The sequence below is a fragment of the Aquarana catesbeiana genome, linkage group LG10, assembly GCF_042186555.1.
Source record: "Aquarana catesbeiana isolate 2022-GZ linkage group LG10, ASM4218655v1, whole genome shotgun sequence".
NCBI lineage: Eukaryota > Metazoa > Chordata > Amphibia > Anura > Ranidae > Aquarana > Aquarana catesbeiana.
The window spans coordinates 226401607-226545785 of NC_133333.1; the positions used below are offsets into that span (position 1 = coordinate 226401607).

Consider the following 144179-nt stretch of genomic DNA (forward strand, 5'->3'; position numbering starts at 1 on the left):
TGTAACAGTATAGTAGATAATTATGACAATATTGATAACATACACAGAATATAACTAAATCTATATTTATACCAGGGAGCTCCCCCTGCTCTAAACCATAAAGTCACTATCCTCTGCAACTAAGTGCAGGGCCCTGCAGTAAAAGAGATAGTCTTGACGTCTTCAGTCTTCGCTAGCTTATGAATTTGTAATTGTAATCCACAAAAGGGGTTCCTCTTGGGTGTTGCACAGTGTAAGGCAATACACTAAAGCAGTTATATTATATTTTATATTGTAAAGCGCTGCGTAAACTGTTGGCGCTATATAAATCCTGAATAATAATATTCTTATGTATAATCTTATGTGTGTGTCCCTGTGGGACACACACACCCACAGAGCTCTGCAGGCAGTCCACGCGTCCCAGGAACAAGAGAGCTAAGATGGCTGCTCCCAGCCCTTTTATATCCTCCTACAATGCAGTTCAGTTCTTCTCTTGTCCAGGAGCATTGTGGGTAGGTCATAGTTAATGTTCAGAAGTAAACAATCAATCACTTCCATGTCACTTCTCTTAAGCATGAAACATAAAAGTGTTGTACCTTTTCAATTTTCCACAAGATGGCACTATAACAACTTATGTCCTGTATAACACACATATGGCTAAAAACAAAAGTTGTCAGCGCTACATACTCCCCCTGCTATAAATCTTTGGTCCCCAAAGATATGTAAGACCTTGTTCCTGTTACACATCTTAGCCTCTAACCGAGTGCACAGGACCGACAGAGGAGCCTCCCATCAATTTTCAGGTGTTGGAAAGCTATTCTGTGTACCCACAACTGTCACCTTAGTATCAGATACAGATGTGCCAAGGGGTGAAACAGGGCTCTTATTGTCCAGATTGACTGAGGAGGAACTAGGCTCATCAACATTCCTTTTGCTGGTAACCTTTGTTGTCTCAGAACACTCGTCCAAAGTATCATAGGTTAGTCTCTTAGGTGGGCGAATGTTCCTCTTTCCCCTTTTGTTCTTTTGGTGTGTCCTCTATTTCTGGATGGACACTATTCTCTTCTACTTCAGTGGGAGATAAACACTTCTCAGTTCTTTCGGACAATGGTACAAGCTCTGAAGCTTCTGGCCTATGGGCCTCACTACCCTCTTTGGTTGTTGGTGATGAAACACTCGCTTCAGCTTCGGGTATATTAGATGACCACAACCAGATAATGTCCATCTCTCTCTCCTCACTGACTTCAGTTGTCAAAGCCCCAGACTGGGACCTAGTTACAGGCTGTTGTGCAACCTCTGATGTAGATGATAACTCCTCCTCGGGGATTATCCTGACTGCATCAGTAAGGGGCAAAAGATGATTCCGATGCCAAGTCTTAATTGGTCCAGCACTTCCTTCTGGCCTAATTTCAAATACTGTTTACAAACAATGTATGGCTGTGATCTCCAGCGATTCGCCAACTTGTGTTTGCCAGGAATACCAAAATTCCTTAATAGGTCACCAGGTTGAAGATCTTGAACCCTTACTTTGAGGTCAAAGTTTCTTTTATTTCTGCTCCCTCTGCTGTCTGACATAGCCCGAGCCTTCTCATAAGCAATCTTCATACTCTTCCTCAGCCTATTGGTATATCCTCGATGAGAAGCCTCTGAGGTGTAATCCAGAGAAGTTCCAAAAGCCAAGTCCACTGGTAATCTAGCTTCTCGCCCAAACATCAGCCGATAAGGTGAATATCCTGTGACGTCACTCTTGGTGCTGTTATATGCATGTACTAAAGCAGCAATATGCTTACTCCAGTTGGGCTTTTGCTCAGAGGTTAGTGTCCCCAACATATTAAGAAGAGTTCTATTAAACCTCTCCGGCTGAGGGTCTCCTTGCGGATGATAGGGTGTAGTTCTAGACTTCTGAATTCCCAACAGATCCAATAATCTCCTGATGAGCGTACTCTCAAAGTCTCTTCCCTGATCTGAGTGAATCCTCTGTGGTAATGGTCAAAGAACTTCTACACTAATGTCTTTGCCACTGTGACTGCCTTCTGATCTTTCGTGGAGAAAGCTTGAGCATATCTGGTAAAATGGTCTGTCACTACCAGAATATTTCCTTGCCCACTCAAGTAAGATTCTAGACACAGGAAATCTATGCAAACTAAATCCATGGGACCTTGGCTTGATAAATGTCCCATCGGGGCTGCCCGTTGCGGTAAAGTCTTTCTCTGGATACACCTATGGCAGGAATGACAGTAATTCTCCACTTCTTTTCTCATGTAAGGCCAATAGAATCGATCCCTTATCAATTGGAGAGTTCTTTCTGCCCCCATATGTCCATGACAATCATGTAGAGCAATTAAAACTGTCTCTCTGTGTTTCTCTGGCAGAAACAGTTGCCACTTCTCCTCCATTTCTTCAGAGGGGCCCCTTCGGTAGACCACCCCTTGTTGCAACTGCAACCGACTCCACTCTTTATGTAACAACAGAGCTTCTTTCTGAGCACTTTTCAAAAGTAAATCAGGGCGCTGACTCTCCAGAGCTTCCAATACTAAACTGCAGAGTGGATCCTCCTGTTGGTCCTTCTGGAGGTCTTTTCTCGATAACTTAGGTAGACCTTCTGCTGCAATCTGAGAGACATTACAGTAATACCTAGGTACCCCTGCTGTAGTCACTCCAATCTCTTCAGCTCTGGCCCCACCTTTCTCCTGTTTTTCTGCTCCTTCAAAAAGGGCTCTTACCCCTTCGGGGGCAAGTTGAGTCCAATCTTCTTGGGAGCTCAGGGGACTGTGGGGTCTTCTTGACAGCGCATCAGCATCTCTGTTACCTACTCCTGGTCTGTATTTCAAACTGAAGGAGAAGGTTGAAAGAGCAGCCAACCACCTATGGCCTGTGGCATCTAACTTCGCGGTGGTAAGCAAGTATGTGAGGGGGTTGTTATCCGTTCTGACTACAAACTCTGCACTATACAGGTAATCTCTCAACTTGTCTACCACGACCCACTTCAAGGCCAGAAACTCAAGTTTATGAGTGGGGTAGTTCTTCTCAGCAGGAGACAGGCTCCGGCTCACATAAGCAATGGGTCTTAAATGTCCATCGTGATCTTGGTAGAGTACTCCACCTAGGCCGTCTCGGCTAGCATCCACGTGCAGTTCATAGGGCTTGGTAGGATCCGCATAAGTTAACACTGGAGCAGTGGTAAGGCTCCACTTCAATTGTCTGAATGTCTCCTCACATTGTGGAGTCCACTGATCCAGTATGGACTCCTTTTTCTTTCGAGGCCCTTCCTTTCGCCTCCAAGGTTCCTCCGAATCCACATCAGCCCCTTCCTGATTCTTCAAAAAAAGAAGAAAGGGTGATGGAAACCAACCAGGAATAGGGGAACTCTAAACTCTGTGTCACATCCCAAATATAAATAGAGAGAAGCCGATGAGCCCCAAGGATAGTGCGGACACAGAGAGAGTACAAATTAGGGTATACCCAAACAATATATAAGAAATATAAAAAAGTTCACTTTATTGGTACAAAATAGAAAAGTATAACAATGAATATGTACACATAAAAACATTAGTACATCTCAATTAAGGATAGAACAAGCTGCTAAACTAGAATCACCGTGCCTCAAAGCTTGATCTGTATGATTTAAATGGACTAGAAAGTAAATCCCATGGGAAGTAAGTGAATCCCATAAATAGAGTATGAGTTTGGACAAACTGCAGCCAAGCTCAAGTCGGGGGGGGGGGGGGGGGGGCAGAGAGGCAGGTATGGTGCTTATTCCAAAGCAGTCCACCAATGCTCACGAGGATACCACACAGGAGAGGGGGAGATGGATATCTTAAAATATGCAAGAATGTAGGTATCAGAACAATAGACATAAGGGTATATAAATAAACCAAAATTGCAAGAAAGAAGTATGAGTAGTAGGGCATTTGTGTCATATTTGTATTACCTGGGGTGCAATGAGTAGAGCTTGCTTATAGGAGTCTCTGGCGTTTCCTGGCTGTGCAGCAAATGGTGCTGTTCACAGCCAGGATATATACACCCAGAAATTAGGTGAATGCAATGAAGGCAATTAATGATCAATGAAGATCAATGTGGGACAGGAAGAAGGGGGCGGAGACAAGTGCTGTGGAGCGTCAGCAAACCGCTCCTACAAACACCCATCACGTCGTCCCGATCCGTGCGTCCACCTCCCATTGGCATCCCCCGGCCGATGCGGCGATGTAATTGCCCAGTGCGCATGTGCGGAAAGATACTGTCTGCACAGGAGTCTCCCTAAAGAGGGAGCTGCCCCAACGGTGGCAAAAGTCGCCACTGAAGGGGCGCCACCTGTCGGGGAGCCTCTGTGGACCACCAAAGACAGCAAAACTCACCTGAACTGGAAAAAGCATAATATAAGTATGGGCACAGCTTAGGTATTAACCCAGTTCATCGGTTATCATCCGTACAGCAAGATTTGTTATTACTATAACATCTGCAATAAACAGAAATAGTATATGATTAATATGATATGATATTATACATGATAACAAACAAAAACAAATTCATATAGTCATTGATCATAGGTTCATATAATCGTTGATGAACAAACATGTGCCATCAAAAATAGTGGAGAAAAAAAGAAAAAAGGGGAAAGAAACAGGAAAAATAGTAAATTTACATATCTTTGTCAAAGGAGCCTGAGGAAAAGCCTGGTAGGAAAGACCTGAAACTAAAGGCCTCATTGAGGCCAGGGGGTGAGGTGGCATTGAGATGGAATATCCACCTGAGTTCCCGTTGGAGGAGGAGTTTGTCAAGGTCCCCTCCACGGGTGTCCGGGTGTACTCTATCCAATACCAACACTCTGATTGTGGGGCAAATGCCACTGTGGACCTGTGACACATATCTACCTAAAGGTACACCAGGGTTGCTGGTCTGCATGGCCCTGATGTGGGGATAGAGTCTTTGCCATAATTTCTGTATGGTCTTGCCCACATAAGAACAATTGCAACTGCACATCAGAAGATAGACAACCGCGGTTGTTTGGCAGTTGGAATAGTGCCTGGGCATGTAACGCATTCCATTAGGTAAGTAAATATTTCTTCTGGAGTCCATATATTTACAGTATGCACATGAACCCCAGGGAAAAGTTCCCCGCGTCTTGCAGGGGTCTCCTCCCCCAGAGCCTTGAAACTCACTTTTGATTAACATGTCCCCCAAGGAGGTGGGGGACATGTGGGAAGATGTGGGAAGATGCCAATATTTCCTGCAGACGTGTCTAATAAGTGCGTGGTCATTGGAATAGGTAGTAATGATACGGCTATGAGTTTCAGGTATTTTCTTTTTGGCACTCAATAGCTTGTGTCTGTTGCTGCTATCTGCCCGCTTGAAAGCCTTTTTAAGATTTTTATGGCTATAGCCTCTGTCTAGAAGCCGCCTTTTAAGGTTATTGGCTTCCCGTTTAAAATCTGAGTAATTGGAGCAATTGCGCTTGATCCTTAAATATTGTCCATAAGGAATGGATTGGATAAGAGGCCTGGGGTGGAAACTAGATGAGTGAAGGGTAGTATTGCCTGCGGTAGTTTTTCTATAAAGTTTGCATGATAGCATACTTGTGTCACTTTTGAATATTTATACATCCAAGAACGTGATCCTTAGGGGATCAGCAATCATAGTGAACTTGAGATTAAATTCATTTTGGTTTAGAGCTAGCAGGCAATCCTCCAGTAGTTTCAGTGGTCCATCCCAGACCACGAAGATGTCATCTATGTACCTGTGCCACATAACAATGTGGCACAGGTACATAGAGAGGTCCTCGTCACAATGGGTGTTTGTAGGAGCGGTTTGCTGACGCTCCACAGCACTTGTCTCCGCCCCCTTCTTCCTGTCCCACATTGATCTTCATTGATCATTAATTGCCTTCATTGCATTCACCTAATTTCTGGGTGTATATATCCTGGCTGTGAACAGCACCATACTTACATTATGCTTTTTCCAGTTCAGGTGAGTTTTGCTGTCTTTGGTGGTCCACCGAGGCTCCCCGACACGTGGGGCCCCTTCAGTGGCGACCTTTGCCACCGTTGGGGCAGCTCCCTCTTTAGGGTTGCACTGGCGGAGACTCCTGTGCAGACAGTATCTTTCCGCACATGCGCACTGGGCAATTACATCGCCGCATTGGCCGGGGGATGCCAATGGGAGGTGGACGCACGGATCGGGACGACGTGATGGGTGTTTGTAGGAGCGGTTTGCTGACGCTCCACAGCACTTGTCTCCGCCCCCTTCTTCCTGTCCCACATTGATCTTCATTGATCATTAATTGCCTTCATTGCATTCACCTAATTTCTGGGTGTATATATCCTGGCTGTGAACAGCACCATTTGCTGACAGCCAGGAAACGCCAGAGACTCCTATAAGCAAGCTCTACTCATTGCACCCCAGGTAATACAAATATGACACAAATGCCCTACTACTCATACTTCTTTCTTGCAATTTTGGCTTATTTATATACCCTTATGTCTATTGTTCTGATACCTACATTCTATCATATTTTTAGATATCCCTCTCCCCCTCTCCTGTGTGGTATCCTCGTGAGCATTGGTGGACTGCTTTGGAATAAGCACCATACCTGCCTCTCTGCCCCCCCCCCCCCCCCCCCCCCTGACTTGAGCTTGGCTGCAGTTTGTCCAAACTCATACTCTATTTATGGGATTCACTTACTTCCCATGGGATTTACTTTCTAGTCCATTTAAATCATACAGATCAAGCTTTGAGGCACAGCTAAGTGTAACACCTTTGGCCTGACGTTTTCATTCATTGATGTGCATGTTTCTAAGATTTGAAGATACATCTGTAAGTACGAATAGATATTATATTTAAATCTTACATGTACTGCAATACTACCATGCTTTAACCCATTGTTTGTAAATTATTCATTTATTATATTGACACAATACCCCCCCTCTTTTTCCTTTTTGTTCTTGATAGAATATGGAATAGTCTGCTTTTCTATTTAACCTTGAAGAAGGACACACATATGTCAAAAAATAATTCTTTTTTGGCCTCCGAAACATGTCGGTGATTCTAGTTTAGCAGCTTGTTCTATTCTTAATTGAGATGTACTAATGTTTTTATATGTGTACATATTCATTGTTATACTTTTCTATTTTGTACCAATAAAGTGAACTTTTTTATATTTCTTATATATTGTTTGGGTATACCCTAATTTGTACTCTCTCTGTGTCCGCACTACCCTTGGGGCTCATCGGCTTCTCCCTTCCTGATTCTTCAGTAGCTCTGTAAGTGGGTGGGCTATCTTTGCAAACCCCTCCACAAACCTCCGATAGTAGGAGCAGAATCCTAGGAATGACCTGAGCTCAGTCACATTCGTGGGCTTGGGCCAAGAAGTAACAGCTTCCAACTTCTCAGGGTCAGTTGCTATCCCTTCTTCAGACACAGTGTGCCTCAAATAGTTCACCGAAGATTGATAGAACTGACACTTCTCCATTGAAAGTTTCAGGCCCTCATCATGTAATCTCTTCAGAACCTTTTCCAGTCACTCTTCATGCTCTTCAAGAGTTCGGCCAAAGACTATGATATTGTCTAAGTATACTAAGACCTCAATCAAGTTCATGTCGCCTACTGTCTTCTCCATAAGCCGCTGGAAAGTTGCTGGATTGTGGCATCCGGTTAAATTCCTAAAATCCCACGGGGGTAATGAAAGCAGTCTTTTTCTTATCCTCAGGACTCATGGGGTTCTGATAATAACCACTCTTCAAATCTAATACACTGAACCACTTTGCCCCTGACAGGCTCTGTAGGGCATCTTCTATAAGAGGGGTAGTGTATTGATCGGGCATTGTCCATCGGTTCAGGGTCTTATAGTCGATACACAGTCATAGTGACCCATTTTTCTTCCTCACTACCACTATCGGGGAGGCGTATGGACTCCTGGACTCTCTGATAATCCCAGTCCTTTTCAGCTCAGCCAGCTGTTCTCAAAGGTCCTCAAGATCTCCCAGTGGGATCCTCCTGACCCTTTCTCGGAAAGGTTTGTCTTCCTCCAGCCGGATCTTGTGCTCTGCACTCTTGGCATACCCCACATCAAACTCACTCTTCGAGAAAACCTCTTTCCATTTTATGAGCTGAGCTTTGGCCCTCTCCATCCAAACAGGCATAAGGGAGGTGTTCTTCGGGTAAAAGTTCTCTATGGGAATCCCCTCTTCGGGCCCTCTTTTGACATCACTTGGCGAGACCGGGGTTGCTTGATTCGCCTGCCCCAGCAGCATTCTTGCTGGTACCTTCACCGGCAGGGCTGTCGTGTTCCGAACACTGACGGAAACTCTCCCCCTGCTTCTCTTAAGCGCCTTAGTAGATAACACTTTTGGGAGTATTTCCAGGTCCACATCCTCTTCCTGAGTGTTCGTCTCCAAGACAACGAAAGGACCAGGTTGTCTCCAACTCAACTTGACAGAGGCCCTCATGCATACCACTTTACCCAGTTGTAGCAGTTCTTCACCTCGGTCTAAACGCCAAACCTTTCCCACCCCTTCTGGTGGAGCCTCCTGTTCGTGTACTATATTCTTGTACACTTGGGTTAGCATAAGTTGCACCTTCATGGCCGGGGCACTTTCCTTCTGTACAAGCGGTGTCAGGAGTCTTCTGACCAGATCAGTATTTGTTCCAATGATAAGGGAACTTTTATGAGCCCCAGGGGGCCGAGGACACACAACCACCAAGGTGTCGAAAGTCTCCGCCTTTCCAGCCACACTCGGGTCAAAGGTAAGTTTGATAGGGATATACCCCTCATAAGGGAAGTTCTGGGTACCTAGGCCCCATATCTCCAACTCTTCCAACTTTTGCAGAGGGAGATGCTTGAGATGCTTCATATAGAAATCTTTATATAATAAGGTCACTTGGGCTCCGGTATCCAGCAGGGCTTTGGCGTATATTCCTTCTACCTGGATGGGGATGATTGGAGAGGGTCCCACCAGGTTGCGGGGAAATTCACCATGAGTGTTCGGCTTCTTCTACTTGTTAGTGCGCATCTTGACTCCTTGTTTCCATGGACGCTCATTCAGCTTCTTTCCTCCTCTTACTCTCAAAACTTTGGGAACCTGGGTTTCGTTGGAGTTGACGACTGTTAAAGGGCACCCAGTTGACTCCTTCACTGGGGCCCTTTGAAGTTTTCCGCCGGCTTTTGACGTTGTGCTGCTGCCCTTGGGCTTGGGCACACTCTCCCAACATGACCGGCTCCTCCACAGTTGAAACAAAGTCCAGATTCCCTTCTAAATGTGAAGTCTGATATTTTTTTATTTTCTTTAGTTCCTCCATTGGGCGGATCAGAGGATCTTGTGGTCAGCAGAGCCACCATCTCCATTAACTGGGCCACCTGAGTCTTAAGGAGTGCAATCTGAGGATCCTCTTCCATCACACTAACTGTCCTGACTCCAACAGTGTGTTTTGGTTCTTGAATTTTTTCCTTCTTCCTTTCTAGGATAGCTTCTTCCTCCCGTACAATCCGAATTAGATCTGGGTACTTCAATATGCCTCCATCTTGACAAGTTCTTAACTGGAGGGTGATGGGATCCAAAGGCTCGGCACCTCTTAAAACTTGTTTGGCTCGAACTTCATCCACCTTACTAGGATCTAATCCTTTCTTCAACAATATTTGGTGAATGACCTTGTCTAAACATCTCAAATATTCTGACAGCTTCTCTCCTGTTTCTTGATAGGTGTGTTCTAATTGATAAATTAGATCAGAAACCTTCTCAGTACGTCCGAATACATCTTGCAGGATATCTAAGTAGTCTTGGGCTACACAGTTTTGTTTGCTAAGCTTCAGATTTCGAATAGCCTCGGAAGCAGGCCCTCTCAGACTTTCAGTAATCCGCTGTTTTTTTTGCGTTTCAGGGATGTCCCACTCATCCAACACTTGCGTGGCCTGTTCCAACCACTCTTCAAAGGTGTCTTCTCCTTTGGGTAAAGGCCGTTGGCCCGAGAAAATGCCCAGTTTTCGGTACCCAGTCCCTGAATATGTTGGGTTCCCTTTTTGACAATGGGACACCAAATCTCCCAGGGCTTTAAAGAGTTCTGGCTCAATTGCAGCCGGTGCTGACTGTGATGGAACCTTGGTTTCTGCTGAACTCATCTGGGGGAAGGTGGCAAGATTCTCCCCTTCTTCCCTTGGGTGGGTCAGATAAAATTTGGTCTTGTCAGCGAGTTCAACACTTGCACCCCTGAAATTTTCCGGAACTCCCTTCCTCCACTCCAATAATGCATAAGTACGGAATGTCTCATGATTGGGTCTTACTGCGACCACCTTGGCTCTTTGTTCTGGGGATAGTGTTTTTACCACTCGGTTAATGTGTTCTTTCTCCCAGATATCTCCCCAGAGTTCCATGGCCACGCTCGCTTCTGAGCGGGCGCCTTCCGCCTCACACCACTGTGCCACAGTGGGGGGATCCATTCTATGGTTCTTAAGAGGGTGCTTGACTTTAGAGTGACAGTTATCCCAGACAAGCCCCCACATGTAGCAATAACTCTCGGTGGAGCTGCTGGTTTATTATTGGGCCCGTCCTCTATTCTCTTCACTCCTCTTAAATTGTTCAATCCCCTTGACACAACTGTAATGCAGTGTTGTAATAATTTTAATACCAACTCTAACCCACAATATACACTTATATTGTATTTTACCTTTACCTGGGTGCTTGTGGCTCCGCCTGCAGGAAAAATAACAACACTGCACATAAACTTCTGTAATAATCAAAATGACTTCTTTCTTTGGGTAAATGATATATTTTATATAGAAAGTTATTACAGTGACTACACTATCACACCAACGTAGTGTAACAGTATAGTAGATAATTATGACAATATTGATAACATACACAGAATATAACTAAATCTATATTTATACCAGGGAGCTCCCCCTGCTCTAAACCATAAAGTCACTATCCTCTGCAACTAAGTGCAGGGCCCTGCAGTAAAAGAGATAGTCTTGACGTCTTCAGTCTTCGCTAGCTTATGAATTTGTAATTGTAATCCACAAAAGGGGTTCCTCTTGGGTGTTGCACAGTGTAAGGTAATACACTAAAGCAGTTATAATCCAGAAGACTGGTTAGGTGTTCTTATACGAAGGAGATAAACATCTAATATCAATTCTTGAATACTGAAGTCTATGCAGATGTAATGTTCTCCAACTTAATTTGTTCCGTGGGACTATCAGTCCCAGCGACACTCTGTAACAGTACTAAGTGTGTGTAGTATTTAAACAAACTTCTGGGTGTTAACCCTCTCACCACACAGGATCCGGGCAGATGGATGCCTCTGTTTCAACAGTTCTCAGTCCGTACGGAACCACCGCCACGCCGTCACACTGCTCCGTTCAGTAACGACTAGGAGTCCTCGGTTACCTCCTCCACGGGTCTCCAGGACAATCACTTCTGCTGCTTCAGCACACTGTGATATGATGGCAGGATCCCTGCTGCCGCTCTGCTCCCTCACAAAGTAGGCCGCAACCCTGTGGGACACACACACCCTCAGAGCTCTACAGGCAGCCCACGCGTCCCAGGAACAAGAGAGCTAAGATGGCTGCTCCCAGCCTTTTTATATCCTCCCACAATGCAGTTCAGTTCTTCTCTTGTCCAGGAGCATTGTGGGTAGGTCATAGTTAATGTTCAGAAGTAAACAATCAATCACTTCCATGTCACTTCTCTTAAGCATGAAACATAAAAGTGTTGTACCTTTTCAATTGTCCACAAGATGGCACTATAACAAACAAAAGTTGTCAGCGCTACACATATATATATATATATATATATATATATATATATATATATATATATATATAGTGTAAAGGACTAGCATCAGATGTAGAGCTTGAAGGACACTGCCACTCGCTGGTTCTTCTTTTTAAGAGCTTTGTTTGCCCATTTTTATTAAAAGAAAGTTCAGCAAACAAACATAGGTTTTCCACGCAGGGGTTTTCAGCATTCCTTTTTCCAACAACAAAATGACATTCAGCCTAGTTGGCGCTCACCTGCAGCACTGCAGCTCTGGCCTTACCCTCCAGGCCCTTGTCTGTCTCATACAGACTGTTTCACCAACCACTTTGGTGCACACAGCTAGCAGCCTCTTGCTGCACTGGCTCCCACGTGTAGCCCTCCTGACTCCTGGAACTCAGACTTCCTATCTGCCGGGGTGGAGCCCAGAACCATGGTCAGGTTACTACTAAAAGCCCAGCACACACCTGACCAATCAGTATGCTGGCTGTTCTCAAAACCAGGACCCAGGACTGGGGATTTCATCCCACCCAGATCTCTCAGAAATCTTTTCATGTGACAACACTGAAGAAATGACTCTTTGCTACAGTGTAAAGTAGTGAGTGTACAGCTTGTATAACAGTGTAAATTTGCTGTCCCCTCAAAATTACTCAAGACACAGCCAATAATGTCTAAACCGCTGGCAACAAAAGTGAGTACACCGTAAGTGAAAATGTCCAATTTGGGCCCAAAGTGTCAATATTTTGTGTGGCCACCATTATTTTCCAGCACTGCCTTAACCCTTTTGGACATGGAGTTCACCAGAGCTTCACAGGTTGTCACTGGAGTCCTCTTCCACTCCTCCACGATGACATCACAGAGCTGGTGGATGTTAGAGACCTTGGTCTGGAGACATGCTTGGCCAGTCCATCCCCTTTACCCTCAGCTTCTTTAGCAAGGCAGTGGTTATCTTGGAGGTGTGTTTGGGGTCTTTATCATGTTGGAATACTGCCCCTATGGCTCAGTCTCCGAAGGGATGGGATCATGCTCTGCTTCAGTATGTCACAGTACATGTTGGCATTTATGGTTCCCTCAATGATCTGTAGCTCCCCAGTACCGGCAGCACTCATGTAGCCCCAGACCATGACACTCCCACCACCATGCTTGACTGTAGGCAAGACACACTTGTCTTTGTACTCCTCACCTGGTTGCCGCCACACACGCTTGACACCATCTGAACCAAATAAGTTTATCTTGGTCTCATCCGACCACAGGACATGGTTCCAGTAATCCATGTCCTTAGTCTGCTTGACTTCAGCAAACTGTTTGCAGGCCTTCTTGTGCATCATCTTTAGAAGAGGCTTCCTTCTGGGATGATAGCCAAGCAGACCAATTTGATGCAGTGTGTGGCGTATGGTCTGAGCACTGACAGGCTGACCCCCCACCCCTTCAACCTCTGCAGCAATGCTGGCAGCACTCACACGTCTATTTCCCAAAGACAACCTCTGGATATGACGCTGAGCACGTGCACTCAACTTCTTTGGTTGACCATGGCGAGGCCTGTTCTGAGTGGAACCTGTCCTGTTAAACCCCTGTATGGTTTTGGCCACTATGGTGCAGCTCAGTTTCAGGGTCTTGGCAATCTTCTTACAGCCTAGGCCATCTTTATGTAGAGCAACAATTCTTTTTTTCAGATCCTCAGAGAGTTCTTTGCCATGAGGTGCCATGTGGAACTTCCAGTGACCAGTATGAGAGAGTGAGAGCGATAACACCAAATTTAACACACCTGCTCCCCATTCACACCTGAGACCTTGTAACACTAACGAGTCACATGACACCGGGGAGGGAAAATGGCTAATTGGGCCCAATTTGGACATTTTCCCTTAGGGGTGTACTTACTTTTGTTGCCAGCGGTTTAGACATTAATGGCTGTGTGTTGAGTTATTTTGAGGGGACAACAAATTTACACTGTTATACAAGCTGTACACTCACTACTTTACATTGTAGCAAAGTGTCATTTCTTCAGTGTTGTAACATGAAAAGATAGAAGAAAATATTTACAAAAATGTAAGGGGTGTACTCACTTCTGTGAGATACTGTGTACATATATATATTCTTTTTTACACATGTGGTGTTGCGCAGATTTAGTACACTATATATATTATATAGTATATTGGTTTGTTTCTCACAAGGAAGCTCTGCACTGATTTAGCTCTATATTTACATACTATTTTTTTTTCTCTTCGATATCTGTATTGCTCCGCCCAGGAGGTTGAACCACCCTCTTTTTTCCCTCAATAACTTTATTATTCCGCTCAGAAGGTTGAACCTCCCTTTTTTCTCCCCTCAGTAACTTTATTGCTCCGCCTAAAACAAACAGCGTTCGGTGTGGCCGGCTCGCGCATGCGCGCAGAACGTGAGGGCCGCTTCCGGTACGTGTGACGGTGGCCGAGGTCGAAGGGGAAGGCTGAGGTTGAGGGGGATTCGGGCCTAGTGTGGGACATGAAGGAGGAGGTGTGACAGGAAACCGGCACCGGAAGATAAACAAGAGTGCTGTCACTGGGGGGAGCGGAACCGGTGAGTGTGGCGGAGGCAGTGCTGGAGCCGGGGAATGATTACTTCGTGCACCGGGCTGCGGCCCTAAGAGAGCTAGAGGGGCTATAAGGGCCAGCATGGCCTGACCGCACCTCCTCCTCCTGGTCCCGTCACAGAAGCGAGCGGTGTGCCTGGTAGTGGTGATGTGATGGGAGGAGGGATGGGGACTATTATTATTATTATTGATGATGATGAGATCCAACATGCTGGACCATCCCTGACAGACTGACAGCTCCCTCCTCTGTATGGACACATTTCACTCATCATGTGATATATTCCAAGACTAATCTGAAAGAAGACTCAGCAGAATGTAAACATTACCCTCCCCCCTTCCACCCCTTCCCTTCCCTCCCCCCCTCCCCCCTTCCACCCCTTCCCTTCCCTTCCCTTCCCTTCCCTTCCCTCCCCCCTCCCCCCTTCCACCCCTTCCCCCCCCCTTCCACCCCTTCCCTCCCCCATCCACCCCTTCCCATCCCTTCCCTCCCCCCCTCCCCCTTCCCTCCCCCCTCCCCCTTCCACCCCTTCCCTCCCCCTTCCACCCCTTCCCTTCCCTCCCCCCTTCCACCCCTTCCCTCCCCTCCCCCTTCCACCCCCTTCCCTCTCCCTTCCACCCCTTCCCTTCCCTCTCCCTTCCACCCCTTCCCTTCCCTCTCCCTTCCACCCCTTCCCTTCCCTCTCCCTTCCACCCCTTCCCTGCCCTCTCCCTTCCCTTCCCTCCCCCTTCCACCCTTCCCCCCTCCCCCTTCCACCCCCATCCCCCACCCCCTTCCACCCCCTTCCCCCTCCCCTTCCACCCCCTTCCCTCCCCCTTCCACCCCTTTCCCTTCCACCCCTTCCCTTTCCCTTCCACCCCTTCCCCTTTCCCTTCCACCCCCTTACCCCTCCCCCTTCCACCCCTTACCCTCCCCCCTTCCACCCCTTTTCCTCCCCCTTCCACCCCTTTTCCTCCCCCTTCCACCCCTTTTCTTTCTCTTTCACCCCTTTTCTTTCTCTTTCACCCCTTTTCTTTCTCTTTCACCCCTTTTCTTTCTCTTTCACCCCTTTTCTTTCTCCCCTTTTCTTTCTCTTTCACCCCTTCCCTTTCCTTTTCCCTCCTCCCCCTACCCTTTTCTTTCCCCCCCTACCCTCCCCCCCCCTACCCTTTCCTCCCCCCCCCTACCCTTTCCTCCCCCCCCTACCCTTTCCTCCCCCCCCCCCCCTACCCTTTCCTCCCCCCCCCCCCCCTACCCTTTCCTCCCCCCCCCCCTACCCTTTTCTTCTCCCCCCCCCTACCCTTTTCTCTCCCCCCCTACCCTTTTCTCTCCCCCCCCTACCCTTTTCTCTCCCCCCCCCTACCCTTTTCTCTCCCTCCCTACTGTTTCCTCCCCTTTCCTCCTCCCCCCCTACCCTTTCCTTCCCCCCCCCCTACCCTTTCCTTCCCCCCCCCTACCCTTTCCTTCCCCCCCCTACCCTTTCCTTCCCCCCCCCTACCCTTTCCTCCCCCCCCCTACCCTTTCCTCCCCCCCCACCCTTTCCTTCACCCTCCTTCCCTCCCCCCAATTCCCTTCCCTACCCTCCCCCCCCCCCCCCTCCTGCCAGCGCACCGCTCCAGTGTGAAAGCCCTCAGGGCTTCCACATTGGAGACACAGCAGCGGCTCTTTCAGGGCGCTTTGCAGATGCTATTTTTAGCGCGGTAGCGCCTGCAAAGCGCCCCAGTGTGAAAGGGGTCTTACAATTTCAATTTGTATGCCATCAGGCAGGCCCTTGCACTATATGGTTTTGGTAAATCTGAAGACAAAAATCTGCAGAAAATCTAATAGTGTGTATGGGGCTTTAGAGTGTTAGTTTCATACACACGGTACGATTTTCGGGACAACCAAGTGTCTGATTTTTGTCAAAAGGGCGTGTGCCAGGATCTTGTCTTGCATACTAACGTTACACAAATTGTCGTGCCACAAACACGTACGTAGTGACGTACTACGAGGAATTTCAGCGCCACCCTTTGGGCCCCTTCTTCTAATTTCGTGTTTGGTGAGCATTGATTCCGAGCATGCGTGTTTGTACTTTCGACTTTTGTGTGACGGATTTGTGTACTGACCATCCGAAAATCTAAAGGGGAGCTGTCGTTTGACAAAAATTTACTAGGCTGTCATCCAAAATTTGTTGGCCGAAAAATTGGAAAACAATTGTTGAAAGGAGCGTACTATCGGTAAGAATTTCGGACAACAGTCTGTCAAACGACAATCCCCTTCTGATTTTCGTACTGTGTGTACGAGGCTTTAGTAGTGCTCCAGAAAATTACAAAACTATTTAAATTTAGCACATGTATGATTTTTGAATGTAACAGGTTTTATGTGCTGTTAAATTTTTTTTTTCTTTTTTTTGTCTGTTTAGGTATCCTCAAGAATACATCATATAATAGAGATTATATTTAAACAATGGAGCTTCCAAATTACAGCCGACAGCTCTTGCAGCAAGTCTACACTCTGTGTAAAGAGCAGCAGTTTTGTGATTGCACAATTTTCGTTGGTACATTGCATTTTCGGGCTCACAAGCTTGTCCTTTCTGCTGCAAGTCTCCTCTTTAAGTCTTTACTGGAAATCTATTGATGCCTCCGTTGTATCGCCAGAAGAATTCTCTCTGCTGCTGGAGATGATGTATTCAGGAAAACTTCCACCTGGAAAACACAACCTGACAAAAATTATCACTGTGGCAGACAGCCTTCAAATGTTTGATGTTGCTGTGAGCTGTAAGAACCTCCTGACGGAGCTCATGAATCACTCCACCCAGACTCAAAAGGTGAAGGATGTTTCCGTTAAGCCATTAACCTTAGTTAAACCTGAAGCCAGGCCTGCAGCCCCCAGGAGCAATGTCATAAGTGAGACTTTTGCCATTGATAAGATGTTACTGCCTATGAGTACTGGAGTGACGTCTTTAGCTTCCGCTCCTGAGAAGCGAGGGGCTGAAAAAGTTACAAAGCCCGTTTCTTCTTCTAAGAAGCTGGACGCTAATGGGAACCTACAAACCATCAATCCTTCGCCTCCTGTGGGCACTACAGAACAATTTCAACCACAGCAGAGCTCCAAAAGTGTAAAAGAAAAAGTGGATTGTGTGATGGAGCCTTCAAGTGTAGAAGGACCACCAAGCCCCGCACAGATAGATTCTGCACCAACATCTGAGGGGTTGGATAAGGAGCCGCCTCCTGCTAAGGATGAAACTGTACCATCGCCATGTGTTCCACCAGTACAGCAAGAAACCACCAATCAGCTCGTATCAGAAACAGTAGTTGAGGAAACTACAGATTCTGCTTTAGGGGAAACTTGTGCTGAAACGACCCCAGAGTCCTCAGGACAAGATGGTGAGCTGCCCCAACCCGAGGAGAGTAATGAGCCTGCAGCAAAGAAAAGAAGACTTGATAAGCCAGGTAACACCTAAATTCGTTTTTTTTTTTTTTTTTTCTTTCTTTTTTTGTTTTTTTTTTTTTAATCTGTTTCAGTGCAGTCAAACAGAATTATATCACAGTTAGGTGTCCAGCATAAGTGAAAATATTGGAGGTTACAGGCTGTAAAGTTAGTCTGATTGTTCGGGATATTTTGGACAGCTGATGACTAACCCCATAACAGCTATCTTCCATGTTAGGTGAGTGGGGGATCCTTTTTTACCCATTTTGTTGTCAACATGCACTACTAGTACTTTATTTTTAAAGGAAAGAAAAAAACAACATGTTATACTTGTCTGCTCTGTGCAATGATTTTGCACAGAGCAGCGGAGATCCTCCTTTTTTTGGGTCCCCCGCTTGTGGTCATGGCCCCTCCCCCTTGCTGAGTGCCCCCAATAGCAAGCCGCTTGCTATGGGGGCACTGAAGCAAGCTCGCTCCAGAGCCCTCTCTCTCCAGAGCACGTCTCAGTCTGCCCACCCTCCCCCCTCATTGGCTCACTGACTGATTGACAACAGCAGGAACCAATGGCTCCAGCTGCTGTGTGAGCCAATGAGCAGAGAGGGACCCCAGAGAGAAACTGCACCCAGAATGCATTAAGGTTAAAATAAACCTTGAGTCTTTAGAACCACTTTAACCAGTAGAAATGTACAGCATATAAACAAAACTTCTTTTTTTTTTTTGGTTAATTTTGGATAGAGTGAAGAAGGATTAGAACTCCTGTCAGGTTTTACTGCCTACAGCAGGAGTGCTCAACATTTTGAAGAGTGAGGGCCACTTAAGTGATTTGGTAACTGGTCACTGGGGCCACAATGAACTATGGTGTTTTATTGCCCCCAAAACTGCAAATGTAAACGAGCGAGCCCTTACTGTCCTGAGCCCCCTGTTAGGCTGCTTTCACATGGATGCGTCGTGGTTTACCTGCATCAGAGTACACCAACAGCTTTCCTGCAGCTTAGCTGCACTGAGCCATTGACTTCTATTACATCTTGCGGATGTGGTGCACTTTCTGAAAGCACACCAAACCCGCAGGATATAATGGAAGTCTATGGCTCAGTGCAGGTAACCCGCAGGAAAGCACATTGCATCTGCAGGTCAGTGTGAAAGCAGCCTAATAACCATTGAAAAACGATCCCCATTGCTAAACTGTGCTATTTAATTAACTGACTTTTTCTCTTTCACTTTCTGCTCGCCGTTGGAGTGATACTAAATGCACTTTGCCTGAGACAGGATCCGGCACTATTGAGGAAGCATCGGCTTATGCTGCTCCCTCCGCAGCCGCTTGCTTCCTCCGGCACCATCCACTCTGAGGCTATAGGATGGTGGGTTGGCATCTTGCAACCTGGGCTTGCCGACCCACTAACCAAGAGCAGGAGGTGGCCTGTAGGCCATGGGTTGAGCACTCTTGGCCTACAGAGACTCCACAGGAGAAACTACCTTTGCAGTGGAACTACCCCCACACTCAGGGGTTGAAAGCTCAGTCTTGTCTAGGGTACCATTTAAAAAACAAAAAAAAAAAAATCATTTTTTTTTACTTACCTTGTCTCTCGCTTCCTGGCAGCTGGGGCTTTCCTCTTCCTTCCAATGCTCAGTGTTGTGGGCAGACCCTTGCCACCCTTACTTACAATGTTGGTCCTTCTACTGGTCCTCCATTGTTTGTTTTTTGACGTTGAAAGTGCGACTGTTAGCTGGAGCACCAAAGAGAAGGAGCTTCGGGGGTCCAGAGAAGAGAAAGCCGCAGGAGCGAGGGATAAGGTAAGTAAAACTGCATTTAAAAGTACTGTGGACAAAAATATGCATTTAACCCTTGCAGTGTGGGGGGAAACCCCCCCCCCCCTTTCAAGAGTAGTTCAGCTTTAGCAGCACTGCTTTCAGGAAGAATGCTGGACAGACTCCTAGAACTTAAGTATTGATGCTCAGCACTGAGAAAGCTATTGCATCTAGAGGTCCTTTTTTTGCATATGAAGGATTTTAACCTGCAATCGCAATTAGAGCTGAGATGTGGGATGAGAAGGGTTTAGGTCCAGCTTTATCTATGGGTAAATAGAGTGCACTCCTGTGTTCACGTTCAGCCTTCCAGTCATCGTAACATTTTAGTAAGTTCTCTTAGGCTGAGTAGATCAGACAACGATTCTGCACTCCTGTGATCCTTTTTCAACAGACAGCGGGAGTCGCAGAGCTGACAATGTGGTCAGGATCTGCCCACATGCCTAGCCTGGCACTCGACTCTTCCTCAGCGAACCGCTGAGAGCCTGAGCCGGGCGCTGCAGTGAGGGGGGGGGGGGCAGAGCAGAGAGCCGGTGACTGACAGTCACCGGCTCTCTGCTTGCGGAGCTCTGAGAACCGAGCGATCAGTAGTGTTTTAGAGCCGGCGGGGGACAGATGCAGCATTGGACTGATGCTGCATCCACCTAGGTAAGTGTAATTCTAAAATGTAAAAAAATTCCCGTACTTCTCTTTTAAATAATTGCTTTTACAGCACAGCTCCAGGACTAGAAATGATGTTGCATGCTCCAGTAGTGCCATGTTGTAGCACCTATTCACCTATGACCGCCCCTTTCTCCAACCCTCACAGCAGAGCCAACCATGAAAATTTTTGTGGTGTGTGCTACTCTCCCTATCATCAGATATGTAAATACAGAGACCATAGCTTTGACAATGTAAAAAAAGATTTAAAAAAAAAAACAAAAACACTGAAGCTCATTTGCTTCAATAGTGTTTCTGAATTTGGTGACTAACAGAACTGTACTAAACAAATGTGTGTGTAGCAGGGGTGTGGAAACTTTTGATAAAACTATTTGTCCAAGGGACTAAATTGGGGTTCCAGTTTCCAATCTTCCAATCCATCATCCCTCATGATAATCTACTTGTCCTGATTTAAAAAAATAAAATGTTTTTTTGCCAGGATGGAAAATATTTCAAAGATGTTACACTGAGTAAATAGATACCAAACATGTCACGCTTAAAAATTGCGTACAACATAAATTTTACTATGCATAGGTGACATTTTAAAAGCCTTTTACAGGTTACCACTTTAGATTTACACAGGAGGTCTGGTGCTAGAATTACTGTCCATGATCTGATGTTCGCGGTGGGACGTTTGCGTGTGAGTGAGACCGATGCATGCGTTCGCCTTTGCACTGACACTTTACATTTTTTATTTATTTTTTTTATCACTTTTATTGCTGTCACAAGGAATGTAAACAATCCCATGTGACAGGTACTCTTTATGGAGAGACCTGGGGCCAATAAGACCCCAAATCGCTCCTCTGCCCTTAAAAGCATTTGATCACACCAAGATCAGTGTGATCAAATGCTTTCCATTTTTAAAAATGGTGCCGGGGAAACCGGAAGTGATGTATGCTTATCGCTTCCAGTTTCCTATATCACAGAGGCGGAGAGAGCAGTTCTACCTCTGATTAGCTGGAGGAAGCGCCGGCTGGCCGCACGGGTGTCCCAGTGCTAGCGATCCAGCTGCTAGTTAGCCACTCGGATTGCTTTTTCAAAAGAGCTGACCGCCATCCTTAAACCCTGCTGCTTGCCTAAATGTAAGAAACGGTATGTCCTGGGTGTGGGGCAATAGGAGCTGAACATCCATGTGTATGAATTTTTTTAATAAAAAAAATAGAATAATTGCCTTTTTATTTCTATTCTTGTTCTTTGTTAATGGTTCTTGATGTATGTTATGTTTAGAGTTGGAGAAAGCATCGGGTGAGTTGGATTTTCTTATCCGTTATGAGAGTATCTTCAGCGAAGCACTCTCAGACCCCCAAAGTGTTCTTGAAAATCTAAACAAGTGTGAAGATATCAAAGAGACCGAAAAACAGGTGAGTGTACTATTACAGGAAGAAGGCGGGGGGGGGGGACCTGTCTGCAGTTGCCAGGAAAAATGTAACAAAAATAAGTAGTAACAAGGTTAAGTGATTGTTGGAGGTGCACCGAATGGAAATTTTGGTACCGAAACTGAAAATGCGAGATGCACTTGGCCGAAAACCGACTTTTTAATTAATATCATCAATTTAAATGAATATGAATGTATTGTCAGCCATTATTGGCACCTTTAGCACAAGAACATTTTAAGAAAAATGTATCCCTTTAAATTCTGTGTATGCACACTGGTCTGTTGGGCTTCCATTGTGGTGTTAAAAATCCAGCTTGGTGCATTTTTGGTCAGTTAAAAAACAAAACAAAAAACGCGCCTCCCAGTTCAAATGCATTGGAAACACAGAAAGAAAGCATCTTTCTCTTATCGGCATGCTGCCGATAACACCATTTTCGGCCGAAATGTTTTGGTGCATCTCTAGTGATTGTAAATGCTTTTTGTTTTAAATAAACAGGTTATGGCCTCATGCACACTGGACATTTTTACAGCCGCTGTTTCTGGCTTCAGGCATTTTTTTTATGCAGCCAGCATGTTATCCTATGTGTCCATGCACACACAGGCTGTTTATCAGCGTTTTCTGGCTGGAAAAAAGACCCAGAATTAGTGGTTTTAAGTTTTTCAGCTGTAAAAATGCTCTAACTCTGTTAAAAACTGAAAAACGTGGCTATTATATGTTTATTAGCGTTTTTGAGCCATAAGCTTTTGTGGGAGTATAGTTTTGCTAAAAAAGCTAAAAGATGCAACAGCTAAAAAAACGCTGTAAAACGCTACTGCATAAACACTGTTGAACTCGTTCTACACCTAATGCTACTGTCGGTTTTACAACGTCCAGTATGCCTGAGGCCTTATACTTATGTGCTCAATAAAATCGCACAGAGCGGCCCTGAACCTCCTCTTCTCAGGTCCCCCGTTGGTGCTCCTGGCTTCTCCCCTGCGCAGAGTGCCTCCATAGATTCATGCAGGCCCCCTCTTAAGCCTCGCTGTCTGCGTCTATTGACACAGACAGCAGAGTTTGGCCCCGCCCCCCTTCTCCCTCGCCACTGGCTTTGATTGACAGCAGCAGGAGCCACTGGCTTCCGCTGCCTCAACAAAGCCTGTGAAATCAAGAAGTGAGGGGAGAGAAGAGCTGCAGACGGGCACAGCACTGAATTAAATGAGAGCTCAGGTAAGTAAAAGGGGTGGTTGGGTTGAAGGGGGGGGAATATTGATGCCTAAAACCCCCTTTTTTTTTTTTTTTTTTTTTTTTCCTTAGGAATCCATTAAAGTGATACTAAAGTCTCCTTCTTTTTTTTTTTTCTTGTTAAAAATTAAATATTATACTTGCCTGCTCTATGCAGTGGTTTTGCACAGAGCAGCCCAGATCCTCCTCTTCTTGGGTTCCTCTTCGGCATTCCTGGCCCCTCCCTCCTTTTGAGTGCCTCCACAGCAAGCGGCTTGCTATGGGGGCACCCGAGCCGCAGCTCCCTGTGTCCATTCAGACACAGAACCCTGGCCCCCTCCCTCTCTCTCCTCATTGACTCACTGACTTTGACAGCAGCGGGAGCCAATGGTGCTTCGCTGCTGTCTCAGCCAATGAGGAGGGAGAGTTCCGGGAAGCCGAGTCTCTCATGCAACATCGCTGGATTGAGATGGGGCTCGGGTAATTATTAGGGATGCTGGGGAGGCTGCTGCACACAAGGTTTTTTTTATCTGAATACATTACGATAAAATACCTTCTGCCTTTTAGAACCACTGCTTGTTATCCAAAGCAGCCAGTCATGTTCCATGTTTTTGAAATAATGCATGCTAAGTTCAGGTGGCTGGACATGCTTCTTCCATTCCTGTATTTCCTTGTTGCTGTTTACTTTGATGTGTGAAGGAATGCATGCTCTTGTGTTAAGTGTTGGTGTGATTGCAATAAGCTGCAGGTTGTAGCTGGAGAGCAGAGCAGGGTCTGGTCACAGTTGTACAGATAGGCCAGTGTTCTGCCGAGAAAGTTCCCCTCGGTGGATAAGGACCCCCCTGTACTGCGCAGGCGCAGCGCTTGCGCAGTGCGAGCCGGCGGAAATAGCCAAAGCCGAATAGTTGTAAATCAGCTGTACACGGCGCCTGTAAGAGGGCCCCTCGCGGGCTCGCTTCGCTCGCCACGCTTCGGGCACGGCCTCGCTTCGCTCGCCACTTTTTTATTCTACCTCTAGGTCCACTTGGATGGTGGGGCTTGAACCTGGACCCAGGGCGCAGGTGGCGTGTACAGCTGATTGAAGGTTTTCAGCTTTGGTTATTTTTGGCGGCTCCTAAGTCGTTTGTACTGCGCAAGCGCTGCGCCTGTACAGGGGGGTCCTTATCCGCCGGGGAGACTTTCTCGGCAGAACACCGGAACATCTGTCAGTCATTCTTCTGCATGTCTGTACAGGGGGTGTCCGCCTCTGATATAACAGACTGACAATGGAGTTGCATGCACGCCACCTGACAACTTGTTTGTAGCCTGGAAATGGAAAAGTGCACTCCAGAAAGAATCTAATCCTTTATCTCAACTGTTTGCTGCATGCAATGAACTGTTTATAAGAAAATCTTGAGTTTATGCAGTTGTCACTAGTGTCTCTTATACCACCTCTGCTATATTATGTGCTATTGCTGGTATTTTTCTGAATTATTATATAGGGACTTTTAGTTCTTATGCCACTACATTGAACTCTGTTATATTACTATTTTATATTTATCCTCGTTCATTCGAGATTGTAGTATTACCGAGTTCATCACCCTCAACCTTTTGAGTATTTTTGTGTAATTTCAGTAGCGCTGTTAATACAATCTTTTTTTAAGAGTATATTTTGGTTTCATCTGTGCATTTTCCTTTCATAACAGCAGCTTGTATTTGATTTATATATAGCGGATTCATTTCTACTCTTTTCTTGCTATCCTTTGAGCGCTAGGACTGGAGTTGTTCCAACCCTTGTATTTGTCTATCCATTTTTAATGTAAGTATCTGAATTTGACTTGGTATCAGCCTCTTGCACTCCCAGTATAGAAGGGCTGAAGTGTGAGAGGAAGAAGCAGAACAAGGAGTCCATCTGTTCATGTGCTGATAAGAAGCAGACAGAAAATAAGTACTTCGGGGGTGTGTGCCTGCTTGGGTGCCCCCACAGCAAGCTGCTTGCTGTGGGGGCATGAGGGAGGAGCCAGGAGTGCTGGTAGGGGAGACAAGAGGAGGAGGATCCGGGCTGCTTTTTGCAAAACCATTACACAGAGCAGGTAAGTATAACATGTTTGTTATTTTAAAAGGGGAAAAAAAAAAAAACAAGACTTCAATATCGCTTCAAACTTCATGAGCCATTCTGGTATTCGCACATTTTAATTATGGTACGGAGTTGTCCAAATCAGCAGTATCGATCTATCTCCAAATATATGGTATTTTTTAACGCCATTGCCTGTGTTCCTCTTCAGGTTGTAGTAGAATGTTGCCAAGCTGAAGAGGGGAGTTCAACGTTTGCCAAACTTCTGGAAAAGGTTAAAGATGGGCAAAGCATTGTGGTTGAGACTGTTCTGGCTTTGCTGAAGTTGTGCCGGGACACCAATCCAAGTGTGAATGAAGCACTGCTTGAAAAAGAGCCAAAATCCGAAGATCCTGTGGAGGAAGTAACTGTAGATACAGGTAAAAGGAAGCTCACGTCTAAGCCTGCTAGTGTATTATATAGATTTTTTTTTTTTTTTTTTTACCTGTATTTTCTATTAGCCCAGTCTTATATATGTATTAGCCCCACCCCTTGAAAAAGTTTTCAGGTCTCAGGGAAATCCCACTAAAAATTATCTCTATGGTTTAGGATACATTTATGTGGTTGGAGAGAATTTTAAAGGGGTTGTAAACCCTTTAGGGATGTTCCCCTTACTGCATTCTATGCAGTAAGAGGAAAAACCTTTTGTGCTGCAGTACCACCCCCCACCTGAGCCCGATTGTTCCAGCGATGGGGAGGAGCACAGCAGCTCCAGCTGCTGTCTCGGGTCTTCATTGGATAGATTGATAGCAGCATAAGCCATTGGCTCCAGCTGCTGTCAATCAAATCCAGTGACACGGGAGCCGAGGGGCAGGGCCGAGTCCTGCTGTCTGTTTCAATAGACGGAGCAGCAGGACTCGGGAGCACGCCCACACGAGTGCCCCCTTGGAGTGCGGCTCTCCGAGGGGGCACTTAAAGAGGAGAAGCCAGGAGCGCTACGGGGGGACCCCAGAAAAGGAGGATCGGGGCAACTCTGTGCAAAACCCTTGCACAGAGGCAGAAAGTATTTGTTGTGTTTTTTTTTTTTTTTTTTTTTTTATGAATCTTTTACCATCACTTTAACCACATTAGGACCAGGCTTTTTTTTTGGGGCCCTTTTAATCAGTATTTTTTTCTAGAAAATTACTTATAACCCCAAATGTTATACATTTTTTATTTTTTAGCAGAGACCCTAGGGAATAAAATGGTAATTGTTGCACACTTTTATGTCACACAGTATTTGCGCAGCGGTTTTGCAAACACAGCTTGTTTTGGAAAAAATACACTTGAACCGCGATGACCGCCGGCCACGAGCGATCGCGGGCACGAGAGGCAGAACACTGAAGTGTGTGTAAACGCACAAATCCCTGTTCTGCTCTGTGAGGAGAGAAAGATCGTGTGTTCCTAAGGGCTAGGAACCATGATCTGTCATTTCCTATAGTCAGTTCCCTCCCCCTGGAGTTAGAAACATGTAGCAGGGAACACAGTTAACTCCTTGATCGCCCCCTAGTGCTAACCCCTTCTCTGTCCGTGACATTTTTACAGTAATCAGTGCATTTTTATAGCACTGAACGCTGTATAAATGCCAATGGTCCCAAAAATGTGTCCGATGTGTCCGCCATAATGTCGCCGTCCCTATAAAAATCGCAGATCGCTGCCATTACTAGTAAAAACTATAACTTTTGCGCCAACCAATCAATATACGCTTATTGCAATTTTTTTTTGTAGAAGAATACATATCGGCCTAAACTGAGAAAAAATTTGATTTGCTTTTCTAAAAAAAAAAAAAACACAATATTTTGTACTTTTTGCTATAATATCCCCCTTCTTCTTTTTTTTTTTTTTAGAAAAAGGGAATATTTATTATAGCAAAAAGTACAAAATGTTGTTTTTTTTTTTTTTTCAAAATTGTCGCTATTTTTTTGTTTATAGTGCAAAAAATAAAAAACGCAGAGGCGATCAATTACCACCAAAAGAAAGCTCTATTTGTGGGGAAAAAAAGGATGTCAATTTTGTTTGGGTGTAGTGTCGCACGACCACGCAATTGTCAGTTAAAGCGACACAGTGCCGAATCGCAAAAAATGGCCTGGTCATTCAGCCAAATCTTCCGGGGCTGAAGTGGTTAATGCATAAAAAAAATAAAAAACCCACAATATTTACCCTAATTTTTTTTCTAAATTGTGAAAAATGCGTGTAAATAGTACGAGTAAATAGATACCTAACATGACACACTTTAAAATTGTGCATGCTCATGCAATGGCAACAAACTATGGTACTTAAAAACTCCTTAGGCGACGCTTTAAACACCTTTACAGGTTACATGTTTAGAGTTACAGAGGAGGCCTAGCTCTAGAATTATTGCTCTCACTTTAACATTTGCGGCGATACCTCACATGTGTGGTGTGAATACTGTTTACATTTGCGTGCGTGACTTATGTATGCGTTCACTTCTGCGCGTGAGGACAGAGGGATAGGGTTGCTATACGATTTTTTTTTTTTTTTTTTTTTTTTTTATCACTTTTATTCCCATTACAAAGCCTGAGAACCACCGGTGAGATTGAGGTGGGCACAACTGCTTTCATGAGAAAGACAGCCCCCACCTGTAAAAAAACAATACCGGGGTTATGGCTGATATCTTCAGCCATAATCCTTATAAACCACTTGAAAACTGCAAAGTATATATACTTATTGCGGTCGCTAAGTGGATTAAATAAAAGAATAAAGCAGGATCTACTTAAAGCAGAGTTCCACCCAAAAATGGAACTTCCACTGTCCGGATTTTTTTTTTTCTTCATGCAGACATTATCTGAAATATAGAAAACGTACACTTCATTCACCGCGATGTGCTGCGTTGCTGTATGGTGCCATGCGATTTGACACGGTGCCCTGTGATGCAATGCAGTATGTCTGCATTTTAGCACAGCATGCTGCAGCATAGCACAATGCAATGCACTACAGCACATATGTATTTGTATGTTGGGGTGTGCTGCATCATCATCAGACAGTTCTTGAAAACTGAAGGGACTGCAACACACCTCAGTTCATGAAAAATAGATGCTGTTTGCATTTTCATGCAGTGAACCACAAAGAATGCTGTGTGAGTTTCAGCCCACATGCATTTTGATAGTGCATTGGGGTGGATGCTATTCACAATAACACAAAACCTGGGCCCTCAAGCACAGAAACTACAAATCTTTTGGTTTGCACAACCTTTATAAATGCCTTATCGTCTTGTCGTCACAGGACCTCCGGCACTGGTGGAAAAAGAAAAGACTTTATTTGATCTTCTGATGGAACGAAGAGAAGAGCTGATCCAGTGTATTACAGAGCTCAGCCCAATCATTGAGTGCCTAGATACAGCAGAGGACGACTTTCTTACCACAATTGAAAAAAAGGTTTTTACAATGGCTTTTTTTTTTAGGAAGATTTAAATATATTTATGCCTGTGTACATATGCATCAAATCATATTAACACCTACCTGCGCGGCCTATAGTAAAATGATGGCCTAGCGGGAGCACTTCTGTTCTGGGAGGACGTCATAAATAAATGCACATTTTCTTGCAGGTAAAAAAAAAGTGCATTCGTTATTTTATTTTTTTAATTTTTTTTTTTTTCTAAGGATCCTGCAGAGCATTGCACTCTCAGGCTCCTGCAGACTCATACAAACGAGCAGGCAGTTACTTGAGTGCAGAAAGACCAATGGACTAGAAGAGCGCTCATCAGCACCCTTGTAGTTCATTGAGAAACTACAAGCCGTCAGCTGCAATGGCAGACGGTACTTGTAGGCATTTATTCACAGGAAACTGTGAATGAATGATGTGGCCGTGTGGGTGGTGCTGTCACAGGGAAAGGGGATTGGGGGGGGTGAGAAGGTGCAGATGCTGGAACTTGTTACTCGTTACACCCTAAAAATGGGTGAAACATGAACTTATCCTGAACTTATCCTTTAAAAAGGTATTTCAATTTTTTTTTTTTTTTTTTTTTAATACTGTGAGAGGTATCCAGGTATAATACTAATATAATCATAAATATAAAATATCAAACAAAAATAGAGGCAGTGGGTTTAATATCACTAAGGCTGAAGCTTAGCTTTAGGTGAGTCACTTTAAATTCTCTTACCTCATTTGTGCAAAAAAAAAAAATATATCTTTGTGTGCAGTTTGAGAAAAGTAGTGTGTGAGTGTGTTTTTGTTATTGTTTTTTTTTTTTTTTTCCCCTCCTGGTGGCTCTTGTGTAACATTAATTATATTGATAGGTGATCATTGATTGCTGTGAAGGTGGGTCACATAAGGAAGCTATGGATAAACTGTTAAGGAAGGCATCAGAAACCAAAACCCTGAGCCCTGACAGTCTCATCAAGCTTCTTCAAGCTGTCCGAGAAGCATTTCCTGACCTCCACTCATTGCTCGATCTACTGGAGCCACACAGCAAAAAGTCCAACTTCAAAGGTATAAAACAAGCCTAGAAAAAATGTTTTTGCCTTTTAGCAACAAATGTTTCAGCTGATCTGGGCAGTGGTGAATATATGCATGCGGCCATCCACAGAGCAGTACAGTGGTTTAGCAGTGTGGGCTGGCATCAGTTTCTCTGGGTATGTTAATTGGACATGGAGGTAGTATGTTCCCCTCATGTTTGTTCCCTGTGTGTGTTGCGGTTTCCTTCCATGCCCTACAAACCTACTGGCAGGTTATTGTTTTCTCTCAGTGCTCTTTAGACTGTATGCAGTAGGGAATCGGGAGGGGGGGGGTTTACAAAGTCATGTATTGGCTGTCCAGGACAGATGTTTACAGTTTGCGATTGTGTGCAAAATTTACAGTAACTTCACATTTGCTGTTTCTACCAATATGAAAAAAACTTCTGTGTGAATTGTAAATGCTGGAGTAGTGTGAAAAACCCAATGCGTGATTTTTTGCATGTCTGGCCCAAAGTCTCTTATCTGGCAGCATAATAAACAGATGGAAAATATTCCTCTTCCTCTGGTGCAGGCAAGCTGAGCACAGCTGATTACGGAGCGGAGTTGCTGAAACAATATCAGGAGAATTTTTCAGAAGTGGTGAACGATGCTGACATCATACTCGGTGGCATTTCAACAGCATCGCATTTAACAGATGGCGAGAAAGAGGTGAGCCTCTATTTTCTATTTGCAGCACTGTGCTTTTTGTTTTTTTTAAAACTAATGTACACCAATATTTTTTTTTTTTTTTTTTTTTTTTTTTTTTGCTTTTTATAGCTGTTTATAAATCATTTTTGAAGGATCTGGAAATGGCTTGTTTGAATTTTTGGTTTACGCAGACCCAGTGATGTAACTAGAACATTAAGGGCCCTGGTGCAAAAAACCTATGAAGGGGCCCCCCCTGACCGCCGGGGCCCTATCCATCGGTCCCAGGGTTCTTTACTCCAGTCACGGGGCCCTTTATAAGCCCTGGTTCACACTGCTGCAGAACATATTCATTTCAGTGGGTGCCCTCTTAATCATTGCGACTCAATTTGCAGACAAAAACGAGGTTTTTCCACTACTTTTCTGTGACTTTGGTGCAATTTGAGTGCCATAGACTACAATGTTAAATCACAAAAGTGGCAAGGAAATTGCAAGCAAGTCACACTACTTTGGGATCATAGCGGTGTGAACCTAGCCTTGTGGTCCCCAGTGGGACCCTTTCACATGTTCTTCAGCAGGCCCCTTCCTGCTGTCTTGGGCCTCCCCCCACGGTGGCGGAACGCCAGAGCCCAGTTGCAAGTGCGACCTTTGTGATCCTGGTAGTTTCGCCACTGCATGGAGCTGTGGACACTTGTGTGTGTTGCTGCTTTTGTGATGCTTCATGTTGCTTTGGTTTTGATCTTTCATCCAAGTCAATGTGAAGTGTGACGCAGAGGGATATTGGATGCAAGTGTTTAAAGTGGTTGTACACCCTGTACAACTACTTTTACCTACAGGTAAGCCTATATTAAGGCTTACCTGTAGGTGCTTGAAATATCTCCTAAACCTCCACGGTTTAGGAGATATTTACTAAAAAGCCGAGCGCCGATGACTACGGCGCATATGCCGATGTCTATGGCGCATGCGCACTTTAGAAGGGGCACATCCTGCCGTTTCTAATAGGGGTCATGCCGTGACTGGCGGCTCCCGCGACTCCGGCCAGTCACAGAGCCGGAGTTTGCGGCCCCGGAAGGCAGAGGGGTGAAGATGGACGCTCGCTGCTAATGGGGACAGCAGTGACATCGCAGGCTTCGGTTTAAGGTAAGTGACACAAAATAGTAGCCCATTATGCTTTACCTTTGCAGGGAAATAAAGAGGAAGAAAAACCGACCAGGGTTTACTTCCTCTTTAACCTTGTGTTTTATTTTGGTTCTTCTGAAGCACACATATGCTGACCCTAGAAGCCCACATATTCCAGAATAGACTTTTTGTTCAAGGCCATATCAACAATATTTTCTTTCTTTGTGTGGTGATCTTTCCCCACTCCTTCTGTGCTTGTAGCAGGATGAGCTTGGCTTTTTCTGCTGAGCTGCTTATAGCATATCTAAACCCAAAAACATTTAATATATTGCAGCTTGCCAGTCATTAATGTGGCTACATTCATTTTTGTTTTTCGGGTCTTTTTTCTTTATTTTCACCTGGTCAGTAACATACTTTCTGCCTTAGGGTGTCTCCATTCTGTGGAGGTGCAACAAAGATACCGTTGGACAGCAGCATTGTCAGTGTGGGGAGAGGGTAGTGTTGGATGTACTAGCAGATTTAGATTGACTTAACTAAGAAATATTAAAGCAGTACTACACCCACTGTTTTAACGGTTTCCCAAAATGTTTACATTCAAGGCACGCCATCAATGATAGCTGTCGCATTTGCTTGTGCATTCAACCAAACGCAAGCCATCAAATGGCCAGTGTCATAACTGATCACATGTACAGCACCATGGCAACTGTAGATCAAACAGAAGCTAAGATGGCAACTTCATTTGCTGTAAAAGATGGGGGGGGGGGGTTCCACTTTAAAGCCAAACTCCAGCTAAAACTTTTTCAGCAGTTGCAGAAATTGTTTTGGGGAAAGATTTTACGTACATGAATAAAACCTGACCATTATAAGCACCCTTTTCCGTGTTAAATAGTTTGTCTCAATGTTCTAATTTCAACTTTTGCTGGACAGCGAAGATTGCTAAAGGAAGTTGAACGAAAACAGACTTACTGGCTGGATCACCAGTTGAAAATAAAAGGGGGGAGGCCAAAAAGAAAACAAATGCAGCCATCACATCTTAACCCCTTGGCGCCAGGGTCTCCCAGCTCTTGAAGGGATTTCAGATGCTGGGAGGCAGGGCGGGGTTTATGATCACGTGACTGCCGTGATTGGCTGTCACGGCGGTCACATGATCGGAAAGCTCCCGATCGCAAGCAGCTTTCTGTTAGCCGCCAGCTCTCAGGACAGCTGCTTCTGCAACATTGCACGCAAATATGCGGCCACTCGGCGCCAAAGTCTACCTGCTGAGAGGATACATATTTGCCTGCCGTCGGAGTTGTAAAGTCTCATGGTTTTTCACTTTAATGAATTCTATGCATTAAGGTGAAAAACCTTCTGTGCTGCAGCTGCTCCCCCGAGCCCTCCTTTTTTCTTACCTGTACCCGATCGTTCCAGCGGTGAGCAAGAGCCCAGCAGCTCCAGCCACTGTCTCGAGTTGGATAGATTGATAACAACAGTAGTCATTGGCTCCCTCTGCTGTCTATCAATCCCAGTGACACGGGAGCCAATGAGTCCTGCTATGTCTGTGTCAATGGACGCAGCAGCAGGACTCGGGAGCGTGTCCTCACAGGTGCCCCCATGGAAAGTGGCTCTCTGGGGGGGGGGGCCCTTAAATAGGAAGATCGGGGCTGCTCTGTGCAGAACCCTTGCACAGGACAGGTAAGTATAACATGTTTATTTTAAAAAAATAAATAAATCATCTTTACAATCCCTTTAAAGACTGATATGCTGCAATGTATTACATTTTTATTCTTGGGTTTAGATACACTTTAGGCCCCCAGGATAAAATTATTCTTCGTATGTTCTAAGGATAATCCAGTATAGGGGGAAGCATATGGTATTTTTGTTTGCTGTGCCTTCCTGTGCTTTCTCCATAAGAACAAATACAGAATTCACTTGGGGTTTTGGACAGTCAGAAACTGGAGAAAAACCAAGACTGGGTGCATCTCCCAAAAACATACCCAAGAGTCCTTCTATGTCTCCCTCCACCCAGACTATTTTTCTTGGTAGGGGGTTTTCTTTAACCACTTCAGCCCTGAAAGGATTTACCCCCTTCCTGAAAAAAGCCCTTTTTTGCGATACGGCACTGCGTCACTTTAACTGACAATTGCGCGGTCGTGCGACATTGTACCTCCCCTTCTGCCTCTCTGTGCCACGATCGCGGGAACGCTCCCGTGGCGCGCGCGCCTGCTAGCCGCCGGTGACAGAGTGACGTACGGGTACGTCGTTTTGCGCACCCGTGCCACTTTGCCAACGTATATCGACGTGAGCCCGTCGGCGAGTGGCTAAAGCAGAACTCAAAGTTTCTGTTATGTGCCCCTTGAATATGTCCTGTGTTACTCTTATGCCCTGTACACACGGTCAGATTTTCTGACGGAGAAAATGCTATCGGATTGTGTTGTCGGAAATTCTGATCGTGTGTGGGCTCCATCTGACGTTTTCCGTTGGAATTTCCGACACACAAAATTTGAGAGCAGGATATAAAATTTTCCGACAAAGTCCGATCGTTTAAATTCCGATTGTGTGTAGACAAATCCGACGCACAAAGTGCCACACATGCTCAGAATAAATTAAGAGACGAAAGCTATTGGCTACTGCCCCGTTTATAGTCCCCACATACGTGTTTTACGTCACCGCGTTCAGAACGATCATACTTTGTGCAACCGTGTGTATGCAAGACAAGTTTGGCCCAAAATCTGCCGGAAAAAATCAGACGGATTTTGTCGTCGGAATGTGCGACCGCGTGTACAGGGCATTAGAATTTGCAGGTATCCTCTGTGTGCACAGTTCAACATCCTTCTCATGCTAAATTTATGTTAATGGTACTCCTACATAAGTGAAATATTGGGAGGAAGTTGGAAGTAATTGCTGTTAAAGTTCTGCTTCCATACGTCAGCCATAGATGGATCAAATCTTGGCCGGTTCAGCAGGAACTGCCCAAAATATGGTCCCTCTATGGGCAGGCTGATTTGTATCCAAGTTGATCCATCGATTGACTTGGGTACAACCAGCCTTTTGGATTTCTTTACATGCAATTACTGTCGGTGGCTATAGCCACTAGATGTAATCCTTGTGTTCTACTGGCCGGGAATGCTCCCTGGAGGCAGAACACAACAGTGCTGCAGGAGGGATTCCGCCATCGACACTGATTGTGTTGATGGGGGAATTTAGCAATTTTCTTTCCTTCCACCCATAGTGGAAGGAAAGAAAATTGAATGATCTATGGCTTGCCTTGGGCCTCATGCACATGGACAGAAAAGATGCCACTATTGGAGATGTCTGGCATTTTGTTTTTTACACCTCTGAATGAGGCTCTAGGTTATCTAATGTGCATATGCACATTGTTTTGTTTACAGGCATATTTTAGAGCAGTGTTCAGGGGTGTAAGAAAAAAATACACAAAGCCATGCTTTCGGAGCAAAGTTTATCAGTGTATTTTATGCCAATATGTGGCCAGTAGAATGCATTTACGCTCAACGCTATATGCGCATAAATGCATGTACATATGTGGCATCAGAGACCTTTTTTTTCTACCAAGTTCTGGCAGAAAAAATGCTGCATATTTGTAGCATAAATTCATATGCTTGCGTGCATGAGGCCTTAGAGCCCCCCACCTGCTAATTGGACAGTGAAGAAGAATTGGCACATCGGTGTGTTCAGTCTTAAGATGATTTTATAAATAAAAAAATGTAAATATTGTATTTATTTATTTATTTTTACAATTTCTTTCTAGGTGATGGAGCAGATTGTCAGGAAAAACTGCAACACTCGCATTTTCAGTGTTATGATATCTACAGTCTTTGAGGAGCAAACCTTGCCTGCAATGGCTGTCTGGCAGTTACTTTTATCCATGGAAGAACTGAGCTCAGCTGTGAGGTCTCTAATGGATGAGATCCGTAAAGAGCCGGGAGCCGATGTCTTTTTCCAAAGCGGTATGAAGATTTCAGAGACACACACACACACACACACACACACACACACACACACACACACACACACACACACACACACACACACACACACACACACACACACACACACACACACACACACACACACACACACACACACACACTAAAGGGCACGCTCACTTTAAAAATGAAAAAAAGGGTACATATAGGGGATAAGTTTTGAATTTTACCACTTCGTGAGCGCTTGCCCCTTTGCAAACACTGGCTAACTTTAACTGTACCTTCAATATATTAATAAATACTTGTCGTTCAGTTCTTGTATGAACTGATTTACTTTCATCTATAGCCAACATTTTTACTCAATTTTGGATTTTTGGGGTGAAATCAGAAATGTCTTTTTACCAAGTTTTTTTTTTTTTTAGGTTTTTATTGCTGTGGGGAACCTCACCCCTGACTTCTTGTCAGGACAGGAAATTATGGGAAATCTCTTCAGCAGGGAAAGGGATACATTTTCAGTGGCGTATGGAAGGGTTAGAACAGGGCTTGACAAATGTGCCCTGTCTAGGAGCCAGCTAAAATAGTTATATACCAGTCTGTGCGCAGTATTATGTAACGTGTATTGCAATCAAAGTTTTATTGTGTAGGCGTTCCAACGCGTGCATTTAGGTTTGTATATGTGCATGTCTCCCCCTGTGCTCCACTGAATGTAATGCAGTGTAGATCGCACTGCATTACATTCTTTCCTGACCATGCTGGCCAGGGAAACTCAACAGGGATCCAGGAGAGACGTCGTACACATCGCTTCTGAGTCAGCTCTCCTCCCTCCCCTCTACCCTGCAGCTCCCGCTATGCTGATCCTGGGCCCGCAGATGGGAAAGCATAGCCCAAAATACCTAGCAGGGGCACGCGTGAGGGTGCTTTACGCAGCGGAAGGCATGTGGACCATCCCCAGTAGCACACGGGCCCAAGGCAGAAAGGCACCATCAGGCTGTCCATCACCTGACCACCGTATGCATGTGTTAGGCAGCAGCAAACTAGGGAAAGATGGTGCAGCAAGGTGGAGGCAATGGGAAATCCAGTGACCGGGGTATTCTCATGCCACCTTGGGCTGTGTGGCCGTGGCAGGACAGGAAGAAACAGAAGAGAATGCAAAAACTGGCAAGGGAAGCCCTCTGTGCAGTTAGTGGCTGCTTGTCACAGCACTGCCCACTAGAGGAGGGCACCGGTTCCCTGACAAATGTAAGCCTTGTAAAGGGCAATGCCCACAGTCAAGATAGCGAGCACTGTATTCTGCTTCAGTAGGCCGCAAAGCTGCAGCCTCAATTACTGGCCAGCCTGACCTCTTAGTTTGCGCACCCGCAGGAGGGGGGGGGGGGGCACATGGGGAGACAGAATCCAGACAAGACCTGTGCTGCAGTGTAGCCCAGGCACCAGGACGATATTTGCGCAGCGGTCTTTCAAATGCAACTTTTTTGGAAAAAAATACGCTTTAATTAAAAAAAACGTAACAGTAAAGTTAACTCAATTCTTTTTTTTTTTTTTTTTGTTTAATGTGAAAAATTATGTTACGCCACGAGAATTGTGATCTTTATTCTAAGCAAAAAAATTGTGATTCTCATTTTTCCCAGAATCGTGCAGCTCTAGATGTGAGGGAACATCTCTCCAGTAGAATCACAGACAAAATAACTCTACAACAATATATGACAAACAGTGGACTTCAGTTCAAACATGCAATTTTCACTAATTTAAGTATAATAGAAGGCAGCAGCCCTTGAGTTATATACTTCCCCCTCAGGCCACTGCACTGCAGAAAATGCTGTTCCCTGCTTTAGATGCATTACCGATATATAGAAGCTAGTAAAGTCAGAAGTTTTGTTTACTCTTTCTGCTATTTTCTATGCTTCACCTGTGTTTTTGTTTTTTTTTGTTTTTTTTTGTTTTTTTCTGATGGCAGTATTGAATAGAGAAAGTGAGGTCGCTGAAATTTTGATTCACCACAGCTCATTAATTGCACAAGCATTTCGACAGTGTGAGCACCTGGGTTCAATGGCATCTGAAGATGAAGCCTTGAGTGACCTAGTGAAAGAGGTATATGTTTATCATTTAAAGCATTTATGAGGCCTATTTGTAACAGCTGGAGCAGAGAAAACTGTTGCAAAAATGGAGACTTCTTGTGTTTTTTATTCGAAGATTCCACCTGATTGATTTGTGTGGTCAGTTGCTCTCCTTTTTGCTTCAGTTTTTATAAATCCTCTGAATTGTTTTCTGATAATGTTACAATGTGTTACAACCATTTGAAGCAGTTTTCTAAACCTTTGCTGGGTAAAACCCTTTTAATGAAATTGTTTGAAAAAACATGTCATACTTGCCTGCTTTGTGTAATGGTTTTGCACAGAGCAGCCCCGATCCTCCTCTTCTTGGGTCCCCCAACGGCGCTCAAGGCTCTTCCCCCCTGCCGAGTGCTCCCAAAGCAAACTGCTTGCTATGGGGGCACTCATGCCTGCTTGCTCCCGAGCTGGCTCTGTCTATAAGACACACAGAGTGTGGCTCAACCCTGCCCACCCGCTTCCTCCTCCACTGGCCAATGGTCATGCTGCTATGTCTGAGCCAATGAAGAGAGAGAGAGGAGAGAGCCTTGGCTCTTGTGCACATCACTGGATCGAGATCAAGCTTAGGTAAATATGAGGAGGGGCTGGGAAGCTGCTTGCAGAAGGTTTTTAACCTTAAAGTGATACTAAACACACACTGTTTAATTTACATTATCCCTTTTATTTCTGTATGTGGATGATGGCACTGTAATTATAAAAAAAAAAAAAAAAAAAAAGTACCTTTTTCCTAATTGATATACAGCTGTAACATAACCCAGCCTGTCTGCAGGGAAACCTAAGCAGGAGGAGCTTCTAGCACTCTGCTGCTGGTCACAAAATAAAATAAAAAACAGCCTTTGGGATTCAGAGTAAAATAAATAAATAATATAAATAAACTGTTTTAAATTTGTACACAAATATATATTTGAAATCAAATCTTTATTATTTTTTAGCAATAACATGGTGTGGGTGGATTTCTGCCAGTCACAAGCGGTTTCACGCCTCTCCAGCCTGTGTCTTAGACTAAGAGGGAGGTGAAGCCACCATTAACCACTTGCCGACCCCCTTCCACATATATTCTGCAGCAAGGCGGCTCAGCTGCGCAAACTGATGTACCTGTACGTCAGTCTGTGCATGTGGTACTGTGGGCACGCGCCGCCGTAGCTCGCCTGCGGGTCCAGCGGACCACCGCCAGCCACCCATGATTGCTGTGAAGAGAGGCAGAACGGGATCTGCCTAATAGGGGGGAAGAGAGAGATGAGCTGTTCCTAGTGATCAGGAGCAGCGATCTCTCTGTACTCCCAGTCAGTCCCCTTAAAGCATGTTATATGACACAGTGCCTGTGCTGTGTAATTTGGCCCCCTGAAATACCTGGCTGATCCTGCCAGTTTCTAACCTCCCCTCTGTAAACTCACCATAGTTCATCATGGCTGCTGAGCCCTGACACCGTGGTCAGTTTATAGGTCCCTCCGTCATCTCGCTGTCTCTCCTGTGTCTCCCTCTGTCCTCCTCCCCCCTCCCCGCCTGTCAGCTAGTGATAGTGCCCCCCCCCCCCAATCTACATTTGTATACTATCTGCGCTGTCTCCTAATGCTGTGTGCCCTGCTGAGAGCCGACTGGTCAGTCACGTGAGCGCTGGGAGATGCTCTGAAATTGGGGTATATACTGCATTTTTTTTTTTTAATAAATGACACACATGGGCACACAGCATTAGGAGACAGCGCGGATAGTATATAGATGTTAGAGTGGCTTAACAACCACTTTAAGGAGATTTCCCATTTTCTATTTGTCCTGTTTACCTTTATTGTTGGGAAGAGGACCTGTCAAAAACAGGTCCCTGTTCCCCCCCTCCCCCCTGAAAGATGCCAAATGTGGCACCGGGGGAAGGAGGGGGGGGGGACGAATAAGCAGAAGTTCCACTTTTGGGAGAAACTCTGCTTTAAGGTTAAAAACCTTCTACCTTTTTAGAACCACTTTAACTTCTCAAACTTTTTTTCTTCATATCTCCATTTATAGCTTTCCTTTGTATGTCATTTTTAAGAAATTCTAACATGATCAATTATCGTGATTTTTTTTTTTTTTTTTTTCTGTGTTTTATTTTGAGCCTTAATATTGGTGGCTTGTTTTTCATATATAATGTAAACCGTTTGGTGACAGACCAGCAATATAACTTGAGCCCTGCTGGATTTTTTTTGTGATTCATATTTTAGTGTCTATACACACAGACACTACAATCCCTGGGGTGCAATCTCAAAACATTTTTTTGCACTGATCATATCAATGGAAATAAACATCCTTCATGAAGAAAAGAGGGTGTGCTGGGGATATTAGTATGTTAGTATGAATAGAATAACACATCAAATAAGAGTTCTGACCTTCATTTGGTGCCCTCAATCTGTTAAGCTAAACAATCTGTTTACACTGACTTTATATGATGACCATACTGGGAAATCTGAATTGATGTCAACAGCCTCCCACTGAATTCTCTACTCTTATGCCCCGTACACACGGTCGGACTTTGTTCGGACATTCCGACAACAAAATCCTAGGATTTTTTCCGACAGATATTGGCTCAAACTTGTCTTGCATACACACAGTCACACAAAGTTGTCGGAAAATCCGATCGTTCTAAACGCGGTGACGTAAAACACGTACGTCGGGACTATAAACGGGGCAGTGGCCAATAGCTTTCATCTCTTTATTTATTCTGAGCATGCGTGGCACTTTGTCCGTCGGATTTGTGTACACACGATCGGAATTTCCGACAACGGATTTTGTTGTGGGAAAATTTTATATCCTGCTCTCCAACTTTGTGTGTCGGAAAATCCGATGGAAAATGTCCGATGGAGCCCACACACGGTCGGAATTTCCGACAACACGCTCCGATCGGACATTTTCCATCGGAAAATCCGACCGTGTGTACGGGGCATTAGAGCTAATTCAGCATCTGCGTAACAATGCAGGGCCTGGTATGCAGTGCGATCCAGCACCAATCTTGCTGCATCACTCTGTTCACTTTTTTTTTAAACAAACTTTATTGAAATGTCACATAGACATTTGGTTAAGTTCAATTGACTGCCTTGCCCTGCACTGAAAAGTTTTGCACCCAGTATTATTTTTCACGCGTATTAATGCAGTGCAGTTGTGTGAATTGGGCACACATGTGACAAGGCATTTTGTGGTCGAATAGCTATAACTGCATTTGGTGTGAATGAACCCTTATAGGGGGAATTAACTGGACTGTGACAGTCAATATTTTTATGGGCATGTATTCACTTGTCAACCCCAGCATTCTAATAGTCACTATGTTTTTTTTTGTTTTTTTTTTTACAGCTGTTAAGCATCCCGGACCAGACAGAAGATGGAGATTTGTCTTTAAGCATGGTTCTAAGTTCTGCACTTCACCACATCCCTGTCATGAAATTCTGCCACTTGCTGTGTTCTGCCAAAGACCTTGCCTCTGACTTAAATCCCGTGTTCAAAGATCTGGAGGAACATGGTGAGGGGATTTCAGCTGTCTGTATATTATGGTAAATCTGCATTGGGTCCACAGCCATTTCCACACGGGATTGATTCACTAAAATTGGAGAGTGCAAAATCTGGTGCAGCTCTGCATAGAAACCAGCTTCCAGGTTTTATTGTCAAAGCTTAATTGAACAACCTGAAGTTAGAAAGCTAATTAGCTACCATGCACAGCTGCGCCAGATTTTGCACTCTCCAGTTTTAGTAAATTAACCCCCAGTATCAGTATTGGTGTAGTAAATGTGGTGAGACCAGACTGCCACTTCGTCTTTTATCATATGCAATAGTAGCCAGTGCAGACAGTCGGTCATGTTTTGGCAAATGTTAAAGCTGAACTAAACCCTTTTATCCTTGACAGCCAAGCAAGCTGCCATCTTAGCCTCTGTTTGATCTGCATTTGCCATGGTGCTTCACATGTGATCAGCTATATGGTGGCTTGACAGGTTGATTAAGAGCACAAGTAGTTGTGACAGATTTCGTTAACAGAATGCCTTGAATGTAACTGTTTTTTGGCAAAACCTTTAAATCGGTGAGTTTAGTTCTGCTTTTAAGGTGGGCATAAACTCCCATACAAGAATTTTGCCTATAGTAGGTAAGCCTATAATCAGGGTTACCTATAGATACTGTAAATATCTCCTAAACATGCATAGTTTAGGAGATATTTACTGTACATGCAGCAGGTGACGTCACCGGCGCATGCACTCTGAAGGAACGGCCCGGGTGGCTGTTCCTTCAAAGTCCTGTTCCGTAACCGGCGGGTCCCTCGCGCATGTGCGGGAGTGACGCCATTGCGGCTCCACCCAGTGACACAGCTGAAGTCCGTGAACCCAGAAGGAATACGGGTGAAGATGGGAGTCCTGTCAGCGGTGACAGCTCGCCACTGGAAGGGCTTCGTTCTAAGGCAAGTTTCAGATTATAACTTTGCCTTGCAGGTTAAAAAAATAAAATTTCAACTTATGTATTCTTGTCTGACTGAAGCCGGTCTGGATTCATAAAATGATTTGCAAAGAGTAATGATCAAAGATTTAATTTAAAAACCAAAAGGAATCTATTTGTTCTCAGGTTACTGAGGTCCGTTCGTGAAAAATACATTTAGATTCTTTGTTATTGTTTATTTTCAATCTTTGTCTTGCTAAATTAGAAACCAGGAAATGCACCATGCACCTAAAGTTAACCTAGAATCAGTGCAGTTTATACTTGGTAAAGCTCACCCCCGAGCACAATGAGCTTCTTACTGGTTTTATACTAGTTCAACACTCTATTTCCTCTAAAGCAACCTGCCGTTTTGTACACATTTCCTCACCCTGCAATTGTTCTTGGGTGGAAGTACAGCTCCTGGCCATTTACAAATTGAAGAAGAGGTAGGCAGAGATGCAACCATAGTTGCGGGGTAGTGCTTATGGCAGGAGGGACCAGGAAGTACAGTAGGCAGCTGTATTTCCACCTCCATGCAAATGAGAACATTTGCAGGGTGTAGAAAGCAGTGTTTTATTTTGGCAGGTACCGTATTTATCGGCGTATAACACGCGCCGGCGTATAACACGCACCCCAAGTTTAGGAGGGAATTTTAAGGAAAAAAACTTTTAGGAGGGAAGTTTAAGGAAAAAAAACTTACATTTAAATGCCCATCAATGCAGCCTCATCAGTGTTCATCTGCAGCCTTTCCCCAGTGTCCAGTGCAGCCTTGTCAGTGCAGCCTTGTCCCCAGTGCAGCCTTGTCCCCAGTGGTCCGTGCAGCCTTGTCGCCGCCGACATACAAACGTTTAGTTTATATTTTTAAACATGGCGCCGCGGAGTTCGGAGGGACTCGGGGGCGCTCGTTCAGCTGAACAGTGTTCAGAGGACACAGTGACTGGGCGGAGCCGAGATACACATAGCCGAGGGTTCTCGGCTATTCTCTGCGCCGTTCACAGTCACGCCCAGTCCCTATGATGGACATAACAGAGGTCCAATGGCGGGACTGGGCGTGACTGAACGGCGCCGAGAAAAGCCGAGAACCCTCGGCTATGTGTATCTCGGCTCCGCCCAGTCACTGTGTCCTCGGCGGCGCTCGTTCAGCTGAACGAGCGCCCCCGAGTCCCTCCGAACTCCGCGGCGCCATGTTTAAAAATACAAGCTATGTGAATGTCGGCGGCGATCGCTCCGACAGATCACAAAATAGCGGGGATCGGCGTATAACACGCACCCACGATTTTCCCCTTATTTTAAGGGGAAAAAAGTGCGTGTTATATGCCGATAAATATGGTAGTTTTAGAGGAAACCAAGCAACCTATTTTAATTCTAGTAAGCTTATAGTGCCCAGAGTTGGGCTTTCAGTGCATGCCTGATAAGTAGTTTGTAAATGTGAAAATGACATTTCTGTTGAGGAGGATGGCACCTTCCTTGTTCAGGCATGATCCCGAGTCACTATTTACTTCCTGGACTGAGATGCTGGCTCAGAGTTTACAACCATTAAAAACTTGGAGACTGGGCAGCAGCCACTGTTCACAAATATCTGACACATATCAGCTCATACTGCATCCTCTCAACTTGTGACTTGCTTCAAAGTTAAGGGGACCATAGATGGACCAAATGTCTGCCAGTTCAGCAGGGATCGGCTAAATTTTCATCCATGTGTGGGCGCTGCAGTTGAACAGAAGTCAATCCATTGATGCAATGGCTGCAGCGCTGATCTATGTCTTCTGACAGCGAGGTATCTCCCTGCTGTCAGAATACAATAGCGCAGCAGAGAGGATTCCTCCATCCACCCTGAATGTGTGGATGGGGGAATCTGTTCAGTTTGTTTTTTTGCTTATTTATTTTTTAAGCCCACTGACTGATCCAAAACTGAACCATGTATGGCCAGCTTTGCAGTGTTACAAATAAAAATAGCACAGGGTGCAATCTGAGTGTAGCAAGTAGGGGGGGCATTTATTTATAAAAACAACAAATTGGCAACTTGCATATAGCCAGTAAAGGTTTGTTTATCAAAGTCAGACTTGGGTGGTGTAGATAGTATCCACATCAGGTGTATCCTGTCCCAAATTGGCAGTGATTTGTTGATAAAATGCAGATGCTGGTGGAATCAGGAAGTGTATCAAAAGGGCCAGGTCTGCAGCTCAGTAGACTATACACATCGGGTTGATACATCTTTGAAACATGAAGTGTTTCAGGTAGTGACATCACTTCGGGTCTGCAGTGCGATCCACTGACCTCACCAGTCACTTTTGATTCCACCAGCATCTGGATTTTACTAACAAATCACTGCCAATTTGGGTCTTTTGAGGACAGGACACACCTGATTTGGATACTATCTACACCATCCAAGTCTAACTTTGATAAGCGAACCTTTACTGGCTATACGCGAGTTGCCAATTTGCTGTTTTTATAAATAAATTTGCATCACTTACACTCAGATAACACCCTCTGCTATTTTAACTTGTATTAGAGATTTTTCAGTCTCATAGAGGTGCTGCACAGAGTCTGTCTGGAGAACCTCAAGAAATCACCCTGGAGTTTTACACTTGAGAACTTTACATATATATATATATATATATATATATATATATATATATATATATATATATATATATATATGTGTGTGTGTATGTGTATATATATATATATATATATATATATATATATATATATATGTATGTATAATCAGCCAAATATACTAGTGCAACATACAGTAACCTATCCTTTACAGTGTTACAGTCAGTGGAAGGGGAGATTGAGGAAATGCATATTCCTGTTTTTCGTTTTGCTGAGTTTTTTCTTTTAACCTAAAACAAGGCTCTTCTTTTTATTCAAGAAGTAAACTATTTTTATCTTTAGGGCTGCTGGTGGAAGGTAAATGCAACTTCCAAAGTGATGAGAAGTGGAACGTCAGCAATGACTGTCACATGGATGCTGTTGAAGAGATTGGGGACAGGAACGAAGAGGAGGAGGAAGCTAAGGATGACGAAAACGAAGAGCTGGATTCAGAAAAAGAGAGAGCAGAACTTGGGCAAGAAAAAGGTTCAAAGAAAAACTTTATTTGTAAATCCTGTGATAAGATCTTTCTCTTCCGCTGTCGCCTGGAGGTTCATATGAAGCGCTGCAGAATGGCCAAAAGGAATCCTTTACAGTGCAAGGATTGCAATGTGGTACAGGCCTCCAAAAAAGAGCTGGAACAGCACAGAGAAGAAGTGCATGGCTACTTGATTTCGCGTAATAACAAAGGCAAAAGGAGAATGCTTGTTACTTGTGACATTTGCGGCAAGGAGTTTGCTCATCCATCAGGTAATACATGATATTTTTTGTTTTCAAATTAGCTTTGCCTTTGAGTTTTACTTTAGCCAGCTAACTGACTTAAAGCGGAGTTCCACCCAAAAGTGGAACTTCCGCTTTAAGCACTCCTCGCCCCCTTACATGACGCAATTGGCATGTAATTTTTTTTTTGGGAGGGGGAGTGGGTACCTGGTTTTGACAGGTACTTCCTGTCCCATGTCCTGCTTCCATCGTCTCGCCTCCTATGCAGCGACTCATCTCCCCCCTAGGTGGCCCCTCCCTCTCTGCAATCTTCTGGGACACGTCACAGGTCCCAGAAGATTGCCTGGCCAGTAGGAGAGCATGACTTGCGCAGTGAGCACCCGGATGTGAACCCTCAAGCTGTCACAGCTGGGTGCCCACACTTGCAATGACGGCGCCGCAAAGAGAAGGGGGAGAGGTTGAGGTGAGTGTCTGATTATTAAAAGTCTGCAGCTACACTTTTTGTAGCCGCTGACTTTTAATAAACTTACAAACGAGTGGCACTCTGCTTTTAAGAGGAACTGCAGTCTGCTCACACAATTTGTAATAAAAACATCTTTGCCATTCTGATGCTTCCCTCCAACCACTTTGTACATTATTTTATATATACTGTGATTCTGTACTTGCCAAATATGCTGGAGAAATCTCCCCCCACTAAGTCTGGCTGCATCCATTTTAACTGTGGGCAGCTGAAGCTGCTGCCTGTTCACTTCCTGGATTTACACAGGCACACCTCCAGCTCTGCAGCTCTCATTTGCCCTCCTATGACTCAGCCCCTCTTTCTCCCTGGCAAACTCTCAGGAGAGTGAGAGAGAGCTGTACATGATGTCATAAGCCTAGGATTTTACCAGACAAGAAACAGGAAGTGGGCTGTAAAAAACATTTTTTCTCTGCCAGTAAATACCTTAGTATTTACTGGCAGAAAAAAAAATGTTTTTCTATCCAAAGTTAAAACAACAAGGGCAGAATATTTAATAGATGGAAAGTTGAAAAAATAATTGAAGGTCTGTTTTTTAAGGACAGCTTGGCGACTTAAGGTTCTCCCACCACTCGTTTAAAGCCCCACCCTTGTGGAATACCCCCCTGCAGTGATGATGTTTTGTTTTATTCCTAGACTTACCGGTTTTAGAGGTTTGATCATGTGATTACTGAGGCTCTTCCAGGGAGGTCTTTTAATGATGCAGGCAGCTTCCTGTAATCATTACTATTGTCCTGAGTCGTGAGGACATTTTCTGGAAGAATATTATTACTGTGAGAAGCTGCATTTTTTTTTTAAAGGAGAAGTATGGGATGGGCTAAATAATAAACAAATTTTACCATAATCGTGAATCAGCTGTCATTGCTTTCCTCCCTCCTTCAGCTATCATGTCCCTGTAACGGTCCAAATGCTTTTTGAAAGTTTAGAGGGGGCGGTTACAATTTTTAGCAATCCGCCCCCTCCTTCTGCCTCTCCTCTCCTGGAAGATGTGGCTGCTCCTACTGAACAGTAAACACATTCAGGCACTGTGATGTTCCTATGCATAGTGGAAAATTATATAAGTAGTATAGACATCGCTGAAGGGAGGTGTTGGGGAGGGCTGTCACCCCACCCCCGATTTTAAGTTGTGCCCCCTCCCCATCCTCCATGGAAGCTGTGCCTGTTGGGCTCCTTCTGGCTTACCTGTACTGTACACAGTCTGATCACAGGCAGGGGCAGCACAGCTCCTCTTCCCCTTCCCTCCTCCTTGCACACAGCTCAGATCTATTTTTACAGACATCTTATGCTGCACCAATGTTTTTATGTGGGACCTTCACAGGTCAGAAGTGCAGCATAGCAGGCTGGTACACAGTGTGCAGGTAGAGGCTGTCTGTAAGAGAATCGATTTGAGCTGTGTACCATGTAAGAGGAAAAGAGAGAGGGAGGAGAAGGAGGAGAGCAGACAGCCCAGAGCTCACATCAGTCAAATAGAGGTGGATCCCAACCAGATTGTTAGCATAAGAATACAGAAAGGACTGTATCCCCTTGACAGGTATTTACCTTAATTTTAGTAAAAAGGGTGTACTTCTCAAAGGGGTCGAAAGATTTTTTATGTATTAGCAGCTCACAGGGAATAGGATGAAGCTAAAAAAAAAAAAAAAAAAAAAGCCCATGCTTCTCTTTTATGGCCCTTTCACACTAGGGACTGTGCAGTTCCTGTGCAATTCACATGCAGTTCTGTGCAGTGCGATGTAAAGCGGAAGTAAACCAATCCATAAAACAGTTTCATTTCTGGCACGTGCCGAAAATGTAACACTTGTGCTCTCAACCAAACTGACAAACCATCCAATGTCTGGTGTCATAACTGATCACATGTGCAGCATCATGGCAGTTGTAGATTAAACAGAGGCAAAGATGGCAGCTTTCTTGGCTGAAAACGATAGGGGTGGGTTTACTTACACTTTAAGCCCCATTCATTTTGAATGGGCTGAAATTGCACCACACCAAAAGTAGTGCATGCACTACTTTTTGAAAAATTGGTACCATGCGATCTGGTGCGGGCAAATGCACTGTGTTTGGGGTGTTGTTAATTTTGCACTGACCCCCGCAGCAGATCGCAAGGGCAGTGCGGTTGGAATGCGTTGCAGGAAGCTTGCTAGAAGATATAAATTGGGATAAAATCTTAGGAACAAAGAACACGGAGGAGAGATGGGTTTCCTTTAAGAGCATATTAAATAAGGGCATTAACCAGAGCATCCCTTTGGATAATCAATTTAAAAGAGCAAACAAAAGTCCTGGATGGCTTAACCCAATGTAAAAATGCATATAAAAGCAAAGGAGAAGGCCTTCAAAAATACAAGCCTGAGAGGTCATCATCAGCATTCAGACCTTACAAAGAATGCAGCAAGAAATGTAAGGGTGCAATTAGGGCAGCTAAGATAGAACACGAAAGACACATAACGGAGGAGAACAAAAAAATTGCAAGAAATTGTTTAAGTATATAAACAGTAAAAATGGGAGGACAGACCATAAAAGCCCCATAAAGAATGAGGAAGGACATCTGGTTACAAAGGATGGGGAGATGGTGAAGGTATTGAATTTATTCTTCTCCTCAGTTTTCACGAGGGAATCGGGGGGCTTCAGTAACCAAAACTGCAGTGTTTATCCTTATGAGATACATCACAGGAAGCACCTACATGGTTAACAGAACAGAATTAAAATTAGACTTGGGAAGCTTAACACTAATAAATCACCGAGACCGGATGGCTTGCACCCGAGGGTACTTACGGAACTCAGTCAAGTAATTGCCAGACCATTGTTCCTAATTTTTACTGACAGTCTACTGCCTGGAATGGTACCAGCTGATTGGAGAAAAGCCAATGTAGCACCAATATTTAAAATAGGGCCCAAAATACATCCCTGGGAATTACAGACCAGTTAGCCTAACATCAATAGTATGCAAGCTCTTGGAGGGGATGATAAGGGACTATATACAAGATTTTAGTAATGAGAACGGCATCATTAGCAGTAATCAGCATGGATTCATGAAGAATCTGTTCTTGCCAAACCAATCTATTAAACTTCTATGAGGAGGTGAGTTGCCATCTAGATAAAGGAAGGCCCGTAGACGTGGTGTATCTGGATTTTGCAAAAGCATTTGACACAGTTCCCCATAAATGTTTACTGTACAAAATAAGGTCCGTTGGCATGGATCATAGGGTGAGTACATGGATTGAAAACTGGCTACAAGGGCGAGTTCAGAGGGTGGTAATAAATGGGGAGTACTCGGAATGGTCAGGGGTGGGTAGTGGGTTCTCCCAGGGTTCTGTGCTGGGACCAATCCTATTTAATTTGTTCATAAACGACCTGGAGGATGGGGTAAACAGTTCAATCTCTGTATTAGTGGACGATACTAAGCTAAGCAGGGCAATAACTTCTCCACAGGATGTGGAAACCATTCAAGAAGACCTGAACAAATTAATGGGGTGGACAACTACATGGCAAATGAGGTTTAATGTAGAAAAATATAAAATAATGCATTTGGGTGGCAAAACTATGAATGCAATCTATACACTGGGGGGAGAACCTCTGGGGGAATCTAGGATGGAAAAGGACCTGGGGGTCCTAGTAGATGATAGGCTCAGCAATGGCATGCAATGCCAAGCTGCTGCTAACAAAGCAAACAGAATATTGGCATGCATTAAAGGGATTAACTCCAGAGATAAAATGATAATTCTCCCGCTCTACAAGACTCTGGTCCGGCCGCACCTGGAGTATGCTGTCCAGTTCTGGGCACCAGTCCTCAGGAAGCATGCACTGGAAATAGAGCGAGTACAAAGAAGGGCAACAAAGCTAATAAAGGGTCTGAAGGACGTTAGTTAGAAGAAAAGTTTGCGAGCACTGAACTTATTCTCTCTGGAGAAGAGACACTTGAGAGGGGATTTGATTTCAATTTACAAATACTGTACTGGTGACCCCACAATAGGGATAAAACTTTTTTGCAGAAGGGAGTTTAATAAGACACGTGGCCACTCGTTAAAATTAGAAGAATAGAGGTTTAACCTTAAAGTACGTAGAGGGTTCTTTACTGTAAGAGCGGCAAGGATGTGGAATTCCCTTCCACAGGCGGTGGTCTCAGCGGGGAGCATTGATAGTTTCAAAAAAACTATTAGATAAGCCGCAACATACAGGGATATATGATGTAATACTGACATATAATTACACACATAGGTTGGACTTGTGTCTTTTTTTTTCAACCTCCCCTACTATGGAAGGAAGCCACACGGGAACGCAGCTTTCCTGCACTGCATTCTAGTGTAAATGGGCCCTTAATCCTAAACTTGCTCTGGGACCATTAAAAAAATAAAAATAGCCCAGATTTGGGCATTAAACGTAATGTATAGTAGTTGTATTTGTTTTATTATGGTCAGGAATAAAAAATAAAATTTTTAAAAGTATTTTTCTTGGATTATGTAGCCTAGAGGTTTTAGGAGAAATCTGCAATGGTTTTACAGAGATTTTACACGGGTATCCTGGAAGAAAAATTGTTTCTTATGTTGTGTTTTGTCCCTCTTAGGCCTTCAGTACCACAAGCGGACAGAGCATTTTGATGAGAAGCCATTCTCCTGCGAAGAGTGCGGTGCCAAGTTTGCTGCAAACTCCACCCTGAAAAACCACCAGCGTCTCCATACTGGGGAACGTCCCTTTGTTTGCAAGCACTGCCATATGACATTTACACAAGCTGCCGCCCTTTCCTACCACACCAAAAAGAAGCATTCTGAAGGTACTGTGGGATCAGTCATTTGATTTATTATGGAATAGCATATATATATATATATATATATATATATATATATATATATATATATATATATATATATATATATATATATATATATATATATATATATATATATATATATATATATATATATATATATATATATATATATATATATATATATATATATATATATATATATATATTTTTTTTTTTTTTTTTTAAACTATTCCTACAGCTTATCCTGTTTATAAAGCTGCTCTAGACAGTTTCTCTACAAAAACATTTATTTTGTGGTTTGCTGCAGTTTTATTTAGTAAGAAACAAAATCACCATAAACCTGACGCAATCTGTCATTTCGCAGGAGTGATGTAGGAATGTGCCATTGTTTGTTTGTTTTTTTTTGTTTTTATTTTTTTTCTTCTCTCCAATTGTTTTCCAATCTTTTGGTTGCTTTTGGATGGAGCAGTTATTTTGCAGGCACTTTATAATTAGTAAGGATGAGCTCTGGCGTGTTCGCACAGCCCACGTGCAGAGCCCGCCAGGAGGTCAGCACTGCGCTAATCACAGGCAGTGAGAAATTTCCCGATCTCTGCAGCCGCGCATCGGGACAATGTCTCGCTGCCTGTGATTAGCGCAGTGCCGACTTCCTGGCGGGCTCTGCACGTGGGATGTGCGAACATGTCAGAGCTCATCCTTAATAATTAGGTCTGTCTGAGTCACCCTGGAGTTTGTGTGATGGCATTTTCTTGATCACCTATGGATGTTCTTTTTTGACTTTCAGTGGAGCACGCAACTATTGCATTCCCTAATGTGTGATCAAAGCTTTTCTTTCATTACAGGAAAGATGTATGTTTGCCAGTACTGCGATGCCGTCTTTGCACAATCCATAGAGCTGACGCGGCATGTCAGAACTCATACAGGAGACAAGCCTTACGTCTGTCGAGAGTGTGGAAAAGGATTCAGCCAGGCCAATGGACTTTCCATACATCTGCGCACATTCCATAGTAAGCTCTGCTTATACATTAGCTGCATGAATGGACTGTATTCTTCTTTGGTCATTCTCATCCTACATCTTCTGGGCCTTTATTGTGTGTCAGATGTTTTTTTTATTGGATGTTTTTTTTTTTTTTATACTTGGGGGGGAGCTTTAATAGGTACATCTACTGACTGTAGAAGTCTTATATGTTGGACATGACTTTTCAGGGTGACAAGGCAACACCTTCCAAAACAGCGTTGAGAACAGCAGCATGGTGTGTTAGCAAAAATAACAATTCTTTTGTTAATGCGGCTGTAAACCCTTGGTTTTTTTCACCTTCATGCAGCCTGTGCATGAAGGTTAAAAAAACACCTGGCAGTCGCCGGCCCCCCAGCCCCCCATTTTACTTACCTGAGCCCCTTCATCTCTTCACTGACGCGCTGTCCCTCTCTCACAGGGTCCTGGCTTATTGGCTCCCGCTGCTGTCAATCAAATCCAATGACACGGGGGACAGGGCGAGTTCGGCATTCGTGTCTGTGGACGTAAATGCTGGACTCGGGAGTACGACCACAAGGTAACTCCCCTCGGGAGAGAGCTTCTCCTATGGGGTTATTTGATGTGGGGAGGAGCTGCAAGAGCTGCCGGGGGCCACTCTGTGCAAAACGAGCTGCACAGTGGAGGTAAGTATGGCATGTTTGTTATTTAAAAAGAAAAAAAAAAACCATGACTGGGATTATATCTCTCCCTTGCTCTATTAAAAATGGAAAAAAAAACTTTTGCCCATATTTCTACTTTAAATTGTATGTTCAGCCAAAACTCTGTTTCTTAGTTTTTGAATGGGTTAGAATGCCTGACAGGTTTTTAATACTCTCCAGGCTCTGTTAGAGAGATTCCCCCTCACTTCCTACCCACAACATTTTACCAGACAGGAAGTGAGGGGAACACTTTAACATCAACGGATAAAAACAAAACAAAAAAAAAACACTTTTCCTTTAGAAGTGCAAGGGAAGGATAGAACCCCTGGCAGATTTATATTTCTATTTGCGTCTCTGCAGATTTTCCCTCACTTCCTATCTGGTAAAACTATAGTAACAGGGACAGAAATTGAAAGAAAAAAACTCTTTATCAGAGCCATGGGTAGCAGTGAAAACCTGATGTCCCACCCAATCCAAAACAAAAAAAAAAAAAAAAAAAAAAAAAGTTGTGGCCTGATATGCACTATAATTAGGAATTTGCAGCCCTCTGTATGAATAACCTGTGATATGATTTCAATAGCCGTGTTTTCTCTGTGCACATTCAAATGTTATTTAAAAATGGATAATTCAACCAAAACTTTTTTCTTTTTTGTTTTGGTGAGGGGTTCGCTCTGCGGCTCTGCGGCTCTGTTGAGTTTTGTTTTTTTTTTTTTTTCCCCTCACATGGCGTGTTGCCAGGACAAAAAGTGATGCAAAATCTCCAAAAGCAACTGATGAATCCTCTTCTTTTTTTTTTTTTTTCTTTTCTTTTCTCCAGACATTGAAGATCCATATGACTGTCAGAAGTGTAGAATGAGTTTCCCAACTTTGGAGGAGAACAGACAACACATTCAGGTTGTACATTCCAAGGAATATCACCCGTGTCCGTCGTGTGAGAAGATTTTCAGCGCCCCCTCTCTACTAGAACGTCACATTGTCACCCATGTTGGGGGGAAGCCTTACAACTGTGATATCTGTGATAAGGCATATCAGGTATGTAGCTTTAACATTTTATGTTAAGGGGAATTTTTTTGTCAGGTAAATATAAAATATTAATATTTTGTATTGCCCTTTTAAGGATGATGGGGCTTTAGTTTTTTGCTTCACATTTTGCAGAAATTTCTTTGCTCCTTGGCTGTAAAAGCATGTTTCCTTAACAGCCCCCCCCATTCAGCCCTGCCCCCTCTCTCTCCTGATTGGCTAACTGATTTTGACAGCTGCGTGAACCAATGGCGCATGCGGCTGTGCCTCAGCCAATTGGGAGGAGGGTCCCGGACGACTGAGGCATTCGTGGACATCGCTAGAGAGAGGAGGGGGCTCAGGTAAGTATTGGGGGGTGCTGGGGCAGCTGCTGCACACAGAAGGTTTTTTATCTTAATGCATAGAATGCATTAAAGTGAATGTAAACCCTCACATATACCCGGTGAAGTGAACAGCCTCAGATGATACACAGGGATGAAACAAATCTCCCTACATAAGTTTTACATGTATAGCTGCTGTCTTCATCTTTTATATATTCTTTAGAAATTGCACATTGGGGGTTATTTACTAAAGGCAAATCCACTTTGCACTACAAGTGCACTTGGAAGTAAAGTTACTGTAGATCCGAGGGGGACATGCGAGGAAAATAAAAAAATAGCATTTTAGCTTGCACATGATTGGATGATAAAATCAGCAGAGCTTCCCCTGATTTCAGATCTACCCCTTGTATTTAGAGCGACTGCACTTCCAAGTGCACTTGCAGTGCAAAGTGGATTTGGCTTTCGTAAATAACCCCCATTGTGTTAGAGATTTTCTCTTTCTGTTCAGCACTGGTAGTGGATTCCTGGCATACAGCCAAGACAGCTGATTGGAGGAATGGCACACACCTCCCCTTGCTGTGACAAGTCAAGCTCTCTGCTAATCTGTTTATAGCAACCTCACTCCACACAAATTTCAGGCTGTTTTTTTCTTGGTTGATAGAAGTGATCATGCTAATAACAGAGCACTGAAACAGAAACACACAAGACTTGGGCATGGTTCATGCTGGTGCGATGCGAGAACCCTGCGAATCCAATGCAGGTTCCCCGCATTCCACCTGAATCACACAGTGGTTCACACTGCCCTATACGAACCGTTGGGAGTGTCAATACAAAGTTAATGACACACCCCAAGATCGGTTCACATATCGAAGTGCGAACTGTCAGTTCGGACATGAATCGGATCGCTTGGGTGTTCACACCCATGCAATCCAATTCTATCGGGCAAACAAGATATTTGGGGGGCACACCCTAAAAGATGCATTAAAGCTGTCAGTAAGTGTGGCTTAGCACCATATAGCAATATGGTGTGACCAAATCACCATATTTTTTGATAATATTTTTTTAAATTGTTTAGGTGTTTTAAACTAGCCCTGCTGGAGGTAAATGTCTTTTTTGCATGTGTGCGCTGTAATATTTTGCTCCCCAATTCTAGTGGGGACCAAAAAACGGTGCTGCATGACTTTGGCTAGAATGGTTATGTATGTCAGGTTCAAATCTGCACTCTAAGACAACAACTGGCCAAGTTTAAGCGTCCGTTGACATTAGAATGCAGTGCGGGAAACCCGTATTTCTATGCAGTTTCCCACACCACATTCCAATCGTGCTGCCCTTGTGATCTGCAGCGGGTGTCAGTGCAAAGTTGACGACACCACAAACACAGGTCGCAAAAGCAGCACGTTTGCTCGCTTTGCATCTCATGGTACAAAACTACCATGCAATCCGGTTGCGGTGCGTTTCAAAAAGTAGTGCATGCACTACTTTGTAGTGCGATGTGATTTCAGCCCATTCAAAAGTAATTAACGATAAACTTGGGTGTACCTTGAAAATAACCAAGCCAAGTTCAACAAAACATGGGACCCTTGGATTAACTACGTATTGGTGGACTGCGGAGGACTCTGAAGCTCCTCCTTTGTCTTAATTTGAATAAAAACATTGAAATTTAAATCTAATTGGTTGCTATGCTTCCTGAGACCATCATTTGAGCAGTTTGATTCATCAGGCTCAATGTGTGTGGGTAAGGTTCGGGAAAGCACAGTCTGTGCTGCTGGGACTAAGGAACACTTTGGCTGTAGTTTCACAGGCTCAACCTCTAGATAATTTGGTAACAGTATTTCCAGCTGCACAAGATGAATACTTGGGACATTATATCAAATCTTCTGTTTTATAATGGACTATATCCTCTTGGGTTTTTCTACAGCAACTGTCTGGCTTATGGTACCACAATCGCACACATCATCCAGACCTGTTTGCTGCTCAGAATCATCGTTCTTCCAAGTTCTCTGCTGCACAGTGTAGTTCCTGTGAACAGGTTTTCTCCAACACCTCAACACTCCAGAAACACACGAAATTAGAGCATCCTGGTGAGTGTACCACAGCGATTGTTCCAGTACATGACATTTTCTTGACTATAAGATTAATTCACAATCTAGCTGCATCTATGACTCCTCAACATTGGATGTGATTGCATTTGTTAGTTTTGCTTTGACTGTTGGGCATCAGGAAAGGTCAGATTCTGTTTTTTTTTTCTACTGCCTGTGTTTTCCAAACAGGAGATATCTTCTTCCTTGCTATGGTGTCACCAGGGTAACAAGTGAAATGTATTGTCTGTTGTGCCAGACAGCAATAAAACCCTCTTTTATTTTCATTGAGGGAAGAAGATCTGATGAGTGCTCTTGAAGCCCTCTCACTTTAAGGTAGGGGTAAGAATGAGGCAGTCTACTTAGTTGGGGACAAAAACATTATTAAAGGAGAAGTCCAGCCTGGGCTCGTTTGGCTGAGCTTCTCCTAAGGGTCACAAAAGTGCAATCAGTTTTGCACTCCTGTGACCCGTTTTCAGCAGAGAGCAGTCGGAAGTCCACTCTCTGCTGATGTCATAGGAATCGGTCCAGGCACCACGTCATCCCGACTTCCGAAGTCTGAATCCACCAGGTGCTTGGACTGATGGCAGTCTCAGCCTCTCAGTGAGCCGCTGAGTCGGTCGGTCCCTGCCCCTCCACAGCTCAGCGCTCCAGAATCACTGAGTTGGGAAAAGGATCACCCTCTTGTGTCAATATTTTGTTAAAACATCTTTTGTTTAAATTACAGCCTTTGGTCTGTTGGGATATGTCTCTACTAACTTTGCACATCTAGACTTTGTAATATTTGCTTCTTTGCAGAACTGCTTAAGTTCAGTTAAATTTGGTGACCGTTTGTGGGATTTCAGTCTGGACTCTGACTAGGCCATGCAAGTACATTCATCTTTTTCTCCTTCAACCACTGTGTGCTCATTTTTGCTGTGCGCTTTGGGTCACTGTCATGTTGGAAGATGAACCTTCTTCCCAATGACAACTTTCTGGCAGAGGGCAGCAGATTTTCCTCAAGAATTTGATAGTATTTTACCCCCTCCATTTTTCTTCTATCCTGACGTGCTCCAGTCCCTGCTGCAGAGAAACACCCCCATAACAGGATATTACCACCTCCAGGCTTTACTGTAGGAATGGTGGCATTTGGATGGTAAGCTGTATTGGAATTCCGCCAGACCATATCATTTGGTGTTGAGGCCAAATAATTCAATTTTAGTCTCATCTGACCAGAACACTTTTTTCCATGTGGCCTCAGAATCTTCAAGGTGCGTTTTGGCAAAGCTCAGTCATGACTGCATGCGGCCTTTCTTGAGGAGTGGCTTTATTCTTGCAACCTTCGCATACAAGCCACATTTGTGGAGAATTTGTGATATTGTTGTCACATGCACACAATGACCACTCTTTGTCATATATTCCTGCAACTGCATCAGAGTTGCTGTAGGCCTCTTGGTAGCCTCTCTGATCAGTTTCCTCCTGGCTCTTTCATCCAGTTTGAAGTGACGTCCTGATCCAGGGAGGGTCTGAGTTGTATCAAATACCTTCCACTTCTTAATAGACTTCACTGTGCTTCTAGGCATTGCTAAAGCCTTTGACATTTTTTTTGTTTTTTTTTTGTATCCATCACCTGACTTGTGTCCACAACTTTATCCAGAAGAACTTTTGACAGTGCCTTGCCATCCATAGTGGATTGTTGGCTTCAGTTGCACTACTAGGGAATGAAATGCTCCAGGAAAGCTCTTTTCATGTTGAGCTCATCAAAATGACCACAGCTGATCACAGTTGAATGGCTTTGTGTGCCATTGAGAAGGTGATTAGCTAACACCTAATTGAGTTTACAAGTTATTTTTAGGAGGGGGATGACCCCTTTTCCAACTCAGTGATTCTGTTTTTAATTCTTTTTTCAGACATGTTGGCGTTTTATCTTTCACTTGGATAAGTTGCACTGAGCTGAATAACACAAAAACCATGTCTGTCTTCGTTTCAGGCTGCAAAGTAACAAAATGTGAGAATTTTAAAGGGGGCGTTTCTTTTCTATGCCCACTGTACAGGTGGATGTGTCTCTGTTCATCTTTGAGCAATTTCCTGTAGACTGATAGTGATCATCTTTCGAATTTGGCTGGCAAATCTGACCTATGTGGCAATGGCTTTATTATCTTTCCTTTTGTAGAAAAGGTAATTAATGGCTACTAGTTGCAAAGAGGTTTTCCATTGTCAAAAATCAAAAATGCTTGTTAAATGCTCTCTCTGTGGCTGCTTTGTTATGTGAGATACTTTTGTACATCACATCCTTCGTGACACTCGGACTACGTGTGGCCAGGCTCAGGTGGACCTCTCAGAATTGCATCCGATTGGATTTTCCCCCAGTTGCCACCTTCAAACCTCAATGCAGGAAGTTACATTCCACTTTGTTATTCATGTATAAGCAAAGAACATAATTGTAATTTTCTCACCAATTGTAAAATCCTGGACAGGTCAGCTTCTATGATAAAGTGAAGACTTACTGGGCACAATTCACTAAGCAATATTTTACCCTATGCGGTAAAATAACGCACAGAGTTTCGAATAAATAAATAAAATAAAATGTATAATTCGCGAAGAAACTCACCTTAAAATCTTGCATGCATTTATATTTCCAAATTATGCTTTAAATTCTGCATGGAACCTTGCTGTAAGTTATTGTGAGCATTTTTATAAAGGGAAAGAACACGGGACATAAGCATAAAAATACATAAAACATATAGGTGTCTTACCCAGCAGCCAACCTCCAGATATTTTTTGGGATTGATGTAATATGTGGGCATCGTGCACAGATCCCGGAAATCCAGTCACTACATTCCTAACAATCAGATTGTCGTCACATACCACCTGGATGTTTAGGAAGTCGTAATCTTTCCTGTTGTGGTAGATATGCTCCTTTAAAAGATGGTGCAAGAAAAGCAATGTGTGTACAGTCAGCTGTACCAAGCACATGTGGGATTTTGGCAATTTTGATAAAATCGTTTTTGATTTGATCCCACTCCTGATGAAATTCCAGAAAAAATACATATTGAGCTGCTACTGCACAGAAACAATGCAGTACATTGGTGAGGAGAAGGGAAAATGAGGCCTGCGAAACCCCCTTATCTCTCCAGCTACCATCTGATAGGATGCTTTCTCCCCAAAAAAGTAAGGCAGCCAACAATTTAGTCATGACTGGTATGGAATGGCTTCTCTGGGTTGGGGGCTCAAGGTACCCTATGAGTTGGGTATACAGCTCTATAATTAGTGCCTTGGATAACCGGAACGTCTGCAGGGTATCCACATCAATGTCCGCTCTTTAACCATTCTAGGACCAGCCGCCGCAGTTGTACTGCGGCAATATGGCTGGTTCCCACGATTCGCCGTCATTGTACGCTGGCTCATACACAGCGATTTGTGGGCGTGCGCGCCTGCCCACTGGCAAGCGGGGGAACCAATCAGCGGGTGGGGCAGACTTTATGTCCGCCAGCCACCCGCAATCATTCCCCGCAGTGAGAGAACGGGGATCTGCCTGTGTAAGCGAGGCAAATCTCCGTTCTCACAGGGGAGATCACACAGATCCTGTCTTTCTGCTATGCAGGAAGACTGATCTGTGTATTTCCCCAGTCACACAGTCCCCCATACAGTTAGTAAACACACTGAGGGAACACATTTAACCCCTTGATCGCCCCCGATTGTAACCCCTTCCCTGCCAGTGTCCATTAGTAAAATAACAGTGCATATTTTTTAGCACAGATTGCTGTACTTATGTCACTGGTTCCCAAAAAAGTGTAAAAAATGTCAGATGTCCAATCTGTCCGCCGCAATGTTGCAGTCCCGCTAAAAATCACCAATCGCCGCAATTGCTAATAAAAAATAATAAAATTGCCATAAATCTATCCTCTTATTTTGTAGACGCTATAGGCTTGCTGCAATTTTTTTTTACCAAAAATATGTAGAAGAATATTGGCCTAAAGTGATTGAAGAAATTATTTTTTTTTACATTTTTTTTTTTTTTTTTTTTTTTTTTTTTAATTTTTTGGATATTTATTATAGCAAAAAAGTAAAAAATATTGTTTTTTTTTTTTTTTTTGTTTTATTTTTTTCAAAATTGTTGCTCTTTTTTTGTTTATAGCGCAAAAAATAAAAAAACGCAGAGGTGATCAAATACCACCAAAAGAAAGCTCTATTTGTGGGATAAAGAAGGACATCAATTTTGTTTGGGCGCGACCGCACAATTGTCAGTTAAAGCGACGCAGTGCCGTATCGCAAAAAATGGCCAGGTCATTAAGGGGGAAGATCTTCCGGTGGTTAAAGCATCTTTCCTTTTAAAAGATCTACTTTAGATCTTCTCCTTTACTTTAAATTCCAGGAGACTGGATTCAAAGGACTCCATCGTCTGTGCTACGCTGTCAGCCAGCCTCCAGAGATCACTCCTGAGTGCAATCTAGCTGCCACTTGCTCCAGCTTGCACTGTCCTGCCAATTTTTTTAAGCCAATCACTTAACTCCAACCCTGGGCCTGACCATTGGGGCGAGTGGGTGCTTAGTTTTGAGTGGGACTTCCTTTCCTGCTTCCGCCTACGGGCTGCCTAGGCGACTTCTCCTCTCCCCTCCCTCTCTGCAATCTTCTGGGACATGAGACAGGCCTCAGAAGATTGCCTGTCCACTGGGAGAGCACAGTGCGACCGCCCATGAAGCCACAAGCTGTCACGGCCGGGTGCCCACAGTTTCAATGGAGAGAAGCGAGGCTCCATGCGGCCGCATCGCTGGACCGTGGAACAGGTAAGCGTCTGTTTATTAAAAGTCAGCAGATATACTTGTAGCTGCTGACTTTTAATAACAAAAAAAGCCTGGAACTCCGCTTTAATTACCGCATGCATTTTTTAAATTTCATTTCCTTCTGTGAATTGAGCGAAATGCCTTTTTATGCGATTTTTAACGAGCGTTTTTGGTGTTTACGCTAGATACCCCATATGAGCAATGGTGAATTTACTTTTTCGTTATCGCATTCGTTAAGTGGTCCCGTGACCGTCATATCGCATGTGATAACCTTTAGTGAATTGTGCCCACTGTCTCATATTTTACAGATCCCCCGTGTGCTAACAATAACAAAGCCCCTTTTCTTTTCCATTTCAGATGGGAAAGGGTATGAATGTGAGAAATGTAAGCAGACCTTCCCCACATCTGCCGCACTACAAGTCCACATCAAATGCAAACACTCAGGCAAGTAACATTCTCCATAAGGAAAATTTCAGATGAGCTGGAAAATGTAGAATGAGTGATGGGAGTGTCTGTTTATAGCCTGCACATGTGTCAAGGACATATAATTCATGAGGAAAGCCAGGTCACGTGACCTGTCAGTCATTTGATCAGCCCCTCTTCAAATCACAGGGATGGATTTTTTTTTTTTTTTTTTTGCAGCGTTAGAGGGAACTCTTTCGGACACCACAGGCTCAACATTGCAGTCTGCATTTTATGAATGGTACATTACAGTATAAGTAAACCTGAAAACAAAAATGTAATATATGGAAGCTTACTAATACCTTAAAGTGGTTCTAAAGCCTTAAGGTGAAAAACCTTGTGTGCTGCAAAATACCTCCCCCATTATACTTGCCTGAGCTCGATCCAATCCAGCCATGTACACAAGAGCAGCTGTCTCCCTTCGACCTGGGCAGATTGATGGCAATGGGAGCCATTGGCTCTCGCTGCTGTCAATCAAATGCTGTGCCGAGCAGGGGGCGGGGCCGAGCTGCCTGCTCTGTCAATAGACGCAGAATGGACGGCTCAGGAGCAAGTACGCACTGGTGCCCCCATGGAAAGTGGCTTTCCATGGGGGCACTTGCCGAGGATCTCCGACGGGGGACCCCAGAAGAAGAGGATAGGGGCTGCTCTGTGCAATACCATAGCAAAGAGCAGGTAAGTATGACATGTTTGTTATTTCAATTTCATAAAGAAAGGAGTTGTAAAGGCAGAAGGTTTTTCATCTTAATGCATTAAGATAAAAAGCCTTCTTTGTGCAGCAGCCCCCCCTAATACTTCTTACCTGAGCCCCCTCTCTATCCAGCAATGTCCACAAGTCCCTCTGCCATCCAGGACTCTCCCTCCTGATTGGCTGAGAGACAGCAACTGCGCCATTGGCTCCTGCTGCTGTCAATCAAAGTCAGTTGGCCAATCAGAGTGAGAGGGGGCGGGGCCGAACCGCAGCTCTGTGTCTGAATAGACACACAGAGCTGCAGCTCGGCTGCCCCCCATAGCAAGCTGCTTGCTGTGGGGGCATTCGACAGGAGGGCCCAGGAGCAGCAAAGAGGGACCTGAGAAGAGGAGGATCCACTGCACAGAGGAGGTAAGTATATCTTGACCTTCTCCAGTTACAGTATCTCACAAAAAAGAGTACACCCCTCACATTTCTGTAAATATTTTATTATATCTTTTCATGTGACAACACTGAAGAAATGACACTTTGCTACAATGTAAAGTAGTGAGTGTACAGCTTGTATAACTCAAGCCATTAATGTCTAAACCGCTGCCAACAAAAGTGAGTACACCCCTAAGTGAAAATGTCCAAGTTGGGCCCAAAGTGTCAATATTTTGTGTGGCCACCATTATTTTCCAGCACTGTCTTAAGACTTCTTTGGCATGGAGTTCACCAGAGCATCACAGGTTGATACGTCCTCTTCCACTCCTCCGTGACAACATCACGGAGCTGTTGGATGTTAGAGACCTTGCACTCCCCCCACCTTCCGTTTGAGGATGCCCCACAGATGTTCAATAGGGTTTAGGTCTGGAGACATGCTTGGCCAGTCCATCACCTTTACCCTCAGCTTCTTTAGCAAGGCAGTGGTCGTCTTGGAGGTGTGTTTGGGGTCATTATCATGTTGGAATACTGCCCTGCGGTCCAGTCTCTGAAGGGAGGGGATCATGCTCTGCTTCAGTATGTCACAGTACATGTTGGCATTCATGGTTCCCTCAATGAACTCTAGCTCCCCAGTGTCGGCAGCACTGATGCAGCCCCAGACCATGACACTCCCACCACCATGCTTGACTGTAGACAAGACACACTAGTCTTTGTACTCCTCACCTGGTTGCCGCCACACACGCTTGACACCATCTGAACCAAATACGTTTATCTTGGTCTCATCAGACCACAGGACAGGGTTCCAGTAATCCATGTCCTTAGTCTGCTTGTCTTCAGCAAACTGTTTGCAGGCTTTTTTGTGCATCATCTTTAGAAGAGGCTTCCTTCTGGGGCGACAGCCATACAGACCAATTTGATGCAGTGTGCGGTGTATGGTCTGAGCACTGACAGGCTGACCCCCCACCCCTTCAACCTTTGCAGCAATGCTGGCAGCACTCATACGTCTATTTCCCAAAGACAACCTCTGGATATGACGCTGAGCATGTGCACTCAACTTCTTTGTTCGACCATGGCGAGGCCTGTTCTGAGTGGAATCTGTCCCGTTAAACCGCTGTATGGTCTTGGCCACCGTGCTGCAGCTCAGTTTCAGGGTCTTAGCAATCTTCTTAAAGCCTAGGCCATCTTTATTTAGAGCAACAATTATTTTTTTTGGATTCTGAGAGAGTTCTTTGCCATGAGGTGCCATGTTGGAATTCCAGTGACCAGTGTGAGAGCGATAACGCCAAATTTCACACACCTGCTCCGCATTCACACCTGAGACCTTGTAACACTAACGAGTCACATGACACCGGGGAGGGAAAATGGCTAATTGGGCCCAATTTGGATATTTTCACTTAGGGGTGTACTCACTTTTGTTGCCAGCAGTTTAGACATTAATGGCTGTGTGTTGAGTTATTTTGAGGGGACAGCAAATTTACACTGTTATACAAGCTGTACACTCACTAGCAAAGTGTCATTTCTTCAGTGTTGTCACATGAAAAGATAGAATAAAATATTTACAAAAATATGAGGGGTGTACTCACTTTTTTTGTGAGATACTGTATGTCTGAATTGACTTTTGACATTGAATACTCTTGAGGGTCAGATCTCAGCTCTAGCAAGTCTTTTAAAAAACTGCTTGCTTCTCATTCGCTTGTGACAGCCTTTGTTTAGATGATGTTCAGATAGTTACCCTGTATTATATGTATGTGGTGAAAGCTGTTTGAGTTGATCTCTCAGCCATGTCTTCTTTCATTCTGACTCTTCATCATTCCTGAGGGTCCCTGTAGGTTATAGCCTGTCCCTCAATCCACCATTTCTAGGGTGCTTGTGCAGCCCATTGCGCTGCGTTTTCTTGTCAAGGCACACTCTACTGAATCGGTGAGCACGTCTTGGGCTGTTCGCATGTTCCCTTCCTTCCAGGTGGCCTTTCATACTGTAGCATAAGGTTTTCAGATAGAACCCGCAGTTTACCTTGTTATGGGCTTGTTGCTGTTTGTTAGCTGCATTGCCCTTACCTCTGTTGGGTTGCTTTTGGATGTGCCATACATCTCAGAATTACTTTTTTTTCCCTGTGTTCCTTAATGAGCACCAAAGGAACAGCATTTTTTACTTATTGTAAAACCCTTTTCTTGAAGTTCATTAAGGTTTCATTCACACCGCCATAAAAATATGCATATACCAAGTGTTTTTTACAGATTTAAACACAGCTACACTGTTTTCAATTGACCAAGATATGTGTGTGAGCCACTCGGGCTGTATGGGAATGAAGTCCTGTGCCCAGCACTGTGAGTGTTGGCCGGGAAGGGAGCGTGTCTATGATCTAGGAAATAGAAGAGTGATAGGTGTCCCTGGAGCCGCATTTCAAGTCAAAGCCTGCTGTGTGAAAGTGAATGGCAGTCTCAGGCTTGACCCCCGCCAGGCCACGCCTCCAATGCAATTCACTCCGCCCGTCGGAGCTTACTCATGGGATTAGCTCCAGTGGGCGGAGTAAAATGTGCAGGGGGAGTGGCCTGGCAGGGTCCAGGGAGAGACTGCCATTCCCTATCACACAGCAGGGCTGACTTGATTTGCGGTTCCAGGGACACCTATCACTCTCTACCATTGTTTTCAACGGAGCTATTCACACAGCTGCATAAACATGAGTTGCTTTAAGATCAGTAAAACAGAATCCAAAAAGCTGTATATAAGAACATGCAGTTTATGGGCTTATGCACATAATTACATTTGTACCCATGTAAATTAAAGGAGATCTAAAAGCAAAATGTTTTTTATCTTAAAGTATTCTATGCCTTAAGATAAAAAAACTTTCTTGGTGCAGCGGGCTTCCCAGCACCCCCTAATACTTACCCTGAGCCCCTTCTCTGTCCAGCGATGTCTGGGACTCTCCTCCTGATTGGCCGGGGCACAGCTGCAGCGTCATTGGCTCCCACGGCTGTCAATCAAAGTCAGCTAATCAGGGAAGAGAGGGGGCAGCCCAAATAGCAGCTGCGTGTCTGAATGGACACACAGGGCTGCGGCTTGGCTCGGGTGCCCACATAGCAAGCTACTGGTCTATGAGGGGCACTTGTCAGGCCTAAACAAAGGAAAATAAATTATCATTAAAAACAAGTTTTTTTTTACGCATATGCATCCTTAAGTGTTTAAGCGCATCTATACGCAACTTTTCTCCAAAAAAAAGTGTAATAACATAAGTAATGTTTTTACGGCCTTGTAAATGAAGCCTAAAGGACTTGGGTTCCACCCATCTGTCTTTTGATTACTCCTACCACTGCTTATGCACAAAACTGAAACATAATGGGAGTGGGAGGGATTATCCTGGTGGACTAATACCTTTTGGCTTGCCCAGTGTCCGATCTCCTCTAGGCAGCAGTATGTCCCATATGTCTCAGAATTCCTTTTATCTTGTCTCCTTTAATAAACTCCAAGAAAAAGGTTTTATGGCAAGTCAAACTGTCACGGTTATGCACGCCCACTGCAACTAGCTAACCGAGATGTGATTCCGTGACTGGGATATAAGGGAATAAGGGTGAACTTTAAACTGAGCAATAAGACGAACTGTGGTCCGCACTACCTTTTGGCCACCACTAGAGGGAGACTCCAGTCCAGCTGGCTGACCACACACAGGCACATATGAATCTTACATACAACCTGGTGCAATCTAAGGGTTGGGGAGCAATCTAGCAATTAGTACACACTTCTAGGGTTCCTCCAGCTATCCTACAAGCTAGAACCCCGGAGTTGATCACTCTTCCCACTGTCCACACACCCGACACACAATAAATGATAGCCTCCACCACCCAACAGTTTGTCCGCAGACTGGTCTGCTGAGCCACCACACACACACATCTGGCAGATCTGTTAGTTTACAATCTGCATGCAATTGCATACTGATTGGCACGTAACTTAGACCGAGCACTTAGGCATTGAAGTATGGCAGTCTCTCCAGAGATATGAGTCCTAGCTTAGTACACAGAAGGCACTTATTCATTTTATCATTTAATATTCTGAAAGTGGGCAGTGCATAAAATATTATTAATAATAGTATATATAAACCAAACGAGTAAACATATACTACAAACAGCGCTATTTGTTGAGCAAAGATATATATAAAATCATGCGGCCAACTACGCACAAAGGTAATCAAACAGAGAGGTAGAGAGTCTGTGAAGTGCTCAGAAAAATGTCCATCAGTGACAGTACAGTCGTATCTCAGTGTGCGCCTTCCACCGGTCAGCAGAATTTCACCCTGTGTTGACACTCTCCCCCTAGGGGATCGAACTCGCCAGATCTGCTAGTTTTAAAAGCCTCCAAGGACAAAAGATCTCCTCAACACCACTCTCTCAGTACCACTCCTGGGGGTTCAGGGGGGGGGGGGGGTCACAACTCCAAACAGATAAATGCCAAAAAGAGAAAAATGTGTGCACATAGCGTAATTCTGTTTATTAAGTTGTACCCCACAAACTTCATAAAAAACCCCTCATTCTATATACGTACACAATAAAAGCAGTCAATCAAGCAAAAATGTATAAGGGTAGCGTGTCACCGCTCTGAAGACAAGCCGGTTCGATATCCAGGGGAAAAAGGTCACTTCCTGGTTGTGGATCAGGCTGTGGTGGAACGCATACCTCACTTCCGGCGTCGAGTAAGCCACGCTCTGACGCGTTTCGTCATATCCTGACTTCGACAGAGGGTGCATAAAATATATACAAAGAAAAAAGTTACCAAGAAATACAAAAATAGACACAATTGGCAATTTGTTATGAAAATAAAAAGGGATAAAAACAGAAACTTTACCGAAGTTTATCCTTTAGTACAGTGGTCATCAACCCTGTCCTCAGGACCCACTAACAGGCCAGGTTTGCAAGATAACTGAATACATCACAGGTGATATGATTTGCTGCTCAGAGATTGCAGTATTCTAGTCTACATCTCCCCAAGGTAATACATAAAACCTGGCCTGTTAGTGGGCCCTGAGGACAGGGTTGATGACCACTGCTTTAGTAGAAGCATACCGGACCATGTGGGGTCTCCCCAGTTTTGAACTGGCTTTGTGGAAGAACCTCATCCATATCTTAAGTTCCCCAATTTATTGAAATATGGATGTGGGCTGGACTTTAGTCCTTGGCCAATCAACCCTGGGGGTGTTCCCATCTTGGCTCACAGGATGTTTCGTGTTCTGAAATTAGTCAAATTGGCCCAGAATGGCGCTGATTGCTGGGTCATGGATAGGATTCCCAACACCAGCGCATCAGTCCGATCACGACAGTACCAATCACTGCCTGCCTTCCGCAATCAGGCACCATATAACGGTTTTGTGTGTTTCTCTAGGATTCTACACATGCTACAAATACAGATTTCCATGTACAGGTAACTCAACATGTGTACCGTCAGAAAGAATTATTTTCTCGAATCGTCTTCCAGGGCAGCATCCGAGAGAGAGATAGGCTCCTCCTCCCTAAAACAGGAAACACATTAGTCCACCATTATAAATTTCACATTCTTACCTGTGTGCCTCAGTTGTTTGTGTTTCCTCCGGACCCACAGGAGCTGCAAGAACGTTTGTTATTTTATTTTCACCTGTCTCTGTGCTTGTTGCAGGAGACCCCCTGCCAGCATCCCATACAGCCCAAGGGGCTTTGGGAGGGCGAGCAGGCGCAGCACTGGGCAACATTGCTCAAAGCCTGAGATTTCGCCCCTACTGAGGGGTCTGCAATCATCCCCCCAGGCTGCAGGAGGACTCTGTCATCCCCACCCCATGCCGCTGTTTAGGCCTGTGTATGCTTCCGCAAGCACCCCCCTCTGGCTTTCTGCAGAATCTGGAGCCCGCCAGGGGGGATGGATACATGCATAGATGGGCGCCCCCCCCCACCGCCGCCGCCGACCGCTGCCGAAATCCTCAGCAGCAGAGGGTCTAGCAGGGAGGGGTTTGCACCTTCTAAATTAGGTCCCTGGTGGCTGCGGCTGTCCCCCCAAACGAATCCGCCGCTCTCCGGGCGGCGCAGCAGCGTCCTCACCGCCACAGGCCGCTACAGGAAGTCGGGGGTGTACCAAGATGGCGCCGAGGAAGTTCCGCTTCCGGGTTGGCGGCCATTTTCCCGTAGTCTATCTACTGCGGAGATAGAGCAGGGACTCCTAGGGGCGGGAAGTTTAAAAAAAAAAAAAAAAAAAAAAAAGAGAAAACAGAATACAAATAGCAAATTTGTTCAATGCTACCCTTCACTACCAGCACAGTTACTCTACAATACAGCGGCATGTGCAGGTGTGTCCACCAACCTGCACGGGGTCAGCCGGGGGCGGGGCCGGAGCTTATGCAGGAAGCAGATAAAAAGGCCTCTAAGCAGAGGATCCTGGTGGCTGATCATGTCTGACGCTTCCCCACCCTGCCCTGCAGATCCTGCAAATCAGGACAGCTCCAAGGTAAGCCAGAATATTCTTGAATTATCTCTGTCTTAACCTCTTTACTGCCTATCTACAGGCAGTTCCTTTGACTCACGGGGTTTTTCTTTGTTGTTCTCTATGCTCGCTTGCAGGCAAAGACCCCTGAGGAAAGGAAGGCTAAAGGCAAAACATGTGCCTCATGCAGCCACAGGCTTTCCCCAGATTGGAAAAAGCCCCTGTGTCAGAAATGCTTAGACAAAATGGTGGCAAAAGAATCCACAGGGATTTTTGAAAAACCTGCTCAATTCTTTTAAGAAAGAAATTCAGAGCACCATGGCACCACTATGCTCAGCTATAGAGAAATTAGAAACGCCAGCAAGTGTCGCTCAGGCCAGTATCCCATCTACCAGCGGAACACACATTCCAAGGGAGAACAAGGTACAGGCAGAACAAGAGGTGGATTCAGATGAATCTGAACAATCTGAATCAGAAGACGGTATCTGTTCAGACTCAGAGGAGGAAGATGACACGACAGACTGCAACCTGTTTCCTTCTGAGGACACAGACAGTCTTCTCAAAGCCATCACTGACACTCTAGGCATTAAAGAACAGAAAACCGCAGAACTCACTATGCATGACAGAATGTACAAAGGGCTCCAGCCCAAGAAGCCAAGAACGTTCCCGGTACACCAAACACTTAAAGACATAGTCAAAAAGGAATGGGAAGACCCAGAGAAAAAGCTTTTCATCCCCGCCACAATCAAACGCAGATACCCGTTTGCGGAAGCAGACACCAAAACCTGGGCTAAATGCCCCAAGGTGGATGCCTCTCTGGCAAAAATCACGAACAAATCGGACTTGGCTTTTGATGACGCAGGTACCCTCAGCGACCCCATGGACAAGAAAATAGAAGCTCTCCTGAAAAGGGCATGGGAAGCAGGGGCGGCAAACCTAAATCCGGCTATTGCTTCCACCTGCACAGCCCGAACCTTGCTAATCTGGCTAACCCAGCTGCAAGATCTATTGGAGAACGACACACCCAGGGAGGAACTAATTAAAACCATCCCCACACTAACTAGAGCGGCAGCTTTCTTGGCAGATGCTTCAGCAGAAACTGTCAGAATATCCTCTAGGACCACGGCACTACTAAACTCGGCCCGCAGAGCCCTGTGGTTAAAATCCTGGGGGGGGGATGCACCTTCCAAGAACCGTTTATGTGGCATACCATTCACTGGAGACCTACTGTTTGGTCCCGAACTAGAAACAGTCCTGGATAGGACTGCAGCAAAAAATAAGGGGTTCCCTCAAACCAAGAAGAGACAAGGGAAGGCGCCCTTTCGGCATTTCAAGAAATTCAATAAGCCAGGGGCAAAAAAGCACTGGGGTCAACAAAACAAGAAAGGCAAAAGTGAATTCATCCTCAAGCCTAATACCCAAAAGAACAAAAAACAATGACTGCCTTCAGGTGGGGGGCAGATTGGCGGCTTTCTCCCACCAATGGGAGGAGATAACAGAAAACAAATTCATACTGCGCACCATAACGGATGGTTACGCAATAGAATTCTCCAACCGCCCCCCAACCAAATACTTAGCGACCATGCTACCCAAGGACAGCAATCAAGCAAAGGTGTTTCTAGAATCCCTACAGAAACTATTAGATCAGAAGGTGATTTGTCACGTTCCCCAAGAGGAGGAACAAAAGGGCTTCTACTCACACATCTTCGCAAAAAGAAAACCATCAGGCAAACTAAGGCTGATACTAAACCTCAAACCACTCAACCGAGGAATAAGATACAAGAGATTCAGAATGGAATCTATCTATTCAATCAGGAACATCCTACCGCAGGAGACATTCATGGCAACACTAGACTTACAGGATGCCTACCTACATGTCCCCATAAGGAAGGATCACCAAAAGTTTCTAAGGTTCGCAATCCAGGGGCCAGCAGCTACGCTGCACCTACAGTACACAGCTCTCCCCTTCGGAATCTCCTCGGCTCCAAGAATATTCTCAAAAATAATGGCGGAAGCGCTAAAAGGTCTAAGACAGGAGGGTATTGGAATAATACCATACTTAGACGACCTCCTGTTCTTTGCGGACTCAGCAGCAATCCTAGAAAACAACCTGCGCAAGAGTATGATCTATCTGCAAAACCTGGGATGGTTAATAAACGCAGAGAAATCGCAAATGATCCCAAGCCAGAGAGTAGTGTACCTGGGATACGTGCTGGACTCCAGACTGTCAAAAATTTTCCTAACAAAGGAAAAAGACGTAAAAATGACACAAGCAATTACGTCCCTGCTAAGGAACCATTCCACAACGATCAGGCACGGAATGTCCGTACTAGGACTGATGACGTCTTCCATTCCAGCCATCACCTGGGCACAAATTCACATGCGACCCTTACAGAACTACATTCTGTCCCAATGGGATGGCAGGCAAGCATCCCTAGAAAAATCCATTCCCGTCCCCGCCACAGTCAAACAAACACTCTACTGGTGGCTCAACCCACTTCGGGTCATCGAGGGGCGCAGATGGGCTCAAGTCAATCCAGTCAGCATCACCACCGATGCAAGCGCCCTAGGATGGGGAGCCCACATGGAAGGGCGGTTCTCGCAAGGGAAATGGACACCCAAATGGGCACAAGCCTCCTCAAACTTGAGAGAGCTGAAAGCTGTGGGGGAAGCGCTAAAAACCTTCAAGCCAGCATTACAGGGGAAGGATGTAAAGATACAATCAGACAAACGACAGTCGCATACCTAAACAGACAAGGGGGCACAAAATCCCAAAAACTGATGAGACTGACACAATCTATCCTACTGTGGACAGAAGTGAACATAAGATCGATATCCGGTATTCATCTAAAAGGAACAGACAATACAGTGGCAGATTTCCTGAGCCGGAAAACGATAAAACACACGGAATGGTCACTAAACCAAACAACCTTCACTCAAATCACCCAGAAGTGGGGAATACCCGAAGTAGACCTATTTGCTTCCAGGGCGAACGCAAAATCTCTGATATTTTTCTCCCTGGACCCTACAGATGGCAACAGCGGGGTGGATGCTTTCAACCAAAACTGGAAATGGCATCTGTGCTATGCATTCCCTCCAACTGCCATAATCCCAAAAGTAATCCAAAAAATCAAGGCAGAGAAAACAACAGTAATACTAATAGCACCACACTGGCCCCAGAGAGCATGGTTCAGTCATTTAAAAAATCTCAGCATACAACCTCAGCTGACACTGACGGACCGCCCGGATCTACTGTCACAAGGCCCAGTCAACCATCCGAACCACAAAATCTTGAAGCTCTCGGCTTGGTTACTGAGAGGGTAAAACTCCAGAACAAAGGCCTGTCGGACAGAGTAATCAACACCATCTTAAACAGCAGAAAGCCGGTAACGAGAGCCATCTATGAGAAAATAAGGGAAAAAATTTGTTTCTTGGTACGAAGACAGACCAATCTCCAATGGTGGGATAATTCCAATAGTTTTGGACTTCCTACAAGATGGTGCAGACAAAAACATATCACCAAGTACCCTGAAAGTACAAGTTGCAGCACTTTCCTCGGTCATGGATACTAGACTAGCGGAAGACCCGCTGATAAGACGATTCCTCATAGCTCTTAAAAGATCCAAACCAGCCAAATTGTACAAAACTTCCACCTGGGACATGGGCACAGTACTTAAGGGCTTTCTCTCCCCTCCGTTTGAACCTATCGAGGACAGCTCAGACAAAAACCTCACGTTAAAAACTGCGCTCCTTCTGGCCTTAGTATCCGCCAGAAGAGTGAGTGAGATCCAAGCTCTATCTTCAATAGAACCATACTGTCTAATACATCTGGACAAGATAATTCTCTCTCCAGATCCGGCCTTTCTACCCAAGGTCTCTTCTACATTTCACAGAACCCAAAACATCGTCATACCCTCACTTCCAACAACCATGGATAGTAGGAAAAGAAACATTTACAGCAAACTTGATGTAAGGAACACGCTCATAGCGTATCTCGAAAGAACAAAAGAATGGCGTAGAACGACCTCCCTCTTCATCCTCTATGCAGGAATCAACAGAGGGAAACCAGCTTCAAAAAGCACCATCAGCAGATGGATAAGGATGGCCATACAGATTACCTATAAGGCACAGAATCTCACTCCACCTAGTGAAATCAGAGCGCACTCAACTAGAGCCTGGGCAACCTCGGCCGCAGAGAAAGCAGGGGCAACTCCGGAGCAGATCTGCAGGGCAGCGACATGGTCGAGCTTCAGTACTTTCGCTAAGCACTACCGCATAGACCAGCTGTCTGACCAAGACCAAGCATTTGGTCGTAAAGTGCTCCAGTCTCTAACCCCACCCTAGTAAGTATTGCTTGATATATCCTCTCGGATGCTGCCCTGGAAGACGATTCGAGAAAACAGAGTTAGGTACCTGGTAACTCTTTTTCTAAGAAGTCTTCCAGGGCAGCACTAGTTCCCACCCTTGAAACAACAAAAACCAGGTACAGAGGGGGAGCTTGCAGCTTACAGGGAATTCCTTCGGTGCTTTAACATAACTGAGGCACACAGGTAAGAGTGTGAAATTTATAATGGTGGACTAATGTGTTTCCTGTTTTAGGGAGGAGGAGCCTATCTCTCTCTCGGATGCTGCCCTGGAAGACTTCTTAGAAAAAGAGTTACCAGGTACCTAACTCTGTTTTCGTCTCTCTGCTGCTAATATTTTAGGTTTTATGAGGGATAAAATAGGTTCCTTAGATCTATTGATACAATCAAAGTTTGCAGACCTTCTGGGGCCTTGCGAAAAGCTCCTGCAGATCCTTGTAGCCAAGATGACTGGTAGTTTTCTATGAGGCTTCAGAAAGGTGGCAATCTATGTTTGCTCTGATGGGAACTTTTATTGGCATCTAGGTTTCAACTCTGGCCTAGAAACTGGCCCTGTCCTTTCAAATGCTAATGAAAAAACATATGTGTATGACTGATACTGAATACTAGATCTTTAATAACCCAGAATTATACTACATCTAAAATTTTACGACTTCTACAGATGACAGCACATCTCGCTAAGGCAAAACGACCCTTCTCTTATACTTGTTACACAAACATTTAGTGTTTTTCCTGCATATCATAAATGTAATTATTGCTTAGCTTTGACTTTGTTAATTTTTGTCCATTTTAGGGTCCCAGCCGTTCCAGTGTCTTTACTGCAGTGAGTGTTTCCAGTTTCCTGGAGCCCTGCAGCACCATGTCGCTGCCAACCACTTTAATGAGACTGAGAATACATTTGGTTGTGAACTGTGTGGTGAACTTTTTACTTCCCAGACTCAGCTAGAGAGACACTATGAAAACGACCATCCCAACATCGTAATAGAAGAAACCGATACAGGAAATGCTCAGGTTGTACAGGTATGTTATGATTTTGTACTTTTTAGAAATCTGTACTTGGCAAAGTTCCTTCACTTCTGGATTTTTCTGTTAACGTGTTTCCTCCTTAAAGTGATATTATAGCCAAAAAAAATGTTTTATTAACTGTACATCCCTGGACTTCCTATTCATGACTACTTGGGTTATGCTGCCACCTTCAGGTAAATGGACGCTGGCCACAAAAAAGCAGGAAACCCAGCCAAGGCAAAACCCTCCTAGCACATCTAAACCCTCTGTTGTTAATGTCTTTAGGTGGGGATACAAATGTCTTTCTGAAGAATCTTATTTTGTGTCCTTTAGTACCATACTTCAGGGCATTTCCTGACACCCCTGATGGAGCACTGGTGGGCTTAAAGTGGAACTTCAGTAATGTTTTTCATCTTTCCATCTATTATATCTTCTGCTCTTGTTGTTTTCACTTTGGATAGTAAAACATTTTTTTTCTGCCAGTAAATACCTTATACAGCCCACTTCCTGTTTCTTGTCTGGTAAAAAAAAAGACAAACAAAGGCGCCTCTAAGTGCAGAAGAAAAACAAGTTTAATGCCCCAACTGGGCTCAAAAAGCACTTACAAGATGGAAGGTGTAATCAGGCACTTCATAAATAAGGCTGCATTGGAAGGGGTCACGGTGGGAGGAATCATTCAGAGCGGATGGATGTTGTAACTGGCAGCAGCAGAGTGGAACACAGGGAGCCGCTGTGAAGCCGGCGTCGTCAGTGTGGAGAGACGGCGTACCCGGAAGTGATGTCATCCACTAGAGCGGCTCCTTAACCAGCCTGGACCGCAAACAAACAGCCGAAGGGAGGATGTGATGTCATCAGTAAGGGACGCGTTTCGGAACCGTCAATCATTCCTTTTTCAACCTATGGCTATAATGATGACTATGCATGATATATATACACACACACTAGCAGTGGGTTGGCCGGGGGCGGGGGCAACAATCAGAGTTTGATTCATGACAATGACTTCATATAAAAACGTCTAAATACATTTAAATACATAGAAACACATGTAGCAGCATTCTAAAAAGGAGGCAATGAAAAAATATAAAAACATATATATATAAGATATATAAAAAAGAAGGAAAAAATAGAAATAAAAATTAAGACAATGGAGAGTTAAAAAGGCAGGATATATAATGTGTTGTATAATATCTTAATAATTAGGAAGTCTGATATAGACGGACCAACAACCATACATGCACAACAGCATGATATAAATAAATAGGAGCAAGCAAGCGTATGTATATAACAGTATAAAATTTTAAATATTAAAATTAGGGCATGTGTGTCACCAATACTATCAAATTATTGTAATATTTAACTACCATAAATGAAAAACTATTGTAATAGAAGGAGGGGGCCTGGATTAGTATCTACAAAACAGAATATATTATCATAGTATGGCACTAACTTCAAAATCCTCGTTTAACCCTCCAGGGGCTAAAACATTTAATAGAAAAATCCAGTACATTTCCCTGTGACATAATCGTCGGTAGTGTCCAGCTGGGGGAAGATCTTTTGGCATTGCCTCAATGACCCGTACTCTCAGGCCATTAGTGGACTTATCGTGGGCGTGGAGGTAGTGTCTAGGGACACTATGGTTGTCTAATCCACCTTCAATGAACCGGCGATGTTCGCCAAAGCATTTACTTAGTGGCCGAATAGTCAGTCCTACATAAAATAAACCGCAGGGACATGTGAGACAATATATAACATGGTCGGATGAGCATGTATGAAAACCCTTTATTGGGTATGTTTTGCCTTTAACATGAAAGTCTTTCTGGCCATGTACCACAAAACTACAGGTCTTGCAGAGAGGCTTACGGCACTGGTACATCCCAGAGATGGCTAGGAACGTGGGCATATGGTGGCCAGGAGGCAAAGGTGTGGCCTTGAGTTTACTGGTCGCTACCTTACTTTTGATGTTAGGTGCCTTTCTATAGGCAAATTGAGGTCTATTAGGCAGAGTGGAAAGAAGGTGTTCATCTTGTAATAGCAGAGGCCAGTGTTTTTTTACAATATTTTCCATTTGCTTGTGTTGAGTATGGAATTGAGTGATGAAACGTAAATTACTCTTCTGGGGGCGTGGACGAGAGTTCTCAATGGACGGTGTGCTCTTATATTGTTGATAAACTGCATCTACAAGATCAACAGGAAAACCCTTTTCGAGAAATTTTTCTTTCAGAATTTTACCTTCAGTATCATAGTCATTCTTTAAGGTGCAATTCTTTTTTAGCCTACAGAACTGACTTTTAGGTACATTGTTTAGCCATAGGGGGTGGTGACAGCTATTGTAGTGGAGGAAAGAATTCCCAGCTGTTGGCTTGATGTAATTTCTAGCATGTATCTCCTTACCTATCCAAAAAAGTTTGAGGTCCAAAAAAGCTAGTTTATTTTGATCGATGACAGAGGTAAGTGCCGGTTCACACAGGGGCGGCACGACTTGCAGGTCGCCTCAGCGAGGCGACCTGCAAACGACTTCCGAGGCGACTTGCAAAACGACTTCTGCATAGAAGTCTATGCAAGTCGCCCCAAAAGTAGTACAGGAACCTTTTTCTAAGTCGGAGCGACTTGCGTCGTTCCTATTAGAACTGTTCCGTAGCACAGAACGGGAGGCGACTTGTCAGGCGACTAGGTCGCCTGACAAGTCGCCCCTGTGTGAACCGAGCCTTAAAGTAAGGCCCATGTTGTTAGTGTTACAATATCTGACGAAGTCAGAAAAGACTGATGCATTGCCATCCCATATAATAATCACGTCATCTATATACCGGCCATAAAAAACAATGTGGGAAAAAAACGGATTGTTATTCCATATATATTGGTGCTTCCAGTGCCCCATGGTAAGGTTCGCATATGAGGGTGCAAAGTGCGCCCCCCATAGCTGTACCTTGTATCTGCAGAAAAAAATCATCCTCAAATTTGAAATAATTATGTGTAAGGCAGAAAGAAGTGGCTTCAACAATGAAGGAGGCTTGTCTCGGATTTAGCATGGGGTCTTGGCAGAGAAAAAACTGTAGGGCATTGAGGCCCACTTCGTGGGGTATGGATGTATATAAGGATTGGACATCTAGATGTACCAGTGCCGTAAGCCTCTCTGCAAGACCTGTAGTTTTGTGGTACATGGCCAGAAAGACTTTCATGTTAAAGGCAAAACATACCCAATAAAGGGTTTTCATACATGCTCATCCGACCATGTTATATATTGTCTCACATGTCCCTGCGGTTTATTTTATGTAGGACGGACTATTCGGCCACTACGTAAACGCTTTGGCGAACATCGCCGGTTCATTGAAGGTGGATTAGACAACCATAGTGTCCCTAGACACTACCTCCACGCCCACGATAAGTCCACTAATGGCCTGAGAGTATGGGTCATTGAGGCAATGCCAAAAGATCTTCCCCCAGCTGGACACTACCGACGATTATGTCACAGGGAAATGTACTGGATTTTTCTATTAAATGTTTTAGCCCCTGGAGGGTTAAACGAGGATTTTGAAGTTAGTGCCATACTATGTTAATATATTCTGTTTTGTAGATACTAATCCAGGCCCCCTCCTTCTATTACAATAGTTTTTCATTTATGGTAGTTAAATATTACAATAATTTGATAGTATTGGTGACACACATGCCCTAATTTTAATATTTAAAATTTTATACTGTTATATACATACGCTTGCTTGCTCCTATTTATTTATATCATGCTGTTGTGCATGTATGGTTGTTGGTCCGTCTATATCAGACTTCCTAATTATTAAGATATTATACAACACATTATATATCCTGCCTTTTTAACTCTCCATTGTCTTAATTTTTATTTCTATTTTTTCCTTCTTTTTTATATATCTTATATATATATGTTTTTATATTTTTTCATTGCCTCCTTTTTAGAATGCTGCTACATGTGTTTCTATGTATTTAAATGTATTTAGACGTTTTTATATGAAGTCATTGTCATGAATCAAACTCTGATTGCTGCCCCCGCCCCCGGCCAACCCACTGCTAGTGTGTGTGTATATATATCATGCATAGTCATCATTATAGCCATAGGTTGAAAAAGGAACGATTGACGGTTCCGAAACGCGTCCCTTACTGATGACATCACATCCTCCCTTCAGGTGTTTGTTTGCGGTCCAGGCTGGTTAAGGAGCCGCTCTAGTGGATGACATCACTTCCGGGTACGCCGTCTCTCCACACTGACGACGCCGGCTTCACAGCGGCTCCCTGTGTTCCACTCTGCTTCTGCCAGTTACAACATCCATCAGCTCTGAATGATTCCTCCCACCGTGACCCCTTCCAATGCAGCCTTATTTATGAAGTGCCTGATTACACCTTCCATCTTGTAAGTGCTTTTTGAACCCAGTTGGGGCATTAAACTTGTTTTTCTTCTGCACTTAGAGGCGCCTTTGTTTGTCTTTTTGTGTTCCTATAGACCCTGCTTCAGTCTTTTAAAGTTGCAGCCCTTTGTGCTGAAGATTATCATCCTACAACGTTTATCACTTTTACCAGCACCCTCATTTCTATTTTGGACTGCCTTATACATAGAGACATTATTTAGACTATGCAAGCCCTGTGCGCCCTATACATACATTTTTTGATTTCCATTGTCTGGTAAAAAGCCTAGGCTTATGATATCATGCACAGCTCGCTTTCTCTCTCGTGCACGAGATGTTTTTATTACAAATTGTGTGAGCAGACTGCAGTTCCTCTTTAAGATTGGTTGCTGAAGCCACATGGCCAAGAGGAACTGGACCCAAACCCTACATGCAAATGATGACCTTGCTGGCAGGCTGCTCTACAGGTGCAGGGCAGTGATCCCCTGGAGGTAAAGTTGAGACCTTAAAGGACCTGCGGGCAATACCGATGTAATGGGTGAAGACTGGAACTACTAGCCCTAGGTGACAGCATCATTGTACATTGTTCTCTTGTATATTAGTCTTCTAGGCTGATGTTTCCTCATGCAGAATGCTACATTGCCTTAGTGATGTTCAAAATGGATGGATTGGCACCGCACGGTTTCTCTTTTTTTTTTTTTTTTTTTTTTTTTTTGTTCCCTGCACCACAGTAGGGTTTGTTTCCAGGTCGCTGCGGCTCAGAACAGTCAGCAATTTGGCATATCTGCCACAGTGCAGCAGCTTCAGCACAGGGCGCAAATATTGGGGGACATTTCTACAGGAGGTGACTGCCAATAAGGGGGTTACGGCTTGTGCCTACAGGTGGGTGGCCATACCTATTGCAGTGTAACAGGCCTACAGATCTGCAGCAAGCCATTACTTTATACAGGCAGAGGGGTGAGGAAGGATAATGGGTTGGGCTCCCAATGCCCTCAATCGGGAAGGAAGGACCCCTGCACCATTCGCCCTGCTGTAGGTCATATTAGTTCTGCCATTATCTTTCATTTCCACGGTTTCGTGGGGGAACAATCCTCAACTTTGTTTGTGTCAAGGGAGAAATTTTCTGCAGCAATTTCTGGTTTGCTTGATCATCTCTCAGGGATACTGACTGGCTTTGAACACCTAAGATGCATACAAGGGCGATTGAATTCCCTTATTCACCTTTTCCAGGAGGGTGAGGCGTTGGAGGAGGAGGAAGCTGTCAAGTGTCAGGAATCCTCTGTAGACAAGTCTTCCCAGGAAGAATCTGAGTCTGCTTCTGTCTCAGATACAGTAGACTATGATGGTCTTTTTGGCAGATGTGGAGTACACAAACTTAAAATTACCACTGACGGATTGCTCTTCCCCAAAAATCACTGGTTTTGGGTCCTGGCAGCCTCCAAACCATCCAAATTGTTTTGAAGTGTACCCTCACTTACAGGAAGTGATGTAGGCTGATTTGGACTTGCCTAGAGAAGTTGTTTTTCCCTCCGAATTGCTTTGCTCAACAGTACCACTTAGAAGAATTCTACAAAAAATGTGGTTATCAGTCTTTTGACTACCTAAAGACTCTGGTGGTTTCATTGGATGAGGTCTGGTCTTTAAAGCCACTGCAGATAAGAGTTTGGGTGCCCACTTTGAGGTGTCCTCCTCTCTTGTGGAAGTTGCTCTGCAGCCTGTGGTGGCTTCGGTGGGAGTTTGCCAAATCCTTAAGTGTGAGCAAAGTGTGTGCTCTGTTCCAAAGAATTAAACCCAGGGGATTCTGCCATCTGGCAATTATTCAAACATTTTCCAAGAGCCTTGAGATTCTTAGTGGAAACAATGGAGGATTCTAAATGGCAGCTTTTCCAGGTGGGCACCATGTCTGCCCACATGAGAAGAAATCCTGTGGCTTAATTGTTGGCTGGCAGAGCTGCTTTGCAAGAAGCAAATTGCCAGGCTGCCCTTTGAGGGCAAAGGCTTGTTTTGACCATCCTTGGATGCCTTTAGCAAGAAGGTGGCTGGGTAAAAGCAGGGTCTTACCCCCAACGTGTAGGGCCAAGGTATCCCAGAAAAGTTCCTTTCGCAAGTAACACGCCTTGGACTCTAACAAAAAAAACTATATCCTAGTTCCATAAGAAGAAATGGAACAAACATGTCCTTTGGATTCACAGTGAATGGATGCCCCCACTCGCAACTGGGTCTGCAGCATGTCATTGCACCTGTACCGTAGCTAACAAGGTCTCCTGGCTCCTATTCAGCCTGCATACAGTTCCCAAGCCAAACGCAGATGTCTGACCTATTCTGGACCTCAAGGATCTCAACAAGTTCCTGAAAGTACAAAAATTCTGAATTGAATTTGCCAAATTGGTGATTGCTTCCTCTGTGTCCTGTTATGTACGAGCAAGAAATTAGGCTTTTTGGTTTATCTGTAAGTTTTATTTTCTTTTTGAAGAACATTACAGGGCACAGAGATCCCTCACTTCTTGCCTGTTCCCCTTTGCTTGCTACAAAAATAAGGCTTTTTTTTTTTTTTTTTAAATGGCCAGCGTACATTCACCTTAACCACTTCAATACAGGGCAATTTTACCCCCTTCCTGCTCAAGCCAGTTTTCAGCATTCAGCGCTGTCACTTTGAATGACCATTGCGTGGTCATGTAACACTGTACCCAAACTAAATTTTTAAAACTTTGTTCACACAACTAGAGCTTTCCTTTGGTGGTATTTAATCACCTCTATTTAATCATGACTGAACATTTTGAAAAAAAAAATGCGTTTTCCTTCATTCTGCTATAAAATTTTACAAATAATTGTTCTTCATAAATTTAGGCCAAAATGTATTCTGCTACATTTATTTGGTAAAAATAACCCAAATCAGTGTAAATTATTAAGTCTGTAGGAAAGTTAGAGTCCACAAACTATGGATATATATCTGAAAATTATTTTTACATTTTTATTTTTCCCTTTTTTTTATTTTATTTTTTTACGATTTTTTTTTTTTTTTTTTAAACAAACTGACCAGCGCAACATAATGTTACCATAGTATTTATTTATTTTTTTTTTACACATTATGATTGCTTAAAGCAGTGAATTTCACTTTTTGGTTTTCTTTTCACAGTGAATTTGTTGTAATTAACTGATTGGTCAATGCTAATCACATGGTACAGATGGGCTGTGATTGTCCATGTCTGTACCATGTGATCACATGGACCAATTACACCTACAAGCCATCTGTTATCACCTGTCATGTGACATGCCATGATTGGTCAGAGCAGTAACATGGTACTGGCAGCAAGCCAGTACACTGATCAGTCATTGGGCTCTGTCTGGTGGACACCGCCGGTGACGGATCGCACCGCTGCGCGGTGCCTTCTGAGAGGATTTCGTTTGATGTCCTCGCAGAAGGACGAATGTCTTGCCTGGCTGCTATAAGCTGGGCGGGAAGGTGACAGTATAACCCCAATAGTCATGTATATAAAGTCCTTTGTGTCCGTTGATGTATTCCAAGACAAGGGTTTTACAGGTAAACCAAAAATCTTCTTCATTTATTTTCTAATTTTTTTTTTTTTTTAGGCTTTGTCCTTTATTCTTACTTGGTGATCCTGCCAGTATCACACTTCCTGTCTTACGGTGTAACCACTCTGGACAAAAATTAAAAGTATTTGTAGCTGCTGACCTTTACTATTAGGGAACTTACCTGTCCAGGCACCCAGCAGTGTCCTCGCCCGAGCCACCATCTTGGCTCAGGTGAGGGCAAATTTTCGGCTCACTTTGCCACAGCAAAGTGAGCCGGAAGTGGGAGTGGGTACCTGTCAAAACCAGGAGGCAGACAAGCGGAGCTTCCCCTTTATTTATTATACAGACAAAATGCCAGGTTAGTGAAACAGCATGGACAGGTACAGAATAAATTGCACAGTGGTTCAGTTATCTGGGCCATCACCATCAACCTTTAAAGACTCAACCCTAAGTCCCAGAGTCAAACCTGTAAACCAGTATTTTCTTTGGCTGTTATGACAAAAATAAAAATTGAAAAAGGCCCAGACCCCCCTAGAAGACCAGAGCCACTACCTCCCTCCCTTAAGGTATCCTAAGGAGCTCTGCTTTAATGCTGCTCCTAAACCCCTTCTAACCCCTATGACTGCCCTGTAGAAGGAAGATACTTATACTTACCTATTCCCAGAGCACTCAGGTCCTGTCACGTGATCTCCCCAGTGCTGGCTTCAGGGGAGAGGAGAGAGTGCGACCAACAGCTGAAATGCTTGAGCAGTGACGCCACCAATAGGCTTACTATGGGACATTGATATCCGCCATTGGGAGCCGATCATGTGACCGGACCAGAGCGCCCTAAGAATAGATGGGTATAAGCATCTTCCTTCTACGATTAGCTATGATTAAGTGCCAACTTATGGTGTGAAACCCGTAAACTATTGCCTCTACCTCTGCATAGCATGGAATGACTGTTTTGGCTTTTATGTCTCACAATAAGGCTACTTTCACACCGAGGCGCTTTACAGGTGCTATAGCGCCTGTAAAGCGCCTCTCCTGTCTCTCCAGTGTGAAAGCAAGAGTGCTTTCACACTGGAGTGGTGCGCTTGCAGGACGGTAAAAAAAGTCCTGCAAGCAGCATCTTTGCATCGCTGTAGGAGCGGTGTATACACTGCTTCTAAAGCGCCCCTGCCCATTGAAATCAATGGGGCAGCGGTTTTAACCCTTTTTTTTTTTGGCCGCTAGCGGGGGTTAAAAGTGCCCCGCTAGCGGCCGAATAGCGCCGCTAAAACGACGGTAAAGTGCTACTATTTTTACAGCCGACGCCCGCCCAAGTGTGAAAGGAGCCTAAAGGTGTTATATTGGTGTGCGGCCGGCCAGGATTTTTTCTTGCTCTTTGATCCATTGCAGAGCCTGCACCTGTTTGCCTCAATAGGGCGTGAGTTTCATGGAACTCTTGTCTAGAGCAGCATTCTTCTTCTTCCTCCTTCTACAGCCGCAAACTTTTGACCTTCTTGGGCAACATTGGAAGAAGAGGAAGATGTTATAGGCCACACATAAAATACAGGATAGCTGATGAGCAAAAAAAAAATCACAAGTTAACAATCCCTGATCTATATAATGTACCTATCTGAGTAATAAAACCTAATTTTATTTGTAATTTTTTTTTAATTATAAAAGTAAGAGGGCAACATAAAACAAGTGCAATATTTGACACTGTTTTTGATAAACCAACGCATCAATATCTGGTTGGATGGATGTAGTAGTAATTCTCAAAGTGCTCATCAGATATTTTTGGTTCTAATTTTGCCCGTTCCTGTGCTTCATCCTTGAAAATACTTGCTTACAAATATAGGTGCTGCCGAAAACTAATGACATTATTAAGGTGTGATTATGAAGAGTGGGAGATTTTTCTTTGGAAAGATGAAACTTTTAAAAGTCCAATACAGACACAATGTCAAATTTTTCCTCGGCCGCATGTGTTCTCTAAGCATTTTTACAAAAAAAACATATTTTTAAGTAAGTTTACGTTCTTGTGTTGCGGCGCAGGTTGGACACCCCTGATCTATAAGATGGTAGAATAGGAGTTAGGAGGGGGGTAGGTGCCGTTTTAAGCTTAGTTCTAGGCCTGACTTCCACTTTGATGATTAGCTTGTAACTGTTCTAAACCTGCTTTGTAATATCCATAGGTTATACAGACCCAGGAGCAAGTCGCTACTACAGAGCAAGTGATCACCTTGGATGAATCGCAACTGGCTGGCTCCCAAGTAATTGTGGCACTACCAGATTCCCAAACCAACCAAGCTACGGCTACAGAACTGGTAGCAGTCAGCATGGAGGATTTATTTGATGGAACAGTAACATTAATTTGTGGAGATCCAGTCCCTGCAGTAACTCAAAGAACTCAAAGCTAAGGACACTTTCCACGGATTTGGATATAATATGGTTGTAATTTACAAAATTAATTTTATACCACATTTGTTATTATTTTATTTTAGGTTTTTATTTTTATTACTGCCCATGGCGCCGCATTGCTTTTTATTTATTTTGTTTTCTCTCCCCTTCCCCATTGCCAGCTTTCAATTGATTTTCATTCAGTTTGCCATATGACAGTTTCAAGACTTCACTGATTTAGTAACCACACTAAAAGGCTTCACTCATTTTGTGTTCGCGTAGTGCAGAAGTCTCCAGTCTGTGTCTGTTTGTGAGCGCCGCTTCAATATCACAAATGGGTGTAATGCAAAGTGCAGCATCTTGCCAACCAATCACAATTCATCTTTCAAAGTCCCTAATCATGATTAGGCATTGTTCATTTCATTGGCCCTCTCCTCCTCCAGATATATTCAAGACAGAAGATAAGAGATACCAATTAGAAAATCGTATGTTTTCTAGTAAAGAGCACTTGTAATGTTTAGGAAAAATATATGCTGCAAAGGAGGTGTGTGATGACAGCAACTGCCCTTGTTTTTTTGTTGTGTTTTTATTTATTTTTTTGCAGATTTTGGGAACCTACAGCAGTGTGTTCCCTGCCCTGTACCTTTTTAGATCTTTAAAAAAAAAAAGTTGAGTTATTCTTTGTAAAACTATGACTTTCCCCTCTTAAATTTTATAATAATGCAGCCTTACCTTATCAATAGCTGTATCAACTGTCCTCCCTTTGCCTCATAGTTGGCTGTCCTTGCAGATCTTTAATCTCCTGCCTTAGCTTTATGCTGAAAACAATCTCTCCAGGCTCTCGGAAGTTAAAGTTGGTGAAAGAGCCCATTCACACCTATGTATTGCAATAAAAATAACCAGATGTGACTTTTTTTTTTTAAAGCTCTGGCAAGGCTAGCTGAACCACAACCTTCTATTGTTCAACCTTCTATTGTTTAAAATAAATATGGATTGCAGCGTTAAAGTTGCCCAAAATCCAAAAATCACCAGGTAAATCTTGCCACAGGGCTTCACAGCATGCGATGTAAAACATTAAAATATTACAATTAGGTCACTTGCATGTAGAAATCGCACACATCGGGGGAGATTTACTAAAACTGGAGAGTGCATAATCTGGTGCAGCTCTACATAGTAGCCACTAACTTCAGTTTGTTTAATTAAAGTGGTTCTAAAGCCTAAACTTTTTTTACCTTAGGGGCCCTTTCACACAGGCTGTCCGAGCAGGTACACCTGTCAGTTTTTCAGGCAGACCCGTTCGGACCCTCCATTCCACCCCATGGAGAGGTGGATGTGTCTGCTGACATCCATCATTATCCAATCCTGTCCGCAAAATCCAGACAGCTGGAGGTCCTATTTTCCATTAGTCTGGCGAATCAAATATGATCAGGTGAAAACGGACAGGCGGTTCGTTTTCATCCAATCTCCCCATAGAGGAGAGCGGGGCTGGGTCCAACTCCGCTCTGCTCAATAAGGAGAGACGGACCTGTCATCTGCTGGATCAGCGAAGTGATCTACTGCTGAGCAAGTGGGTCCCGCAGAATGGAAGTGCCCATATGAAAGCTTCCTAATGCGTTATGGTAAAAAAAAAAAAGTTTAGGCATCAATATTGCCCTCCCTTACATACCTGAGCCCTTCATTTGATCCAGCACTGCACATCTGCAGCTCCTCTCTCCCCTCAATTTCATATCTCACTGGCTTAGCTGGGGCACAGGGAGCCATTGGCCCCCCGCTGCTGTCAGTCAAAGCCATTGGTGAGGGGGCGGGGCCAATTCCTGCACAGAGCAGGTAACTATAGCGAGGTTTGTTAAGAAAAAAATAATAATAATTACCTTTTACAAGCACTTTTAAGTTGTAGGCTGGAAGCTGATTGGTTTCTATGCAGAGCTACACCAGATTTTGCACTTTCTAGTTTTAGTAAATAAACCCCACCCTCTCCTCCTGTCTTAGCTGCTTTCACATCCCCTCTGTGCCAGCAGGTTCTGCCCTCTGCCAGCAGACGTAGAAAAGGAAACAAGATTACATCTATTAGGCTACGTTCACATCTGAGTGTAGTATCGCATTGCGCATTTCAGCACGTTTGTGGTGTGACAGCCTATTACCTTAAATTGGCTGCCTGTTGTGTGACAAACACACAGAAGCTCAGGTACCAATTTTTGGCACTGAGTCGAGCACATTTAGCGATGCATGTTTTTCTCATGGAAAATGCTGCACTTGGGGTAACGCGTTTAAGAAATAATGGCATCAAGTGCGACGCGTGTTTCCAAAAGCGCAGGAAGAAATGCGCGTTTCAGCCCTCGATTCTGAGTCGCTCAGATATTAATGCAGCCTTAGCCATAGGGTAGGCCGACACCTCTACTGCATTACTGTTCACATGGTACTGTGGAGATGGTGTATTCATTCAATATTGCCTTGCTGACGTACACAAAGGTTGGTGACATTCTTCGCCAAGTGTGTATGAGAGGTGGTCAAAGAGTGTGATAAATCTGCTTTAGTCCCGGTTCCCGATAAGTTGCGCCCCGTTAACAGCGATCGAACTGTTCTGGTCGCTCAGACTTCTAAAAAGGTTCCTGCACAACTTTAGGACGACTTCATCACGACTTGCATTGACTTCTGTTAAAGAAGCAGTATTGCAAGTCGCAATGAAATTGTGCAGGGATGTCTGGCTTCAAAGTCGTGCTGGTGTAAACCAGCACTTAATAATTTTATAAAAAATGATTTAAGTAATAATTACATCTTTTATTTAGTAAACATATCTGGATGTTCAGTTCCAGCTAAAAAAAAAAGGTATTTCCAATGTAGACTTGACATCGGAAATAATTATTTAGCCTGGCTTCACACTATTGCGAACACAGACATTGCATGTGATTTGCAGCGCATTGCCGCGCCGATCACATGCGAAGTCTGTGCGATGCAAATTCAGCCCTACAGTTGTAGGGCTGAACTTACATTGGTTTCGCACAAAAAAGGTGCAGGAACCTTTTTTTTTTTTTTTTTTTTTTTTTTCTTCCCCCCGCACTGGAAGCGGATCACCCATGCGATCTGATTCCTGTCCGAATTCACAGTGCGCACTGCGAACCGATCTGGGGGGGTATTATTAAATTTGTATTGACACCCGGAGCGTTCACAGAAGGCAGAATGAACTGCCAGCGAGGGAGATGCGATGCAAAACCGGCACTGGAATTGCGCTGGTTCCTGCATTGCAATAATGTGAACCCAGGCCTAAAGTTTTATCACTATTGGTGCTAATTATGTATTGGTTAAAAAAAATTTTTAAAAATTGATTGGTGGAGCTTTTGACTTTTAACCCATGCCTCTTGTTCCTATATTGGAACAGTAGTGATGTGGGAGTTATTTATATCCTATTGCTCTAGGTAACATAAGAATTTTATGTGCAAATTAAAAATAAAATGTAACCTTAGGCATAAATAGGTTAAAGCTGAACTCCCAGCCCACAGCTTTCATTTAGTAGTTTCTCAGTACCGACAAAGGCTATAAATCCACTTTGTGTGCACCGAACGCCTTTTATAAACCAAGATATTACTATTAAAAGTAGTGGTGACCTTATCACTGTGCTGTACTCAGCCTGTGCAGAGAGCAGAGCTGTGGGAGGGACCCAGCAGGCTCCACCCACTACAGGCCTGCCTGTAGAAAAGTACAGGAGGGGGCGGAGACAAGACCAGTCACTGACAGCAGTGACTGGTCTTTATTACAGGAAGTAAAGTCTCACACTGGATTACTGCACAGATCTGGAAGAAATAAAGCACTCCAGGATTCTAGGAAGAATACATGTGCCATTTGTATTCAGGCAATATTTGCTTATCCTGGCTGTTAAAGTGTAATTCCTGACGATTCCGGGAAACCCCAAATGCAATTTGAAAACATGTTACACATATAAAATGAGTGCTATCCCAATTTAGCTACAAAAGTAGAAATACACTCTAAGCCCAGCTGCATGTCTACACATTACAGAAAACTTCTAGCAACAGATTTGAGTTTAGAAGAGACCAGAGAGTTTATAGCAAAGTATAAATACACAGTGACACGATGGCGAGCAGTCTTCTATGCATATACAGGATTATTTTGTACAGCAGATTTGCATTGCTCAAAGTGAAATATCCCTGTTTAGAGTTATTGGAAATGTTACTTTATATATTAAAGGACCAATAAGTCTTGAACACAAGTTGGTGTATATATTTATATATATGAATTGTTAATATATTTACAGTTTTTATTGTACATTTTTCAGAAATGAATTAAAACTATAGCTGAGATGAGAGACATCATTTCATAGGCTGATATTTTCCTCTATGTGCAGCAGCCAGCCTCTCCTCAGCCTGACATGGCAAAAAAAAAAAAGTTTTTCTTTTGTTTCTATTATAAAATTTAGTAAATAAGTTTTCTGCTTCTCTGATGGGCACTGATAAGGCGGCACCGATGAGGTGGCACTGGTAGGCGGCAATTATGGGTGGCACTGATATGCAGCACTGATGGGCACTCATGGGTGGCACTGATAGGTGACACTGGGCACTGAAAGGCTGCACTGATGGGTACTTATGGGTAGCACTGATGGGCACTGATATGCGGCACTAATAGATGGCATTGATAGGCATCACTGATGGCACTGGCAGGCATTGGGGATGGGCACTGGTTGGCATTTCCCTGGTGGTCCTGGGTGGGCATCTGAGGGGGGGGGGGGGGTTGCGCTGATAAACAATCAGCACAGACCCCCCTGTCAGGAGAGCAGCCGATCGGCTCTCCTCTACTCGCGTCTGTCAGACGCGAGTGAAGAAAAACTGATCAACGGCTCTTCCTGTTTACATCTTGATCAGTCGTGATCGCACATGGCTGATCACATGGTAGAGAGGCTCCGTCAGAGGCTCTTTAGCGAGATCAGTGTAGCGGTGTGTCAGACCGCTATCACCGATCGCCGCCCGAGTGGTCGTTCTGGAGGGCCGTCATACGACATCCACCCAGAACGAGAGCCGTGCCGCCCAGCCGTCATTTGACGGTGGGCGGGCGGCAAGTGGTTAAAGCGGAGTTCCGCTGAAAAAAAAATTAAAAGTCAGCAGCTACAATTACTGCAGCTGCTGACTTTTAAAATGAGGACACTTACCTGTCCAGGGTGCCCGCGATGTCCTCACCCGAAGCCGAATGTCCCTCCGCTCCTGGGTGGAGGTACCAGCATCTTCAGTAAGGGAATCTGGAAGTGAAGCCCTGTGGGTACACAGCCTGGTTTCTACTGCGCATGCACAAGTCCTGACTGGTCCCAGCTGTCTTCTGGGACCTGTGTGTCTCCCAGAAGACAATGGGGGGGGGCGGAGGAGGGGCAGGACATGGCGTAGATTGCCGCAGACTCATCTGTCGCTGGAAGTGGGAGCAAACGCCTGTATTAGACAGGTATCTGCTCCCCCCTGAAAGGTGCCAAGTGTGACACCGGAGGGGGGGAGGAACCGGATAAGCGGAAGTTCCATTTTCGGGTGGAACTCCGCTTTAAGGTTAAAGCTGATGTCCGGGCATATGTTTTTGTTTTTTTAACTTTCCAAAAGATTTGTATTTCTGTCCATTCAGTCCTGATATTTACACAGCACAGCCCTGCTTGGTAGGGCAGGAGAACAGATTTTTCTGTGCTGTGGTTAATCTGAAATTAAACCTCTGAAGCATCACAAAAAATGCACTCCCAGCTGCTTTTGAAATAATATGCACCTGGGCAAGTGTGCACAACATATTTGCACATTGTGTCGCCATGTCCCGCACCTTGTTGTGCCACTGCCGCATCACCAGCCATCCCATTAACCACCTCAATACTGGGCACTTTCACCCCCTTCCTGCCCAAGCCATTTTTCAGCTTTCAGCGCTGTCGCACTTTGAATGACAATTGCGCAGTCATGTTACACTGTACTCTAATGAAATTTTTACCATTTTTTTTCCTACATATAGAGCTTTTTTTGGTGGTATTTGATCACCTCTGCAGTTTTTATTTATTGCGCTATAAACAAAAGAAGAGCGACAAGTTTGAAAAAACACAATTTTTTCCTTTTTGCTATAATAAATATTAAAATTTTATATAATTTATTTATTTATTTTTTTTAAACAAATTTTTTCCTCAGTTTAGGCCGATACGTATTCTTCTACATATTTTTGGTAAAAAAAAAAATCGCAATAAGCGTATATTGATTGGTTTACGCAAAAGTTTTAGCGTCTACAAAATAGGGGATAGATTTATAGCATTTTTATTTATTTATTTTACTAGTAATTGCAGCGATCTGTGATTTTTATTGTGACTGCGATATTGAGGCAGATATATCGGACACTTTTGACACATTTTTGGGACTATTCACATTTATACAGCGATCCGTGCAATAAAAATGCATTGATTACTGTGCAAATGTGACTGGCAGAGAAGGGGTTAACACTAGGGGGTGATCGAGGGGTTGTTGTGTGTCCTAGGAAGGTGATTCTAACTGTGGGGGGAGGGGACTGACTGGGGAAGGTGACCGATCGGTGTTCCTATGTCCAAGGGACACACATCGGTCTCCTCTCCTCTCTGACAGGATGTGGATCTGTGTGTTTACACAGATCCACGCTCCTGCTCGGTTGCTGGGCAATCGCGGGTGCCCGGCGGACATCGCGGCCGCCGGGCACGCGCATCGGATCCCCAGTGACGCGGCGGACGTGCCCCCTAGTGGCTCGGGAAGGCGATCACGTCATATGACGTCCGCCCAGAATGAGAGCTGCCTCGTCCCACCGTCATATGACAGTGGGTGGGCAGCTAGTGGTTAAAGCCAACAGCGGGTCAGAGATGACAGTTGCACTTTAAATATTTTAATCAAGTCTTTTTGCTAGTGATTTAAATCATGATTTTAATCAAATCAACCCTCTACATTCCTGCAATGCCTGCTCTCTCCTTTGTTAGTTGTGGTTCCATCTTAACTTGGTGGTCTTCCAGGTTTGGAGTCTTTGGCATCTTGTTTGGCCAAGCCAGAATTGCATAACATGAGCAAAGGAAAAGAAAATGATGACAGGCCACACTCTCTTACTTGCTTCTGAGATGGACCAGGGGCGATGGACTACGAGATTTGTAGCGTGCATAGAGCAGTACACATGAGTGCAACTAACGTGTACTGCTCATTCCAAATATATGAAGGGCAAAGGAGCTCACAGAGGATGTTGCAAAGAGGCTGAAAAACACAGTATGGAACAATTTAAAAAAAAAAGATTACAGGTCTATTTACCAGTGGATGTGTATAGATTATTTTTGGAGAATTAGGACCTTTACACTCGACCATTCCGATCAGGTCAGACAGTCAATTCATCCCTATGGACTTGCAGGTGGAAACCGACTTTTGTGTCTGTTTACACCCGCCTACCTCTGACCTGGCCCGTTATAAACAAACCGAAGGGAATCCGTTCTGCGGATCGGAGGTAGACAGCGGAAGTCATTTACACATGTCTGACCGTAGACCAGAGGGGGTGCTGTCTGTGTCCACTCTGCATAAACTGAGTGGTCACGATTCTGTCATCTGCCCTGATTTGCAGGGGATCTGTGAGCAGATCCCCTGCTGATCAGAACGCAGTCTCCCCTGCATGAAAGGGGCCTAAGGATATCATTTAGTGTCACTTAAATAACACAGGTATTCTTTCCCCACTCTGAGAATGGACAGTGAAGAAAAATCAACAGAATAATGAACACCTCTCCCTGTCAATCTGCTCTCTCTTTCTATCAGCAAGTTCCTTCCCAGCACATTAAAACACTGCACAACTGATTGGCTACTTGTGCTACTTCTTGCTTTCCCAATCCAAGCTCTAATGTACAGAGAACTGCAAGGAGCAATCAGGTCACATTCATGTACCAACACAACAGGGGTCACACAGGCGCCGCCCCCCTCCAGGCAGTCAAAAAAAAAAATGTAAAAAAACGGGGCCCTTAATGACCTTTTTCTCTTTTTTTTAATTTTTAAGTGCACTGTGTTCGGCGCCGGACACAGTGCACAATGAGAAGCGCCACGTCTATGCAATCATGAGATTACAGATGAGGCACTTCATTTGCGGGCTTTTGTCCCACCTTGTGGTGCATTCCATCGCGCCAAACAGCTTCCGCCCGGCGCCCGTAGTATGTATTGCTATGGCCAGGTGGTTTGATTGACAACCGAGTTAGATGTCACTTCCGGTTTTATCTCTCCCATTGCGCCTGAGTGGAGGAAGTATGAGGAGCGGACTCCTCCACTGCCGCTGCCAGTGCCCACTGAAGGAGACACAGTCTGAGGAGAGGACACCACAGCAAGGTAAGTGCCGGTCTGGACCTCCCACTGAGAATGGGGGGGGGGGGTTTGATGGGACAGTGAGGCTGCATTTGATGGGAGATAGTGAGGCTGCATTTGATGGGGCACAGTGAGACTGCATTTGATGGCACACAGTGAGACTGCATTTGATGGCACACAGTGAGACTGCATTTGATGGCACACAGTGAGACTGCATTTGATGGGACAGTGAGGCTGCATTTGATGGGACACAGTGAGGCCGCATTTGAATGGGACACAGTGAGGCCGCATTTGAATGGGACACAGTGAGGCCGCATTTGAATGGGACACAGTGAGGCCGCATTTGAATGGGACACAGTGAGGCCGCATTTGAATGGGACACAGTGAGGCCGCATTTGAATGGGACACAGTGAGGCCGCATTTGAATGGGACACAGTGAGGCCGCATTTGATGGGACACAGTGAGGCCGCATTTGATGGGACAGTGAGACTGCATTTGATGGGACACAGTGAGGCTGCATTTGTTGGGACAGTGAGACTGCATTTGATGAGACACAGTGAGGCTACACAGTGAGGCTGCATTTGATGGGACACAGTGAGGCTGCGTTTGATGGGACACAGTGAGGCTGCATTTGATGGGCACAGTGGCGGCAATTGATGGGCACAGTGGCGGCAATTGATGGGCACAGTGGCTGCGTTTGATGGGGTTTTTTTTCAGAACTTTTCAGTTTGTTTGCGCCCCCCAAAAATTTTGAGCACCAGCCGCCACTATTCCAAAGCATACATTTATTATGTATTTTTGAATACTTGATTCAGCTACATATATATATTAGAATGTATGAGTTTCTTGAATGTGATCTTTACATCTTTATTCCGCAAACTGTAAATAAATGGATTAAGCATCGGTGTGAAGACTGTGTATAGAACTGCTGCAAGTTTATCATATACCAGAGAATATGCAAATGATGGTCGAAAATACACACAAATCATTGTTCCATAAAACAAGGTGACTACGGTCAGGTGGGCTGAACAAGTGGAAAATGCCGTCTTCCTCCCTGTGGAGGATGGTATCTTCAATATGGTCCAAATGATATATATATAGGAAATCAAAGTTACCAAGAAAGGCAATGCAACGATCATGAAGCCTTCAGTGAAGATGACCAATTGATTTACTGATGTATCTGAGCAAGAAAGTTTAAAGAGGGGCAGTAAGTCGCAGAAGAAATGCTGGACAAGTCGAGGTCCACAAAAAGACAACCTAGAAATTAGAAGAGTGTGAAGGATAGAGTTGACGAAGTTGATTATCCATGAAGCCAAGGCTAGCTGGAGACTCAACTTTCTGTTCATTATTGTTATGTAGTATAAAGGTTTGCAGACAGCTATGTATCTGTCATAGGCCATTGAAGAAAGAATAAAGCATTCAACTCCTGCAAAGGCAATGAAAAAATAAACTTGGGCAATGCACTCTGGAAAAGAGATGTTTTTTTGGTTGAGCAGTAAGTTTAGAAGGAGTCGAGGGACCACAACTGTTGTCAAACTCATGTCTACAAGAGAAAGGTTGCTGAGGAAAAAGTACATTGGAGATTGTAGCCGAGGAGATATGATAGTGACAGAAATCAGAAGAAGGTTGCCCAAAATAGAAAGCGTGTAGATAGCAAAAAATACCGGGAACAAAACAATGGGTTGTTTGACATAATCAGAGAAGCCTACTAAAATAAAATCTGTTGTTGGCAAGTCTGTAGATAAGTTAGTCATTTTATTTTTTTAATATAAACTGCAAAGCACAAATCTATAAAGATACTTGGATTACTGCTTCATCTCATTCTTTGGCCACGTCTTCTACAGATGACCTCATCCTCCCCATCCCGACCTGACCTGATCCTCGTCCTATTCCCAAGATGTTATAGGCCTCTGTAGAATAACAAAGTTATGATTAATGTATAAATATATGGTTTACAGATAAGCTCAACTAAAAAAAAGTGAAATGTAAAGGACCTGTCAGGAATCAGCATGGGAGGTGACCAGATATAAACTCGCTGGCCCCTTTATTAGGTACACCTTGCTAATACCGGGTTGGACCCCCTTTTGCCTTGAGAACTGCCTTAATTCTTCGTGGCATAGATTCATCAAGGTGTTGGAAACATTCCTCAGAGATTTTGGTCCATAGTGACATGATGGCATCACGCAGTTGCTACAGATTTGTCGGCTGCACATCCATAATGTGAATCTCCCATTCCACTACATCCCAGAGGTGTTCTATTGGATTGAGATCTGGTGACTGTGGAGACCATTGGAGTATAGTGACCTCATTGTCATGTTCAAGAAAACCAGTGGTGAGATGATCTGATCTTTGTGACATGGTGCATTATCCTGCTGGAAGGAGCCATCAGAAGATGGGGACACTGTAGTCATAAAGGGATGGACATGGCCAGCAACAATACTCAGCAACAATAAACTTTTTCGCAGAAGGGAGTTTAACAAGACTCATGGCCACTCATTAAAGTTAGAAGAAAAGAGGTTTAACCTTACACTACCTAGAGGGTTCTTTACTGTAAGAGCGGCAAGGATGTGGAATTCCCTTCCACAGGTTGTGGTCTCAGTGGGGAGCATTGATAGTTTCAAAAAACTATTAGATAAGCACCTGAACGACCACAACATACAGGGATATTCAATATAATCACACACACATAGGTTGGACTTGATGGACTTTTTTCAACATCACCAACTATGTAACTATGTACTCAGGTAGGCTGTGGCATTTAAACGATGCTCAATTGGTACTAAGGGGCCCAAAGAAAATATCCCCCACGCCATTACACCACCACCTACCTGAACCTCTGATACAAGGCAGGATGGATCCATGCTTTCATGTTGTTTACACCAAATTCTGACCCTACCATCTGAATGTCGCAGCTGAAATCGAGACTCATCAGACCAGGCAATGTGTTTCCAATCTTTCGTTGTCCAATTTTGGTGATCCTGTGCGAATTGTAGCCTCAGTTGCCTGTTCTTAGCTGACGGGAGTGGCACCTGGTGTGGTCTTATGCTGCTGTAGCCCATCTCCTTCAAGGTTCGATGTGTTGTGCATTCAGAGATGGTATTCTGCATACCTTGGTTGTAACAAGTGGTTATTTAGGTTACTGTTGCCCTTCTAACATCTGGAACCAGTCTGACCATTCTTCTCTGACCTCTGACATCAACAAAGCATTATCAAAAATAAGAAGTTTTGGGGTAACAAATGCTTTAAGATTTTTAAAGTCCTCCACCATTTTTGGTGCTATTAGACAACCACACCAAAAAACGCAACTGCCCATTTAAATGAATGGAAAATGTATAAAAAAATGCACCCACGGTTGTGTTTTTTGAGTCACATGTCCTTTTTTTTTCACAGATTTTTGCAATGGAGCAGTGTGAAAGAAGACTAATGCGTACACATGACCAGACTTTCTGGCAGAAAAGGTCCAACGGAATCATTCCGTCGCACATTCCGATCATGTGTAGGCTTCATCGGACCTTACCTTTTGAAAATTCTGACGGACCTAGAAATAGAACATGTTTCAAATCTTTCCGACGCACTCAATACCTATTGAGAAAAACGTTCGTCTGTATGCTAGTCCGACGGACCAAAAAACGACAAGGGCAGCTATTGGATACTGGCTATTGAACTTACTTTTTCTAGTCCCGTCGTACGTCATTACGTTCTAAACTAACACACTTTGGTGTGATCGTGTGTAGACAAGTTCATTTCAGCGGAACTCTGTCGGAAAGTCCGTCAGTCTACTGTGACGGAAAGTCCGCCCGTGTGTGCACGGCCTTATATGTCTTTTAGGTAGCCTTCTAGCTTCTCCCATCAAATGAGAGTTAATGGGGTTTATTTACTAAAACTGAAGAGTGAAAAATCTGGTGCAGCTGTGCATTGCAGCCAATCAGCTTTCTAACTTCAGCTTTTTCCATTAAGCTTTGACAACAAAACCTGGAAGCTGATTGGATTCTATGCAGAGCTGCACATGATTTTACACGCTCCAGTTTTAGTAAATCAAACCCAGTGAGTCTTGTTGGAGTCTTAACTGTTCCCATCAGCTGTAAGGTAATGAGTCTGGCCACACGCCCTCTAACTGAATTGGTCTTCAATGTAGAAGGCGCCTTTTTTAACCACTTGCTGCCCACCCACAGTAGAATTAATGCTAGCAGGCGGCACAGCCAGGCACCGTAACAGACTCATACGTGGCGGTGAACTTGCTGGTTTTTGGGTGTGATTGGACACAGCACGAGTTTGTCAGCAGATTTCAGCCAATGATTTCAGCTGAAACCTGCTGATTAGCTGTGCTCAGTCACCACACAGAGTCCTGTGTTTACAAACACACACAACTCTGTGTATACAGAACAGCGATTTGGCTGTTTCTTCTCCCTGAAAAGCAGGGATCTGTGAGTAAAATCAACACACATTACACTTGATAGGCACACAGATAACCCTTTTTTTAGGTCCTTGATGTTAACCCCTTTACCAGCCAGTATCCTTAGTAAAGTGTAAAGTATTTTCGCTGATCACTTTATTTGTGTCCCTCAGTTAGCAACAGATTGCCTGCCACACTATCAAAGCCACACTATAAGTTGCTGATTACTGCCATTACTAGTTTAGTGTCTGTATGGATCAGTGTCTTAAAGAGGTTGTAAAGGTAAAAGTTTTTTCGCCTTAATGCATTCTATGCATTAAGGTGAAAAGACATCCGACTATACCGCAGCCCCCCCCCGGTTTTACTTACCTGACCCCTCGAAAGTCCCGCGCTTGCCCCCGACATCCTCTTCGCCGCTCAGCTTGGCTGTTGATTGGTTACAGTGGATGGATTGAAAGCAGCGCAGCCATTGGCTTGCGCTGCTGTCAATCACATCCAATAACACGGCGTGCCGGGGGGCGGGGCTGAGTGTTACAGTGAGCGGCTATAGCCGCCGGCTGTATCACGGGAGCGCGCCCGCAAGCACTCAACACCATGTGAGGGAGCTCGCATGAAGGTGTTGAGTCCTTGCGGGGAGGAGCTGAGACAGCCGCCGAGGGACCCCAGAAGAGCAGGTTCGGGGCCACTCTGTGCAAAATGAGCTGCACAGTGGAGGTATTACGTTAGTTTTTTTTTTTTTTTTTTTTTAAATAACAATCTTTACTGATCCTTTAATCACGATCAGAACTATACTAGTGTCCCCGAAAATGCTGTTTTGGTGTTTACCAAAGACATGTAGTAGAATACATTTTGGCCTAAATTTATGAAGAAATGTGATTTTATTTGATATGTTTTATAACAGAAAGTAGAAAATATTTTTCTTTTTCAAAAGTTTTATATTTTTTCATTTATATAATAAAAATTAAAAAAAAAACAATGGTGATCAAATACCACCAAAAGAAAGCTCTATTTGTGTGAAAAAAAATATATAATAATTTCATCTGGTACAGTGTTGCATGACCGAGCAATTGCCAGCTAAAGTAGCACAGTGCTGAATAGCAAAAAATTGCCTCGTCATGAAGGCACTGTACCCAAATTAAATTTATATATATATATTTTTTTTTCACACAAATAGAGCTTTCTTTTGGTGGTATTTGATCACCATTGTTATTTTATTTTATTATATAAATGAAAAAATACTAAACTTTTTAAAAAAGAACAATATTTTCTACTTTCTGTTATAAAACATATCAACTAAAATCAAATTTCTTCATAAATTTAGGCCAAAATGTATTCTGCTACATGTCTTTGGTAAACGCCAAAACTGCATTTTTGGGGACACTAGTATAGTTCTGATCGTGAGGTATAATTCCTGACCTATAAAAAAAACAAACACAAAAGGGCACCTCGATCTAGGTGTAGCGATTTATTAAAAATAATTAAAAGACAAATAAAAATGCACTTACTAGTTAAAAGTGAATCAAGGCTGGTAATAAACATATATAGATCTCTGTAAGGATCACCATGAGGCTGCAGAGCTCTGCAGGCATGTGGCTAGCTGAAGCAGAGTTCTTGGTTAGACTTCAGGCTGGAACATAAGCAACAGGAGCGTCGGTGTTTCGTCAGATTAGACGACCCATCAGATTTTGGAACAGAAGTGACCTTTCATCTCTGCCATTTTGCTACACCCCGCACTTGTCCACAGTAAGGATACAGTGAGAAGACGGCAAGCAGACATCTTGTTACACCCACCTGAGTTTTGCATTTCACACTCATTTTTAACAGTAAACAGAGCTTATTGTAGTGAAATGCAGTGTTTAAAAATCTGTCTGACTGTTTAGATGTTGAATTGTAAAAGCAGCGGGAAGCCTGCTGATTTCACAGGTTAGTTAATATGGCAGAACACCGCTACATTGAAAAATCAACATTGAAACAGCCTGAGAGATTTCAAAATACTGAATTTCACTATATATTCTCAGTTTACTGTTAAAAATAACTGTAAAATGCAAAACGCCAGTGGGTTAACAAGATATCCGCTTGCCGCCTTCTCACTCTATCCTTACTGTGGACGAGTTTGTGGTGAAGCAAGATGGCGGTGACAAAATATCACTTCCAAATTCTGATGGGTCACCTAATCTAATCAAACCATATTTTCACCCAGCCCATAAGAGAGGTGCTGTTTAGACCTGCAGCCATCTTGATATTTCTGAAAGCTGCTATTGCCTATGTTCCAGCCTGAAGCCTGACAGCTGTACTTCCACCAAGAACTCTGCTTCAGCCAGCCACAAGCCTGTAGAGCTCTGCAGCCTCATGGTGATCCTATGGAGGTCTATATGGGTTTATGACAAGCCTTGATGCACTTTTAACTAGTGAGTGTATTTTTATTGTCTTTTATTCTTTTTAATAAATCGCTACACCTAGATAGAGGCGCCCTCTTGTGTTTGTTTTTTTATATGTGCATTAGGATTTCACATGGTGTTCCCTACCACTCTCTGGCCCTCTTATGTGCCCCATTAAATGGTTGGGCTCTAGTCAGCACAATAGCTTATTAATTTTCTATAGTTCCTGACCTAGGCTGCTATGAAACAAGACATTCCAGGTAATGTTTTCCAATATAGTTAGGCAATGGTATCAAGTCCTTTATTAAAGGGCTATGGCTAAGGAGTTGCTTGCTTTAATTTCCAGACCACAACTAGAAAAATAATACTTGAAGCATTACTCTTTTATGGTATTCAATCATGCCAACCATAGGCTGCCCCAGTTGTTTCATTGTTGCCAGCAATTTGACCATCTCCAGCATTTGTGACAAATGTGACTACACACCAGTAATAAACTAAACTAAAGCTGCAAGCATGGAAGTGAAAAATCCCTCAACATATGCGTATAAAAATATTCTGCGCTGATTCATCCAAAAACAATTAACATAAAATACCAAATTAACATAAATCAGAATTGTGCTCATTATAGACGTGTGTAATTATAATCCCACATCACCTTCATATAAATGTCCATGACTAAGGCTGGATTCACACCTATACATTTTTAGTGCTTTTTGCATTTTGCAGATTTGCTCTACAGAACGTGTTCCATAGGAAACCATGTTAAATGGACTGTAGTGCAAATTTGCAAAATGCAAAAAGCACTAAAAATGCATAGGTGTGAATCGGGCCTTAAACTGTGATATAATCCACCAATCATGATCAAATCCACATAGACAGTTCAATTAATCAGATTGTGTAATAGCAGACACCTCCACCAAACCCCTTTTGGGCACCAGGCTCACGTTATGGATTGACCCTCATTATAGGCCTTTTTGTGCCTTTGATCAAATCAATCAGACGCCATAAACCCAGCTGGACTCTCCCAGGACTCAAGCAATCCTCCCCAGAACTCTCACTCCGTAAATCCAGTAATCCTCTTAGCTCAGATGATAAAGCATGAATCAATGCTCAAAAGGATACAAACACTGACATAATGCTCACTGAGGTATTTTTATTAAGAAAAGAAAGAGAAAAAAATGCACTTACATAATAACTGAATAAAATTGCCTATATCACTTTAAAACCATTCCTGCTGCTTGGGTAGATGGCGCTAAGATCGGCAATATACAGATACCTCTGGCTGCATGGAAATCTCTCTGGCAGATTGCTACCAAACCACGCCATACTCTTTATGGACCTTGCTTTGTGCACTGATCCAAATCATTTGGTGAAGGGGGGATTATGGTGTGGGGTTGTTTTTCAGGGGTTGGGCTTGGCCCCTTAGTTCCAGTGAAGGGAAATCTTAAGGCGTCAGCATTACAAGACATTTTGGACAATTTCACGCTCCCAACTTTGTGGGAACAGTTTGGGGATGGCCACTTCCTGTTCCAACATGACTGCGCACCAGTGCACAAATCAAGGTCCATAAAGACATGGATGAGCGAGTTTGAGTCCTGACCTCAACCCGATAGAACACCTTTGGGATGAATAAGAGCAGAGACTGCGAGCCAGGCTCTCGTCCAACATCAGTGCCTGACCTCACAAATGCGCTTCTGGTCAAACATTCTCATAGACACCTTCCTAAACCTTGTGGACAGCCTTCCCAGAAGAAACGTTCATGTGCGTGTAAAAGGCAGGCGTCTCAATACTTTTGGTAATATAATATATATGCGGTGCCCAGGATTAAAGCCCACTTCCTTGATGCTGTGTTTATATGTATAGTTGCAGGTTTTTGGGGATTTTTTAGGTGCATTTTAGGAAAAATCCAAGAAAATTTGATTAAAAGAATTTATATTTATTTCAAACATTAGTTTAAACATTTAGTTTAAAAGGTATTATGTCCTCATAAAAACAATGTGATACAATACAATAGACTCATATAATACAGTCCTTATAGGTACAGCGATATTATCATAGTTCCCAACATGTTTCACCCTGAATCTAGGCTTCCTCAGGGGATGCTGTTCGCTTGGAATTAGAGCCTTCTAGTTAGAAAAATATGAAAATATACATAAACTATAAACATCACAGAGTAAAGCCTCGTACACACTATAAGAAAATCAGGCAAACATTTTTGTCCAAAGAATTTTCGTACAATTTTCGTATAGTGTGTACACAACTTTCGACAGCCGATTCCAAATTTTCGTACGAAAATTCCCGAAGGGACAAACTCCAAAAATGTTCTCGCACGGGACAGAATGAACGATTTTCGTTTAATGTGTACCGTTTTTGTATGAGTTTCATACAAGAAAAGACTGAAAAGAAAGATTGCACATGATCAGAAACAATAAACAACAAAAAAAACCTTTATCATATGAGAATAATCATACGAATTTTCTTTCATCAGTTCTGATTTGCTATGAAACATCGAGAAAAATCGGACTAACCTTTGCTCTATTTTCTTATAGTGTGTACCCCACTTAATCCATAATCACAAATAATAAACAACAATAGCAATACACACACGTGCTCCTTCATCTTGACGGCCACTCCTACTACTCACCCCGGGAATATTTTATTTATTTTTATTATTTATTTCAGGTACTTTTATAGCACCGTCAATTTACGCAACACTTTTACCTATAAATTGTACATTCACATCAGTCCCTACCCTTAAGGAGCTTACAATCTAAGGTCCCTAAGTCACATTCATACATACACATACTATAGTAAAGTAACTCATAAGACTACAATCGGTGGTAGATCAAGGGATCAAAGAATGCCAGAAAATCCAACAAACTTTGACTTTCTGGCATTCTAGGATCCCTTGATCCACCACCGGTTGTAGTCTTATGAGATACTTTACTATTCCGGGGGTGAGTAGTAGGGGTGGCCGCCAAGATGAACACGCACGTGTGTGTATTGTTGCTGTCGTTTATTGGTTATTGTTTATTATTTATGATTATGGATTACTCTGTGATATTTATAGTATATGTATATATTTCATATCTTTCTTACTAGAAGATGCTAATTCCATATGAACAGCATTCCCTGAGGAAGCCCAGTTCAGGGCGAAACATGTTGGGAACTACGCTAATATCGATGTACCTATAAGGACTGTATTATATGAGTCTATTGTGCTGTATCACATTGTTTTTATGAGGACATAATACCTTTTAAACTATTGTTTGAAATAAATATAAATTCTTTTAAGCAAATTTTCTTGAATTTTCCTAAAATGCACCTAAAAAATCCCCAAAAACCTGCAACTATACAAATCATTGAGGGATGTGGTGCTATAACTATGGTGTCTTGTCCATAATAAATTGTGCTGCATTTATATGTTAAGCAGTCGTGAAGGGGTTAAGGTGGAAGACTAATAACAATTTCTAAAAATGATGCTTTCCCCCTCCTTCTACCTATACTGCATGCATAGCCAGTATGAAAAAGGGCAATCTAAATACCTTTTTTCAATCCTGTTTGCTCCAGTCGCATGTCAGAGCTGCTGCAGTGGAGAGGAGGGAGTGCCAGCAACGGAGGGTCCATGGGAGCTGCGGGTGATGTCACGGCTCCAGGAGTTCACATCTGTTGTCGAGCCGTTCTCTTACACTGGAGAGCTGGAGCTGCTGGATCACATAACTGGACTGGATTAAACTAGGTATTTGCAGTCCTCCTTTTTTATCAAGGCTTTGCAGGATAGGTAGACGGCGGGGAGATGGTATTTTTAAGAAATATTGCTATTAGCTTTTACTAACACTTTAACAGCAAGCCTGTAAAATGTGAAATGTACTTTACAAATAGTAGGGTAACAGATATTTTTTTCTTAATCTTATTTGTGAAATAAGCATAAATTCTGTTTATCTAGCAAATAGCTTGTATGCTCTGATCAATCCCACCATTACTATAAAGTATGTTCAATTTAATTAAATAATGGTCACAGCGCTAAGCATGTATTATAATAAAATGTATACTTTACCAAACAGTTATTATATTATGTACTAACATTTTATTCCTATTCATTTTATTTATTTTTTGAGAATACAAATATAGCAACATGGCATACCTTCTTTTGGATGCTTAAGGTTGCAAGAAAATAATTACTCTTTGTTTAAATAGCTGCCAGTGAGCCTAGAATTTTTCCCCAGAGACTAATTAAAGAATTACTGTAGGGTGTATGTATTCAAAATGTTTTCATTGCTTTGTCTATTCACATGTGAAAAGCATATTAGGGTTTAATTAAAGAGAAACTGTAATGGTGTAAAGCCACTTTTATCTTAACCTTTTTTTGTAAAAAAAAAAAAAAAATATATATATATATATATATATATATATATATATATATATATATATATATATATATATATATATATATATATATATATATATATATATATATATATATACAGTCGTATGCAAAAGTTTAGGAACCCCTGACAATTTCCATGATTGTCATTTATAAATATTTGGGTGTTTGGATCAGCAATTTAATTTTGATCTATCAAATAACCGAAGGACACAGTAATATTTCAGTAGTGAAATTAAGTTTTTTCGATTAACAGAAAATTTGCACTATACATCAAAACGAAATTAGACAGGTGCATAAATTTGGGCACCCCAACAGAAAAATCACATCAATTTTTAGTAGAGCCTCCTTTAACAGAAATAACAGCCTCTAGATACACTTCCTATAGCCTTTAATGAGTGTCTGGATTCTGGATGAATGTATTTTGGACCATTCCTCCTTACAAAACATCTCCAGTTCAGTTAGGTTTGATGGTTGCCGAGCATGGACAGCCCGCTTCAAATCACCCCACAGATGTTCAATGATATTTAGGTCGCGGGACTGGGATGGCCATTCCAGAACATTGTACTTGTTCCTCTGCATAAATGCCCGAGTAGATTTTGAGCAGTGTTTTGGGTCGTAACTTCAACTTTGTGACTGATTCCTCAACATTATTCTCAAGAATCTGCTGATATTGAGTGGAATCCATGCGACCCTCAACTTTAACCAGATTCCCAGTACCGGCACTGGCCACACAGCATGATGGAACCTCCACCAAATTTTACTGTGGGTAGCAGTGTTTTTCTTGGAATACTGTGTTCTTTTGCCACCATGCATAATGCCCCTTGTTATGACCAAATAACTCAATCTTTGTTTCATCAGTCCACAGCACCTTATTCCAAAATGAAGCTGGCTTGTCCAAATGTGCGTTTACATACCTCAAGCGACTCCATTTGTGGCGTGTGTGCAGAAAAGGCTTCTTTCGCATCACTCTCCCATACAGCTTCTCCCTGTGCAAAGTGCGCTGAATTGTTGAAGGATGCACAGTGACACCATCTGCAGCAAGTTGATGTTGTAGGTATTTGGAGGTGGTCCGTGGGCTGTTTTTGACCGTTCTCACCATCCTTCACCTTTGCCTCTCCAATATTTTGTGTGGCCTGCCACTTCTGGCCTCAACAAGAACTGTGCCTGTGGTCTTCCATTTCCTAACTATGTTCCTCACAGTGGATACTGACAGCTTATATCTCTGCCATAACTTTTTGTAGCCTTCCCCTAAACCATAATGTAGAACAATCTTTGTTTTCAGGTCATTTGAGAGTTGTTTTTAGGCCCCCATGTTGCCACTCTTCAGAGGAGAGTCAAAGAGAACAACAACTTGCAATTGGCCACCTTAAATCCCTTTTCTCATGATCGGATGCACCTGTCTATGAAATTCAAGGCTTAATGAGCTCACCAAACCAATTGTGTGTTCCAAATAGTCAGTGCTAAGCAGTTACAGGTATTCAAATCAACAAAAGGACAAGGGTGCTTAAAATTTATGCACCTGTCTCATTTCGTTTTGATGCATATTGCGCATTTTCTGGTAATCCAATAAACCTCATTTCACTACTGAAATATTACTGTGTCCTTCAGTTATTTGATGGATCAAAATAAAATTGCTGATCCAAACACCCAAATATTTAGAAATGACAATCTTGGAAATTGTCAGGGGTTCCTAAACTTTTGCATACGACTGTGTATGTATATATATATATATATATATATATGTATATATACAGTATCTCACAAATGTGAGTACACCCCTCACATTCTTGTAAATATTTTATTATACCTTTTCATGTGACAACACTGAAGAAATGACACTTTGCTACAATGTAAAGTAGTGAGTGTACAGCTTGTATAACAGTGTAAATTTGCTGTCCCCTCAAAATAACTCAACACACAGCCATTAATGTCTAAACCGCTGGCAACAAAAGTGAGTACACCCCTAAGTGAAAATGTCCAAATTGGGCCCAAAGTGTCAATATTTTGTGTGGCCACCATTATTTCCCAGCACTGCCTTAACTCTTGGGCATGGAGTTCACCAGAGCTTCACAGGTTGCCACTGGAGTCCTCTTCCACTCCTCCATGACAACATCACGGAGCTGGTGGATGTTAGAGACCTTGCGCTCCTCCACCTTTCGTTTGAGGATGCCCCACAGATGCTCAATAGGGTTTAGGTCTGGAGACATGCTTGGCCAGTCTATCACCTTTACCCTCAGCTTCTTTAGCAAGGCAGCGGTTGTCTTGGAGGTGTGTTTGGGGTCATTATCATGTAGTAATCTAACCTTTAATAATGTGCATTTGCAATCCACACTAAACGTGTTTTTTTTTTTTTTTTTTTTTTTTTTACAGGTATATAGCACTGTCAATTTACAGTATATATTGTACATTCACATCAGTCCCTGCCCTCAAGGAGCTTACAATCTAAGGTTCCTCACTCACATTCATAAACTAGGGCCAATTTAGACAGCATGTTTTTGTGTGTGGGAGGAAATCTATGCAGGAACAGGGAGAACATGCAAACTGCATGCAGGTAGTGCCATGGTTGAGATTTAAACCAAGGACCCCAGTGCTGCCAGGCAGAAGTTCTAACTTACCCACTGTACTGCGCATTGGAATGGTCCAATATAAAATAAGTAAATACAGAATGATGAATTCCTGCAGTACTTACTGCACTATGGTATTAGTATTTTGTAGTTGTGGACCATATTCGCAGTAGCATCCATTTGATGTCATCCAAAAATCTCTTGTACTGTTTTGTGGAGCAATGTTCATTTACCTAGAGGACACAAATCAGCATTGCATGGTGCTTAAAAAGTTCTGAAATAGGTAATTCTATAGGTAATCTATAGGTAATTCTATAGGTTCTATAGGTAATGACCTACTAACTGCAAAAACCAACGGACACTATTCTGTACTCCTACTTCTGGATCTTTCAGCTGCCTTTGACACGGTTGACCACCCCCTCCTCCTCCTCAAAAAACTTCACTCCATCGGTCTCCGTGACTGTGCTCTTCAGTGGCTCTCATCCTACCTATCCCAACGCACCTTCAGTGTCACTTACAATTCTACTTCCTCCACTCCTCTTCCCTTCTCTGTCGGGGTCCCCCAAGGTTCTGTTCTTGGACCTCTTTTATTTTCAATCTACACCTCTTCCCTGGGTCAGCTGATAGCCTCTCATGGCTTTCAATATCATTTCTATGCTGATGACACACAAATCTATCTCTCCACCCCTCAACTCACTCCATCAGTCTCCTCACGCATCACTAACTTACTAACCGACATATCTGTATGGATGTCACACCACTTCCTCAAACTCAACTTGTCCAAAACCGAGCTTATAATATTTCCTCCCCCACGTGCCTCTTCCCCTGACTTCTCTGTGAAGAGCAATGGCAAAACCATCCACCCGTCCCCACATGTCAGGGTGCTAGGTGTTATCCTAGATTCTGAACTCTCCTTTCAGCCCCACATCCAATCACTTTCCAAAGCTTGCCGCCTCAACCTCCGCAACATCTCTAAACTACGTCCCTTTCTAACCAGTGAAACTACAAAGCTCCTGATTCACTCCCTGGTTATCTCTCGCCTTGACTACTGCAACTCACTCCTCATTGGCTTACCTTTAAATAGACTATCCCCCCTTCAGTCCATCATGAATGCTGCTGCCAGACTCATCCACCTTACAAACCGATCAGTGTCTGCTACCCCTCTCTGCCAATCCCTCCATTGGCTACCACTCCCTCAACGAATTAAATTCAAAATACTAACAATAAGTTACAAAGCCATCCACAACTGTGCCCCCAGCTACATCACTAACCTAGTCTCAAAATACCAACCTAAACGCCATCTTTGTTCCTCCCAAGATCTCCTGCTCTCTAGCTCCCTCATCACCTCCTCCCATATCCGCCTCCAGGACTTCTCCCGAGCCTCACCCATCCTCTGGAATTCCCTACCCCAATCTGTCAGACTGTCTCCAAATTTATCCACTTTTAGGCGATCCCTGAAGACTTTCCTCTTCAGAGAAGCCTATCCTGCCTCCATCTAACAACTGCATTATTTTCTCCATTAGCTCATCCCCCACAGCTATTACCCTTTTGTATAACTTGACCCTCCCTCCTAGATTGTAAGCTCTAACGAGCAGGGCCCTCTGATTCCTCCTGTATTGAATTGTATTGTACTTGTACTGTCTGCCCTAATGTTGTTGTAAAGCGCTGCGTAAACTGTCGGCGCTATATAAATCCTGTATAATAATAATAATAATAATAATAATAATAATTCTCTTGGAAGGCAAAACTCTTCACCGAAATTGGTGCTTGTCATTAATCTGCAGCTAAAAATGTTCTCACCAAAAAAAAAAAAAACAAATGGCATAGCAATCATATCACAGGAGGCCCCTGATCACCATGTTTGTCATGAGCCACTCCACAAGCAAAAGTGCTGGAGAGGAGAGAGTGCATAGAATAGAAGACAGATTTGGCATGCGTGTCTGATACCATCTGTCCATTTTGCATGCATGCAACATTTAAAACTTTAAAATTGCTACGATAAAAAATGTAAAACTTGGACCTAGCACTCTGTACCACTCTGTTGGGTGTCTGAACCCTCTACAAAGATGGCCATTTCTAGTTTAAAACACAAATTGATCTATGTATTCTTTACTCAAGATTGATGTCTGTGACCGATCACAATGCTCCACAAAATGTCACCAGGAAGCATTGACAAGAAACACTTTGTTTCACTTGCTGAGACAGAAAGAGAGAGGTTCAGATTTGCTTGAAATCACTGCTTGCTCCCATTTAAGTTGGTAAAGGCCAAATCATGGATTATGGTCAATTAACTTATTTCTGCAATTCTAAATGACAAACTCAAATTATTTGAAAAAACTTGGGATCAACTACTTAACATGGGAAGCAATGTGCATGCGTTCCTGGATCGGACAGGTTACAGTATCTTTCCAACCTCTCCTCCTTTCTCTATCCTTTCTTGTTCTTTGGTTACTTTTATTTTATGTTACAATATTGCCTAAATGAATGCTCAAAAATGAAAGCTTAAGGCCCTGGGGTTTATCTACTTTTCCAAGTGGATCCCTTGGAGGACTGGGTCTTATTACATTAGGTGTGCCTTTGAGTTGTGCACTTGCATTATAGCTGACCATGTGGCAGCACTTAGGCCCCTTCATACTCAGGCAACACTAAAGCCTCGTACACACGATCGGATTGTTGGCCAACAAAACCGTGGAATTTTGTCCAAAGGGCGTTGGCCCAAACTTGTCTTGCATACACACGGCCACACAATTGTTGGCCAACAAATACGAACGTAGTGAGGTAGAGCTCTTTAGCGCCACCCTTTGGGCTCCTGCTAATTTCGTGTTAGTAGAAGTTTGGTGAGTGTTGATTCGCGCTTTTTATTTGGCGCTTTTCATTTGGCGCTTTTCATTTGGCACTTTTCATTTTGTGCTTTTCATTTCGTTTCTGAACTGCCATTCATTAACCAGCCATGTTGCAGAATGGGAGGAGATAACGTGTTATTTATTATTGGTCTTGGAGTTATTGCTTTGACATTATTTTTTTGGTTGAATAATGATTTGATTTGGTATATTTTCTATATTTTTGGATGTATAGAATGCACTTTTTGGTTAAGTTCTATTGGCAGATAGCATGTCTAATTTTATTTGTTTTCTTTTTTTAATGCATAATAAAAAAATTGTGGAGAATAATACTTGGCTATGTGTTTTACTTCAAATGACAGTTTTGGAGTAGGCAGTTACATTTAAAAAAATACAATGTAAAATTGAGAAGGGACACCAACATAGTTGTATCTTTGATCTTAAAAACTACGGGATAATGGTGTTGTGGTAACTTGCCCAAATAAAAAAAAAAGCATAATAATATTATTCTTGATATCACTAGAAAAAAAAAGCTTCTGAAAATTTGTTTGCAATAACTCCATCAGTATCACCAGCAAAGCAGCTTCATTATTATCCCATTAACCAGTTGCCGACCGCCGCACGACGATGTACGTCGGCAGAGCGGCACGGGCAGGCAAAAGGGCTTACATGTACGTCCTTGCCTGCCCGCGGGTGGGGGGTCCGATCGGACCCCCCCCGGTGCCTGCGACGGTCGGCAAATCTCCCCCGACGATCGGTGGTGAGGGGGAGGCCATCCATTCGTGGCCCCCCCCTCGCGATTGCTCCCAGCCAATGGGATCATTTCCCTGCCTCTGTATTGTACACAGAGGCAGAGGAAATGATGTCATCTCTCCTCGGCTCGGTATTTTCCGTTCCGGGCCGAGGAGAGAAGACTGTAATGTGAGTGCACCAACACACACACACACAGTAGAACATGCCAGGCATACAAAACACCCCGATCCCCCCCCGATCGCCCCCCGATCCCCCCCCAATCACCCCCCCCCCTGTCACAAACTGACACCAAGCAGGTTTTTTTTTTTTTTTTCTGATTACTGTATTGGTGTCAGTTTGTGACAGTTACAGTGTTAGGGCAGTGAGTGTTAGGCCCCCTTTAGGTCTAGGGTACCCCCCTAACCCCCCCTAATAAAGTTTTAACCCCTTGATCACCCCCCGTCACCAGTGTCGCTAAGCAATCATTTTTCTGATCGCTGTATTAGTGTCGCTGGTGACGCTAGTTAGGGACGTAAATATTTAGGTTCGCCGTCAGCGTTTTATAGCGACAGGGACCCCAATATACTATCTAATAAATGTTTTAACCCCTTGATTGCCCCCTAATTAACCCTTTCACCACTGATCACCGTATAACCGTTACGGGTGACGCTGGTTAGTTCGTTTATTTTTTATAGTGTCAGGGCACCCGCCGTTTATTACCGAATAAAGGTTTAGCCCCCTGATCGCCCGGCGGTGATATGCGTCGCCCCAGGCAGCGTCAGATTAGCGCCAGTACCACTAACACCCACGCACGCAGCATACGCCTTCCTTAGTGGTATAGTATCTGGACGGATCAATATCTGATCCGATCAGATCTATACTAGCGTCCCCAGCAGTTTAGGGTTCCCAAAAACGCAGTGTTAGCGGGATCAGCCCAGATACCTGCTAGCACCTGCGTTTTGCCCCTCCGCCCGGCCCAGCCCAGCCCACCCAAGTGCAGTATCGATCGACCACTGTCACTTACAAAACACTAAACGCATAACTGCAGCGTTTGCAGAGTCAGGCCTGATCCCTGCGATCGCTAACAGTTTTTTTGGTAGCGTTTTGGTGAACTGGCAAGCACCAGCCCCAGGCAGCGTCAGGTTAGTGCCAGTAGCGCTAACACCCACGCACGCACCGTACACCTCCCTTAGTGGTATAGTATCTGAACGGATCAATATCTGATCCGATCAGATCTATACTAGCGTCCCCAGCAGTTTAGGGTTCCCAAAAACGCAGTGTTAGTGGGATCAGCCCAGATACCTGCTAGCACCTGCGTTTTGCCCCTCCGCCCAGCCCAGCCCAGCCCACCCAAGTGCAGTATCGATCGATCACTGTCACTTACAAAACACTAAACGCATAACTGCAGCGTTCGCAGAGTCAGGCCTGATCCCTGCGATCGCTAACAGTTTTTTTGGTAGCGTTTTGGTGAACTGGCAAGCGCCAGCGGCCTAGTACACCCCGGTCGTAGTCAGACCAGCACTGCAGTAACACTTGGGGACGTGGCGAGTCCCATAAGTGCAGTTCAAGCTGGTGAGGTAGCAAGCACAAATAGTGTCCCGCTGCCACCAAAAAGACAAACACAGGCCCGTCGTGCCCATAATGCCCTTCCTGCTGCATTCGCCAATCCTAATTGGGAACCCACCACTTCTGCAGCACCTGTACTTCCCCCATTCACATCTCCAACCAAATGCAGTCGGCTGCATGAGAGGCATTTTCTTTATGTCCTCCTGAGTACCCCTACCCAACGAACCCCCTCAAAAAAGATGTTGTGTCTGCAGCAAGCGCGGATATAGGCGTGACACCCGCTATTATTGTCTCTCCTGTCCTGACAATCCTGGTCTTTGCATTGGTGAATGTTTTGAACGCTACCATTCACTAGTTGAGTATTAGCGTAGGGTACAGCATTGCACAGACTAGGCACACTTTCACAGGGTCTCCCAAGATGCCATCGCATTTTGAGAGACCCGAACCTGGAACCGGTTACAGTTATAAAAGTTACAGTTACAAAAAAAGTGTAAAAAAAAAAAAAAAAAAAAAACACACACAAAAATATAAAATAAAAAATAATAGTTGTCGTTTTATTGTTCTCTCTCTATTCTCTCTCTCTCTATTCTCTCTATTGTTCTGCTCTTTTTTACTGTATTCTATTCTGCAATGTTTTATTGTTATTATGTTTTATCATGTTTGCTTTTCAGGTATGCAATTTTTTATACTTTACCGTTTACTGTGCTTTATTGTTAACCATTTTTTTGTCTTCAGGTACACCATTCACGACTTTGAGTGGTTATACCAGAATGATGCTTGCAGGTTTAGGTATCATCTTGGTATCATTCTTTTCAGCCAGCGGTTGGCTTTCATGTAAAAGCAATCCTAGCGGCTAATTAGCCTCTAGACTGCTTTTACAAGCAGTGGGAGAGAATGCCCCCCCCCCCCCCCCACCGTCTTCCGTGTTTTTCTCTGGCTCTCCTGTCTCAACAGGGAACCTGAGAATGCAGCTGGTGATTCAGCCAGCTGACCATAGAGCTGATCAGAGACCAGAGTGGCTCCAAACATCTCATGGCCTAAGAAACCGGAAGCTACGAGCATTTTATGACTTAGATTTCGCCGGATGTAAATAGCGCCATTGGGAAATTGGGGAAGCATTTTATCACACCGATCTTGGTGTGGTCAGATGCTTTGAGGGCAGAGGAGAAATCTAGGGTCTAATAGACCCCAATTTTTTCAAAAAAGAGTACCTGTCACTACCTATTGCTATCATAGGGGATATTTACATTCCCTGAGATAACAATAAAAATGATTAAAAAAAAAAAAAATGAAAGGAACAGTTTTAAAATAAGATAAAAAAGCAAAAAAATAATAAAGAAAAAAAAAAAAAAAAAAAAAAAAGCACCCCTGTCCCCCCTGCTCTCGCGCTAAAGCGAACGCAAGCGTCGGTCTGGCGTCAAATGTAAACAGCAATTGCACCATGCATGTGAGGTATCACCGCGACGGTCAGATCGAGGGCAGTAATTTTAGCAGTAGACCTCCTCTGTAAATCTAAAGTGGTAACCTGTAAAGGCTTTTAAAGGCTTTTAAAAATGTATTTATTTTGTTGCCACTGCACGTTTGTGCGCAATTATAAAGCATGTTTGGTATCCATGTACTCGACCTAAGATCATCTTTTTTATTTCATCAAACATTTGGGCAATATAGTGTGTTTTAGTGCATTAAAATGTAAAAAAGTGTGTTTTTTCCCCAAAAAATGCGTTTGAAAAATCGCTGTGCAAATACTGTGTGAAAAAAAAAAATGAAACACCCACCATTTTAATCTGTAGGGCATTTGCTTTAAAAAAAATATATAATGTGTGGGGGTTCAAAGTAATTTTCTTGCAAAAAAAAAAAATTTTTTCATGTAATCAAAAAGTGTCAGAAAGGGCTTTGTCTTCAAGTGGTTAGAAGAGTGGGTGATGTGTGACATAAGCTTCTAAATGTTGTGCATAAAATGCCAGGACAGTTCAACCCCCCCCCAAATGACCCCATTTTGGAAAGTAGACACCCCAAGTTATTTGCTGAGAGGCATTTCGAGTCCATGGAATATTTTATATTGTGACACAAGTTGCGGGAAAGAGACAAATTTTTTTTTTTTTTTTTGCACAAAGTTGTCACTAAATGATATATTGCTCAAACATGCCATGGGAATATGTGAAATTACACCCCAAAATACATTCTGTTGCTTCTCCTGAGTACGGGGATACCACATGTGTGAGACTTTTTGGGAGCCTAGCCGCGTATGGGACCCCAAAAACCAAGCACCGCCTTCAGGCTTTCTAAGGGCGTAAATTTTTGATTTCACTCTTCACTGCCTATCACAGTCTCGGAGTCCATGGAATGCCCAGGTGGCACAAAACCCCCCCAAATGACCCCATTTTGGAAAGTAGACACCCAAAGCTATTTGCTGAGCGGTATAGTGAGTATTTTGCAGACCTCACTTTTTGTCACAAAGTTTTGAAAATTAAAAAAAGAAAAAAAAAATTTTTTTTTTTGTCTTTCTTCATTTTCAAAAACAAATGAGAGCTGCAAAATACTCACCATGCCTCTCAGCAAATAGCTTGGGGTGTCTACTTTCCAAAATGGGGTCATTTGGGGGGGGTTTGTGCCACCTGGGCATTCCATGACCTCCGAAACTGTGATAGGCAGTGAAGAGTGAAATCAAAAATGTACACCCTTAGAAATCCTGAAGGCGGTGATTGGTTTTCGGGGTCCCGTACTCGGCTAGGCTCCTAAAAAGTCCCACACATGTGGTATCCCCGTACTCAAGAGAAGCAGCAGAAAGTATTTTGGGGTGCAATTCCACATATGCCCATGACCTGTGTGAGCAATATATCATTTAGTGACAACTTTGTGCAAAAAAATAAATAAATAAATTGTCACTTTCCCGCAACTTGTGTCAAAATATAAAATATTCCATGGACTCAACATGCCTCTCAGCAAATAGCTTGGGGTGTCTACTTTCCAAAATGGGGTCATTTGGGGGGGGGGTTGTGCCATCTGGGCATTTTATGGCCTTCAAAACTGTGATAGGTAGTGAGGAGTAAAATCAAAATTGTACGCCCTTAGAAATCCTGAAGGCAGTGATTGGTTTTCGGGGCCCTGTATGCGGCTAGGCTCCCAAAAAGTCCCACACATGTGGTATCCCCATACTCAGGAAAAGCAGCTAAATGTATTTTGGGGTGCAATTCCACATATGCCCATGGCCTGTGTGAGCAATATATCATTTAGTGACAACTTTTTGTAATTTTGTTTTTTTTTTTTGTCATTATTCAATCACTTGGGACAAAAAAAATGAATATTCAATGGGCTCAACATGCCTCTCAGCAATTTCCTTGGGGTGTCTACTTTCCAAAATGGGGTCATTTGTGGGGGTTTTGTACTGCCCTGTCATTTTAGCACCTCAAGAAACGACATAGGCAGTCATAAATTAAAGGCTGTGTAAATTCCAGAAAATGTACCCTAGTTTGTAGGCGCTATAACTTTTGCGCAAACCAATAAATATACACTTATTGACATTTTTTTTACCAAAGACATGTGGCCAAATACATTTTGGCCTAAATGTATGACTAAAATTGAGTGGCCAAATACATTTTGGCCTAAATGTATGACTAAAATTGAGTTTATTGGATTTTTTTTTAGAACAAAAAGTAGAAAATATCATTTTTTTTCAAAAATTTCGGTCTTTTTCCCGTGTATAGCACAAAAAATAAAAACGGCAGAGGTGATCAAATACCATCAAAAGAAAGCTCTATTTGTGGGAAGAAAAGGACACAAATTTCGTTTGGGTACAGCATTGCATGACCGCGCAATTAGCAGTTAAAGCGACGCAGTGCCAAATTGGAAAAAGTGCTCTGGTCAGGAAGGGGGTAAATCCTTCCGGGGCTGAAGTGGATAAAGAAGAAGAGAATTGTGCGCTGCATTTCGAGATTTCATATTTTGCCACGTCACGAATGTTAATTCTCCACTACGAGCGCTAGTTTACAAGACCGACCGCTTCTGGCTCGTCCTTGCTTTCGAGCATGCGTGTTTGTACTTTGGACTTTTGTCTGACGGACTTGTGTACACACGCTTGGAAAATCCGACAACAAAGATTTGTCTGCGGAAAATGTTAAAACCTGCTAGCCAACATTTGTCCGCAGAAAGTCTGACAACAATTGTCCGATGGAGCGTACACACGATCGGATTTACCGCCAACAACCTGTCATCGAACATTTCCCATCGGAAAGGCCGATCGTGTGTACGAGGCTTTAGGCTAATAGTACAACGGACTACCGTAAATCACAGAATACCCTGGAGTCTTGGGTGTGCAACTACTTTTATTGTTAACCTTTAGGAACGTTACGAATGTATTTTCACACCTTTATTTCTTTAGTTGTTCCTAACTGTATTGGCTTTGTACTGCTTTGTAAAGCTTTGTACTGAGCAACGTAACACAGTCTGTGAACTTTTGTACCTTTTTATTGGAAATATAGCCAATAAACAATTTCTAAAACAAATCACTGCAGAAAAATTATGAGTTAAGCCTCTTTTTCCTTAATAATATTTAAGAGAAATATATTTATTCTAGGGGGGGCAATTCTATCATTTTGCACATTTATTTTTATTCTTTCATCTGTTCTGTTATTCACTGCAATCTTGTAAATATTAAATGGGTTGTAAAGGTAAAAGTTTTTTCACCTTAATGCATTCTATGCATTAAGGTTAAAAAACATCCGACAATACCCCCCCCCTCCATTTTACTTACCTGACCCCTCGAAAGTCCCGCACTCGCTCCCGACATCCTCTTCGCCGCTCAGCCTGACCGTTGATTGGCTAGAGTGGATGGATTGAAAGCAGCGCAGCCATTGGCTCGCGCTGCTTTCAATCACATCCAATGAGGCGTGCGCCGGGGGGGCAGGGCTGAGTGATACAGTGAGTGGCTATAGTCGCCGGCTGTATCACGGGAGCGCGCCTGCAAGAACTAAACACCATGCGAGGGAGCTTGCATGAAAGTATTAAGTCCTTGCGGGGGGGGGAGCCGAGACAGCCGCCAAGGGACCCCAGAAGAGCAGGTTCGGGGCCACTCTGTGCAAAACGAGCTGCACAGTGGAAGTAAGTATAACATGTTTGTTATTTAAAAAAAAAAATAGCTTCAGTGATCCTTTAAAGCTTTTTGTATGGCCTAGAATTGGCTAATTTGCTTCACCATATCGCTAAAGTCTGTGCTGCATAATGTCACACAAATATATATCAATCAACCACTGTGCCATCATATCTCAGCACTATACAACAAATAAAGCAAGAACAATTACCAACTGCTTGTGACTCTAATGCATACTTTATTTACACATACAAATCGTATATACAAAAAAAAAAAAAAAAAGCTTAGCCAAGGTAGTTAAACTACATCCTCAGTATCTGTTCCCCTGTTAACATGCATTAAACTGGCAAAAGTAGGAATGGAAGCTCCATACCCAATTGCCCTTGTGTCTGTTTTCATAGATCAACTCAAGGTATCTTTTCCAACTGGGCAACTATAAATACTGAAACAGAAATTGGGGCTGATACCTTTAAAGTTATTAATATTTCCTGCGAGGATACAAAAGATGTGCTGTGCTGAACGCATGGTAGAACTGGGCATCCAAATATATCCTAGGCTGGGCTCAGCCCATCCATATGAGTTGCAATATGGAAACAGTATTCCAGTATAGGACTATATCCATAAATGCTCCCAAATATTGTGAAATCAACTCATCTTAACAGCTCCCATACGCGATGTGGTTTCATCTTACTGTATGTTGTTATAAGGCAAATAACATTCTCCTACACAGTCACAGGGTTTATGCAGGGGCTGTACAGAATCACACTGTTTCTCAATCACATAACTTCATTTGAATTATCCTTCAAAGTCTCTGTCAATGGAGATAAAACAGGATAAACACTTCCACTACTATTCGTTATAGTTTCAGCAGTCCATGGGAGTAACGACAGGCATGCTTAACCACTTCAATACCGGGCATTTTCACCCCCTTCCTGCACAGGCCAATTTTCAGTTTTCAGCCCTGTAACCTTTTGAATGACAATTGTGCGGTCATACAACACTGTACCCATATGAAATTTTGATCATTTTTTTCTCCACAAATAGAGCTTTCTTCTGGTGGTATTTGATCACCTCTGTGGTCTTTATTTTTTTGCGCTATAAACAAAAAAAGAGTGACAATTTTGAAAAAAAAAAAAACACAATATTTTTTACTTTTTGCTATAATAAATATCCCAATTAAAAAAAAAAAAAAATTCCTCACTTTAGGCCTATTTTTGAAATTTGGTGTTTACAAATTAAAATCCATATTTTTTGCTAGAAAATTACTTAGAACCCCCAAACATTATATATATTTTTTTAGCAGAGAATCTAGAGAATAAAATGGAGATTGTTGCAATATTTTATATCACACGGTATTTGTGCAGCGGTGTTTTAAACGCAAATTTTTGGAAAAGGGACACTTCCACGAATTTTAAAAAATCCAAACAGTAAAGTTACCCCAATTTTTTTGTATAATGTGAAAGATGATGTTACGCCGAGTAAATAGATACCAAACATGTCATGCTTTATAATTGCACGCACTCGTGGAATGGCGACAAACTATGGTAGCTATGAATTTCCATAGGCAACGCTTTAAATTTTTTTTACGGTTACCAGGTTAGAGTTACAGAGGAGGTCTAGGGCTAGAATTATTGCTCTCGCTCTGACGATCGCGGCGATACCTCACATGTGTGATTTGAACACCGTTTACACATGCGTGCGCGACTTCCGTATGTGTTTTCTTCGCTGCGCGAGCTCGTGGGGACGGGGGCGCTTTAAATTTTTTTTTTTTTATATTTATTTTATTTATTTTTATACTTAAAAATTGTGTTTAAAAAAAAAAATTTTTTTTTTACTTTTATTGCTGTCATAAGGAATGTAAACATCCCTTGTGACAGTAATAGGTGGTGACAGGTACTCTTTATGGAGGGATTGGGGGTCTAAAAGGCCCCCGATCCCTCCTCTGCACTTCAAAGTATTCAGATCGCCGAAAACGGCGATTCTGAATACTGTGAATTTTTTTAAATTCGGCGCCATTGGCAGCCGAGTAAACGGGAAGTGACGTCATGATGTCGCTTCCGCGTTTACATTGAGAAGGCTGCCCACAGCTTCATTCCAGCCCGCCCACAGTCGCCGGAGGCAGCCGATTGGACACCGGGCCTCCCGATCGTACGGGAGGCCCGGTAAGAGCGGCGGGAGGCGGCGGGAGGGGGGGGATGTCCCCTCCCGCTCCTCCGGTATAACAGCCGAGCGGCTTTTAGCCGCATCGGTTGTTATATACGGATAGCCGATCGCCCGCTCGAAACAATGGTACCGGGATGATGCCTGCAGCTGCGGGTATCATCCCGGTATAACCCCCGAAAGCTGAGTACGCAGATGTGCGTACGGTCGGCGGGAAGGCGTTAACATACTCCCAATGTAAGACAGCACTTGCCAAGAAGTATCTCATTAATATATCATATATATCCGTGACTGCTGCCCCTCTCTGCCAATCCCTTCACTGGGTTCCCCTACAAGGCCATCCACAACATTGCCCCCATCTACATCTCCAACCTCATCTGCAGATATCACCCAAATCGTCCCCTCCGCTCCTTCCAGGACCTCCTGCTCTCTAGCTCCCTTGTTACCTCCTCCCATGCTCGCCTTCAGGACTTCTCTAGAGCCTCTCCAATCCCCTGGAACTCCCTGCCCCGGTATGTCTGATTAGCCCCTAACCTGTCCACCTTTAGGAGATCCCTGAAAACTAATTTATTCAGGGACGCCTATCCCACACCCAGCTAACAACTGTCCCCGAGCCACCCCCCATCAAATCATTCCCCGCATCTATTACCTTTTGTACCACCACCCCCTCCCTTTAGAATGTAAGCTCTACGAGCCGGGCCCTCCTGTCCCTTCTGTATTGAACTGTACTGTAATTGTAAAGTACTGCATAAACTGGCGCTATATAAATTGTGTATAATAATAATAATATATATATATATATATATATATATATATATATATATATATATATATATATATATGGCAAAGTGCACTTGAAAATACCATCATTTCTGTAGAGTCCTAACTCTGAAGCTGTAAACAGGAATATCCCAACCGTCACAGTCCATACAGCTTGCGCCATCAGTGCAGGTCAATTTATATATGTATATATAAATATATATACAGTATAGTAACATGGGGGAATCTAACTCAGTGGTAGCAGCAAATTTCCCAGTGAGTCCATGATAATCAAAACTGTGTTTCAGGGCTTGTCAGCCTACTTTCATTTACACGAAAATAAAATCCAACACCAAACAGTCGCCCATACAGGAGTTTTCACCATCAAAATAGGAAAAGACAAATAATACCAAGCCACCTGGTTTCTTCTTGCAGCACCGCTGCTTAGGACTTTTTGAATTGGTCCCTCAGACCATCTTACACAGAGCCGCTGTGCTACGTACCGCACTGTGCCTCTTGCAACACTCTCTCTCTTGCAGCTCTCTCACCTTGCTCACTATCTTTAGCTGCAACTCCCTGCACAGGCCCACACCCCAGCCTCTTGATAGGGAAATCTCCTGACTCCCGTATGCAGCCCTTCTGTCTCCTAGCCTGAGACCTCCTGGCTTTTGGGTGAAGCACTCCTGTCCCCTCAACAGAGCACAACCTGGATGGAGGTCTGAGCTTTGGCCAGGCCTTTGATTATAAAGGTTGTGCACATCTGTACACACACCCTGCTGTTCTCCAGCAAGACCTGGACACTGGGATAAAGGCTTTGTCCAACCCAAGACTCTTTGAAGTCTTTGGACTCCAGAGTCCAATTTGGGAATTACAAATCCCAGAGAAAACAGTAAAGCCAGGCTTCTCCGCTCAGAACATTATATTCCGGAGCCCCTTGCACTCTGCATTTGTATGAACCCTGTGTCACTTTTGCCTATCCTTACACAATTGCAGGGCCTTGCACTTTCACTTAAAAATAAATACATATACAGTATACTATATATATATATATATAATTTTTAACCCCAATAAGCAGTAAAGTTACAATATATATATACAGTATTAACAAGGGATGCACCGATACCCTTTTTTCATTGGTGAGTATGAGTACCGATACTTTGGGTCAAATACTCGCCGAAACTGAGTACCGATTCTTTGCGATGTGATTTGCGCCCATACAAAATGAATGTCCTCAAATAGCACTGCAAAGAATCGCATGCGATCTGAACAGGAATGCAGTGCGATTCCTGTCTGAAACGCATGCGTTTTACCCACCGCTCCTGTGTGAACCCAGACTTGTCATAGTGATTTCAACTTGGGTTCACAAAAGAGCAGTGTGGGAACCGGGTATCGGAGCATTTTCATGAGTACGAGTACTCATGAAAATACTCAGTATTGATACCAGTATCAGTTTCGATGCATCCTTAAAATTAACCCCATATTTCTTTTTTTTTGGGAGGGCGGGGTAAAGTAGCTAATGTCTTTTCCCACTGTCGTCTCATGGGGGGGGTAAAGTAGCTAATGTCTTTTCCCAATGTCATCTCATTGGGGAGATATAATTTTACTTCCTACCCCTTGGACACAGAATATGAGGAGAAATCTCATTGAAAGTTTTTGCCTTCTATTTCTTTAACCACTTCCCACCCGCCTGCAATGTACTGCGGGCGAGCGGCTGTTGTAGGCAAAGCAGCGTACTGGTACGTCGTTGCCTGCTTCCGGGTTTAGGACACGCACTTGTGCATTCTCCGCCTGGCACCTGCTGTTAATTGTACACAGCGGGAGCCTGTCAGCAAGTCCCAGCCAATGATCCACGGCCGGGACCTGCTGATCGGTTGTGTACATTCATTGCTGAGAGCTCTGTGTTCATAAGCAACACAGCTCTGTACAGAGGGAGCGATCTGTCAGTGTCTCATCCCTGTTTTGCAAACTGATAGATATAATAGTAAAAGTAGGACACTTTACATACATTACACATAGTTAAACACACATTTAACCCCCTTGATCGCCCTAGATGTTAACCCCTTCCCATCCAGTGTCATTAGTACAGTGAGAGGGGGAAGAGAGAACTCCAAGCCACCTATAGTGCAGTATTGTTTATTAGTAGAGATTGAAACATAAAAACAGATGGTGCACTCACAAGTTATCCAATAAAACAGGCATGTAGGGTTGACAGCACGTCAGAGCGAGGGAACACGGTGGTGAGCAGGGAGCACCGCATGGGGGAGCCAGGAGTCCGGAGGACGCTAGCTGATTCTCTCAATGACAGAAGAGATTTCACCTTGTTGTTGAAGCAACCTCCAGCAGACATTGAAACTATAGACCCTATTTAGTAATTTTTATATCCACTGGGACTATTACTTTTATATTATCAAGATGAACATGATCCATAGCCAGCAGGTCTAGTGCTGAGTCTCACACTTCCAGTGTGACGTTTCTGTTTCATTAGTACAGTGACAGTGCATAGTATTAGCACTGATCACTGTATTAACCGCTTCAGCCCCGGAAGGATTTACCCCCTTCCTGACCAAAGCACTTTTTACGATACGGCACTGCGTAGCTTTAACTGACAATTGCGCGGTCGTGCGCCGATGCACCCAAACAAAATTGATGTCCTTTTTTTTCCCACAAATAGAGCTTTCTTTTGGTAGTATTTGATCACCTCTGTGGTTTCTATTTTTTGCGCTATAAACAAAAAAAAAGCGACAATTTTGAAAAAAAAGCAATATTTTTTACTTTTTGCTATAATAAATATCCCCAAAAAATATAATTTTTTCCTCAGTTTAGGCCGATATGTATTCTTCTATATATTTTTGGTAAAAAAAATTTCAATAAGCGTATAGTGATTGGTTTGCACAAAAGTTATAGCGTCTACAAAATAGGGGATAGATTTATAACATTTTTATTATTAATTTTTTTTTATTAGTAATGACGGCGATCTTCGATTTTTATCCTGACTGCGACATTATGGCGGACACATCGGACACTTTTGACACCCTTTTGGGGCAGAATGGGGAAATGCCTTGTTTACAAAGGCATCTCCCTGTTCTTCCGGTCCATGACACAATCGCTGGGACACCGGCGTACATCGAGTCCGCGGGACCCGCGGGCACGGTCACGGAGCCCACAATGCCGCAATTTAAAGGGGACGTACCTGTACTCCCCTTTGCCCAGCCATGCCATTGTGCCGACGTACATCGTCGTGCGCTGGTCGGCTAGTGGTTAATGTCACTGGTGTTGTCAATGGCAGTTAGTTCCCCCCCGTGTCGGTTAGTGTCGCATTGCTCACCGCATTATCTTTGTCCAATTATAAGTCACTGATCACTGCTATTAGTAGTATAAAAAAAAAAAAATTCCAACACATTTACCATAGTTTGTAGATGTTATAACTTTCATGCAAACCAATCAATATATGCTTATTGGGATTTTTTCTATTAAAGACATTGCAGAATATATTTTGCCCTACATTTATAACTAAATTAATTTTTTCTTATATATTTATTGGATATTTATAGCACAAAGTAAAAAATATTGTTTTTTTCAAAATTTCTTTGTCTTTTTTCGATTTTATATTGCAAAAAATAAAAATTTGGTGATCAAAATAATTCTCTATTACTGTGAGAAAAAATATATATTTGTTTGGGTACAGTATTGCATGACTGCTCAATTACCAGTTATAGTAGCGCAGTGCCGAATTGCAAAAAATGGCCCGGTCATGAAGGGCTAAGTTCTTCCGGAGCTGAAGTGGTTACCCTGTCCCCGCTCCATCCAAAGCAAAAGAAAAGTTTTTGACTTTAGATATACTTTACCGATAACCCAATTTAAAAAAAAAATGAACATCATAGTAGACCATCAGTGAAGCATTATGAAGGTTTTAATATCTTGCACCAAATATTATAGACTTAATTTCAATTATTTTGAAATCAGAACGTGAAAAAAATTCTGAGATTGTACACGTCTGAGCAAAAATGTTTTAATATCATGATTTCTCAAGCCATATATGATAGGGTTAGCTAAAGGGGTAAAAACAGCATAAGTAAGACCAACAGCCCTATCATAGTCTACAGAGGCACTTTTTGTAATACGCAAGTACATAAAGCCAATGCTGCCAAAGAATAGACTGACAACGATGAGATGGGCCCCACAAGTCGAGAACGTCTTCTGACGCCCAACTTTGGACTTGATCTTTATTATAACAAGTATTACTCTGATGTAAGATAGCAGAACAAAGGCAAAACTTAAAAGGATGATGAAAGAGCTGACCACAAACTCAACCAGTATGTACATCTTTGTATCAGTACATGCCAATGAGATCAATGGAGGGAAGTCACAGAAAACATTTTCTATTTGATTTGGACCACAATAAGGTAGAAGAGATATTAAGATAGCTTCAAGCACAGGGCTGATAAATCCACCAATAACACAAGCAATAACTAAGCTGAGATAAAGCCTAGTTGACATTATAGATGTGTATTGTAGCGGTTTACAGATGGCCAAATACCGATCATAGGCCATTATGGTAAGGATATAACATTCTGCAGCTCCAAAAGCATGTAGGAAGTAGGCTTGTAGTAGACACCCAGTGAAAGAGATTTTATTCTCTTTATCCAGTAGGTCGGCCAGCATTTTTGGAATTGTGACTGCTGTATAACAAATCTCCAGACATGATAAAGCCCCAATGAAGAAATACATGGGAAAGTGTAGGCTGGGCACGTTCTGAATGACTAATATAATTAAACAATTGCCAGTGATGATGAACAGATAGATGATCAGAAGTATCACAAAGAGTAAAATGTGAAAACGTTCGAGACTTGGGAACCCAGATAGTATAATTTCATTAACTTTGCTATGGTTGTCAAGTTTCTCCATAATTTGTATATGTTGTACCTGTAATACAGAAATAGTTAAATAAACAATGAAAAAAAGGGAACAGGAACAGAAGTAAAAACATTAAACTTTTCCTCTTGAGGGAACTTAATAAGACACTAAAATTCACTAAAATTAGAAGAAAAGAGGTTCAACCTTAAACTGCGTAGAGGGTTCTTTACTTTAAGAGTGGTAAGGATGTGGAATTCCCTTCCACAGGTGGTGGTCTCAGCAGGAAGCATTGACAATTTCAAAAAACTATTAGATAAGCACCTGAACGACCACAACGTACAGGGATATACAATGTAATACTGACATATAATCACACACATAGGTTGGACTTAATGGACTTGTGTCTTTTTTCGACCACACCCACTATGTAACTATGCAACAAGGAAAGACAGATGAAAAGGGAAAGGAGAAGGAGGAAGAACTAAAACAATAAAAATAGAATAAAGGAAAATATGAGGGAAGGGAAAAGTTGCACGGGTACACTGTAAAGTACGCATGTACACAAAAGAAAGGAAATAGCAGGGAAAGCAGGGGAAAGAGATGGGCAAAGAGAAGAGAAAGACAGAAATAAGAAAAAGAGACAACGAAAGCGGAACAGAGGCAAAAGGAATAGGCTGCCCCCCCTTTCTTTCCAATACATAAACTATGTCAGACATCAAAGCAGTATCTGCAGTCAGTGCAGCTGCTGGGTGTTACATAGCTATTTTCTCCCTGTTATACTTGTGATCGCATCACCTGGTACAGGGAAGTCTTCTCGTATCTACCTCTTAGATGTTATGTGACCAAATACAGAGCTTTACAATGGAGGGGAATGCTGGAAGAATGCAAAACTGTGAAATGCGCAGTGCTCATTTGTTAACATGCTTCATTTTTTTAAGTGTGTAGAACTTACCCTCTACCCATGGAGGGACGTTGGGTGAAATGTATAAGAAAAGGAACACGAAAAGGATTAATCAATGAGGTGGGTAGGTATAAATGACTGCCTTTTATAATAGATTGATGCCCAGTGTGTTTCGGGGGGTAAAATAATCCCCCTTCTTCAGAGCTTGAATGTAAAGTAGATTTAAACAAATGCTGTGCACTTGATTGCTGCCTTGCCGTCTCACTGAGTTGAAACTTTAATAAAACCACAGCCATGAAACATCTGTAGCAGCTAAACTTCACACTGTTCAGTCAATCACTCATCTGTGCCTCCAACCCCTGAAGAAGGGAGATTCTGTTACCCTGAAATGCATTTGGCAAACAACTTAGATAATTATTTGCATCTAACAGCCTCATGGATTCTTTGTACAGTTCATTTTATATTAAGTTGTTTAGAATATTTCACTATTCAGAAGTATTGTATAGTAATTTCTGAATTTTGACTTATGGGCCCCACTGTAACTCTTTTATATCCTATACCAGGGTTTCTCAACCAGAGTTCCACGGAACCCTAGGGTTCCTCAAGAGATTGGTAGGGGTTCCCTGAGCAATGAGCAATTTCTGCCTCTCAGATAAGTTTTCAGTGACACCATTGATCTGTTTAGCCATCTGTAAGGGGGTAATTCTTCCCAATGACCAAACGTGTTAGAAGCATTCTCCTCTTTACCATCTTTACCATCACACTAATGTTTCATGAGTTTTAGATATATTAATTTTTAGCAGGGGATCCCTGAGATCAGAAAGTTGTTTTAAGGGCTCCTCTGTGTTGAAAAGTTTGAGAAAGGCTGCTCTAAAGTCATCACTGAAAAACACTTTCCTTCTTACTCAATGAATAATTCATTGATCATGATCAGATAATGATTAGCAGATCACTTATAATCCATACCTTCTTTCTCTTAACAGCAGATAAAGTACTCTTCCATTGTTATTCAGAAGATAATGGGGATTTAAAGAGTAGCTTTACTATTCATCCATGGTGGTATATCTCTAGTTAGAACCAATGGCTACCATGCACATAAAGTTTTTCCTCTAGGATGTATTATGTAGAGCCCTTCTAAAGAAATAGATAACCAACTGCTGGAATAAGACAGCCGTTTTATACGTTTAGCTGAGATCTGTCCTCAAACCCATCCCTTGTCAATCCAGGCAGCCAGTCAAGAAAAATGAAATGAGCATCCTTCTGCTCTGTCCTTGTCTGAGACACTCTGCTTTCTGAACTGTACAGTACAGACGGCGGACAGCCTTAAAAAAAAAAGATATTTACCCTGGCCTGGATGATTTCCTGAATAAAGTAAGGGGATACACTAAATGTGAATTCTTGAATTTGAGTCCTTTAAACATGTTGTGTGAATAAATGTGTGGCTTTGGTTATTGCAAACCTAGAAAAACAAGTAAATGCCTTACTAACTCATCTTTTAATAATTATAATTATTAACTTCAACAGTGTGTGTGAAATGCATTGTCAACAATGCTTAAATAGCTTTGAATGCTTTGGGAATATATTCTCAAGTGATTTGTACACAGCAGTTGGTATTGTGTATGTTGTTGTAAATAGATAGTCATGGGATATTAGCATAGATTTTGATTATTGTGATAAAAATAAATATTAGAAAAAAATAAACTCTTATTTAGCAAACAATCATAATTCCCAAAGTGGAGGTTTTTTTTTTTTTTTCATCCCTTCAATCCTTACCTCTCTAATCAATGTGCCTCAACTTTACCAATGTTGCACTGCAGCCAGTACTCCTTAAGCCTCGTACACACGATTGGATTTTCCGACGGGAAATGTGTGATGACAAGCTGTTGGCGGTAAATCCGACCGTGTGTATGCTCCATCGGACAATTGTTGTCGGATTTTCCGCGGACAAATGTTGGATAGCAGGTTTTAAAATTTTCCGTGGACAAATGTCTGTTGTCAGATTTTCCGAGCGTGTGTACACAAGTCGGTTGGACAAATGTTCAAAGTACAAACATGCATGCTAGAAAGCAAGGACGAGCCAGAAGCGGTCCGTCTTGTAAACTATCGTTCGTAATGGAGATATCACATTCGTGACGCGGCAAATTATGAAATCTCAAAATGCAGCACACATTCTCTTCTTCTTTATAATGGGATAATAATAAAGCTGCTTTTCTGGTGATATTGACAGAGTTCTGCCAAACGTATTTAAAAAAGCTTTTTTTTTTCTAGTGATATCCAGAATAATGTTTATTTTTTTTGAAATTTTGGGTCAAGTCACCACAACACCATTATTATCTATTAGTTTTTAAGCTCAAACATACAACTATGTTCGTGTCCCTTGTTAATTTGACATTGTATTTTTGAAATGTACCTGCCTACTCACAAACAAACTGTCCTTTTTTAAGTAAAACACATAGCTAATGCCGCGTACACACGGTCAGACTTTCTATCCTACTTGGTCCGGCACACTTTCCGACGGACTTTGTCCGCCAGGTGCGCCGGACTTTAAAACGGACGGACTTGCCCACACACGCCCGGACTTTCCGGCGGGCTAAGTCCGCCCGTCTTTCCGACGGACTTTCGCCGGAGTTCCGGCGGACTTTCAGAATGAACGGACTTGCTCACACACGGACAAGTCCGTTCATTTTGAATGTGACTCAGGTGCGACGGGACTAGAAAAGGATGTCAATCTTGCCGCTTTTATCGGCGAGATTGACAACTTGCGAGCCCCGTCGCGGGGCATACCAGGCCCTTAGGTCTGGTATGGATTATAAAGGGAACCCCCTACGCCGAAAAAACGGCGTGGGGTCCCCTCTAAAATCCATACCAGACCCCGATCCGAGCACGCAGCCTGGCCGGTCAGGAAAGGGGGTGGGGACGAGCGAGCGCCCCCCCCCCTCCTGAACCGTACCAGGCCACATGCCCTCAACATGGGGGGTGGGTGCTTTGGGGAGGGGGGCCGCCCTGCGGGCCCCCCCCACCCCAAAGCACCTTGTCCCCATGTTGATGAGGACAAGGGCCTCTTCCCGACAACCCTGGCCGTTGGTTGTCGGGGTCTGCGGGCGGGGGCTTATCGGAATCTGGGAGCCCCCTTTAATAAGGGGGCCCCCAGATCCCGGCCCCCCACCCTATGTGAATGAGTATGGGGTACATGGTACCCCTACCCATTCACCTAGGGAAAAAGTGTAAGTAATAAAACACACTACACAGGTTTTTAAAATATTTTATTAACCACTTGACCACTGGGCACTTAAAACCCCTTCCTAACCAGACCAATTTTCAGCTTTCGGTGCTCTCACACTTTGAATGACAATTACTCAGTCATACAACACTTTACCCATATGAAATTTTTGTCCTTTTTTTCACACAAATAGAGCTTTTTTTTGGTGGTATTTAGTCACCGTTGGGTTTTTTATTTTTTGCGCTATAAAAGAAAAAAGACTGAAAATTTGGTAAAAAAATGAATTTTTCTTTGTTTCTGTTATAAAATTTAGCAAATTAGTAATTTTTCTTTGGAAATTTTGGCCAAAATTTATACTGCTACATATCTTTGGTAAAAATAAGTACAACTTGGTGTATATTATTTGGTCTTTGTGAATGTTAGAGAGTCCAAAAGCTATGGTGCGAATGTCTGAAAATTGATCACACCTGAAGTACTGACGGCCTATCAAATTTCTTGAGACCCTAACATGCCAGAAAAGTACAAATACCCCCCAAATGACCCCTATTTGGAAATAAGACATTCCAAGGTATTTGAAAAGATGCATGGTGAGTTTTTTTGAAATTGTCATCTTTTCCCACAATTCTTTGCAAAATCAAGATTTTTTTTTTCTTTTTTTTTTTTTCACAAAATTGTCATATTAGAAGGTTATTTCTCACACACAGCATATGCATACAACAAATGACACCCCAAAACACATTCTGCTATTACTCCGGAGTATGGCGATACCACATGTGTGAGACTTTTACACAGCGTGGCCACATACAGAGGCCCAACATGCAGGGGAGCACCTTCAGGCGTTCTGGAGCACCCAGGCCAATTCTGACATTTCTCTCCTACATGTAAAAATCATCATTTATTTGCTAGAAAATTACATAGAACCCCAAAACATTATATATATTTTTTTAGCAAAGACCCTAGAGAATACAATGGCGGTTGTTGCAACTTTTTATCTCACACGGTATTTGCGCAGCAATTTTTCGAACGCGTTTTTTGGGGAAAAAAAACAGTTTTGTGCTTTAAAAAAAACAAAACAGTAAAGTTAGCCCAATGTTTTTGCATAATGTGAAAGATGAAGTTACGCCGAGTAAATAGATACCTAACATGTCACCTTTCAAAGTTGCACACGCTCGTGGAATGGTGCCAAACGTCGCTACTTAAAAATCTCCATAGGTGACGCTTTAAAATTTTTTACTGGTTACATGTTTTGAGTTACAGAGGAGGTCTAGGGCCAAAATTATTGCTCTCGCTCCAACGTTCGCAGTGATACCTCATATGTGTGGTTTGAACACTGTTTTCATATGTGGGCGGGACTTACGTAAGTGTTCGCTTCTGCATGTGAGCACACGGACAGGGGCACTTTACATTTTTTTTTTTTTTTTTTATTGTTTATTTTACTTTATTTATTTTAGTTTGACACTTTTTTCCCCCCAAAAAATTTTTTGATCACTTTTATTTCTATTACAAGGAATGTAAACATCCTTGTAATAGGAATATGGCATGACAGGTCCTCTTTACAGTGACATATGGGGTCAATAAGACCCCACATCTCACCTCTAGGCTGGGAAGCCTGAAAAAAAAACAAAAAAAAAAAACGATCTTGGCTTCGATCTAGCGGTGAGTCGGTAGAAGCACCGGAGGGTGGCGGGAAGGGGGGGGCGTCCCCTCTCACCTCCCATAAGAATGATCAAGCAGTGGAACAGCTGCTATGATCATTCTTATGGTGTAGGAAATCGCCGGCTGAAAAAGCTGAATGATGCCTGTAGCTGCAACCATCATTCAGATATCCCCGCACAAAGTCAAGGACGTCATATGACTGTGGGCGGGAACTGGTTAAAAATTGCAGAGTATTGCAGAGTATTGCAGGGTATATTGCAGGGTAGTGCCGGGTATATTGCAGAGTAGTGCGGGGTATTATGCAGAGTATTGCAGGGTATTATGCAGAGTATTGCAGGCTATTATGCAGAGTATTGCAGGCTATTATGCAGAGTATTATGCAGAGTATTATGCAGAGTATTATGCAGAGTATTGCAGGGTATTATGCAGAGTATTGCAGGGTATTATGCAGAGTATTATGCAGAGTATTATGCAGAGTATTATGCAGAGTATTATGCAGAGTATTGCAGGGTATTATGCAGAGTATTGCAGGGTATTATGCAGAGTATTGCAGGGTATTATGCAGAGTATTATGCAGAGTATTGCAGGGAATTATGCAGAGTATTATGCAGGGTATTATGTAGAGTATTGCAGGGTATTATGCAGAGTATTATGCAGAGCATTGCAGGCTATTATGCAGAGTATTGCAGGCTATTATGCAGAGCATTGCAGGGTATTATGCAGAGTATTGCAGGGTATTATGCAGAGTATTGCAGGGTATTATGCAGAGTATTGCAGGGTATTATGCAGGGTATTATGCAGAGTATTGCAGGGTATTATGCAGAGTATTATGCAGAGTATTATGCAGGGTATTATGCAGAGTATTGCAGGCTATTATGCAGAGTATTGCAGGCTATTATGCAGAGTATTGCAGGGTATTATGCAGAGTATTGCAGGGTATTATGCAGAGTATAATGCAGAGCATTGCAGGCTATTATGCAGAGTATTGCAGGCTATTATGCAGAGTATTGCAGGGTATTATGCAGAGTATTGCAGGGTATTATGCAGAGTATTGCAGGCTATTATGCAGAGTATTGCAGGCTATTATGCAGAGTATTGCAGGATATTATGCAGGGTATTATGCAGAGTATTGCAGGGTATTATGCAGAGTATTGCAGGCTATTATGCAGAGCATTGCAGGGTATTATGCAGAGTATTGCAGGCTATTATGCAGAGCATTGCAGGGTATTATGCAGAGTATTGCAGGGTATTATGCAGAGTATTGCAGGGTATTATGCAGAGTATTATGCAGGGTATTATGCAGAGTATTGCAGGGATGGCTGAGCATGGAGGGATGGATGGATGTGACAGCAATTGTCACTGAGCACCGCTGTGGGCACTACACATGCAGCCCACAGCGGTGCTGCCATCCGATCCCTCCCCCTCTCCTCTCACACTGTACCGATCGGTACACAGAGGGGAGGGATGAACCGGCGTCATGACATGACGCCGGTCTGTTGACATGTGATCGCTCCGTCATTTGACGGAGCGATCACATGGTAAACGGCCGCGATTAGCGGCCGTTTACCGTGATCCGTGATGCGCCGGGTCCTATGGACCCGGCGGTCACGGAAGTTCTCGGGTGCGCGCCCCAGGGGGCGCGCGAGAGCAGTATTCTGGGAGGACGTCCATGGACGTCCACCCAGAACTAGCCGACCGCGCTGCAGACGTCTTTCGACTATGGCCCGGTCGGCAAGTGGTTAAACAGCTCCGGGGGGGATCTTCCTCCGGCTTCGGGGGTCTTCTTCCGGCTTCGGGGGTCCCTCCGCTTCATCTTCTCCCGGCGTCCGGTTGGTTCTTCTCCACTCTCTTCTCTGCAGTTCTTCGGCCGGCTCCTCTGCTGTCTTCAGGTAGCTCTCTTGCCAGCAGAGGTCCGGACTTCTTGTCTTCTTCTCTTCTCCAGATGTTGACACGACGCTCTCTCCGGCTGGACTGCTCTCCGAGGGCTGCGTTGTGACTTATATAGGCGGAGACCCCGCCCCCTTTTGATGTCACAGTCCCTGGGCATGCTGGGACTGTGACGTTTTAGGGGGCGTGGTCAACATCACCCAGTGACCAGTCACAACGCAGCCCTCGGAGAGCAGTCCAGCCGGAGAGAGCGTCGTGTCAACATCTGGAGAAGAGAAGAAGACAAGAAGTCCGGACCTCTGCTGGCAAGAGAGCTACCTGAAGACAGCAGAGGAGCCGGCCGAAGAACTGGAGAGAAGAGAGCGGAGAAGAACCAACCGGACGCCGGGAGAAGATGAAGCGGAGGGACCCCCGAAGCTGGAAGAAGACCCCCGAAGCCGGAGGAAGATCCCCCCCCCGGAGCTGTTTAATAAAATATTTTAAAAACCTGTGTAGTGTGTTTTATTACTTACACTTTTTCCCTAGGTGAATGGGTAGGGGTACCATGTACCCCATACTCATTCACATAGGGTGGGGGGCCGGGATCTGGGGGCCCCCTTATTAAAGGGGGCTCCCAGATTCCGATAAGCCCCCGCCCGCAGACCCCGACAACCAACGGCCAGGGTTGTCGGGAAGAGGCCCTTGTCCTCATCAACATGGCGACAAGGTGCTTTGGGGTGGGGGGGCCCGCAGGGCGGCCCCCCTCCCCCAAAGCACCCACTCCCCATGTTGAGGGCATGTGGCCTGGTACGGTTCAGGAGGGGGGGGGGGCGCTCGCTCGTCCCCACCCCCTTTCCTGACCGGCCAGGCTGCGTGCTCGGATCGGGGTCTGGTATGGATTTTAGGGGGGACCCCACGCCGTTTTTTCGGCGTAGGGGGTTCCCTTTATAATCAATACCAGACCTAAGGGCCTGGTATGCCCCGCGCTCGCCGCAATAGGAAAATTTGTTTTTCCTATTGCAGCGAGCGCGAGATGCAATACCCTGCCCTCGTGTCGTATCCGGTCCGTCGGACCAGCATACACACGAGTGGGCTTTCCGTCGGACCAGCACACACACGAGCGGACTTTCCGCCCGAAACTGAGTCCGGCGGAAAGATTTAAAACTTTCTTCAAATCTAGGTCCGGCGGGCTTTTGGGAAAAAGTCCGCCGGAAAAGTCCGCCGGAAAAGTCCGCCGGCGCCCACACACGGGCGGATTGTCCGGCACACTCTGGTCCGCCGGACCAAGTATGCCGGAAAGTCCGACCGTGTGTACGCGGCATAAGTATTTTTAAAAGTATTTTTTTTCTTTAATAGGGAGCACAAGAAGATCATATAAAAATCAAGAGGAAGGCAGCAATGGAGAAACTGTTGGAATTGGTGAGGCCTTTGCACCCCAGGGCAGACCTCAATTATGTGAAGCGCAAAATTGGGAACCTGAGGAGTCCATTTAATAGGGAGCGCAATATGGTCCTGGACTCCGACAGATCGGGAGCAGCAGCAGATGACATATATGTCCCCAGGCTCTGGTCTTACCACAGTCTGCGTTTTTTTGCCAGGCTAGACCAAACTCAGGCCATTGCTGTCAACATTTCCTTCCACATCGGCTGAGGCCATTTTTTTTTTTGGTGCACTCTTTACATTCTTTAACAAATCAAATAAACTAAATTATACATGTAATCTGCCCTACAAATCAAAATAAAATAATTTAAATAAAAACTGCATTCTCTGCACAAAAAAAGTATAACAACTCAAATCATAATTTAAAAAATAAACAAAAAGAAAATTAAAAATTGTAGGGGTGAAAATCACCAGGCCAGCGGGCTTGTTGGGGGTGTTAGGGCTGTATTTGCCACGGTCCGCTGTGGTGGTTGGGGTTGCTGTGGTGTCGGTGGAGGTGTGTCATCTAAATAACAGGTATTTTAGATGTAATTTGTCCCCTCCTCCCCTTGTTGAGGAGCTTCAGGATTAGCTCCTCACACATACTTCTTTGCTCCTCCTCCATATCTCTCAGCTGATTCCCTGTCATACAGCCAAATGCCTCCTGTGCATCCGGGGCCGTACTAATTGCCGTTGTTGCATGGCTGAGGAAGGTAGCCCCGGCCTCCTCCAGGTTCCTGCTCTTCCTGGCCCTTTTAGTAGGATGGCGTAGGGGAGGGATCTGCAACTTGGTCTGGCTGCTGGACACGGGTTTGTCCTGACTGAGACTTTCCTGTGTATGAAAATAGGACATATTTGTTGGTTTTTGGTCATCAATCACACAATTTTGAGCTCATGACTGTTGCAAATTGAATTTGGACAAATAGAAAAGACTATCATTCTGACCCCAGCATTTTCCATTCTTTTCCCAATCATTTTTGGCCTTTACTGTCTATTGATATGTAAACCACTTTGTTAAGGCAGAAATTTGGGATCAATATGGTCTAGTTAACATCATTCTATTTGTGGATACAAATATGTTCAACAATGCTATACCTTGGTCAAGCTGGGCTCCTCCACATCTTCTTCCTGTGTAGAAGGACCAGGGTGAACCTCAGGAGCTGTGGCCTCAGCCAATGTGGAAGGAAGCGTTGAGAGTGATGGGCATGGTTCGGTTTAGTCGGACAAAAAAAGCAGGCTGTGGTAGTACCACAGCCTGGGGACATATATGACATCTGCTGATGCTCCCGGTCTCTGGGATTCCAGGACCTTTTTGCGCTCCTTATTATATGTGCTACGCAGGATACCAATTTTGGCCTTCAAATAATTGATATCTGCCATGGGGTACAGAGGATTCACCAATTCCAAGAGTTTCTCCATTGCTGCCTTCCTCTTAATTTTTTTTGAGTTATCCCTACTCTTTACTTTCCATAGACACGGCAGTCCCCGGTACTGCTCTATAAATTCAGGCAAAAAGTCTGGCACTGTGAATTTATCAACCATTGTGAATTCAATTAGCAGACACAAGACAAACCATAATGTCAGGCTTAACTCATAAATTATCTGGTCCCAATATAGGCCTCAAGCTAAGCAGTATAGGCCACTAACCACTGATGCCCCAATTTACAATTATACCTTCGTTTTATTTCCTTTTGGCAATGTCAATCATTTGTCCTCCACTCCCAAATCATTCCTACAGTCGTTACATCGACCACGCTTTATGGCTTTATATACACTCCGCATGCGTGAATCTCTGCTCTCTGTGCGTCATGACGCTGGGGCGTGACCATCTCTCTTCTACATGCGACACACACAGCGGAAGATTCGGGAGTGTGACAGCATGGCGGATTCCGATAATTCGAGGCAGGTCCATGGTGGTGGAGCTTATAGGAGACACAAAGCCACCCCCATGAGCAAGGATGAAATGGTGGACATGGTGCGCATCCTGGAGAAGCACGACTACGATTACAAGCTGCGCAACTACGAAAGGCCCAACAGCCAAAAGGACCTCATTTTGGAGAAGGTGCTCGCCATTTTGGAGATCAAAATCCGAAAGCGATGGTCTGATCTAAAGCACCGTGAGCAAGAGCAGATGGAGTCCATCCATCACATAATTAAAAAAAGTAAGCAATATTTTTATCTAACCAATATGTATATGTGTAAATTAGCTGTCTGTATATGTGCTTTCTCTAAGTATGTTTTTAAAATTCGAGATAATGTTTTTTCTATTCTTTGTTAGATTTTTTTTTTTTTAACCACTTGCCGACCGCCGCATACCTGTACGTCCCTTTGAATTTGCTGCCGTGTGGTCGCGACCCTGCCACGAGCATGAGTAGGATCATGGGTCCCGCGGACTCGATGTCCGTGGGGATACTCGTGATCGTCTCACGGAGCTGAAGAATGGGGAGATGCTAATGTAAACAAACATCTCCCCGTTCTGCCTAGTGACACTGTCAATGATCATAGCTCCCTGTTATCGGGAGCGGTGATCAGTGACGTGTCACTCGTAGCCCCACCCCCTAACAGTTAGAATCACTCCCTAGGACACACTTAACCCCTTCCTAGCCAGCTAGTGGTTAACCCCTTCACTGCCAGTGTCATTTTTACAGTAATCAGTGCAATTTTATAGCACTGATCGCTGTAAAAATGACAATGGTCCCAAAAATGTGTCAAAATTGTCCGATGTGTCCGCCATAATGTTGCAGACGCGATAAAAATCGCAGATCGCCACCATTACTAGTAAAAAGAAAATTATAAAAAAAATGCCAAAAAACTATCCCCTATTTTGTAGACGCTATAACTTTTGCGCAAACCAATCAATAAACGCTTATTGTGATTTTTTTTACCAAAAATATGTAGAAGAATACGCATCGGCCTAAACTGAGGAAAAAAATATGCTTTTATATATTTTTTGTGGATATTTATTATAACAAAAAGTAAAAAATAATGCGTTTTTTTCAAAATTGTCGCTCTATTTTTGTTTATAGCACAAAAAATGAAAACCGCAGAGGTGATCAAATACCACCAAAAGAAAGCTCTATTTGTGGGAAAAAAAGGACATCAATTTTGTTTGGTAGCCATGTCGCCTGACCATGCAATTGTCAGTTACAGCAACGCAGTGCCGAATCGCAAAAAGTGCTCTGGACCCTTCAGGTCTGGTATAGATTTTAAGGGGAACCCCACGCCAAAATTGAAAAAAAAATGGTGTGGGGGTCCTCCCAAAAATCCATACCAGACCCTTATCGAGCACGCAACCTGGCAGGCCGCAGTAAAAGAGGGGGGATGACAGAGCGCCCCCCTCCTGAACCATACCAGGCCACATGCCCTCAACATGGGGAGGGTGCTTTGGGGTAGCCCCCCCAAAGCACCTTGTCCCCATGTTGATGGGGACAAGGGCCTCATCCCCACAACCCTTGCCCGGTGGTTGTGGGGGTCTGCAGGCGGGGGGCTTATCGGAATATGGAAGCACCCTTTAACAAGGGGACCCCCAGATCCCACCCCCCTGTTTGAAATTGTAACGGGTACATTGTACCCGTACCATTTCAAAATGTAAAAAAAAAACAGGACACACCTTGGGACAAGTCCTTTATTAAAAAATAAAAACATAAAAATGTCCCACAAAGTCCATTCATCTTCTTCTATAGCTCCGCCGATGGACCGAACAAATAAAATAAAAAAGATCAGAGGGGGACGGGGCCACCCGGGTACATAAACGGGTGGCCCCGCCCCCTCTGATGCCACGGGGAAGCCATTGGGAAGTCCCCGTGCATCAGAGGGTGGCGGGGTCACCCGGGTACGTCACCACGTGGCCCCGCCCTCAGTTATAAAAGAACTGTCATCGGCGCTGAAGCATCATATGGCGGGAGCCTCTTATGGAGGCGGATCTTTTTTATTTTATTTTCCGGTCCGTCTGTGGAGCCATAGATGAAGATGCTCGGATAAGGGTCTGGATTTTGAGGGGGACCCCTATGCCATTTAAAAAAAAAAAAATTGGCGCAGGGCTCCCCTTAATCTCCATACCAGACCTGAAGGGCCTGGTATGGAATTTGGGGGGACCCCCACACAATTTTTTTAAAATTTTGGTTCGGGGTTCCCCTTAATATTCATACCAGACCCAAAGGGCCTGGAAATGGACTGGGGGGGATCCCATGCCGTTTTTTTCAATGACTTTTATCTGTATTGCCGGGACCCCACAATTCATTATAGCCGCAAGTAGTTTTAAATGACTTTTTTTCCTTTAGAAATGTCATTTTGTGCAGGGACTGTTATAAACACGGGAAAAATGCACCACTTTACAGGCATACTATAGACACCCCCCAGGTACGAAATTTAAAGGAATATTTCACTTTTATTGTTTCACTTTAAGCATGATTAAAATCCCTGCTCCCAAAAAAACGTCCGTTTTTAAAACGGTAAGACAATACCATGCATATAAGCCTTTAAAATTAGCACTTTTGATTTGTCCAATAGACAATTCATTATAGCTGCGAGTAATTTTAAATGACTTTTTTCCTTTCGAAATGTTCCCTGGGGCAGGACCCAGGTCCCCAAACACTTTTCATGACAATAACTTGCATATTAACCCTTAAAATTAGCACTTTTGATTTTTCACGTTCGTGTCCCATAGACTTTAATGGTGTTTGCGCATTCGAACAAATTTTTTGCCTGTTCGCATGTTCTGCTGCAAACCGAACTGGGGGGTGTTCAGCTCATGCCTAGTGTGTAGCATAGTGTGTGGCATACCCACAGCACAGCATAATAGAAGAGATTGTCACCTCATGGAGCAAAAAAGGTAAGTTTGCACTATTGTAAAAATTGGCCAAAATTAAGGTCATTTGAGAACCTAGGAGACAGATAAGAAACACAAACAGTAGTTCAAATGAAATAGGAGTTTAGTATCAAATCAAAGATTTATTCAAGCTCAGCAACAGTTTGCTGCCAAGCCACTGCTCCTCTACCCACAAAGTAGTCCATATATTGTTGCCGAACATCTCGGCGGTTTGGGAGGGCAACCCAGCACGGCCAGTTTCCAGAGCCGTCATCACGCCAGGATCAGCTGGGCCTGACACTGAAAGGTCAACCTCACTTTGCAGTGAGGCAAGGTAGCAGCTTGCATTCCTCCGTAAGTAATTGTGGAGTATGCAGCAGCACAATACCACATGGTTGATTTTGTATTCGGCCAGGTCAATTGAGGTTAGAAACCACCTGAACCGACTGGAGAGTATGCCAAAGGCGTTTTCCACAACCCTTCTGGCACGAGAGAGCCTGTAATTGTAGATCCTCTGCTCTGGGGGGAGGATCCTCATAGGAAAGGGCTTCATAAGATGTTCCCCCCAGAGCAAAGGCCTCATCTGCCACAAAATTAAGCCCCCCGACATTGTCCTCAGGAGGTGCCAAATGTAAGGTGCCATTCTGGAGCCGATGGTAGAATTCGGTCTGCGTAATCACTCCTCTGTCAGAGTTGCGATCGTTCTTCCCAACATCCAGGTACAGGAACTCGTAGTTGGCAGACACTACCGTTGGCATGACTACCCTGTTTCCCATAAAATAAGACCTAGCGTTATTGTCGGTGATGGCTGCAATATAAGCCCTACCCTCCAAATAAGCCCTACCCTGTTTCCCCGAAAATAAGCCCTACCCTGAAAATAAGACCTACAAGGACTTTAACTAGGGCTTATTTGGGGGGTAGGGCTTATATTGAAGCCATTGCCGACAATCACGCTAGGTCTTATTTTAGGGGAAACAGGGTATGCTACAAAAGCCCTTATAGTTATAATAATAGGAGCTTGAGTTGGGTGGTGGGACAATCTGGACATGCTTGCCATCAATTGCCCCACCACAGTTGGGAAAATCCCACTGATGGTGGAACTGGGCTGCAACAGACTGCCATTGCTGTGGGTTGGAAGGAAACTGTGGAGTCAAACAATAAAAAAAAAATTACTACTTTTGTGCATAACATTGCAAGCAGATTTGACACAAACATTCTTGGCCAATATAAGTATAACATTTATTTTAATGAGTATTTAAAGACAAAAGTATAAGGTCAAATTATCAGATTCCTCACCCCCTCTGGTGGCCCATTCTAAAGATGTTATGGTGGGGGGTAATGGGTAGATGTTTTGGACAGGTAACCCTCTCCACTTCCATGAGAGCTGAATGCATAAATAATGTGTGATACTTTGGCCAGCCCCCCCTTTCTTACATTATTGGCAGCCCACTGCACAGGTAAGAAGTGTCATAATACAAAAATATGGATACACACTGTCCAAATTGAAGCACATTTTTACATTCATAAATTACCTATCAAGATAATAGGAGACAAAAACTTTCAACAGTACAATTTGAAGGTATTCAGGCAGGCCCTTGCACTACATGCTTTGGTGAAGTCATCCAGAAATATGACCACAAAAGAGGTAGGTATAGTGTGTATGGGTTTTGCAAAGTCAGCAGATAGAGTATTGGTATCGGTTGACTTAGCATTTGGGTGGGGGGGGGGAAGGTTCCAAATGAGTTTGTACCCCCAAAAAAAAAAATCTTGCACGCTGCCTGAATTTGAGGACAACAATAACATTTGTACACATTTCAGGGGGTGTTTAGGGTAAGCACAAAAATGTAGCTGACAAAATACATTGTTAAGTTACTAGGCTAGGTGTGTATGGGCCCAGGATAGCATGCTGGGGAGGTTAGTGAAGGAAAATATGCATGAAGTACAAAAAAGGAGCATTAAAAGCTTACAGCATGCATGAGGACAAAGAGGACATTCACAGCACATTGCAATAATGGTAATTATGGAATGAAGAAATTAATACATTACATTAGCCAACATTAAATAAATAGAATGTGATGTTAAAGGCTAAAACTTACCTGAATATAGTCCTTCTACAGGACTTGGATAATGGCAGAACAGGTCTCTGGAATAATGAGTTCCAGAGCCTGGGGGGAGGTCCACGTTGTAAACTTCAGGTCCTGGAGACTTCTCCCCATCGCCAAGTACCGCAAGGTGGCTATGAGCCTTTGCTCGGGAGTAATGGCAAGCCGCATGCATGTGTCCTGCTTACTAATATAGGGGGTCAGCAATGCCAATAGACAGTGAAAGCAGGGGTCCGTCATCCGGAGATAATTCCTGAAATCATCAGGATTATTCTCCTGGAACTCCCACAGCAAAGGCATATGACAGTATTGGTCACGATTAAGCAACCAATTCTTGGTCCAAGAACTCCTCCTCCACCTGTTCCTGAACTGGACTTGGGTCAAAGCAATAACTCCAAGCCCAATGATAGCATGATCTCTCCGACGAGAACGCCACATGGCTAGTAGACGAATGGCCGTTCAGAAATGAACTGACAAGCACGTACTGAAAATCATAACGAACTGACAAGCACGACCTGAAAATCAGAAACGAACTGAAAAGCACGCACTGAAAATTAGAAACAAACTGACAATCACGACCTGAAAAACAGAAACGAACTGACAAGCACGAGCTGAAAAGTGCAAATCGACACTCACCAAACTTCTACCAACACGAGATTAGCAGGAGGAACCCAAAGGGTGGCGCATGACTATTGAACATCCTTTTTATCGGCTCGTAGTATATCTAGTACGTCACTACGTTCATAATTGTTGGCCAACAATTGTGTGCTGTGTGTATGCAAGACAAGTTTGGGCCAACGCCCTTTGGACAAAAGCCCACGGTTTTGTTGGCAAACAATCCAATCGTCTGTGCGAGGCTTAAGGCATTACATCCCAGACCCGATCTGGATAATCTCATAGAGCACTGTGGTAGACTGTTCACTTTGCACAGGAAGTTGCACTTTGATTCTGAAGATTCCCAGAGCTTAGTGATTGATGTAAAGCTCTACTAACTTTCATCATCCAACGTGCAAACAAAAAATGCTGTCTTTTAAATTTTCCTTGCATGTGATTGGGTATACTTTGAGAAGTGAAACCTCCCCACATCCCCACATTCACCAAGCTCTAGGGAAAATTCCCTTGTAAAGTACAACATCCTTTCCAAGGTGAACAGTCTATTTGCCTTTAGTAAATCAACCCCAATGTGCTTTTTTTTCAGCATGACATTTAAGTTAATTTTGGTAAAGACTTTGAGCCCCAAACTCCACTTTAATTGCTGGCAGGAAACCATTTATATATTTTTTTTCATATTTAATTGACAATAAAATTTGTACAATCTTATTTTGTAGTTCTAAACATAATTGTATGTCCAAAAACCCTAAACAACCAGTCTGAAGTTATCTTTTCTAGGTTTTACTATACAGTTTGACTTCTGTTTGCATTATAAGAGTTACTGCATATAGCGCTACTCCCGTAGGGGCCGCTGGTGAATGTGGTGGTCTCCCACCCTGCACAGCCAGGCACATACATTTTCCATTCACTTTAGAGTCAAGAAGCAGTCCTTGTAGCATTGTTTTTTGTTTTTTTTTTATTAAAGGGATTTGAACTTGTATAGGGTAGGGTAGATATGGAATGCCAATTTGATCAGCAGAACCCTTTAGGGAACTATATACATTCAGTATACACTTCCTTTCCTCTTCTACCTCAAGCACAGCTTGCATGCAGACTGTTACTCCCAGGACTTGCTAGCACAGGTTCTAGATCCAACACAGACTCAGATGGATCTTAGCAGAATGCCCTTTGCAGGCAGGGGCCATAGGCCTCTTTGGTGTAGCAAAAATAGTAGTCTATGGTGCTAGCTGTCCTATCTGTGGCTACTGCTCCCAGCACCACCTCTTCAGGCCCTGCCAGCCCTCCTGGTTGCAGCTGCCCCTTTCTCCTGCCTGTGCCACCACAGTTCTCCTGACTGGCTCTGCATCCATCCCAGGCTGCTCCATCCCAGTCCTCCCAGGCATGTCTCCCAGTCCTCCTGACTGTGTGTCACTCACCAGCCCTCTTGGCTGTTCCTTTTTCTCCTGGAGACTTGCCTGGCAGTGTTCTCCTGCTGTCCCCTCCTTGCTCCCATGCCTCCTGGCCAGGACACCTCTATGTGTCTTCAAGAGGGTCCTATCCGCACCCAAGCCCAGGCCCAAGGTCACCCCTCCAGACTGTGGAGATCCCTCAAAGGCCACAACAGCCTAACACTCCATCTCCAGCTTCCACCCGAACTCCACACTGCCCCAGCTGGGCTGACCCAGAGTATTTGAGGGGCCTGCCCCCTACCAACCCTTCTGTTGGGGATTGGTCAGGGCCCTTATAAAACTCCAGGCAGCTCCACCTTACTTCCCTTCCCATTTTCTAGGTTCTAGTACATTCTAGAAGTAGGGGAGAGGTCTCAGTGATGTCACTGCCCAACCCAGAAAACACACAGCCAAATCTGAAATTGACCTACACTAACAAACAAAAATCCTAGCACTCTAGCAACACAGCTAGGGGGTGCTACATTCACATATAGGTAGTATTTCTATATTTCTTTTTTTATATTCTAATATATATATATATATATATATATATATATATATATATATATATATATATATATATATATATATATATATATATATATATATATAATATAGTGCCACCCACAGGAGGAGCCTCTGGATATAAAGTCTCTGTGTAATTGGAGATGACACACCTGGCTCGCCCAGCACTTACCGACACACCTTGGGTGTTTTAGCAGTTTTTTTGAACACCAACAATCTGAGGAAAGACAATTAGTTTGTCAACAAAAAGCACACAAGCAACAAAACAATACATTTTGTATACAGGAAATAATAGCTAAGCACTAGCAATGCTCTTTTCTAGCAATATGCAACTGTATTGGTAGCCTATATTTGGTACCAAGAGGATAAAAAGGCTAAACACAGAGGCTAAACAGTCCCTTCCTCACTAGCCAGTGGTAGATGAGATAAGTACATTGGCCGGCAGTGGTGGGGCCCTTTAAAAAGCAATGGTCTAGATAGAGAAGCAAGTCAGCTTGCTGAAGTTTGAGCTTTTTACAGTCCCATGCTCACTCCCAGAATCTTTAGTCCAACAACAAAGAAAAGTTCCCAGCCCAATTTACCAGACAGCCTGCAACAAACCAAATTGTCCTGTCTAACAGTTCACATTAAAAACAGGAGTTTAGTTTGCACACATGTGCAAATATATGCGTAAGCTGCAGCCCACGTCACAGCACCCCAGTATTATCTGCAGTCCTAACTTTATACATTTTGAGAGCCTCCATAGTAGGATCACATATATAATAATGGATAGATTAAAGGCAAGTATGCCTGAAAGGAGCCCACCCCTCCTTAAAGGCGCAGGGATGCAAATAGCACAATGGCAGCAAAGGTGTCCAGTGCACATCCCCTCCCCCACCAAATAACCAATCCTTTGTTTGTTCATTATAACTTCAGCCATCAGCAGCGAGAGGGGAGGTTTTGTCAGGCAGTCCAGTCACTCGAGGTGTTCACCAAATGCCTCATATCATCCCAGGGAGAATACTCATGATTTCCAAGTCAAAGTTCCAAACACCAGCTTGTTCCTTGATTTCCTGGTCGTGTCCCTGGGGGACAGCTACTCACAACAGGGTCCTGGGCACAGCCAGTTACTGTCTACAGCAAGAGAAATCCAAATGCACTCGGGGGGGTAGGGGGCATCTCCAGTGTTGGGGTACCTGGTAGATAGACAGCTCAGTCTCGCACACACTCCTGCATCCACTCACCACATATGTGCTCACTCCTCTGTCCCTTACAGCTCCTCCTCATCTCTTTTTAGATAGCACCAGACACTGCCAAAATGGCTGCCCAGAATGGTCTCCTTAAGGATGCCTGCCACATTTCTTTAAGATGGAATGTTCAAATAATGGTCCTTTCTAAGATGGATGCTGCATTTGTACACAAAATATCAATGCAAAATACCCAATTCAAAAAATTGAAATATCGATACAAAGTAACCCAATTCAAAAAATTGATTAGATAATCTAGTGAAAAACAATATCTGTGGGCTTATACAAAATTAGCAATCAAGGTGGGGCAGGAGGCGGAGCCTAGCAGAGCAGACATGCATTGTTAGAGCTCCACACCGCTGAGGAGAGAAGAGAAGGACAAAGCGGAGCCTGCAGGCTCAAAAGGTATCCATTTGAACCTTTTTGCCCCAGGGAACAAACTGTGAAAGTTTGGGCAGGAAATATGGTACTGGGAGGAAACCGTGACAGAAATAAAAATCACCTCACAAAGAGCTCACAGGCACTCACTGCAGCTGAAGCAGCTCCTGTCACCTCACAAGATACAGCATCAGGGCGCTCTCACAGACAGAAAATGTCACAGCAAGACTCTCCATTTGAGTCAGATACAGAACAAATCCTTTCACAAACTTCTCCACAAGCCTCCTCAGTATCCCCAGTAATATTATTACAATTTGAAAAGATGCTTCATAAGGCTTTAAAACAAACCTCAGACCAAATAACAAAAAGCCTAACCAAAGAAATAAGAGAGCTGGGAAACCGCACCGCAGCCTTAGAAATAAAAATGGATGAAATT

The 144179-nt window shown here is 43.6% G+C and overlaps 3 protein-coding genes across 3 annotated transcripts; 1 reads left to right on the forward strand and 2 right to left on the reverse strand.

Moving 5' to 3' along the window:
- The first annotated feature begins 16003 nt into the window (after nt 1–16003).
- On the forward strand, nt 16004–87188 carry ZBTB40 (zinc finger and BTB domain containing 40). The gene is given in 19 exon segments (XM_073603384.1): nt 16004–16304; nt 16668–16872; nt 16874–17697; nt 21404–21537; nt 25017–25224; nt 28067–28218; nt 29080–29272; nt 29810–29946; nt 34790–34988; nt 36922–37055; nt 40388–40553; nt 44393–44839; nt 49882–50088; nt 50928–51092; nt 52577–52791; nt 55018–55180; nt 60298–60384; nt 73109–73335; nt 83381–87188. Coding segments are annotated over 18 exon segments (4044 nt in total). The 5' UTR covers nt 16004–16304; nt 16668–16711; the 3' UTR covers nt 83606–87188.
- Nucleotides 87189–92700: 5512 nt separating this feature from the next.
- LOC141110151 (olfactory receptor 1L4-like) lies at nt 92701–93639 on the reverse strand. The gene has a single exon (XM_073601363.1). The coding sequence runs from the start codon at nt 93637–93639 to the stop codon at nt 92701–92703; it is 939 nt and encodes a 312-aa protein (XP_073457464.1).
- A 29059-nt stretch (nt 93640–122698) lies between these two features.
- Nucleotides 122699–123655, reverse strand: LOC141109891 (olfactory receptor 6N1-like). Its single transcript, XM_073601148.1, has one exon. It carries the CDS (start codon nt 123653–123655, stop codon nt 122699–122701), a length of 957 nt encoding a protein of 318 aa, XP_073457249.1.
- Nucleotides 123656–144179: the final 20524 nt, after the last annotated feature.

Coding starts and splice junctions, on each gene's coding strand:
- LOC141110151 (XM_073601363.1), bottom strand. CDS start 93,639: ATGACTAACTTATCTACAGACTTGCCAACAACAGATTTTATTTTAGTA.
- LOC141109891 (XM_073601148.1), bottom strand. CDS start 123,655: ATGGAGAAACTTGACAACCATAGCAAAGTTAATGAAATTATACTATCT.